Here is a 116685-nt window from a genome sequence, read left to right as displayed (position 1 = left end):
GGGGACTTTTTTTTTTTTTTTTATCCCAGCAAAATAGTAATGGTGATGGTACTAGAACCAAATGATAAAGATGGAACGGGAGAAATATCTAGTATGATGCTGATGTGCAGCAGGTAGTCACTTTCCTTTCTTCCTATAAAGATGGTTATTTGTGTCTGGTTTCCATAACAACTCCATGTGTATGCAGGAGACATAGTCTCTTTGAGTGTACCTCATGTTACACAGTGATTCTTAACTCTGTGATGCATAGAAGCACGGTTGAAAGCATCGCATAGCTCCTTGCTGAGAATCACAGTGCTATAGCTGTGATGCCCTCGAGCATCTCTGACTAGCTGAAAGCTTTGTGATGTCCTATCATTCATTCTCATCAGTCGATTTCAGCGAAGAGAAACGATGTCTGAGGGAGTGCGGTACACTAAGCTATAATAAAACAGTGTTCAAATGCCTTCTCACGTGTAGCTGGGACTCGGGAGTATCTTTTGGGGTCCTGGGTAAGGGGATAATGGAAAGAACAGTGGAAAGACAGAGTAGGCAGGACCTAGAGGACAGTTGATTGGGCAAGTGTCTTAAGATGGAAGGTGGGAGAAGCTGGACAGAGTTGTCATATCTCATAGAGCCTTATTTAGCAGGATGTGACTGGATCCCCTGGGAACACTTGCATCTCTCACTAGAAACTGCTGTCCTGTCCTTTTGCTCCAACCCTGACACATGTTTAATCTCACCTACCCAAGGGGCCTGGCTCCTCCCGCTGGAGTCATATATGGCTACCTGAACTATCTCATTGGTCATATTAAATACCATAAAGTTCTAGAAAATTATCTGCCAAAAATGAAACAATTCTCCCTACACTGTGGATGTGGATGGTTACAAAGGAAGCTGGATAATTGCCCGTAAAAAAGACCAGAGAGAAAAGACATGGTCTTGGTGTGACTTGGGTAGCTACAGACTAGATTCATTGAGTAGCACTTTTCTCTTGTTCAGAGGAAATTGTAGAGGACCAAAGTGTCCATGAAATGATCACGTTTAGAGTTGTGAGTAAAGGACATTGTAATTGAAAATACCAAGAATAACATTTAGACTAGGCAGTCGGATTTAAACTGAAATGATCAAGCTGATGGTCAAAGTCAAGATTTATACTTTTTTATTACATCATCTCTCTCTCTCTCTCTCTGTCTCTCTGTCTGTGTGTGTGTGTGTGCGTGTGCGCCAATGTAAGCATGCCTGTGAAGGCTCAAAGAGGATGTCAGATGCTCTGGAGCTGGAGTTCAGGCAGCTGGAACCAAACTCTGGTCTTCTATAAGAGCAACAAGTTCTCTGAACCTCAGGGTTATCTCTCCAGGCCCCCAGAATTATGATTTTGAAACAGTCAGACTGAGGACTGGTGAGATGGCCCAGTGGGTAAAGGTACACACCTCCGAACCTCGTGACTTAAGTTTGATCCCTGGAACCCACATGGTGGAGAAAACTCATGCCCGTGAATTGTCCTCTGACCTCCGTGCATTAGTAGCACATACGCTTTTCCCAACCCCAGAAAACAGATAAGTGTAAAAGAAAAAAAAAATTTTTTTAAAGAAACACCCAGGCATTCACATCATCGGGGGCAGTGATGGCTCCCAGTAGACAGGACTCCTGGAGTAACAGCTACGGACCCCCCTTTCCAGCCTGTGACCCAACTGCTGTGTTCCAGCGTCTAAAAGTTAGCAAGCCTTCCCAGGGAATGTTGGCCTGACCCTTGTCTATGCCCCAACCTCTCCAAAGGCTGTCTGGGTCCCTGTGCTTATTTTATCATCATAGTCAAGGGAACTCAAGTGCACAGCATGAAAGGAAGAGATGCTATTTTTATGCGAAATTATACACGCCAACAAAAGAAGAGGGTCAGATGACCATGTGTCGCACTGCTCTGGATCATGAAGAAAGAGTTTTTGCTGGTCCTTGAGGGGAGGTGAAACTTAAAAATGGAAGAAGAACAGTCTGTTTACCTCTAGTGACGACTTCCACGTTGAAACTTACGGGAATGATTCAGCAAAAGCAGTTCAGGCACAAAACAAGACAGCCTGAATTAGCTCATCTCATGCTCTGGTGCGTGGTTAGGGGACTGTGGGAATTACAGGTGTCATCGGCAGAACCCCAGCGAAGGCCTTATTATGCAAAGGCCTTATTATGCAAAGGCCTTATTACAGCCCGCACACATTTCAGTCATTACGCACTTAAAGTAAGTCTTCTTGCAACCTCAGAATGGTTGCCAGTTCACATTGTTGGTCAACCTTTTGCCACTGTAACAAAATCATTTTTGGCATAAACATTTTAAGAAGAGGAAAGATTTATTTTGACTCATCATTTCAGACAGTTCAGTCCATGGTCACTTAGTCTTGTTGTCTTAAAATTCAATTAGTCAATTTGTTTGTTTGTGTGTTTGTATGTATACCTGGGCATGTTCCAAGGTATGTGCATGGAGGTCGAAAGACAACTTGCTACTTGTCCTTCTACCCTGTGGGTCCCAGGGATTGAACTCAGATTCCTGGGTTTGCCAGAAGTCTCTTTACCACTGAACCATCTGAGTGGCCCAAGATCAGTGATTTGTTTTTAAGTATTATTTTTTGTGGCCATTTTGCCTGCATGTATGTCTACGCACTGAATGTGGGCCCAGTGCACACAGAGACCAGAAGAAGTCATCAGACCCCCTGGGACTGAGTTACCACCCTGTGGGTGCTGAGAATTAAATCCAGGTTCTCTGGAAGAACAGCCAGTGCTCATAACTGCTGAGGCATCTCTCCAGCTCCAGGCCCTAATGCTTTGAGCCTGTGACTGGTCAAACATCACAGCTGACCTTACAGCAGAATGCAGAGATAGCAAGACAGGAAGGAACGAGGGGTAGAATATACCCTATAAGGTCAGGCTCCCCAGGATCTACCTCCTCCAACTAGGTCCTAGCTCCTAATATCCCATTCAGTTCTAACACATCAATAGATGATCAATGATAGAGTTAGCCTCCTTAGGGTCTAATCACCACTCAGTAGTGCTACCCGCTGGGGACCATACCTTCTACATATGAATCTTTGAGGCCATTTGATTTCCAAACTTAACCCTCATGATTTGCTTTGAAGGTAGAAATGTTTACTCATTTAACTGTGTTTGGCTTTACAATACTTGGGTCTGAACAGTTATAGGTGTTTGTGGTCTACACCATATTCTGGTTTGTGGTGTACATATCCATTGTCTACTGCATGTGCGTTTGCATGTGGACAAGACCAAAGGGGTGTTTATACTTCCACAATTTGATTCACCTTTGGCCTCTGTTTCTGAAATATAAGCAAAGGTCCATGTGCTTTGGAGCCAGTAGAGGCAGTGAAGCCTTACGAGGTAGGACCGAGAGAGGAATTCAGGCCTTGGAAGTGTGACCTTGAAGGGTCACAGGAGAGGTAGTGAAGCCTTAGGAGGTAGGACCGAGAGAGAGGAATTCAGGGCCTTGGAAGTGTGACCTTGAAGGGTCACTTACCTGTGTCTTTCTCTGCTTCAGTCACCATGAGGTGAGTTGCTTTGCGTCACTGTGTGCTCCCTGCAACAAACTCAAATCCCCACAGGCCCAGAGCAATGTGCCAACCAGCCATGTACTGAGACCCCTCAAACTGAACACTATGTGTCCTTCCTCCTCTGACTCCCCTTTGTTCTTTAGTCACAGCGACAGAAAGTCCTTTCCCACATAAGGTATGCTGGGACCCAGCTGGGAATTCAAAAAGGGAGCAGGTCTAAGAGTCCCTTGGAAATTTGCCCTCCACAGATACTATTTTTCCACCAGTGAGCAGTAGAAAGTATGTAACCTGAGGCTGGCTGGTGACCTGAACTTTACCGTAGGCCCTGGATCTTTATATGAATAACGAAGAGGCTAGAAAAGATGATTTTGAGGTTCTTCTAGACCTAAAACTTGGCAATTCCTCAATAGTAAGAGTTGTCTTGCTTGGAATAGTGGCGCACACCTTTAATTCCAGCACTTGAGAGGCAGAGGCAAGCAGTTCTCTGTGAGTTCGAGGCCAGCCTGGTCTATACAGTAAGTTCCAGGAGAGCCAGAGCTATAGAGAGAGACCCCATGTCAAGAAAAAGGAGTTGTCTTTTGTGACAATAGTGCAGTTGGTGTGTGTGCGCGCTGCGCGTGCGTGCGTGGTGCGTGCGTGTGTGTGTGTGTGTGGTGCCCGCCCCTAAATTTATCTATCTCAAATCAAGAGCCATGACTGTTTTCCCTGATAGAAACAGGTTAGGTTGGTACAAGCCTGTAGGAATTTCCTTAAGTAACTAACCCGGACACTCAGCCCATACAGATTCCCATCCTTTCCATTTAACCAACTAACATTTGTGAAGGCCTGCTATCTGTGGGAGGTGTTAATCTTTAAACATGTCCTACAGCTTTTTCACCCATCTCCCTGTTTTCACTTTCTGTGACAGACCAGGCAGACAGCCGTAGGGGATGTGCATTTAATAATTCTTCTGAATGGTCTCAAGATTTCCGTAACAAAATAGATATCATAATTCAAAGTCCAGGGAGGCAGTGGTCAACACATGAGCGTGGGGAGGGGGTTGGCAGAACGTGTTCTGTCCATCCAAGCTTCATTCCTCAAGTCTTCATTTCAAAGGCATTACCCTATTTCTTTTATAAGTATCTGTGTAGGCTGGGGTGTAGCTCATGTTTGATCTCTAGCACCCTAAAAACAAACAGAAACTCCCAAAGCCCAGAAGTCTCTGTGCATTTCAAGGAAGATCCACTTTTGTTGCCTTGGCTTGTGTTCTGTTCAGACATGATCATGAGATCTAAAAAGCCAGAGCCAGGCAACTTGAAATGAAATCGGGCAGCATTTCAACCAAACTTACTGTGTAGCACAGAATGACGGAGTGGACCGCAGCAGTACAGTGAGCTGAAGATAATCCTGGGAGAATTTCCACATGGCTTGCCAACTGTTCACTGAAGGATGTCACACAATGCAGAGATCTGGCTCTCTGAACAGAAGCCAGAGACAAGTCGATGCCCACTGTCGGAAGCAAATGGCTGCCTGCACTCACCTTTTTCTGCTCTTTTCTATTCAGTTCAACTTTCTAACTTGATGTGGTTGCATTTGGGTTATAAAGTCTTTCAGCGGGACATCCCCTGTCTGTTGCAGGATGTTGAACATAATCTCTGAGCTCTTCCTTAGACACCAGTAACCTGTCTCTCTTTTAGTTGTGCAATTAGTTCTCTACTTTGCCAAATGTCACATGAAAAATAAGAGAGGGGAAATCACCCACTCATCCCGGCTCAGAGGATGAAGCGAGTCACAGCTATCCAGCAGATAGAAAGTAGAAACGAAACTTATGAATGACACAAGGCACACAAGGATGAAAGCCTTAGGTTAGGAGGTAGGACCGAGAGAGGAATTCAGGGCCTTGGAAGTGTGACCTTGAAGGGTCACTTACCTGTGTCTTTCTCTGCTTCAGTCACCATGAGGTGAGTTGCTTTGCGTCACTGTGTGCTCCCTGCAACAAACTCAAATCCCCACAGGCCCAGAGCAATGTGCCAACCAGCCATGTACTGAGACCCCTCAAACTGAACACTATGTGTCCTTCCTCCTCTGACTCCCCTTTGTTCTTTAGTCACAGCGACAGAAAAGTCCTTTCCTACATAAGGTATGCTGGGACCCAGCTGGGAATTCAAAAAGGGAGCAGGTCTAAGAGTCCCTTGGAAATTTGCCCTCCACAGATACTATTTTTCCACCAGTGAGCAGTAGAAAGTATGTAACCTGAGGCTGGCTGGTGACCTGAACTTTACCGTAGGCCCCTGGATCTTTATATGAATAACGAAGAGGCTAGAAAAGATGATTTTGAGGTTCTTCTAGACCTAAAACTTGGCAATTCCTCAATAGTAAGAGTTGTCTTGCTTGGAATAGTGGCGCACACCTTTAATTCCAGCACTTGAGAGGCAGAGGCAAGCAGTTCTCTGTGAGTCCGAGGCCAGCCTGGTCTATACAGTAAGTTCCAGGAGAGCCAGAGCTATAGAGAGAGACCCCCATGTCAAGAAAAAGGAGTTGTCTTTTGTGACGCTAGTGCAGTTGGTGTGTGTGTGTGCGCGTGCGTGCGTGCGTGCGTGTGCGCGCGCCCGCCCCTGAATTTATCTATCTCAAATCAAGAGCCATGACTGTTTTCCTGTTAGAAACAGGTTAGGCTGGTACAAGCCTGTAGGAATTTCCTTAAGTAACTAACCTGGACACTCAGTCCATACAGATTCCCATCCTTTTCCATTTAACCAACTAACATTTGTGGAAGGCCTGCTATCTGTGGTAGGTGTTAATCTTTAGAACATGTCCTACGGTTTTTTCACCCATCTCCCTGTTTTCACTTTCTGTGACAGACCAGGCAGACAGCCGTAGGGGATGTGCATTTAATAATTCTTCTGAATGGTCTCAAGATTTCCGTAACAAAATACAGATATCATGATTCAAAGTCCAGGGAGGCAGTGGTCAACACATGAGCGTGGGGAGGGGGTTGGCAGAACGTGTTCTGTCCATCCAAGCTTCATTCCTCAAGTCTTCATTTCAAAGGGCATTACCCTATTTTCTTTTATAAGTATCTGTGTAGGCTGGGGTGTAGCTCAGTGGTTTGATCTCTAGCACCCTAAAAACAAACAGAACTCCCAAAGCCCAGAAGTCTGTGCATTTCAAGGAAGATCCACTTTTGTTGCCTTGTGTTTTGTCCAGACATGATCATGATATCTAAAAAGCCAGAGCCAGGCAACTTGAAATGGAAATCGGGCAGCATTTCAACCAAACTTACTGTGTAGCACAGAATGACGGGAGTGGACCGCAGCAGTACAGTGAGCTGAAGATAATCCCGGGGAGAATTTCCCACATGGCTTGCCAACTGTTCACTGAAGGATGTCACACAATGCAGAGATCTGGCTCTCTGAACAGAAGCCAGAGACAAGTCGATGCCCACTGTCGGAAGCAAATGGGCTTGCCTGCACTCACCTTTTTCTGGATCTTTTCTATTCCAGTTCAGACTTTCCTAACCTTGATGTGGTTGGCATTTGGAGTTGGATAAAGTCTTTCTCAGCGGGACATGCCCTGTCTGTTGCAGGATGTTGAACATAATCTCTGAGCTCTTTCCTCTAGACACCAGTAACCCTGCTCTCCCTCTTCCTTTAGTTGTGGCAATTAGTCTCTCTACTTTGCCAAATGTCACATGAAAGACAAGAAGAGGGGAAATCACCCCACTTCACTCCCGGTGCTCAGAGGATGGAAGCTGAGGTCACAGCTATCCATGCAGGATAGAAAGTAGAAACTTCAAACCTTATGATGACATAAGGCCACACAGCAGGATGAGGAGAGTCCCTATCCTGAGCCATTCACAAATCATCTGAGAAATAAGTTGCATTTGTTTGCTCAAGAGAGAAGTTATTCAGATTATTTGGAAAATCAGCTTCACTCAACAATTTTGTTTGCCCTGAAATTATGATCACCCTCCCTACATCTTTGGCATTTGTCAGGTAGGAGGAGAAGCCAAAGCACTTTTGAAAGCATCCTAATGAGAAGTGAATCACTGGGCCTGTCACTCAGATGCTGCCACCTCTGAGTTGTGAAGTGGTGGTTGATTAGCTGCTTCTCACAGTGTACACTATATTTAATGTGCTGAATATAAAACGAATATATGGTGATCAAAACCATCCAGGAACTTTCAGAGCAACATTATGACCCATCCTCTCACTCCCCGGAGCTGGTGGGTAAGGGGAGGTCCCTGAGACATGGGAAAACACCCACCCTACACATTGTAATAGCACTTTTACCACACTCTAGTTCAGTTGAATTATTGTCTAGGTCCATCTTGTTCCTATCGGAGGCATCTGTGGGTTGCTTTTGTTTTCTTTTTTTCATCTTATTCCTGTCTGTTCACTCCAGACTTCTAGACATGAATTCATTTTCTCCCAGAAATACAAAACTAGGTCATATGTTGTGGAAAATATTTCTGCAGATTCCTGGGATTCTGAAAAGAACAGCAGTAAGACATCATGAGAGGCACTCGGCTAATGTTTCCTGAGAACCCAGAGCCCTCCTCCCTTTGCCTCTGTGTGAGTGTACTTCCTGTTTTGACACAGGCTTATTCTTCTGGAGTCTATGGGCTGCTCCAGGAAGGTGATGGCTTAAATTTTATACTAAAGGAGGACCATCCAGCTATAGTCTCAGGAGAGAAGCAGGTCCTGAGAACAAATAGAAACCGAGAGATGAAGGATGGACAGGTTCGTGGGATGAGGTTGGAAGACACTGTACTGTATGCCTCTATGCCCAGCCAGAGAGCATGTGACCTAAAACACCATGGCCAATAATAGTGTGTGTCTCAAATAATGATCTGTCCCTGTACTTTAGAAATCTACTGTACTTTAGAAACCAACAAAACCAAAAACCAAAATCTCCTCAAGAAAAAAGTCTGTTTGGTTTAAAGTTATTCTTCCAGAAGGAAAGTTACTTTCTGTAGAGATCAAAGTGGTAACTGAGTATGCATGTAACTCGATGTGTGCTATATGTGAACATCATCTTTTACATGTAGGACATGACTTTTTTAAAAAAGCTAAAAATTATTGTTCTAAGGGAATATGAGGGAAGATGGATAAAGTATATTCTGTAGGTCATTTTATCCAGTTGCTGCTTATTAAAAGACTCATTTATAGTGGAAGCAGGGATCAAGGGGGAAGATAGAGTTACCATTTCCACATGTGAAGTCCCTAAGGGACAGTCCCTTGGGGGAGTCTCCTTCTGCAGAAAACCATGGGATCAGAAGTAACGGGAACTGGCAGGTTTCCTTACAAAGAATCCACTTTTTACACTGCACAGTCTTAAGAGCTTAGAGAACAAGAGAGGGAAGAGAAGAAAAACTGAACGGATCTCTGCCTGCCTCCAGATCTTAACTATCTAGGCAAGGCATACACGTGCCTTACCTAGATAGTAGATAGAGCGTAGAATGCACCCTATACACAGCAGGTGGATGTGGGATTCAAGGGCCCCCAGGAAAGGGACCTTAAGCACTTCCCTGAAATGGATAAAGGAAGTCATGGATATGAATTGCTGTTGAATAAATTTCCCAGAAGGGGTAGAGAAGAGAGAGCAAAACCAGAAGGGGTGTGTGTATGTGTGTGTGTGTGTGTGTGTGTGTGTGTGTGTGTGTGTGTGTGTGTGTGTGTTGGAGACAGAGGGATATTTGAGAGAAAAAAAAGCTGGAGGACTCTGATTACTCATTCAAAGACAATAGCTTTGATGCAGACTCATTATTCTGTGTGAGGAAGAAGACACCAAGGTGAAATAGTGTTGGAATATTTTCATTCTGGTACCTAGTTTCCTATCACCTGTAACAGGGAGAGAATTAGTCTAGGGCTGGAGAGAGGGCACAGTGGTTAAGAGCTCTGGCTGCTCTTCCAGAGGATCAAGGTTTGATTCCCAGCACCCACATGGCAGCTCACACATGTCTAACTCTAATTCCAGGGGATCCGATACACTTTTCTGGTTTCTGTAGGCACCAAGCACACACAATACATAGACATGGCCCAAATACCCATGTACAGAAGATAAAATAAATTAGAATTAACTTGGGTATAAGATGGTTAAAAACTGTATTGGGGGGCTGGAGAGATGGCTCAGAGGTTTAGAGTACTGGCTGCTCTTCCAGAGGTCCTGAGTTCAATTCCCAGCAACCACATGGTGGCTCACAACCACCTGTAATGAGATCTGGTCCCTCCTCTGTATACATAATAAATAAATCTTTTTAAAAGGTGGTGGTGCACGCCTTTAATCCCAGCACTCGGGAGGCAGAGGCAGGAGGATCTCTGTGAGTTCGAGGCCAGCCTGGTCTACCAAGTGAGTTCCAGGAAAGGTACAAAGCTACACAGAGAAACCCTGTCTCGAAAACCCTCCCCCCCTTCAAAAAAAATTCCTAATTTCCCTTTAAAAAAAAAAACTGTATTGGGATCAGTCTGAGAGACAACCTGGAGGAAATGCTGTAGGTAGGGTCCATGGCAACTCACTGATGTAAAGGACAGAGGACAGTCGGACCCCCCCCCCCAGATGGAGAGTCAGGCCATGTGGGAATGCCTTAGAGTTCACGTGGGAGTGCCGACTGGAACTCCACAGCTCAGTTTTTTACTTGTAGTAGAATACTTAGATGGAAATGCCCTATTAGTAATTGGAGCCAGAGAACACATCTCAGCGGGAGGCCAGCTGGTGAGTCACCTGGACCTAAGGTGGACAGGCTAGGGTGGGGTGGGAAAAAGATCCCATACCTAGCAATTACATGCCTTTCATTATGCTTTGTAAATATCAGTGAAGTCTGGGGCAATTAGTTAGGGCTAAGAGCTCTTGCTTTGAAAAGGTATTTTTGCATTCATTAGTGACTCAGCAAATGGATTTGCACACATAGTTGAATTGTTTGGACTTGGTTTTCATCCCCGTTACTCAGGATTCTGCTCTTGGTTAGGACTAGACTCTATCAAACCCTTCCCTTTCACGGTGCTGGGAGAAAGGCCCTCCCTAACCCAGTGCATGTTTCTTCCTGTGGCTGATGATGACCGCGGTTCTATTCTTGTTTCCTACCAGGTCCCGGCTGGGGAAATGGCCCAGCAGTTAAGGGCACAGGCTACAACCATCCGGCACGCCCTCCGTCCTTTATCTCACCTGCTGTACCAGTAACTTTGCGTGCTTTTGTGTGGCCACGGCCCCTCATCTTAGCATCAGGTAAGTGGAGAGAGCTAGGAGTGGCCGGAGGACCAAACAGACGGAGGAAACCCGTGGGGAAGGCCCCGAGTTCAGCAGCTGCAGCTGACTCCGCCTTTTGACCTCCGAATCTGTGAAAAGAGAGAAACAAAGTTCAGAGCCGCAGAGAAGATGCTGGGTGTCCCCTTCTCGTGACGAGGAAAGAACCGCTGAAAAAAAAAATCGAGCAATCTGTTGCTAACAAGGGCAGTTTGGTTTTCCTCCCCCCTGCTAGAATCAACTCAGAGGTTCCCCTTTCTATGGAGCAAGGTCCGTTCTGCGGTCCCTTCAGCGAGGACACAGCCAGATGAGAAACCACGCCAGTGAAGGCTACTGTGGGAAACAGCAGCGAACCAAGGGACCCAAGCCAGCGCCTCGATGCTCGACATGCTTTTCCCAATTTCATCTTCTGCCGTTTTCTTCCCAGACAATCCAATTTCATGTTAGCTATTCCAGTTCCTGTCACTCATTAGGTGTGTAATTCGGAAAGTAACTCAATACACATTTGCTCCAATTTCTTCCTCTGCAAAGAAAGCTAAAATAAGAACGGCCCACTTCCCGGGATTTTTACACGGATTCCTGACTGACTTAAAACGGAGCCTGGCGCCTGGTCACTCAAGTGTCAGCAGCAAACACAGCAAATGTAATGAGCCCACTCAGCCTAATGGCCTTTTCTTCCACAACCCTCACTTACACATGTAGCTCTTTAGCTTAATTCTGTCTAAAGTTTCACATCTGGATTTATTGTTGTTACCAAATATGTCAGTTAAAAACATAATTATTCAGTAAAGTTTTGTTTTTGGTCTTTGTTTTTTTTTTGAGACAGGGGTTTCTTTATATAACAGCCTTGACTGTCCTGGAACTCACTCTGTAGACCAGGCTGGCCTTCTACTCACAGAGATCTGCCTGCCTCTGATGGGATTTAAAGTCGTGTGCCACCACCACCTGTCAGTAAACATTTTTTAATACCTATTACTGGGTTTTTTGGTTTTTTTTTTTTTTTTTTTTTTTTTTTTTTTTTTTTTTTTTTTTAGAGATTTATTCTATTTTTATGTGTATATATCTGCTGTGGGTATCTGCAGGTGTGAGTGCAGCTCCTGAAGGATCTAGAATTGGATGTTGGATGCCCCAGAGCTAGAGTTTCAGGTGGTTGTGAGCTACCCCATGTGAGTGCTGGGGCTGAATTTGGGTGCCCTGTGAGAACAGTACGTGTTCCTAACCACTGAGCTGCTGTGGATATCACTCTATGTAAATAAAACACTGATGGCCAATGACCAGGCAGGAGGTAGGTGGGACAAGGAGAGAGGAGAATTCTGGGAAGCGGAAGGCTGGGAGAGAGAGACTGCAGCCACCGCGAGGAGAAGAGCATGTAGAGACACCGGTAAGCCACCAGCCACGTGGCAAGCTATAGATTTATAAAAATGGGTTAATTTAAGATAAAAGAACAGTTAGCAAGAAGCCTGCCACGGCCATACAGTTTATAAGTGATATAAGCGTCTGAGTGATTATTTTATAAGTGGATTGTGGGACTGCGGGCTTGGGAACCTGGAGAGAAGCCCTCCAGCTACAAATGGCGCCCAACGGCTCGAGTTTCCACCTTAAACCTGAGAATATTTAATAACCAATTCTAAACAGAGCCAAAACCAGGTTCCTGCTTCTTGTCTCATACGGCAGCTAGATGCGGCAAAACGCAAGTTTGGACACTGGCGGGTTCCTGGCGGGTGCGTCTGACCGGCAGTATGCGGAAATGAGGCATCTGCCAGCGGCAAATTAAGCTGTGTGGTAGATTTAGTCTTTACTATTATTTAAAAAAAAAAAAAAAAAAAAAAAAAAAGAGGTTTCTGGGCTACACGCTGCTTTGATAAAAGCTTAGACCCACTATTTCTGAGACTTGATGACTCCCAGAGCTGGCGGAAAACGTACCACTGCCATGTTGGGAAGCTGAAGTGGGCAGAGCCAACAGCCACAGCGCCGTTTCAGGCTTACAATGGTACAGTTTAAAGCAATAGGCTCAAGGCTCAAGGTAATATAAAACATAAGCCACATAAAGATGGCTACCACACAGAGAATCTGGATTATGTTCTCTTTGATATTCATAACTAAAGAAAAACATTTGATTACAAAACCTGTTGAGTTATGCCAAAATGTATATTTTAAAGGTACCTTGACTTCAAAATTTGGATATAAGGATATGTTACTTTGGAAAAGAGGTTCTGCTTTTGTTTCCACAGAAAGCCAGAGGCTGTGGACTTGTTCCAGATTAAGATACATCAGGTTTCACCAGCCAAGACCCCCTGAAAGGACTCCGATGGCACCATGGCCCAGATGATCCAACATCCAGATCGGTTTCAAGGCAACTGGTTCACACAATACAGCCTCACGGACTACCCCATAGGTCTAAAATTTTCTTTGCATCCCCATAAGATACAGCGCCCCCCTCCAGCAGGAAGTAGTAAGACATGCTACGCCCAAATTCCCAAATATACCAAGCTGGCTTTAGAGGTGGAATTGGCTCACTCCCCCTCTAAACCCAGACATATTGCTTTAAAAAAAAAATGGTTAAGAGATTCTTGTGTCCCAAATCAGAAGAGCCCTCTGGTGTGGGACAGAGAGAAACAATATTTTTATTTAAAACAGGTTGATTATAAATGTGATCTCTTTCTAAAAAAGAAAAGGGGATATAATATAGATATATAGCAGGATATGGAGATGATAAGATAAAAGGGTAGATTAATGAACCTACTTTTAAAGAACAACTTGTTTAAAATGTTTTACATTGGTAAAAATTTTAGTTTATTAATACAAACTTAAAGTTAATTTTGTTATACTGTATATATATATATTTCTATTCTTGTTTGAGGTATTATGTTTAACTCATTTAAAATTGTAATGGATGATTAAAAATAGATTAATAATCAGTCATCTATGATAATCATATTTGTAGCCATGTTAGTTAGGTCTTCTAGGTATACATAGATATATTTCAGATAGATAGGTAATCTTCAAACACTTCATAGACCTAGAGAATATGGCATTTAAATAACTTAAAATTCTGTTGATGTGAGACACAATTGCTCCTGGCTGCACCAATTGATCCCGAGAGAATGTTGGGCTTCTAAGACATTTCCATTTGGAAGTTTGTCTTTTTGGCACAAAATGGCCTACTGGGCAAAGAACTGCCCTTGCCTTGACGGCTGACAGTACAAATGCAATGCTGTCCTTTCTGGACAAGCGGGACACAAGGAAAGCGACCACTGTACTCTGCCAAGACAGGTAAGATGGTCTCTCAGAATTCCTGCTTCTGAAAATGGTCTGTCAGATACTCTAGGCCTGTAGCCAATTTGAATGCACCAACAATGCTGAGAAACATTAGGTGACTGTCCAGGCTGCCAGCTGTCTTGTCTACTCTTGCAAGATTCCCGAAAGTTGCTTGCATCCATCTACCATTTCTCAGGTACCATTATGTTCCTTCTCAGGTCTTTGATGTGGTTGAAGACTAGATAGTCGTAATTTCCTCAGTTATGATAAAAAATAAGTTAGCTATAAAACCTTAAACTCACAAATATAAGATAGATAGGACATCTTCTTTAATATTGTAACTATAATTCTTGCTTGGTAATTGTTTTGTTATATGTAATTTTACCATGTTAAAGTTAAAACCTTCCTTTTTAAAAAAAAGAAGAAAGGGGAAGTGCTGTGGATATCACTCTATGTAAATAAAACACTGATGGCCAATGACCAGGCAGGAGGTAGGTGGGACAAGGAGAGAGGAGAATTCTGGGAGGTGGAAGGCTGGGGAGGAAACACGGCAGCCACGACCAGGAGAAGAGCATGTAGAGACACCGGTAAGCCACCAGCCACGTGGCAAGCTATAGATTTATAAAAATGGGTTAATTTAAGATAAAAGAACAGTTAGCAAGAAGCCTGCCACGGCCATACAGTTTATAAGTGATATAAGCGTCTGAGTGATTATTTTATACGTGGATTGTGGGACTGCGGGGCTTGGGGAACCTGGAGAGAAGCCCTCCAGCTACACTGAGCCATCTCTCCAGCCCCATATTGTCAGGTTTCAGAGGAATCCAATAAATAACATCCTCTCCTCAGTTCAGGGCTGAGCCAAGGAAAAGGAGGACAGAAGCAAGGCAAGCAGAAGGACCCGAATAACACCTTTACCGCTTAAAAACCTAGTGATAAAGGGTGACACTTTGTAGGAAGCAGGTAGGCTGCAGCCTGGACTCTTGCCCTGAGGCAGGCAGAACCATAGTGTGGCAGGCTTCTGTCTTCTAGGACAGATCCTGCCCCTAAAACACTGTTGACTTAGAGAACAGGGCAGAATATGCCCTTCATGGTAGTGACCGAGGAGAAAGGGAAAGGAGCCAGACTGTATGTCCAGCCTCTGAGGTACTTCTCTAGGGGAGAGTGTAAGAGGAAGAAAGATGGTTATACACACAGGGATGCTGCCTCATAGGATGAAATACATGGGATAGGAATGTAGCTTCTCAAGCCTACATGTGATGGGTAATATCTTCTTAATATCTAAAAGGCCATGTACTTTCTGTGGTGATATTTTGAACAATTAAAATTTGCCTGAAGATCAGAGAACAGAACAAGCCACTAGATTAAACATAGAGGCCAGACAGTGGTGGCACACACCTTTAATCCTAGCACTCAGGAGGCAGAGGCAGAGATCCATCTGGATTTCTGTGAGTTCAAAGCCACACTGGGCTACATGAGATTAATCCAGTCTAAAAGAGAAACAGAGCCAGGCAGTGGTGGCACACACCTTTAATTCCAGCACTTGGGATCTCATGCCTTTAATCCCAGCACTAGTAAGGTTGAGACAGGAAGTGATATGGCTGGGCAGAGAAAGGAATCTAAGGCGAGAGGAGACAGGAACTCTGGCTCTTTCAGGCTGAGGAGTTGGTGGGGTAAGAGGTGGCTGTGGCTTGCTCTGCTTCTCTGATCTTTAAGCTTTCACCGTGATGTCTGGCTCCAGGTTTTTATTAAGACCAATTAGGATTCGTGCAACAGCTTTCTCCTTCTGTATAACCTGTCTCGAACCCTGCATCCCTACTGCTCTGATCTAGTCACAATTAACAACTCTTTCTTAGAGGCCCCATATTAATACCGGGATTAACTTGTTAATGACACTTGTGCCATTTATCTAAGTATCTCATGGGGTTTAAACGTGCTATGAACACACTTGGCACAAAATATATACTTGTTGAACAACTGTCCAGGCTGACTAGTATTTCGTTGTGTGCATTTACTGTATTGTATCCATTTTATACATTTGCTATCTATGTCATCAATGGACATTTCAGGCTTCAATTTTCTTGACTATTATGAATAGTATTACTATGAGCATACAAACACTTATTTAAGACTTTTCTTTTTTTTCTTTTTTTTTTTTCTGTACCTAAAAGTATGATTGTCAGATCACATGGCTAGGGTGTTTTTAGAGCTTGCCATTTTCTGTTGATTGGTACCAGTGTACGAGTAGTCCAGTTCCTCTACCTCCTCGCCAACCCTTGTAAATTCTGTGCATTGGTTTTTTTGTTTTGTTTTGTTTTTTGGTGGTGTGCCGGTGACCATCTCAATGGGCCTGGGGTCTGAGGAGATTAGCTTCCTGCTGTTTCACTTAGCCTTCTTCTCATGACTGATGTCGTGAAGCACATTTTGATGAGTGTTTCGGTCATTTGAATAACATAATTGGAAAAAACGCTCCTTCTCATATGCTTATTTTCAAACTCAAAGCTCAGGGGGCTGGAGAACTGGATCGGTGGTTAAAGATGCTTGCTATGAGAGCATGAGGAGTTGCGACCACCAGAAGCCTACATAAAGGTGGGTGAGCATTGCAGCACACCTGTAATTCCAGTCTCAAAGGGGTCACAACCCACAGGTTAACCCCTGCTCTAGAGGATCTGGAAGACTAGAGATTCTCGTGTCCTGGTACACATTAGGTAAATTGACATATTTAATTGACATATTATTTTCTCTCTAATAATACATGTGAAAAACATGGGGAGGCATGCTTTAGGAATAGAGTACTTGACTAGTACCCCCAGATCCTGGGTCATCTCCAGCAGCATGGGAGGCGGGAAGCCTCAGGAAACCCACCTGTCACTTTGATGTCCCCTGTGGCTTTGGCAATGCTGTTCTCGATCATGCAGGAGTATGTGTTGTTGATTGTGACATTGTAGAGCACAGATACAACCTTCATGGTCACATTCTCAGAGTTCAACTCAAAGCTGGTGTTGGAGACTTCTGAGAAGTTGGCTCCTTGGTCAATTTGAGATGCCCAGGCCACTGTGGGCTGGGGGAACCACCGAGGAGCCTCACAGCGCAAACTCTCTGAACTGGCATTATAGTCCACATTTATCTCTGGCACACTGAAGGCTGCAGGGTCAAAAGTCAAAAAGGACAAATGTCAAGGAAAGACAAACAGCCTGATAGTGCTAGGACTTAAAAACAATCAGCCGGGTGGTGGTGGCACATGCTTATAATACCAGCACTTGTGAGGCAGAGGCAGGCAGATCTCTGTGAGTTCGAGGCCAGCTGGGTCTACAAAGTGAGTTCTAGAACAGCCAGAGCCTGTTACACAGAGAAAGCCTGTCTTGAAAAACCAAAAAAACCCCAGCAAAACCAAAACCAAAACTAAAAACCAACCACAATCATTACTATCACTTAAGTGACTGAGGGATTCCCAATGGTGATGTTTGTGCATGGCCCATTATGTTGTGGGCATAAATAAATAATGATTTGCTCAGATCATCACTATACATTGTGTCCTTTCAGCCAGTACCACAAACTCCAGGGGCCCAAGTTTCATGTACATCAGTGTTATGATAGATTTTAGAAAAAAAAAAAAAAGGAGAAAGAAAAAAAAAAGGTCTATTCCCTTAGGATAATAGGGCCAAACCTCAGAAGGCTTCTGAATTCCATGTTTTAAGACAAAGAGGGAAGAGGAAGAAGAAAGAAACAAACAGCATAACAGATTCCCCAGTCACCACAGAAGCCTACACACAGGCCTTGTCGCCATGGGGATCTGGACTTTGCTTGGGTAGAAACTATAGCTCTGATATCTATAACAGATACCTATATCTATGATATAGTGGCAGCTATTGATTTTATTCTAAGAAATGCTACTCATTAAAGTAACATCTGGAAATGAAGACATTCCTTCTCCTCCAACAAGACAGAGTGACACAATGTGTTATGGTTGTGTTCCTTGGTGCTCTTGAGGGCCTCCCCATAGTGGGAGGGGGCTGTCTCTGACTCTGTTGCCTGCTTTTGGGACCTTTTTCTCCTACTGGGTCACCTTGTCCAGCTATGATGTGAGGGGGGTTGTGCCTAGTCTACCGTAACTTGTTACGTTTGATTGATAATCCTGAGAGGCTTTCTCTTTTCTGAAGGGAAATGGAGGAAGAGTTGATCTGGGGGAGAGAGAAGGCAGTTGGAGGGCCAGGGAGGAGAGGAGGGAGAGGAATAGATGTAATACATGAGAGAAGAACAAACAAACAAACAAATATATAAATAAATATGTGTGAGGAGTCTGGGCTTATTATTATGCCAAAATGGCAGTTCACAATTAATACTTTTAAAAATTGTTGTAATGATGGTGTTGATGGTGATGATTTTGATTGTAAGGGTACATAGGCCACAGCACACCTGTGGAGCTTGGAAGATAGTTCTGTAGAGCTGGTTCTCCTCTCCAGTCTTTATATGATGTGGTCATTTGAATGAGGAGGGCCGCCATAAGCCATAGTCTAGGTTGGTGGAACTGTTTTAGAAGGAGTAGAAGGTGTGGCCTTGTTGGAGGAGGTGTGCCACTGGGGGTAGACTTTGAGGTTTCACATGCTCACACCATTCCAACTTAGAGCCCCCTCTCTCTCTGCCTCATGCTTGTGAATCAGATGTAAGCTCCCAGTTATGGTTCCCAGTGCCATGTCTGCTAGCCTGCTGCCATGCTCCCTACTGTGATGATCATAGACTCAGCCTCTGACACCATAAGTCCCAAATAAACTCTTTTCTTCTGTAGTTGCCTTGGTCATGGTGTCTATTCAAAGAAACTGAACAGTAACTAAGACACAGGATCAAACACAGGCTTGATATCAAGGACCTTTTCCTGCCGAGCCATCTTACCAGGCCCCCGGGTAGTCAGTCAGTCATTTATTAAGCCATTCAGCTGCTTCTTTGCTCAGGGCTAGGCTGGTGCTGAATGAGAAGGAAAGGAAACCTATCCCTCACTGTTGTGTGTTTGTTTGTTTGTTTGTTTGTTTGTTTGTTTGTGAGACAGTCTCATGTAGCCCACTCTGGCCTTGAACTCACCATGGATCTGCCATAGCAAGGGGGATACGATGCACATGCTTGGAACATGTTGGGGACATGTTCATGGGGAGGCAGTGTGGGAAACTAAGTCGTGAGAGTATACTTTGTGCTAGAAGTATATCCCAGGCATTACTTTATTTGATCATCAAAATAATCCTATGGTTATCTGTTATTATACCTATGTTAAAACTTCTAAATTTTGGAATTATTTTACTAATTTCTTTCCCTCTTTCTTTTTTTGTTTTTTGTTTTTCAAGATGGAGTTTCTCTGTGTAGCTCTGGCTGTCCTGGAGCTCCCTCTGTAGACCAGGCTGGCCTGAAACTCAAGATATTTGCCTGCCTCTGCCTCCTGAGTGCTTGGATTAAAGGCATGTGCTACCATTGCCTGTTTATAATTTCTTAAAAAGGTGTATTTATTTTTATTTTATTGTATTTGAGTATTTGTCTGCATGAGTGTATATGCACCATGTGCATACAGTGCCTGTAGAGGCCAGAAGAGGGCATCAGATCCCCTGAAGCTGGAATTACAGATGGTTGTGAGCTGCCATGTGCATGTTGGGAACCAAGTCCAAGTCCTCTGGAAGAATAGCCAGTGCTCTTAGCCACTGAGCTATCTTTCCAGGCTGTCCTAATTTACCAATTTTTTTGAAGTTAGCTTATAAATAGATTTCATTATGTGAACAATTTTAGATTTACATGAAAGTTTCAAAGACAGTATTCGGTAAGAGAGAATTCCTATAAATTTCTCACTCATTTTCCTCTAATGTAGCCTCGTAAATAGTCATTGTGCTGTCAAATGGAGAAACCAGTATTACGGTTAAACTCCAGGCTTTATTTGTATTTTACCCATTTCCATGAACACTGTTTTTGCTGTTATTGTTCTAGATTCTCATCTTGTACACCAGCATGTTTTAAATCATTGTGCCACCTCAAGTTCGTATGGACTGTGGCATTTTCTCAGTCTTCCCATACTTTTTATGGCTCTAACAGTTTTAAGTGCTAGTCAGGTATTGTGTAGGGTGCCTTTCTGTTGGGACATATGGGATGTTCTTCTCATGATTTGAGTCGGGTTGTGCGTTTTGGAGAGGAATACCATTCTCCTATCAACATGGCGTGCTAGAAGGCATGAGCTCGCCACACCCAAGTTCGGATGATGCGAGGGAACACGTGTTAGGTGCCTTTGGAAGTTGACTTTACTCCAGCATACACTGCCTGAGCTGAGTGGGAAGGTTGTCAAATGGTACCTCTACCCCCTGGAAGGGGAGAGGGAAGCAAGTTATTTGGAATTTCTGTCTGCATGGAATTTGTTTCATCTCCTCGTTAAGTGTGCTTTAAACCCCGACTCATAATTCAGTACTGTGTTTTCTTGTCTCACTGTTTTAGGGGTTTCACTGAAGTTCATGCAGTTGGTCTTACTGCTGGTAGTGCCCACTAATCTCCCTCTTAAGATGACGAAGCTGAGGCTCAGAGAGCTCGTGTTGTTAGGGTCTCTGTCCTCATCCAGGTCTGACTCGAGGGCTATGCTTTCTAGTGTTACACATACACAGGAGGTTTTCAAGAAAGGCCTATAGGGGCTGGAGAGATGGCTCAGCGGCTAAGAGTACTGACTGTTCTTCCAGAGGACCTGGGTTCAATTCCCAGCACCCACATGGCAGCTCACAACTGTCTGTAATTCCAGTTCCAGGGGAATACCCTGGACACCCACAGCAAACCACCAATGCACATGAAATAAAAATAAATTAATTAATTAAAGAAAACCCCTGCAGTATTGGCTTTGCTCCCTCTTTAAAAAGAAAGAAAGAAAGGCCTACAAAGACTAGTTTAGATGAGGGAGCACAGGCCACTTTATGCCCATCCTGTGAGGCCCCTTCCAGCTTCTCCCTGGGGGCTTCTTATCCCTTCCCTCCTGTGCATCTGGGTGTGCTCTCTCCCTTCCTCGGAACCCCTCAGTCATTCTCTTTCTACTTCTCTTAAGATGTTGTTTGTTATTCTTTATTGTTCCCCTGGGCAGACCTTCACTTCTGTAAGATCTATACCGGAAGCACTGTGAAAGGAGGGGCAATCACTTTTGTTTATTAATCATCTTCCTGCTCGTCGTTGCATTTATCTGAATCCCTTGTGTATAGCTTTGGAAAACATTCCTTAGATGGTATTGGCAAGGAAGTGTGAGTTTCACGGGGGCGATGATACTGAGTCTGCATGACAGCATTACTTTGGTTTGCTCCTTTTGGACCTCTCCTAAAATGGCTCACTGTCAGGAGTCTCTGGAGGGACTCATTTCAGGTGTGGGCTTGGGCCTAATTAGTATAGAAATACCCCAGGCCAGGTGGTTGCTTCTCTTAGTAGCAACAACAGGGCCTGCCTTAAAGAGTCTCCATTCATTAGCTAGGAGTGGTGTTTCATGTCTTTAATCCCAGTAGCTGGGAGGCAGAGGCCGGCAGATCTCTGTGAGTTCAAGGCTAACCTGGTCTATATAGTGAGTTGCAGGATCCCTAGGGATAAAGGTGAGACCCTGGGGAGACAGAGGGGGGGGGGAGAAAATCTTTGGGAATACACTTAGAAATTCAAAGATGGTGCGAGGCTAGAACACAATATTTTAAGTCCCAATATTATTATAGTAGGTCACTTTTGGAAGTTGGTATGGTCTTGGGCATAACAACAAGATGGCTGCTACCAGAACTGAGAGAGTTTTGGTCTGATATTCGTCATTTATGAACACATCATGATATTTCATCAGAAACTCATGCCCTTTATTCTTGGATGTCTCTGGGTCCTCCCTTTCCCCCAACCCCACAGAAGCAACTCACCTCCAGTCTTATACTCGAGGTTTGCATTCCCCTTGCCTTTTGAGGTGCGGATGTAACACGTGTAGGTGCCAGCGTCTGCGAGTTGCACGTTTTGAGTCTCAGGGAAGCATTGCCCACCACCACTTGGTCAGCAAACACTGCTGTCCGGCCTCTGAACATTTCATGCTGCTGGGAGAAATCGTCTTTGCCTTCTTTGAACTCATGGACCAAACCCATGGTACCTTCCTTCAGCCACTGGATGACGATGCCATTGAGCTTTATGTCAGGTTCGAAAGTGCAGCTCAGGATCCCATCCTCTCCAATGTTTCCAGCCGAGGTGAACGTCCTGACAGTGATGAAGTGTTTGCCTGCGATTCAGGGAGGACCAATGCCAGTGAAGCTCTGGTACCTTGACCGCTAAGCTCTTCATCAATGCACGCTGGACAGAGAGGTCCAGATCAATTAGAAGTAGAGAAGTACACAAAAAGCATTTAAAGAAGATGACGAGGAAGAGCAGGAAGCCATGTTGCTATCTGCAGCAGATCTGCCGTGCCTCATAGCTTTTGTAAGAACGATCTACCCAAACCCAGAAAGGCAGCGAGAGGAAAACACATCAGAGTTGAGGGTGGAACACGAGTATTCAAGTCCTGGCTTTGTTCTGTAACTGCCAGGTCACCTTAAATAAGTCACGTGACTCCTCTGACCCCAGGAAAACAGAGGTAACAGCCTCTGCGGGGTTACTGTGAGGAGCAAATCAAACGGTGTGAACTTGATTTGCAAACGGCAATGCCACAGGTAAGGTATTATTCTTAGCTAGCCAGGAGTGAGGCAAAGCTAAACTTCCTGTTAATTAATAGTAGTAATTCTGAAGAAAGTTAAATTCTAATGCACCGGGGCTTTAATCTTCCTTGGAATGATGGAGAAACTCAGGCATGGGGAAGGGCAGCGGTGGGGCAGAGTGTTATCGACATCGTAATGAAGAATGATACTTTGGTCCAAGATAGAAGCCTCCCTCCTCACCCCTTCCATCCGACCTCCTGGAGGATCATTGACTATGGCGCCTTCTCTGTTCTATGGCCTCTCCTTCAGTTGTTCATCCTACAGCCCCTCCCCCAGGCTGGGGGTTCTTTGTGTTTGAGGGTGCCCCAGGATGACTGACTATTTTTAGAGGTTCCTGTGAAGGATGTGAAGCTAAGGTGATGGGCGTGGAGCCCAAGAGGATCACGGAGCAGATACAAGGAACTATGGGGAAGAGACTGTGAAGAGTCTCATCCTAGGAGCTGAGTTGGCTGCTGAGGACAGTCAAGGCTACAGGAGGTGCTGCCCAACCTCTGCATAGTCTTCACACAAACGCCTGCCTGGTTTAAGTGTTCACGATGGTCCTTACAAGCCTTTCTGAAACACTCACAGACGTCACCATGATGGGCCTTGGACACTTCTCACCAGTACTTTTCAGCTTCCTTATTTGTTTTCCCACCATGCCTGTCTGCCTCCATCCCACACATTTTCAATGCATTGATCTTGCAATAGCTTTTGTAGAGTGCAATTCGAATACACCTGCCACCTAGCCACTAATTTCCCATGGTTACTATGGGCTCTGGAATGAGCTGCAGATTTCCCGGCCCAGGCTTCAGTGCCAAGCACTGCCTGGCACACAGTGAATGCCTCTTGTTCCTGCCTGGCAGTTTCCTCTCCCACTGTCTCCCTTCATCGTCTGTTTTGTCTGTGTCCAATGGTTTGTTGATTTTCTTTCTTCAATTTAAAGATTCATGAACAAATAGTACATGTTCCTTTTCAAATACAGAAGCAAACATTCTAGCCATAAGGGTGTCCTTGGCACTTCGAGCTCATTAAGGCTTGGGATTGTCTAATTGACTCCAAGACCTTTGTAAAAGAGCCGAGGGTAATGAATGGGAAATAGAGCCAAAGACACTAAGCTAGATGGATTTGCATAAAAAAGAACAGAGGGCTATGGATAGAAGAATAAGTACAGCTAGAAAAAAGAGGCCGAGGAAACAGGCATGCACACACAGGCTGGGCTGGAAGATGTTTTTGAGGCTTGACAGTGTGGAAGAAAAGGGATTTGGGGAGCAGCTGCCCTGTGTGGCCTTTTGTGTGAGAGATTTGGAAAACTAGGAAAGATGACCAAAGGAGGTTTGACTGTGTGATAACAAGCACCCCTGTTTCCCACCTTGTCTTTTCTTGAACACTGATTTAAAGGTTCAGGCTTATTTTCAATTATCTTTGTTTATTTGAAGGTCCAGGCTTGCACTGGCTGCATGATCACACTCTGTGCCTTCCCAACCCTGCTCATCTTTCTCCTGTCTAGCATTTTAGCTCTCCTGTACCCTGCTTACCTATATTCTGCTCATATTCAAGTCCTTGAGGATGGTAGTCCTTCTGGGAAACCCTTTTTAGGCTGTCAAAGTAGAACTGGTAGATACATCCCCCACCCATAACTCTTCATTCCCCTTTACCATGGTAACTGCCTTCTTCTTCCTTGACTCACATCTGGACTTTACACTCATCTGCAAGCTTTGTCCAAGGGGGGAATCGTTTCAGTCATAACTACAGGTCTCATAGTGTTTACTGCTCTGTCCTACAGAGAAATAATGTTCTCCGAGTTCCTAAGTAAATGGGAATAAACACAAATCAGAGCGCTGCTTATACAATCTACCTATTTCAAGAGTAAAGAGCCAAGGTCAGCACATCTCAATTTGGGAGGAATGTTAGCCTTAAAAAGACGGCAATAAAAATACATACAGATTCTCAATGAAACTGGGACTCAGTCAGAGCCAGAGTGAAGGTGACTGTTCTTTAGAAAGTGTCATTGAAGTTAATCTGGAAAATTACTTTTCAGAAAAAAAAAAAAACCCACATAATTAGCACAATTATGGAGGAAATGAAATGATAATGACATATCTCAGTTTGGTAATTGTGTTGTGGAATTCATTTTAATGTGTTGGCCTTGAGCCCGCAGGTAGAGAATCCACTGACACATCTTCTAGAGAATTTGGTGATTAAAAATAGGCAGCTTCAGCGTGCCTGGGGATCTGCTGCAGCTTCAGGTCATTGAGTTCCTATTCATGATGTGGCCAATGGGATGAACGTAACACTGATTGAATTCTCATCCATAGGAAATAAAGAGTGAGAACTTTAAAAATCACAAAGAGGTAGGCTTCCTTTGCATCCAGCCAGAAGTTAATAAATACTTGTTTGTTACATGCATAAGTGAAGATTCAAGGTAATTAAATGGAACTTAATTTGCAAAAAACAGCATCTGTATTCAAATACACAAACACATCCTGGCTCAAAGAACATTACGTCCTGATCCTGGCCTGATGCAACTCTCCAGGCATTCTGACCACCAGAGGCTCCTGACCGACTGGTGTGCAATGGATGAGAATTCTATGGAGATGGGTGAGAAGCCACTGTCTATGTATAGACAATTCTTGTGGCGGACACAGATTTAAATCATCTCATCGGCCTCTAAGGTTGCCCCAAACTCCTCAGAAATTTGGAGGCGGGCGTTTACTGAAAATAAATGATTAGCTCATGAGGATATCCTAATTTGGTGTCTGATGTTATAATAAAACATGTCCAGAAGCAACTTGGAGGAGGGAGAGACCATTGGGCTTTCCTTCCACATCATATTCCATGGTTGAGGGAGGCCAGAGCAAGGGCCCAAGGCAGAAACCTGGAGGCAAGAACTGAAGCAGAGACCATAGAGAAACACTGCGTCCTGGATCACTTGTTCTGCTTGCCCAGCTGCTTTCCTGATGTTTTCTAATATTTATTTTTAATGTATATGAGTGCTTGCCTGTGTATATGCATGTATACCATATGCATGCCCGGGGCCCCAGGAGAAGGCCAGAAGAAGGCATCGGATCTGCTGGAGCTAGAGTTCCAGGTGAGTGTGATGCCCTGAGTAGGTTCTGGCAACCCAAGTTGGGCCCTCTGCAAGAGAAGCAAGTGTTCTTAACTGCCGAGCCATATCCCCAGCCCCTCGGCTGTCTTTATTATCTAGCCCAGCCCAGGCCCACCTGCCCCTGGATGGCACCACTCACAGTGGCCTGAGCCCTCTTAAATCAAATAGCAATTAAGGAAGTATCTCAGAGACACAGCCTCATGCCGATGTGACCTGGGCAGTTCTTCAGTTGAAGTTCCCTCTTTCTAGGTGACTCTAGGGTTATGTCAAGTTGACAGCTAAAGCTATGATGTAGGGGCAATTCCTACCATAGCTCTGGTCAGGTGAGTGAGGAAAGCGGTGGGAGGCATCAGAGGTGAGCAAGCTGCTCACAGCTCAGTGTCTCAAATTTCACACAGGTGGGTAACATGTAACTGGTTCTTCCCTGCAGGAGCAGGGCTATTTGGGATTGGGAGTACAGGAAACACGAGGCAAGCATTTCATAGGAAGTGTGGTGGGGGTGGCACTGGATGAAACTGAGGAAATGAACTGTCCTTTGACACAATGCAGTCCAGGTTCTATACATTCCAATGGCATAGAACACGCTGGATGGATGCAGAATGCACCATGGCGCATGTCTTAGTGATGGAAACACACAGCCTGTTTTCGGGTGGGATAACAACTATGGGTACCATGCTAGCCAAAGAGGAAAAGTGGGTGTGTAGCAGTTGCTCATATGAGAAGTTAGGAAAAATACTAAGTCAAGAGAAATAAAGGGAAGATGTAGGGAAGTGGCAGAATGTGGGTGTGTGGGAACGTGGCGAAGATATCACACACACTGTCACTTCCTGGATATGTGACAAATGGGCAATATTTCCAAGATCTTTATTAGCGCTTTTATGTATAAAATGAGGATGCGCCCTCATGGGGCCCTTAAAAGGACTAAATGATACAATCCAAGTAAAGTGCATACTTAATAGTGTACCTGACTTACTGTGCTAAACCTTAAATCATGGATACTGAAAACATTAATGCCAACAATTTGGAAAGACAGCAGACCAGGGCCTCAGAAGGTAAGAAGGGAACATCGTACTAAATGCTTTACCCTTAGTGGCTCATTTTAAGCCACAAGAGGTAAGAATGAGCATCAGACCCATTTTATGAATGAGTGTAAAGAAGCTCTGAGGTTAGTGACTTGCTTAGTAGCCTGTGTCTAGCAAGTAGGGGGGCCAGGACTAAGCCAGTCCTGTCTGGGACTTAGCCCAGGCTTCTTCAGGCATATTTTGCTGATAACTAAGGCCAGATTGAAATAAGTCAAGAGCCAACCCATTATCAAGACATCACCACTTTAAGAATAAAAACAGTGGGCCTGGGGTGTAATTCTGGGACAGAGTGCTTGCCTGGCATGTGTCAGACCCCAACAGTACAGTGCATAAATGTAAAAAATTTAAAATAAAACAACTAAAAGTCACACATATAAGAAGTGCAAAGATGAGCCGGGCTGTGGTGGTGCATGCCTTTAATCCCAACACTTGGGAGGCAGATCCAGGCTGATCTTTGTGAGTTCAAGGCCAGCCTGGGCTACCAAGTGAGTTCCAGGAAAGGCGCAAAGCTACACAGAGAAACCCTGTCTCGAAAACAAACCAAAAAAAAAAAAAAAAAAAAAAAAAAAAAAGTGCAAAGAGATGTTTTTAACAGATGATTGTAATGTTTGGAAATATCAAATATTTTCCAAACAACTTGTATAATGCTTCTGGTAAGAACACAGAGACATATTCAAAAGTGGAACATTATTAGATGATGTCTGTCTTGACTACCCTTGCTTCAAAAGAGGTCTTCCTTGGGGTGGCCAGGAAATTGTGTAGTTCTCAAGAGGTGCTAAATGAATTCATTGACAATGGGAAATGTGTATTAATAGTATTTGGTGTGTGTGTGTGTGTGTGTGTGTGTGTGTGTGTGTGTGAAACTGTGTCAGCCATTTATGCCACACATGTGTGAGCAGTCCCTAGGTTCTCCAATGGGTCTTGCATATTTTAAGAGTAAGAAGACTGATTCTGATGAGTTACATTTCCTCCTAAGGGGCATGCAGTTGTTTAATTTGAGACCCACCTGTCTCTGATCCTTAAACTCGTCCACTGTGGGGACCTGTTGGAGATGACCAGGGAGTGACTATAGTGCCGGTGGGTGGGCACTTCCTGGGCCAGGGACCTTTCTGCTACATCACCTTTCTTCCTGAATATCCTCTAACTAGGGGTTGATGAGAGTCTCTCAGCCTCTCTTCCAAACAGTTCACCTTAAGCACAGCTTGTGTTGTATGGGGCCCACATTTAGAATGTTTGTTTATTTATTTATTTGCTTGTTTATTTTTGCAATGTTGGGGTGGAACCCAGGATTTTACACATCGGGTAAGTGCTTTGCTACTGAGATCCATCCTCAGCCCGTGGTGTTTTCCCTTTTATTTATGAGCATATATTAATTAGTGATACATGATAATGGGTTTCATTACGATTTTCATAATTTTGGTCATATTCACCCCATTATCCCCTTCTTGTCCCCTCTGACACTCCTGTGGATTCCCTTCTAAGACTCTTCCTACTTTGTCTTTTTTTTCCTTCCCTGTGATTCAATAGGCTTAATTAGAGTTTCTTATATGAGCATGGGTGAGAGACTAGCTACAGGAGCGTAAGTGACTCAGTAGTGGCTCTATCACTGAGGAAAGAGTCTCCCCTCCCTCAGCAATCATTAACTGTCACTGGCTCTTTGTGGGAGGGGTGGTCTCATGAGTTTCTCATCCCTAGCAATCGTTATTGCACATAAATCCTCAAGGAGGGAGAAGAGAAGAAGAGAGGAGAGAAGAGGCAAGGAGAGCAAGGAGAGGCAAGAAGAGGAGAGGAGAGGAGAGGAGGGGGGGAGGGGGGGGGGGAGGGGAGGGAGGGGAGGGAGGGGAGAGGAGAGGAGAGGAGAGGCAAGGAGAGGAAAGCACCTAAGATCTGGGGACAGGAAAAGAGATGAAATAACATCAATCAAAAGAAAGTAAAAAGGAAGATAGATGGTCCCCCACTTACAGTGGCTCAGTTTGTGACTATTAGACCTTACAATGGTGCAAAACTGATATGTATTTAGTAGAAAGTACACTTCAAATTTTGACCTTTTATGTGTTCTTGTGCTGGTGATGTATGGCGGTGCTGGAACCAGTGGTGAGTGTAGCTCCCAGTTGGCTACAAGATCTTAGAGCCAATGGCCACACCCTGCAGTGTGCTGTGTGCAGTGTGCATGGTGCTTGAGAGGTTGGGTGTATTAAACGTCCCGAAATTACAATATTTCCAACATACAATCAGTACATTGGAATGTAGCCACATTATCAAGAACGATCTGTATTAGGATGAAGCAGATTAGCAAGCTCAGAAATATATCAACACACACATGCATGGTTTGTTTATGATGATGGAGGCACTAGAGAGAAGAATGTGTTTTCAGTAAATGGTGCTGGGTCTACTGGACAGCCACAATGAAATACTGAATCTTGACCTGTATGCCACAGAAGCCACTCTAGATGGTTTGTACGCATACCTGATGAGGTAAAACACTGAAGCTTCTAAAATCTTAGAAGATCTTCATGACCTCAAGGAAAGCAAACATTGGTTAACTTGATTAGATCAAGGTCCACATATGAAGGAAAAGGTGGATGAAGTTGTCCATGTTAACATGAAGACCATCTGTTCATTGAAACATATGAAGGGAATGAAAAGGCAAGTCATAGGTGAGGAGAGACCTGGTAACACACTTAGCCAGCTTGCAGCCAGAATCTACAAAGAACTGTAAGTCAAAAAGCAAAACAAGAGACTGGAGAGAGGGCTCAGAGGCTAAGAGTGAACGCTGCTCTTTCAGAGGACCTGCGTTTGGCTCCCCAACTATGCTGGGCAGGTCACAGCCGCCTGTAACCCAGCTCTACGTGGTCTAATTCCCTCTGCTGGCCTCCTTGGGCACTGCACTCATGTGCATAAACCTGCTCTCAGACACATAGCCACATAACTAAAAGTAAAACTAAAACCTTACAAAAAAAAACCCAGAGAAATTAAATTTTAGAATAAAATTAATAAAAAATAAAATAAGTAGAATATATATTTGATGATAAGGAAAGTGGGTGAGGGTACTGATGCCTTGTGTAAACAAATGCACATATAGCAAGTCTTTTTTAGTTCAGGCTTTGTGGCTGCTATTTAATAAGCAAACCATACACTGGAGGAGAGTGATGAAGGAAAGAGGCTGCTGCAAATATAAAGACTAAATCACTGAGTGACAGCTTGGCCACAGACCAGGTTAAAATAAGTATGTTGGCCCTAGCCAGGTGGTTTATGGGAAACAGCCAACAACCCACCTCAGAGAAGACAGCTGCTGTCTTCCTCATCTGTCTTTCATCATAATTAATAGCACCCATAATAGATGTTCTAGAGAAGTGTCCTATCAAAAGAGGGACCAGAGGGCTCCCTGTGACTGACATGAGCTAACTGCCTTTGAAGAGAGGCTAGTATGGCATAGTCATGGCCAGCTACCCCTTTCCCTAAGGGCTCTGTTGAGAACGGGCTAAATCCTAAGGAGATAAATGTCTCAGGCAAAGAGGACAAGGCACATAGAGCAAGTGCTCTATTTTGAAGTTTTCTGAGGAGAAGTCCTGTTCTTCCCACATGCCACGATGAGTGAGAAGATGTCTGACAGAGAGGGCACAGCACGGACTGTGATTGGATAGCACATACCTGAAATACCAAAGCCAATGATGAGTGCAATTGCTCCAGCCAGGATAATGATGATGTTAATAACACTATGGACAGAGATGGAGAAACAGGAAGTTACTTCTTTGTTCCATCTGACACACTGCCTTACAACCGTCCCGTGTAAGACATGCCATGTAAGGCATCTCAGGTTTTTCTCCCACATAAGCCCTTCCTAGAAATAGATACCTTAGAAGTCTCAGTGATCCCATCCCCATCCCACTAGAGTTCAGGGACAGGTGAAGAAACTTCCCTTTTATCTGATGGTGTCATCTCATGTTCCTGTTTCCAGATCAGAGAAGACCATAAACACTGTTGAAGTAAGAACAATGGTAATATCTCTCTGTATTGCCCAATGCCACTGGAAGAGAACTTGCATCCTACTCAGCCTTACCCTTAGCAACACTGCCCACCTCCTTGTATAATTTGTTTTCCTTTCTTGATTCTTTCTCTAGACCCTCACCTCTACGTGGTAATGCCTTCTCCACTTTGTATGCACTCATACCTGGTCTACCATGCCTTGTAGGTTCTCAGCGACTGTCTTCTGTCCCTATTTTAAACAAGTTGATTGAGGATGTAGCAATAAAGTACATCTAGGTACAAACCCAGGGTCCCTAGTGCCCTTTAATTCCTGTTCCTACATACTTATTCTTTATCCTACTGCAAGTTCCCCATTTTCCATCCACCTCTTGGTACAGACCCTGGGTCCCCTTAGCTCTTTCCTATTAACCCAGTCATTGTTCCCTTCCAGCCCACCTCCATTCCCTTGCGTCAGCTGCTGGCCTGCAGAAAAACACTTTCTACCAGAGAAACCACAAAGGTAGGTAGGGACTCACCATCCTCTCTGTCCCCCATTCCAACCTCTCTAGACTTGCTCTTAGCCTGCCGGAAGGAGCCCCTCTCCTCACCCACCGCCACTCCCTGGGGACTCTGCCTCTTGGTGTGGACCCTCTGTCTCCCTAGCCATTTCCTTCTGCCCCTTTGTGTCTTTCCTCTTAGACCATCTCCATTTCTTTGTGTTATCTGCCAACTGACAGAAGCAATCTCTACACGAGACTCCTCAGCCACCATACTTTCCTAGGATCTAGAGTGGGCGAGAGCAACCAAAGAATAGAACTACCCACTCAAAAGAAGACTAGATAGCTATACCAAAAACCACCCCAGATATTATAACTACAGATGCCTAGATCCCAGTGCAAAAACACAGGCATGAACAGCCAAGACAATATGCCTCCTCTGAAAGCTGGTGAGACTATTTCAATAAGCCCTGAGAAATGCAGCTTAACTGAAGCACAAGACAAGAATTGCAAAAATAGTAATTATGAATATTTTCAAAGAACTTAAAGAGGATATGAACTAATATCCCAATGAAGACTGTAAAAATACTAACAGTTATATGAACTAATGAAAACATTTTAAGTCTTCAAGACATGAAAGTAGGAATAGAATCACTAAATAAAACCCAAGCTAAAATAAAATTGGAAATGAAAATAAAAAGCTTAGGAGGTCAAACAAAAACCACAAAGGAAAGGCTCCCTAGCAGATTACAAGACATGGGAGAGAGAGTTTCAGGTCTTGACAACAAGGTAGAAGGAATGGACTACTCAGTCAAAGGAAATGTTAAATCTAAAAATGTCTAGGCACAAAACATCAAGGAAATCTGGGAAATTATGAAAAGAGCAAACTGATGAATAGTAGGAATAGAAGAAGGAAAGAAGGAAAAGAAGCCCAGATTAAAGGCACAGAAAATATTTTTTAACAAAACCATACAAGAAAATTTTCCCAATTTAAAGGCGATGCTTTTCAAGGTACAAGAAGCATACAGAATACCAAATAGACAAGACCAGAAAAGAAATTTCCCGTGAAACATAATAATCAAAACACTGAATGTACAGAACAAAGAAAGAATATTAAAAGCTGCCAAATGAAAAAAGACTCAGTTACATATAAGGAGAGGCCCATTATATTAACACTGGACTTCTCAATGAAGACTCTGACAGCCAGGAAGGCCTGAGCAAATATTCTACAAACTGAGAGACCACAGATGCCAACCTAGATTACTATACCCAGCAAAACCATCAATTACAATAATTGTGAAAAGAAAGACATTCCATGATAAAACCAAATTTAAGCAATATATAACTATAAATTCAGCTCTATAGAAGACACTGGAGGGAAAACTTCAATCTGTAGAGGCTAAGTACATCCAAGAAAACACAAGGAATAAATACTCATAGAACAGTTCATCAAAAGAGGGGGGAGCCGGGCGCTGGTGGTGGCGCACGCCTTTAATCCCAGCACTAGGGAGGCAGAGGCAGGTGGATCTCTGTGAGTTTGAGGCCAATCTGGTCTACAAAGTGAGTCCCAGGAAAGGCGCAAAGCTACACAGAGAAATCCTGTCTCAAAACAACAACAATGACAAAAACAAAAACAAAAAAAGACAGGGAGGACCCACACCACAACAACAAAGTAACAGAAATCAATAAACGCTGCTCACTGATAACTCTCAATATAAGTGGTCTCAATTCCCTAATAAAAAGACACAGACTAACATACTGGATTAGAAAATAGGATCCACCTTTCTGCTGCATTCAAGAAACATACCTTACCATCAAGGATCGACATCATCCCAGGGTAAAAGGATGGAAAAGGTATTCCAAGCAGATGGACCCAAGAAACAAGCAGAAAAGGTTATTTAATAGTTGATAAAATAGAATTCAAAACCAAAACAATCAGAAAAGACAGGAGGGACACTGCATATAAATTAAAGAAAAAAATCAAGAGGATATTGCAATTCTAAACATTTATGCACCAAACACAAGGGTATTGTGGTGTTGGAATGAGAATGATTCCCACAGGCTCATATATTTGAATGCCTAGTCATCAGGAAGTAGCACTTGAATTTAAATTTCTTCTCAGCAGGTCATGGAACTTTCTCCAAAATTGGCCACATGCTAGGACACAAAGTGAGTCTCAACATATATAAGAAAATTGAAATAACACACTGCATCCTATCTGATCACCATGGATAAAGCTAGCTATCAACAACAGAAACAGCAGAAAATATATAAACTCATGAAAAATGAACAACTCACTAATAAATGAAAAATAGGTCAATGCAGAAATGAAGAAAATTAAAACCTTTTTAGGACTGAATGAAGAGGAAAAACACAACCTACCCAGACCTACGGGACACAATGAAAGTGTCTCTAAAAGGCCAGTTCACAGCACAAAGTGCCTGCATCAGAAAACTAGAGAGATCTCATAGTAACAACACAGTGACAGACATGAAAGAAAGCTCTAGAACAACGGGAAGAACTGACACCCCAAAAGAGTAGAGGGCAAGAAATGATCAAACCCCAAATTAATAAAAAATGAGCAATGAAAGGGGGCATTACAGCAACCAGAGACCGTTGCATCACACACACGACGGGCACAGGTTCAAGGCAGGTGGGGTCCCAGCCCGGAGAGTGGGAAGTGGACATGGGGCCCCACCCTGACCCAGAAGCTATCTACAGTCGGCATCTGATGGCAAAGGGAACATCAGTTTCGCCAGCGGAGTCTCACTGGGCACATAAACCACACTTAAGGGCAGGCCCCAGACCCAGCAGTAGATGGCCAACACAAAACAAACTCTGGTGTTTTTTGTGGACTTTTTGTTTCATTTTGCTTTATTTTGGCAGGTTTTGTTCTTCTTAGTCTTTTGCTTGTTCTGATTTGGAGGGCGGGGGGTGGTTTGGAAGAGGAGGCTGTGGGGTGTGTGTGTTTCTTGTTTTTGGTTTGCTTTTTAAGAGAGAGAGAGAGTAAACATACAGTTGGGTGAGTGGAGAGGATCCGGGAGGAATTGGGGGAGGAGAAACATGATCAAAATACTGTGTATGAAAAAATGTTTTTCAAAAAAAAAAAAACAAAAACAAAACATGTTTAGCCTGCTCCGGGCCCTAGGTTCTACCCCCAACACTAAAAATTTTAAAAGTGATATATATTTACTAAACAATTAAGTTTAGAAACTTAAATAATCAATCAAAAATAGGACAATAAAATCACCCACAATTCCATCATCCAGACTCGAACACTGTTTGATTTTGACATGTATCCTGACAGCTGCTAATTAACAGATTAACAAATGACACTTGAGAAAGAAAATAGCTAAACAGGAGAGTGTTGTTTACACTCACTGATGCTTGAATTGTGTGATAGACATGTTGTCCCCCACACACTTCTAGCTCACATCATCTACCCATGCAATAACCTTATGAGGCAAACAAGTGCATCGCCTCCACTTTATGAGTGACATGGAAATTAATCAGCTTCCCTAAAGTCACTTAGCAAGTGGCAGAGCCAAGGTTAGAGTGTCTCTCAGATCTACACTCAGCCACTCAATCCTGTATTCCTCAGAGTGGAGGCTGGTGGGCTGGTGTGCGCAGTGGGCAGGGGTGATGGGGGAGTGTCCTTTCCTTCTGCTTAGGGGATCCTGTGTTCCAGGAGGGCACTGGGTTTCCCTGGCAAGAGTGACCAGGCAAAGAAGAAGAAGCAGGTTAAAGGGTGCATTGGCAAAGCCCTCTCCAAGAAGCTCCCCTTCGTGCGGCCTGCCCTGCCACGTACATCATCAGGAGTGGGCTCCGCCACACTCAGCCGCTGGCGGCTCACACGCTCCTGACACCCACACTGTGGTTACTCAACAGGCAGGACAAAGGAGAAGCACAGAGAAGCAAAGAGTGACGTTATGGAGAGAGAAAGGAGGCGCACAGCATTTTACGTTCCGTCCTGAATGAGCTCCTTGTACCCACCTCCCTTCAGAGAGAGCTAACTTGCAAGGAAAACCTGGAGTCGACAGTTGCCTTGGAGCAAGCCCTGCTGAGGTTCAGCCACGGGGCGGGGGCCGCAAGTGGTGCTCTTAGTAACTGGGCATCTGCTAACCTACTTCCACAAGACCTCGGTGAGCACTCCCCGTCTCCCCACCCTTCAGTGTAGCCGCAGCTCTTACTCCCCTGGCCTGAGACTAGCTCAGCAAATTGAGAGCAAGAGGCACCTTGCAGCTTGCGCTGACGGCAGCCACTTGCGTTTGTGACAGGGTTTCACTCCCTATGAATATACGACAACCTTCTGAGGTTCATTTCTTCATAAAATGGGACATGAACAATTCCCGCTTTGCTTACAAGACACATGTCACTGTGTGCATATACTCCCCTACCCCCAAATCTGTGGTTAGTACCACAGATGTGCAAAGGCATGGGGCCATTGCAGATAGAGTGAGTTCAGATGAGTGGGTGTCCTTACAAAAAGGGGAAGTTAAGCTGGCAGCATTGTGTGCATCTACCATCCCAGCTTGTACAGAGGTGGAAACGGGAGGATCCCTTTTGCCCAGGAACTCAAGACCAGTGTAGGCAACATAACGAGACAATGTCAAAAAGTAATTAAGTTAAAAATTAAAAAAGTTGCAAAAACCTATACACAGACATGCACACTGGGAGAGCGCCAGCTGAAGATGAGAGCAGAGAGGTGTGAGCTGAGGAAATCAGGCTGGCCATCCCCAGGGTCCAGGGCACAGGGCTGGCATGCACTCTCTCTCCTAGCTCTCAGACGGAACTAACTTTGCAGTCTAGACTGTGAGACAACATACTTACTGTTGTTGTATACGCCATCCATTGTGTGTCACTTTGCTATGACTTCCTCCAACAAACTACCAAAAACATTATTTTGGAACCAAAGAGTTGATAGTTCATGATCCCCAAAGGGCTATCCATACATTACTTTTTGCTATAAGTAATTTTTACTTGTAGCTATTTGCTGTAAGTCCAGTCTTTTAAATGTTGTTATTTTATTATTTATCATTATTAAATGGTGTGTGTGCACATGTACATTTGTGTATGATTATGTAAGTACAGTCAGTGCTCGAGGAGGTGAGGAGAGGGTGTTGGATCCCCTGGAACTAGAGTTACCGGCAGTTGTGAGCCACCTGATCTAGGTGCTTGGAACTCAAATTAAATCCTCTTGTTGTAGAATATTGTTTTAAGGTGTGCTACTTTTGTTTATGTTGCATTTGTTTAACTCTGTGAAGCTGAGTTACTGTGCCTGTATAAAACACCTGATGGGCTAATAAAGAACTGAATGGCCGATAGCAAAGCAGGAGAAAGGATAGGCAGGCTAGCAGGCAGAGAGAATATATAGAAGGAGAAATCTGGGAGGGAAGAAAGAAGTAGCCAAAGATGAAGGAGGACTCCAGGGGCCAGCCACCCAGCTTCACAGCCAGCCACAGAGTAGGAGTAAGATTTACAGAAGTAAGAGAACGAGAGGCAAAAGGTAGATGGAATAATTTAAGTTAAGGAAAGCTGGCAAGCAACAAGCCAAGCTAAGGCCAGGTGTTTATAAGTAAGAATAAGCCTCTGTGTGTGATTTATTTGGGAGCTGGGTGGTGGGCTCCTCAAAAGAGTAAAAAGCCAACACCACCACCCTCTGCAAGCGCAGTACACACGTTTACCTTCTGAGCCATCTCTCCAGTCCTATAAGTTCATTCTTAAAATTTTATTTTGTTCATTCTTAAAAATTTAGAAGTGGCAGGACAGCAGTCAATGAATAGAGTCTGCCTACTCACTGTCCTAGTTAGCTTTAACAGTTAGCTTCGCACAGCCTGGAGTCATCTGAAAAGGGAGTCTCAGTTGAGGAATTTCCCAAATCAGACAGACCTGTAGACATGTCTGTGAGGGATTGCACTGATTAATTGACATAGGAGGGCCTAGCCCACTGTGGGCAGTACCATTCCCTGGGCTATACAAGCAAGCTGGCTAAGCATGAACCTGAGTGAGCCTGTTAGCAAGCAGCACTCTACCATGGTTCCTAATTCAAAGTCCTGCTTGAGTTCCTACCCCGCCATCCCTCACTGGTGGACTGTAACCAGTCAGATGGGAGAAACCCTTTTCTCCCCTGAGTTGGTGTTTACCAGAGGGCTTTACCACAGCAGCGGAATGAAACCAGCACATTCACTGAGAGCAGGAGGTCAGTGGAGGCTGTGTATTTCAGTTAAAGGAGTTGAGCCCATTCCCACCACCCCAGGCTACATGTGTGCCTGGACATCACCACGGGACGTTGCCATCTGCCTGCAAGCAAGTGTTCTGTCTAAGGCGCCAGCTGGAGGTTTTTTTTTTCTAAACTTGTATTCTCTTGGGAAATCATTCAGCCTCCAGAGTCTTGGAAAGGGATGCAGGAACTGTCAGAGCAGCCAAGTTAAATAATTCCTGTCTGTGGCTTGTTAATTAAAAAAAATATATTTCTCCTTAGGCCACCCATTTTGTAATGAGTGAAGTCCACTGTCTTATGGTCCATTAATCTATCAGTCACTCCCCAGGTAATTCTGTGTGTCCTACAGGACATATTGATGCACATAAGAGTTTTAAAAGAGCTGCACACACGCTCCGTTTAATTAAACCTCTGGTGGAAGTAGAAGCCTTCAGTGTCCAGTCACACAGTGTGTTACTGGTGGAGAGAAGTGTTAGGTCCACAGGGAGAGCCCAAGGCCCCTCAAAGGGCACTGATGTCCCCAATGACAGTCTGGGCTCAGCTCGGGCTAGATGCGGAAGGACTACTGGTGGATAGATAGAAGTTGCCATGTAGCATTCCTCAGAAACCTGTGACATGGGCTTCTGTCTGACAAAAGGCCACTTCCCTCATCTCCTCTTGTCCCCGCCCCCAATGGGGCATCTAGTTCTCTATTGGTGTATACCTGTGGTGCATATCAAAGTCCATGCTAACCTGTGGCGCATATCAACGCCCATGTTAGCCTTCAGTCTGCACTGTTTTTTCTAGTTTAATAGGATTTTATTAGTGGTTTTACCTAAACTGTCCTGGGGACCCTTTATGGGGGCAGGGTGTTCTTAGGGTATGAAATAAGACACACGTGGGCCTAAGAAAACAGGTACGAACCAAAGGTTTATGAGAGATGTTCCTACCTTGTTCTCTGGTTTTTTACTTTCTCAGAATAGTTTTCAGAAGCAACACTACTGAAAAATGCTAATGTAAGAACGGAAGCAGATGCAGAGATCCACAGCCAAGCACTGGGCCGAGCTCCAGGAGTCCTCCTGAAGAAAGGGGAGGAGGGATTGTACAAGCTGGGGTATTCAAGGTCATGACTGAGGAATCCACAAAGACAGCTGACCTGAGCTCTTGGGAGCACATGGACTCTGGACCAACAGTTAGGGAGCCTGCATGGGACCGACCTAGGCCCTTTACATGTGCGTGACAGTTGTGTAGCTTGGTCTGTGTGTAAGGCTCCTAGTGGTGAGATCAGGACCTGTCCCTGGTGCTTAGCTGGCCTTTGGGAACCTGTTCTCCAGGCCGGATTGCCTTGCCCAGCCTTTATGCAGGGGGAGGAGCCTGGTACTATCTCAACTTGATGTGCCATGCTTTGTTGACTCCCATGGGAGGCCTGCCCCTTTCTGAATGGAGACAGAGGAGGAGTGGATAGGGAGGGGGTAGATGGGGGGAGGGAATGAGAGGAGAGGAGGGAGGGGAAACTGTGGTCAGTATATAAAACAAATGAAAAAAAGCTAATTAAAAATGCTAATGTAAAACTGTGTTCTAGGGACTGGAGAGATGGCTCGGTGGATAAGAGCACTTATTTTGCATGCAGAGGATGCTTGTTCTGTTCCCAGCACACACATGCCTGCTCACAACCATTCATAATTTCAGTTCTGGAGAATCCAACGCCCTCTTCTGGCTTCTGAGGGCAATGCATGCACACGGTGCACAGCCATACATGCAGGCAAACCTTACTCATACACATAGAATCTCTTAAAACAAACAAAACTGTCTTCGAACCTCTGCTCTAGAAGTCACTGTGCACTTTTGTTACATACTCTTTGAAAAATGGGTCCAAATGAGAACCAATGTTTTGGGGAGACTTGCTGATTTATTAAATATTTATTATGTACATCTTTCATGTGAAAGCTATGATGTTAGGAAAGACAGTTACAACATGGAGCTGGGGTAAATGAAGTCCCTGTCTTCAAGGGGGTACTCATGGTTCAACTAAATGTAAAGACAAAAGGCCAAAAGAAAGAACTAAAGCCCTGCTTTAACAACCAGGTCATCGTCATCTCAAGTCTGACCATATTGGCTTTTGGTGTCTTATACAGACACCCAGAACTTGACTCCTAATGACCCATACAGCCTGGGGTGACCAGTCTCGTGAAAACAATGCACACTATAAAACTCACCACTTAACAAGATAGTGAGAAGCCAGGCTGGCTAGCTACCCAGCAGGAATGCCACGTAAAATTAAGACCAAATAGCTTCACCCCATTTCTGCAGCGATCTCCTCTCCCTGGGAGCTCGCCAGCTGCCTCTTTGCAGTGTATTTCAATATATCCTCCCTCTGTCTTTTCATGTGCTAGGTAAAATCTTTTACCTCCTTCCTGTGCCTTTTTGCATGGCACTGATTTCGATATCACACACACACACACACACACACACACACACACACACACACACACGTGCATGATTTAATAGCACACAGAAGGTAGGAACTGTTTAAGCCAGGGGAAACAAGGACAATCAAAAGGCATTTACCAGTACATTTCCAGAAAGTGAAAAGAAAGACTTTACTCAGAAATGTATTTACCTAAGCCATGTTACTACACAGAGTCTGTCTGAGCCGGAAACACAAAGAAAAGGTGCTATTTTGGCCACACGGGGTGGGGGCAGGATCCTGGCGTCTAATTTCAGTGCCTGGCTGAGAAGTGCTTTCCGAGGTGCAGAACTGAAACCTGCCAGCTGCGGGGCCAGCTTTGCCGCTGAAACACATCCCTCCTACCCCAGGATGCCATGTTTAGCTGCTTCACGTGTCTTTGATCCTACTGTTGCTGCCTTCCACAGGACTTGAAAGAAATCGGGCATTTGTTAAAATATCTTACATGAGTTCCTGAAAAATCTCACAGTCTGCAATAAAGGTAATGAGGCTTAGGGAGAAAAAAGTAGGGCAAAGGACAGAGCCCTCAAAACCAGTGCAACTTTGTAATTGGCCCATCATCAGAAACAGTAACCCATACCCGGGTCAGTAAGCTGGAAGCCAAGACAGGCAGCCCATTAGGACCAGACAGTGCTCCAGGAAATATTAAATATGCACAGAATAATAAAATGGGTACCCCGGCTTTTGGCACTGTGAGCCAGTGGACCTGTTGAGAAGAAAAATACACAGAAGTCAGCCCCCAACATGTGAGGCTGGGGTGCATTTCTCCAGGGAAGTGGTTTCAATTGCAGGCATTCATTCAAAATTGAAGAGAAAATGAAATGGAAAGCCATGCAGAGCCTTTCCCGCGGAGGTGGTTGTTTTTTTCTATTTCAGCTTTTCTTGCATTGGGAATAAATCTGTGCGAAACTACACAGCTTCCACATAATGCTGTCACCAATCCCCTGCTTTCTAATTACAAAAGAGCTTACTCATGTTCTCGAAACACATCTAATGTCAGACGATATTGCTGCAAATATTAAGAGGTAAACTAGGAGAGAAACCCCTATCTCGGAAAGATAAAATTTCATTACATCAGAGCTCTCGTTCTTAAAATTGGTTTCTAAATTAGCACACAAACAAATGGGTTTCATTACAGCCTTGCCCAACTATTATAGTTCATCTCCACCGTCAACTTGATGAGCTCTGGAATCACCTGGGAGGTGGCCTCTGGGCATGCTGGTGGAGGATGATCTTGATTAGGATAATTGGAGTGGGAAGGCCCGCCCACGGTGGGTGGCACCATTCCCTGGGCTGGAATCCTGGACTGAATAAAAAGGAGAAAGTGAGCTGACTGGCAGTGCGCATTCATTACCCTCTGCTTCCCGATGGGGAAAGGGACGTGTCCGGCTGTGTCCATCTCCAGCCGCCGCTTTTGCTTCCCACTGTGGTGCGCAGTCCTGAACTGTGAGCCAAAACAAACCTTTCTCTCTCAACTTGTTTTTGCCAGGGTATTTGATCACGGCAACAGGAGAAGACGCTGAGACACATACACTGTCATTTCTCACACCTCCCTTCCGACCCCCACCTGCCTCCTTTTGGCTAGTGCTCTTTCTTCTTGCACACCCTTTCTGTTTCCCTTTCACACGTATTCTATTACCCTCCCCCACACCTTTACACCTCTTTACCACCCCCATAGGCTTCTTTTTGGCTTCATGACCTAGACCTATATCAGTACCCATATATATCCGTATGCATATGAAATTTAAAATCTAGGGAAACATGCAGAATCGTCTCTGATTCTGGATGCTGTGTTTAACACAATCATTTCCATCTGTTTTCCTTCAAATGTCATGGTTCCACTTTCCTTTATGGCTGAACAAACTTTCGTTGTGTATCTAAAGCACATTTGCCTCAAACATTTGTTGATGTCTAAACTGGTCCCGGGACTTAGCTAACATGAACAGTGTGAATATACAGGGATGTGCGTGCATCTCTATGGTAGAACTTAATGTCGTTTGGTGTATCCCAAACAGTGGTACAGCTCAGTCATAGGGCAGTTAGTTCTGTCTTGAGAAGCCTCCATGCCGGTTTCCATAGTGACTGCACTAGTTTACATCCTCACCAGCAGTGACTAGGGGCTCCCCTTTGCCCACCTCCCCGCATTTGTTGTCGAAAGGCTGTAGCTCTTTGGCACGTTCTGTGTTACAATGCTCTGTGCACAGATGTTGTTCAACCCTAACAATAACCCTATAAAGGAAGCAACACCCCATGACCTCTTTTCATGTGAGGAAACTGAGTCTTAGGTTAGGTAGCAGACCAGATGTTCACAGCTGTGACTGTGTTAGGTTTCAGGCCTGTGGAGTCTGGCTTACAAGCCCGTGTCCTTGGATACTTGCTGTAAGTCTAGCAAATGATCCATATGGAAGGTGGCCACAGGTTGGAAGGTCCCTTGTCACCACCCTTGCACATCTCTGTTGGCTCCGCTTGTGGAAACAAGGGCCTTTGGAAGCTGCTGTATCCTGTGTAGAGCCCTTGGTCTAGAAAACATAAATGTTCATTGTTTTATTCCAGTATGAATGGGTCCTGTTTCCTTCCCAAGCACACGTAGACATGACTGCATTCCTGACAGGCCGTCAGCTTAGCTCTGCTTGCATAACTGGAAGTGTCTAAAACTCTGAACTCAGGTTAGCAAATGAAATCCATCTGAACAACTCTACTCTAAAACAATATGTGAAGGAGACCGTCTGAGTAAATAAAGTTGAGGACATTAGTTGGATTTTCTCATTAGCAGGGAGGAGGAATAGCAGTCATCCTTCCTTATTCATGGGTTCAGAAGCCCTGCGTGGCACTCCCTAAGCATCTACAGACCGAGGAACATGGGTCTGTCCCGAAACAGAGTGTAGCAACTGCTTACACGGCAGTCACATTGTTTAGGCAGCACACATAATCTAGAGATGTGTTTAAAGTATCTGAAAGGATGCGTACGCAGTACACAAGCCCTGCACTGCTTTCTGTGAGGGATCTGACCTCGGCAGATTTCTGTATCTGTGCAGGGAGCAGGTGTTCTAGGACCAGTCCTTCCTAGATTCCGGAGGACAGTGTTTTTAAAACACTGTGCAGAACACAGCATTGAGCTTCAAGGAAAGAAAAAAAAAAAAAACATTCTAGGTATTGACATGTACCAGTTTCAACCTTCTGAGCCCCAACCATGGTCTACCCAAGTTTCCTTCCTGCAGGCCAAAGAATCCAGGGTTATAGTATTTGCTGATCTCTACTGTTCCCCATTATGACTCTTCCTAATGGTGAAGACAAGATCAAGCTTTGATTCAGGAAACTGAAAGCAGGAGGATGGAGAGCAGTGAGTGAACGTCCTGCACTTGGGAGAGGAGGCACTGTCCAGTGGGACCTGAGTGTGCACTCGGGAGAGGAGGCACTGTCCAGTGGGACCCGAGTGTGCACTCGGGAGAGGAGGCACTGTCCAGTGGGACCTGAGTGTGCACTTGGGAGAGTGAGTGTGCACTTGGAGAGGAGGCACTGTCCAGTGGGACCTGAGTGTGCACTTGGGAGAGTGAGTGTGCACTTGGGAGAGGAGGCACTGTCCAGTGGGACCTGAGTGTGCACTTGGGAGAGGAGGCACTGTCCAGTGGGACCCGAGTATGCACGGGAGGTGAGAGACATCCTGCTCTGTCCACATGGCTTTAATAGTGGTGGCTGGCCAGGTTCTGTGTTTAGCAAGGTGATGTAGGGAATACTATGCATGACATTTGACATTTGACTGATACTTATTTATGTGTTCTCGGTTCTCTCTAGCTCCCCCCAAGAATCACAGCACAGTATCATGGGGCATTCTGGTGCACAGGCCCCACGATGACATTGTGACTTGCCTCCCAACATCACAGATCTAGGGAGGGCGACATGGCCAGGAAACAGATTTCCAACAACTATCTGGATGATGGATAGTGGTGGCCCAGAATATTGTGCTGGAAAAGATTTCAAGGTAGCCTCAGGGCTCCCAGGGAAGGGTTCCAGCCATGATAAATGGGAGCATGTAGGCTCCTATGACACCCCGTGGATGTCAGCTGTGGGTTAGCAAAAAGATAAACAGTGCCTTAACTGGCTTCAACTAAAAACTGCTAGAATCGTAGGTTAATTTAAAACAAAGGTAGCACTGGTGTGGCCCACTGACACTCTTTGTGAACATTTTGGGCACACACTGAGAATTCTGATTGGCACACATAGTTAGAATGGGTTTCCCAACCTTGACACTATGGATTACTTGGGCTGGGTGAGTCTCTGTTGCTGGGGGCAACAATCCTGTGCATCGTAGAGTACTTGTAGCCAGCTTCCTTGGCTTCTCTCTTTTAGTCCTTAACCTTTGCTGTGGGATATTTGTACACTGTGTGAAGATACACTGCTGTGATTGGTTTAATAAAGAGCTGAATGGTCAATAGCTGGGCAGGAGGTGTAGATGGGACTTCCAGGCAAAGAGAGGAATTAGGAGATCAATCTTGGTGCATGAAAGACTCCGTGGAGAGACAGAATGAGTCGGACACACAGAATGGGAGAAAGGTAAAAGTCACGTGGTAGAACATAGGTTAGTAAAAATATGGGTTAATTTAAGTTATAAGAGCTAGTTAGGAACAAACCTGAGCTATAGGCTGAAGCTTTCATAATAAGAAGTCTCCATGTCATTATTTGGGGGCTGGCCAGCAGGACAGAAAACGACTTGTGACAAATCTTTGCCCTCTTGGTAGCCAGAAGCCTGTCACATACATGGCCCCATGAGAACACACATCTTTTGAAGAACCACTGAAGGACCCGAACTGATTAAATGTAAAGGAGAGTAAATACAAGCTGTGATCATTTCAATATTTGAAAGATGCCATATGGGCTTGGTCTCCAGGACCCTGGCAGAAACGCCCCGGGGTGAAAGTTCTGGTGGGTTGGATTTAGACTCATTGTTCAGAGCTCTCTGGCACTGGCCTGAGATGGCAGCTCCCTCAGCACTAGATGAACGTGCAGAGGTGGGGGAGGGTAAGCCCGGGGGCAGACATGGGTGGCAAAGCGTTTGTAGCATCAGATAAAAGACAGAGAAAATTTGGAATCCTTTTAGATCGTTATGTGGTTCTGTGATTTGATCGTCCTGGAATTGGTTCTGACCTTGTCTTTGCCACAGTCGTATATTCCTCACGTACCTCCCCTTCCTGTTATGACAATGGATACTTCATTCAACCCCCACCACTGTGTGAGACAGGAAGCAAGCTGGGGCTGGATGTGGAGTAACCCTCCCGAGGATTCTCACTTGGGAAATCAGAGCAAGGTTAGACTCTGGCCGAAGACACCACCACCGTTGGTCATAATTATTGCATTGTGTTTGATGTAAATCTCGTCTTCTGTACACACTGGCCAGCCTCGTGCTCTACACAGTTATAACTGACGGAGGGATGCACGGTGTACACAGATTGAAAACAATGGTCATCTCCCTTGGCAGGTGATCTTTTGTCTGGGACTGTGAAAGGAAAGCCGGAAGGGGAATATCAAACGGAAAATTCCAGAATATTAATAAACCGATACCTTTCCCTAGACAATATTTGAATTGGCAGGGGAGCCGTTCCTCTCCTTGGTAGGCCAGGTCTGTTTTCAGCTGTCCCCTGATTGCTGCGAAGCACACATTAGCACACATGCCATTGTCCTGGTAGTTTCTACCGCACGACCAGAGCCAGACAAAAGGCAATGCAAGGCTGATTACTAGTCCTTCCTGTATTTCCTGTTCTCAACGCAGAGAAGAAAAAAAAATTTCCAGAAGATTCCTTCAGCAATACAACTGATTCCATTGTGTTTAAAAACAAACATTCCAAATATTTTATGACTCTCCCTTGAAGAAGGACCTGTACTGTTAGGAAGGCCAGGTAGCCCATCAGCAATCTATGCCGTCTAAACCCCAACAGCCTCCTAATTGTAAGTTCTCCAGACTGGGGGTTAGGGGAGAGGTGCTCACACCACACCCCCAAACAGTTTAGGTTTGCCTGTGGACAAGCACCCCCTTCTCCTGACTGACTGGAGTCCTGGAGGGCCTTCTGTTTACTCATAGTCCCTGGCATGTCGCTTTGCTCTCTTCATCTCATCCCTCTGGCTCCGCCATGGATGGAGGTACAAGTGTGGCTCGACCATGGATGGAGGTAGGAACATGGAGGTAGGAACATGGCTCAGCCATGGATGGAGGTAGGAGTCAGGGATATCATGGCTGGAACTGAAGAAACAGGGAGAGGGTGCTGCTGTCCTTCTCCTACATCACCAACTCTTCAAGAGAAGCTAGTTTTCTTCCTAACCAAGGCTCGCCAAGAGCAGGGGGCTTAGAGTTGAGCCACACCGATGTCATCCTATACCCACATCTACACGCAGCACTCCTTCTACAGGGTTGTTATGAGTGGCCAAACAAACAGCTTAAGCTTTCTAAAGGTTAAATGTTAGCTGTTATCATTAAGCTGTAAAATTAATATTTATTTTTGTCCCTTCTGGCTATCTCTGAGTTCAAACTGAGGTTAGAGTTTAAGACCATCTTAAAGTGCCCCAAGCTAGTTTTCTCATCTTTCTCTCCCTAGAACCCTGTGTTCTCACCAAACTGGTTTGCTCATGGCCTGCTTTTGTCCTCTGCTTAGCATAGCCATCAATCTCCTCGTGGATTTTCAAAAGCCACCTAAAGCCCCTGGAAGTCTCTCTTGGCCTCAGGCACCAGCCTGGTGGCCAGCTCCTAGCTGCCCTCCCTTCCCATTCCTTCATGAATTTAGGTTGTGAAGGGAGAAGGAGAGGTGGTCCTCAGAAGCCTAGACCTGAGAGAGGTGACGACCGGGCAGGTACCAGGGTATCACTAGTGCGCAGGGGTGGAGCGAGGAGAGAGGGGAAGGACAGGGCAGTCCGCCGTCACTCATCAAGGCTGTAAGTCCCTGTGATCTGGGTCCCAGACCGACATACGGCCCGATAGAGGTTACCTTTGCCCAACCCCTAAAGCCACAGTGGTTCTTTTGACTTCTCATTTCTCTTCTTGCCTCCTGGGAACCCAGGCCCATCACTGAAAAAGACACAGAAGCACTTGGACAGGTCCCCTCTCAGAGAACCTCGCCCTGGGGTCAGTTTGATGTTTGCTCATTAATAAAGCTCACAACGAAGCCCAGCTGTCTCCTTGGAGCTTTTCTCCACCAGGTTACACCCCTGTCGTAGGGGTCCGGCTCTTCTATGCTCTGAAATAGGGCACAGTTTCAGGTTCTGTATGTTCTGAGGCTCCTGTCAGACATACCAGACTGTCCTCCATGCAAACAGACGCTTCTATGCTGGGAGTCAACAGGGCATTTATTATTCAGTCTTCTCAAAGGAAGTCTTCCTAGTGCTCCCCCTTGCCTGCTGGGACCTATATTCTCATATTTGAGAACTGGGCACAGTTCTGCAGATACGGCCTTGTAAAGCTTATGAGAATCTGGGTGTAAAATCAGGCTGCCAGACCCATCCCGTGAAGGCCTGGCCTACTGGAGCCACAGTCACCACAGGCAGACCTGTGCCTTGAGTATAGAGGAAGCCCTCTGTACCCTGGACCCAAGACAGGGAGACACTTCCTGCGCTAGGAGCAGCAGTCGTCTTAAGTTGACCTGTACCATGGGCCTGAGCATCTGTAGCAAACACAGAAGTTTCTCTGAGCCTCCAGGATGGGACCTTGTCTCTCCCTCTTCCCTGGGGCCAGGTAAACCCATAGCCTACCTCATGACTTCAGCTTCTGCCACTGTCTTCTTCCTCTTACCCAGGCTAACTTCTGGGACTTAGCTTTCTCCTACAAAGTCCTCCTTGTAGGAACTCCAAGTCTGACACCATATGCCAGAAGTCTCTGTATCTACTTATAATCCTCCCATATCTACCTCCAAATTCCACTTCTGATTTTTGGGGCTGCCCTGATCTACTGCAGCCAGAATCCTGGCATAGACCCAGGCATGGGTTACTGAGCTATCATGAAATTAAAATTTCTCTTTTTTCCTGTTTAAAATGCCTGTACTTTCAAATATTTTGCTTTTATCTTAAAAAAGAATATGATTTGAATATAAAAATATTGATTTGACTATAGAAAGAGGAGACTGTATATCAGCCCTAAATGTTTACAAAGTTTACATATATATATAAATTCAAGAGTTTCCATAGATTGTGGATTCTTTATTCCATTTCCCTCCATTTTGGGCTCCCTACCGCTATTCCCCAAGCATTCCAAATTACTTTGGGCTATTTAATATGCCAGGCTGTTTCTTGCCCCTATGCCCTTGTTCATGCTGATATACAGGTTCATGGAGCACGGCATTTAATAATTTACATGTGATTTTATAATGCTTGTTAAATAAAGGTTCTACCTTGCAGACAGTTTCCTTCAGAGTGTCTAACACACGGTTTCTTAAGCACATTGGATTAATAAATATTCATACTGTGCTACTATGGGAAGCAAAACCATTCTGAACTTTGGGAGCCATTTATAGTAGAAATTATCACTTGTCTTTCTCTATAAAGGAAAACTGTGGTTCTTAAGATTGTGATGTGAAATCTTGCTGGTGTTATGAATTATAACAAAATGTCCTGGAACTTTGGAATAAGAGATCCCAGGTTGGCTATGATCAAGAATGGATCCTGGAGAAGGAACTAATCATAGTGGTGTTTGATTACTTGTTAAAACTGAGTCCTCTTGGACATTGTCCGCTGGAAATGAGGCCCCAAATAAAGTTTTCCCTCTAAGAGAAAAGGAACGTTGTAGGAGATGCAAGCCAAGTTTTCAGTAGTAAGGAGAACTAAATAGCCCTTTAAAAAAAAAAATCAACCACCACTAAAATGCACTCAGAACGCTGAATTGAAAAACCAACCTAAACCACACGTGCGTAAATTTGAGTTCTTGGTTTTGCTGGAAAGAGGAGACAAAGGATGAAGCAAAAGCATGAATCCAGACCAGTGAGAGGCTGAACGTGATGGCTGTCCATGGATCCCAGCATGTTTGAAACGTACAGAACGCCAGAGACCGAGTTCAGGTCCCTGACTGGAGACTTACAGGATCAAGAATCCCTTTTGCAAATGCAACGACCCCATTTGAGACAGGCCTCTCTGATGCCTCCAGTCCCAAAGAATCCTAAAGCAACAATTAGCTGTAAGGGCCTGGTTGGCAACACTCCAATGCTCAACAATAACAAAAGTAAAGTTTTTCTGAAGAAATGCACTTTGTAGCCCAGACCTCGAAGAATTTCAGCTGACAAAATTCTCACAAGTAGAATTTCATAATATTTTTTTAAGTCAGAAAATATACAAGGAAAAATTACTATTAGTAGTGTTGATAGAAACAATCAAATTTTAAATCAAAAGGCTTTGAATACAGAAATCATTAGATAAAGAATATGAAATAACATACCTATGCAGCATGTTAAAATAAGCAAGCAAGCAAGCAAGCAAACAAACAAACACCAACTGCCAGATAGATTTAGGGGAAAATATTAACAGAGATATAAATAATAATAATAATAATAATAATAATAATAATAATAGCCAAGTAATTAGCTGGATCTCTGTGAGTTAGAGGCCAGCCTGGTCTACAAGTGAGTTTCAGGACAGCCAGGGCTACACAGAGAAACCTTGTGTCGAAAAACCCAAATATCAACAAACCAACAATAGTAACACTAGCATGGGCTAGTTTCATGTCAACTTGAGACAGACTAGAGTCATCTGAAAGGAGGGAACCTCAATTGAGAAAATGCCTCCATAAGATCTGGCAATTGATGATTGATGGGTAAGGACCATTGTGTGTGGGGCCACCCCTGGGCAGGTTGTCCTAGGTTCTATAAGAAAGCAGGCTGAGCAAGCCAGTAAGCAGCACCCTTCCATAGCCTCTGCATCAGCTCCTGCCTCCAGGTTCTTGTCCTGTGTGAGTTCCTGTCCTGACTCCCTTTGATGATGATCAGTGATGTGGAAGTGTAAGCTGAATTAAACCCTTTCCTCCCCAAGTTGCTTTGGCCATGAAACACCATGAGTCATCACAGCAATGGTCACTCTGATTAAGACGTGTTACTTCTGACACGAGGCTAAGGCCACAGCAGGAGCTAGGGCAGCTGTGGATCTGAAATATGCGCACTTCAGGGCCTGAGTGGTGGATGGGGGATTGGAGGAGGGAACTCTTCCAGAGACACTTAGAGCAGGTTCCACTAGGGTCTGAGAACTGGGCCTGGAAACACAGCCTCTCCAAATTTCCCTTAGTCTAGAAGCCAACTGGCTTTGCCTCTCACAACCCAGAGAGAGAATAGAAACGAGTTAGTGCTGGTAGTTTTGCATTTGTGACGCTTCTCAGTTTCTTTCCCTCTTTAGACAGGCATCTTACTTGAAACAAGGACAGAAAAACGACACTTTCATCTTTCAGTCCAATACAAGAGTTCCGGCAGACATTGAGCTGAGACACTCAGGATAACTCGGTGTCTGGAGCGGGCAGACGGGGGCTTCAGAAGAGAGGTTGGGGTGACAGGGGCTGGTGGTCCTTTTCTATGCAGGCAACCCTCCAAGGAGCTCATGAAAGTCAATCCCAGCCTTCTGGCAGAAGTGTCCACAGACTGCTATCAAAGTCAACGTCTAGTGGGGTTAGGAATACCCACACCAGGGCCAAAAGCGGCATCGCTGCTGGCATGGAATTGGGCTTCACTGCCCTGGACAGTGGTCCCCAGTTAAAGGCACCGCTTATGCCCCAAACTGAAAAGAGCAGGGCTTGTAGGTGTGAGTCATCAGGAGAGGCATCGTCTGGACTCACTTCTGGGCCACGTCATTGAAGGGACACAAAGATGGGGTAGCTGACGTGAGAATAAGCTTGTTAAATGTGAGGCACGTAGCCCCCCGGCCTGAGCGCTCAGTGTGTACTGTAGATTGTGCCTGTTTGGACAGACGACTGAGACAGCTCCAGGACTCGGGCCCAGCAGCAACTTCGACCAACGCCTTAACTGTAGGCCACCGTTTCCTTCTTCCCTGGCTCATGGTTATTTGGAGAACAAGCGTGTTCTCAGGCCTTTTCACTGTTTCCTTTTCTGTTTCATAATGCTGCATTTTATGTTGGGATTGGAGACTAGGAATATGAAATGGACTATTTATTATAAAGCATGTGTAGGGAGTGGAGATTGGGTCGAAAACGTCTGGGAAATGAGGACAGAGATGATGTGGCCAGGGCCTCTCCTCATCACAGATGCCCTTCACCAATGCTTAAGAAGTTGAGAACCACGTAGTGGGGCATGTCTGAACCATCGAGACCCAGACGGGCCCTGTTTTAGGATCCCTGAGGGCAGACCAGACAGGTTTACTATTTTCACATTTGCCTGCTAGGATTTTTTGGGCCACTACTCTTTCAAAAGAGCTTTGGGAGGTGGAGAGATGGCTCAGTGGTTAAAGTACGTGGTATTGTTACACAGGACTCAAGTCTGGTCCCTATCATCCATGCTGGGCAGCTCACAGCCTCCTGCAATTCCAGCTCCAGGGCACCTGATGCCCTCTTCTGGATTCCACATGGACCAGCAGTCACAAGTGCACATAACCTCATACAGACATACACATAAATTAATAATTAAACTAAAATAAGCCTTTTTTTTTTTTTAAGCTTTTTTTCCTAGTCACTTTAACCAGTTAAGGAGAATAGCTGCCACTCTGTAATTTGATCGGTTTTTCCCCCCAGGTATCTAGTAATCCGTTGTTCCCAGTAGCACCCCACAGCTAAGCCCCAGCTTCCTTTCTCCTGTGCATGTGTCCTCCCTCTAGGCAATTTGTGATGGAAGCCAGTGGGGGCATCTCGGTGTCCTCACAGAAGACCCCAGCATACTTCTCTAGATGGACATCATCACGCTGTGTTAAAGCGATTTGCTCCTGCATTTGAGTCTCCTCTAATCTCAGGGGGTTTTCAGGAGCAAGAACTGTATCTTTTTGCTTTTGTGCAATAAGGTGTTAAATTTAAATCTTGAACCAGAGTTCCAATATACAATGGATGCTGCATGCCAAAGAGGCACTGGTTCATTACACAGAGCTTAAAAGGGAATCTTTGACTCACTTCCATAATTCTCAGCCACATCCCTCAGACAAAGGATATAAAAAGGGCTCAGAGCAGGGAGAGATTAGTGAACATATTTCTTTGGAGAATCTTTTTGTTTTGTTTTTTCCTTCGCTGTGAGAACATCCTTTTCTCTCCCAAACATACAGATATGTGCTTTAATGAGTGCATAAATCAAATCATACTTTATAAAACGAATGTGACCTAGAACAAATGAGAGAGGAGAAACAGAGAGACAGAGAGCAGAGACAGACAGAGGGAACAGAGATCTCCACCTGTGAAGTCAATACTGTCTTACAAAGCAAGGCACATGGGTTTCCCCGGCAGGCTGGACAGCCCAGAAATGCGCGGCTTGCTCACCAACAGGGCACCTGGGAATGGGGGCTGACTACTGAGTCATGCTGAGGTGGACGTTCAAGAAATCAGGGGCTGAGGTGACAGCAGGCAACTAAGGAAGTCAAATTTTCATAAGTAGTCTGACTCACCCAGACATCTGGGAATGTGGAACTGAGCTAGCCTTCCACTACAGGATCAAATTATGTCCATGAGATAGCTAAACTCAATGACACTCCATCCTTTTATTTCAGGTAACAACATCTCCTCAAAAAAAGGAAGAAAGGAAGAAAGAAAAAAGAAAAAGAGAAAAAACCCACCTTGGATAGGACTGATTTGAATAGTTAACTAAATATATGTTGGCATTTAAATTCAGCTTTTGTGCCAGAACTATCGCTCAGTGGTAGACGCTAGCCTAGCATATGTGTAGGCCATGAGCTTGCTCACTAGTCCCGCCCCTCATAAAGAGATGTTTTTTTAGATCCACATAACTTATCTTAATGTAGCCACATAAACTTCAGATGTCTTGTGACCCAGTTGTTGACATTCAGTCAATCAAGTGAGCATTAATCACTGAGTGTGGCAGCCTGTGCTTGTGACCCCAGCACTTGAAAAGCCAAGGTGGAGTTACAAGTTCAAGGCCAGCCAGGGAAACATAAAGAGTTTCAGGCCAAGTATTTACTGAACAAGACCCCGTCTCAAAAACAAAGCACAAAGAATAAATCTCAACATAGCAGAAAACTGTACATGAAACCAGTGAACAACTAGGAAAATACTCAAAGGAATTATATGGGCAATGCAGAACAAACCTTCCTTTAAAAAATTCCTTTCTCGAAGCCGGGCGGTGGCGCGCACGCCTTTAATCCCAGCACTCAGGAGGCAGAGGCAGGCGAATCTTTGTGAGTTCGAGGCCAGCCTGGTCTTAAAATTCCTTTCTCAACTTCTATCTCTATAACATTTTTCCTCCCAAAACTCCTCTCCCCACAACTCTCTGAAGATTCTTTCTGGTCTTTTCCCTCTTAGTATGCCCTGCTGTCTATTTTCTGTCCTGTCCCTCACAGTCTATTTATTCTGTGTGGCTTTCTCCGAAGGGTTCATCATTGTGAGTCAGAGCATGGGGAGTTGGTAGACAGAAGGGCTGTGAGTATGTTTTCTTCTGTCACCCTAGACCTGGCTAAGGGCAGCATCAGATGTTAGAGAAGTCAATGGTCCCAGGGCCCTGCAAGTCTTTTTCCACCTTGTAGTAACTTTTATTCTTTGGTTGTGATAAAGAAATGAGAAGAAATAGCTGTCTTTGGTTTTGTTCCCAGTTGAAGTATTGACTATGATGTTTTATCTCATTAGCCATTGATACCCAGGTGAATGAGGAATACCTTGCTAAGAGCATGGTAGAGTGGCAAACTAGAGAAAGGAGACTGAGTAATTGATATCAGCAAAGTGGTAGAATGGGAAGGTCCTCATATTCTCCAACAGTGACACTAACTTGATAGTCATTGTGGACAATGATGCCTATTGTGGAATATTTACTTAACTATGCAAAGATGTGTTTACATCTGTTTAACTGTGTAAAGATGTATTGCATTTGTTTATGTTGTGAAATATTTGTTTATGTAAAGATGTGTTGCATTTGTTTAATTATGTAAAAATGTGATGCTGCTTTACTTTGCCTGCCTAAGGCACCTTATTGGTCTAATAAAAAGCTGAACTACTAGCATGGGGAGAGGTATAAGCAGAACTTCTGGACAGGAAGAGTAATCAGGAGGCGTTTAGAAGAAAGAAAAGGAGATGCCAGGGAGACAGCAGGGACCAGCCAGCCAGACACAGAGGAAACAGGAACATAGGACATACAGAATGAAAGAAAGATAAGAAGCTCCAAGGCAAAATGTAGATGAATAAAAACAGGTTAAATTAAAGAGCTAGTGGGACAAGCCTAAGCTAAGGCCGTGCATTCATAATTAATAATATATTTCTGTGTCTTTATTTGGAAGCTGGTTGGTGGCTCAAAGAAAATTCCAAGTACAGATGCCTCTATAGGAGCTTTGACCTAAGTAGGAGAACAAAAGGCTGTAACTAGTAGGAAGAGGGCTGGTCCCACCACAATCCAGAAACACCTACCTCATACATGCAAAATGAACTTGAAAGGGGTTTACATCTTAATGTAAAACCTGAAAGCCTAAAATGACAGAAAACAATACGGAGAAAAAATCCCAGATGTTTTAGTGATGATAATTAAACATATGATGCTAAAAGCAAAACTAAGCAAATGAGACTACCTCAAACTAAAGAAAATTTCTGTATCATGAAGGAAGCAACAAAACAAAGAGAAAACCCACAGCAAGGAAGAAGTATTTGCTAATTATATACCTGATAAGGGTTCATGTCCAAAACACTTAGGTCATAAGTTGCTACAAGTCAGTAGCAACCCCCAGTAACCTACTTTTGATAGACAAAGAAGCCGAATGATCAACCAGCAGGTGTATGAAAGGTGTCCAGTCATAATCTTCATGGAAGTACCCTATCCCATCCCCTGCCTTTTGAGACAAGATCTATCTTGTAGCATATGCTGGCCTTGATGTCAGATTCTCTTGCCTCAGCCTCCTGAATACTGGAATTACAGGTGTGAGCCTCCATGCCTGGCTGAAATACAAATCTAGACCTCAGTGAGCTAGTTCCTCCACTTCTTAGGGAAGCCTTTATCAGACAGACAAAGAGTCAAAAGCACTAACAAGGGTACGGAGAAAGTGGGACCCCTGTCCATTGTTGATGGCGATGTGCATTGACTGCTCCAGCCATTGTGGGAAACTGCCTGGAAAGTCTTCCCAAATCACCAATGCAACTACCCTATAATCTGTCAACCACACATCTGAGCATGAACCCAAAGGAAGCCATAGCATCTTGAGAAGGCGCCTGTTTGCCCACACCCATTGTGATGCTGTTTGGAAGAACTCCCACACAGAAACACTGAGTGTTCATCAACAGTTTAATGCAGGAAGACGTTGGGGCACAAAAACACCATGGAGTATTATTCAAACTTAAGAAGAAGGAAACCCTACCGTTTGTGACAAGAATAAACTTGGAAGACATTATCCTAGGTGAGATAATGTAGACAAAGAAGGACAAGTAATAGGAGCTCAGCTATGTGCAAAATCTTAGAAGCAGAGAGGTGGTGGGGACCGCCAGGGGCTAGTGGTAGGTGAATGGGGAGATATTGGTCATAGGGTGTCAGCTTTTACACACGAAGTGGATGCGTTCTAGGGACCTGATAGACAGTTATAGCTAATGATATCAGACATTCAAAACCTGATGAAAGAGTAGATCATCTTTTCATATCTCTCTCTCTCTCTCTCTCTCTCTCTCTCTCTCTCTCTCACACACACACACACACACACACACACACACACACAGCATACGCATAGGCACATGCACACATAAAGATACTCTCACACACATACATGCACATATTCACCTGTCTACACAGGCATGCACACAAACAAAACTGCTAGCTGGAATGAAAGATGGACTGGTTAACTCTACACAATGTCATTTCACAGTGAATATCAAATAACCAAATAACTTAAATACAGGCTCTGTCCTCGTCCGCTACGCCTCAACAGAGCTCTGCTCTGTTGAGATCAAGCAGGAAAGTCTCTAATGCTGTAAAATGTGGGGCCATCAGATGCTGTCCTCCCCATTCTACACACCTCCCCTTAAGTTAGTCTAGGTTTCACATCTCAGACTGGATCGGAGGCATCAACCCTCAAACTGAGTCTCCCCCAGGGCTGTTAGCACAGTGTGCCAGGTCAGCGGTTTGCACTCAATAGAATTTTCACAGCGAGAGCCCATTCCCAAGCAAAAACGTGTGCTATAAATTACATAGAAGTTATTTTTCCCCACTCTAGTGAGCACACGTGTTCTCCCTAATTCGTGTGCTGTTGCCAGCAGCCCCAGGCAGTGATTAGACATCAGCCTTGTCCCTCAGCCCAGGGGTGCAGCACCAGGCACTCTGGGATTCCTGATAAGCTGAGCGCTCCACAGTGTGACGCCTTTAGGGAGCCATGAAAGCTACCATCTTGCAATTCTGTTCGTCACAAGTGGTTTTGCCTTGAGGGTAGAAAACCGTGAAGCTGGCAGATAGGCCACGTGTATTAAATGTAGGTCTCACGCTTTCTGCCTTGGGAAACAGTGCTTTTCTTCAGACAAAGGGTTTATTAAGGTAAGTGGAGCCTGGGGGTGCCGCTCAGGGGAGGGATGCTTGGCTTGCTTAGCTAGGTGTGGCAGCAGAGGGGGAAAGAGTAAGTGGCATTTATTGGTATTGGTTAATAAAGTGTTCGTTACATCTGTGAAAGTGGACTGTTCCACTAATCTATTCATTGGCAAATACACGAAAGCATAGGCAGTTTCTGCTTTTGGTCAAAGGTTTAAGTCTTATCTTGCATTTTAGGAGAACTCTCCGAGGCAAGTTCTTCTGGTCCTTCAAAAGCTGCCAGGTCTTGCCACTTTGACCAGCAGAGCGCCCTTTCTCACACTGACGATGCTGCTCCACCAACGCTGTAGCGTTTCCCTCCTCCAGCGCTTTGCAGAAAGGCTGCAGAACGCGGCTCTGGGGTTTGGACTCCAAGGGACTGCTGGGAAGTAGCTTTTGCTACCCAGGAACCTGCCCGAGGTGATTGCCTCCTGGCTAAGCCCAAGCACCTGGCTTCCCCAGTGCCCTGAACAATTTCACTGACAATAAAACCACACTGTGTTTTCTAAATTAAAGAAAGAACAGGTTCTGGAGGCCGATAGACCCAGACCATGCTGTATTTCCTTGGTGTATACTGTATTGAGCAGTGATCATGGAAACATGAAATTGCTGACCGCTGGGAGAGAGTGGTCAGGAAGGGACCTGTGGGCTGAACAGAGTCCTGACAGGCTCTAGACAGCACCTTCCCATTGCTCATTAGCAAATCTTTCTAAGAACGATGTGATTTCATGTTGTCTAATCACCCTTCCAAGTGTCCTCTTTTGCTTTCTCCTGTCACTTGAAGCCTTAACTCACTCAGGTGAAAAATGAGGATGGGAGAACCCACCTTGCCTTGTTGAGAAGATCACACCTGGTTTGGGGTGGCCTCCCTGACTGATCGCACCTAACTTGGGGTAACCTGTGTGATTGATCACACCTGGTTTGTGGTGACCTCTCTGATCATACCTGGTTTGGGGTGGCCTCCCTGACTGATCGCACCTAGCTTGGGGTGACCTCCCTGACTGCTGCTACTGCCGCATGTGCACACGCGCACGCGCACACACACACACACACCTATTTTCTCTCTTCTTCCACCCTTACTCTACCCACTTCTCCATGCTTGGCAATCCACACTCAGATTAGAGGCCACGTCCTCTAAACAGTCTCTCTAACCACACTGTACCACCATCATAACCAAGAATACTCCAAGGTTCTGAGATCAGCCTGTGGTGGCAGTTAGCATAGTGTACAGTAGTTGTGTATTTGTTTATCTGTCTCCTTTCCCTAGTCTGTTCCTAAATATTGAGGCCTCATTCTGCAGTCATGATTGCCTCCCTGGGCTCCGTGGTGCCAGGTACAATAATAAATGTTCAATGAATGTTTGCTAAATAAGTAAATAATGTATGTAAAACTCCTAGAAGCTGCTCAGCCAACATTGGTTAAATCAATAATGGATGCGGTGCTCTGAGAAGGCTGACCCACAGGAGGAGCTTCACATTAAAGGTTGTGGTTGTGGGGCAGCAGGACATCAAAAGGCCACCTCCAGAGGTGACATGAACAACGATCGACCACAAGAAGCAAAATGTCATGCTGCTTCTCTGATATGACTGAAGCCTGAATCTATGGTAAATAAACGGTGGGCATTTGGGAAAGCGTTGTCCAAACTTGCTTATTTTGAAGTTCGAGGTACAGGGGTCTTGGTGCCTTTGCTCGGTTCTCTTTCCTCCAAAGGACAACATGTAGACATGCCTTGTCATGCACGAGGGCTATGTGTAGCCGTCAGCATTATTGCTATGCTGGTCTTTTGCACTTCCCCGTGCTACCCCACATCCCTCATTCACCATCTTACATGCCTCTGCCTCGATCCTTGAAGTTCAGTGTCTCTCTTACATAGGATGCAAACCATCAGCTCTCAATCTCATGCTCCCATGAAGCTGTGAAGAGATGCCCGGATCAGTGGTTTGCACTCCGTAGACCTCTCACAGGGAAAGCCTGCGCACAACGAGGGCCACTTACTGTCTTTCTGACAGATGAAAATATGAGACCTGGAGAAACTGGCCAACACGGGATCACACAGTTCTCTTGGAAAAGATGTCCAGAGAGAAATGGCAGTGCCCATGTCTCCCTCTCCCACTGCTCTCAGAGCACATCATGCACACTGTTAAGATGATTTGACTTCCACATCTCGAGGAGAAATGAAATGTGATGACATGAAATATGACATGGCATGGCCAAGATTCACTGGTATTTGTTTTTTTGGGGGGAGTGGGGGGAAGGGGACCTTGACCATGGCATGGTCAAGATTCACCAGTGTTTGTTTTTTTGGGGGGATTTCTACTTTATGAGAAATCAAAAAGGCTTATTTCTTTATTAATTTTAGAATCATATTGATATATTTGTGTGTGTGTATGTGTGTGTGTGTGTGTGTGTGGTCAGAGGACAACTTATGGAAACTAGTTTTCTCTTTCCATCATGTGGTTCCTGGGCATTGAACTTGGGTCATCAGGCTTGGTAGCATGTGCCTTTATCCACTTGAGCCATCCCACTGATCCCAGAAAGGTTTTTCCTGGTGTCTGGATGTTTGTAGCAGTGCCCCTGAAAGTCAGAGAATGTCTGTCAGGCAGGCCCCCTCTGGGTAGTGCTGCTTTCTGTAAGGGCACAAAATTGCCAGAACCCTATTCCATCTCATTTAACCTCACCAAGCTATAGTCAACTACTATCGTTTAATTAATTCGGCATCCTCTCAGCGGGAACATCTACCTTTCATCTTCTTCCCTGGAGTCCCACTGTTATTCCTAAGTGCATCTGACAAACACTCACATGCTCAGCTACCATAGAGTGTGGGTCACACTGATGACCGTCAGGGAGCCTTAGAACCAGACATCGGTGTTAAAGGCTGTCTCAGGAGAAAGAGTTCCAGAAGGTGGGGTAGGGGAATCAGCACAGAAGGGAGGGAGAGTGGGAAGGGAGGGAAATCTCTCAAGGACCTGATTTAGTCCTGGCCAACTGCTGTCTCAGCACTCTGAAGCTACCCTCGCCCAACACTTCCATTCCATGTCTTGGACATTTTGTTCCAGGGGTTGTCAGCTACCAGACTCCTGTTCTGGCTGTGTGTGTCTTCAGTGCCCACACCCGCGGCAGTAGCCAGCTCTCAGTGCCCTCTCTGCATCCAGACTGAGTAAGTCAACGTGAGCTTTCAGGCAAATCAGATGAACACCCATAAACTAGGGTGATAGCCACTTCCTATAAAGAGGAACTAATTAGCAATTATAATAACGAGGGAGCAGTCAAAATAACAGCCATGTTTATCTAGTAAATCATCTGAGGTGAGCCACCAGTGCCCCCAGAGGAATCTCCTTCTGGTTTACCAGGGAAAGAAAGCCACATGCAGCAAGCGGGGCCCAGCAGCTAGGACTTGCTAGAGCAGGGGAGGTCTGAAAGAGTGACGGCTTTGGATATGAAATGTGTGGGGATTCCTGGGAAGGAATTTCCATGGCCTCCTGGGCATCCGCTCAGCCGGTGCCCATGTCGTTTGGATGTCAGACCAGGCCCTTGATTCTGCCCTGGGATTTTTATTTTTCTAATGATTATTAGGTTAAAGACTCTCTGGCTGCTCCTTTCTCTCTCCCAGAAATCAAGCCACACACCTCTACAGCTGTCTTCAGAGAGCTGATAAGCAATGGGTGCTGTGACCCTGCAGCTCTCACATAACTGGGTTCCCTCCTCCTCCCCTGTTGCTGCTGCGAGTGAGGCCTGCCTACCTCCATACTGCTCGGATCCAAAATGGCCTGGAGTTACAGCTAGATTTTTTTCCTCGTTGTCTTTGAGACAGGGTCTCTCTGTAGTCCTGGCTGTCAGGGAGCTCACTATAGAAACCAGGATGGCCTGAAACTCATGGAGATGGTTTTGCTTCTGCCTCCCAAGTGCTGAGATTTAAGGTTTGTATCACTATGCCCAGCCATAGCTAGACTTTTACCAGTCCCTTCCTAACTTCTAAGATATAGGTGGGGTCACATGGTATGGAACTTGCCCCCTTGAAAGCCGATCAGAGCAAACAACCCTTTTGATTTCCTAGAAATGAAAGGTCCAACTCTCCCTTCCAGGGAGTGGTTCAAAGCTCTAATTCTTCTAATTTGAGGGAAACTGAGGGCATGGAGAGCACTTTCTCATCCTGGCATGCTACTCATGGTGGCTATCTCTGCTAATGAAGCTCTTCCTGAGACCTGAAGCCCTGCTCCTACTCCCGGCCAGGATGCTGTGACTCTGCCAATACAACTCATATCTCATATGAGGTAAACATATCTCAGCTTCCCTTCTTCACCTACAAGACCTGCATATGGAACAACGGTTGCTATTCTTTCCCGTGCCTATGGTGTCCTGATGGGTACTAATTAGTATAACTTTAAAGGATTGCATTTTCATAACACGAGGCTCATCACAGTGGTTTCTTTACCCCTGTAGAACTCTCCAAGCCTTGAGCACTAATGTTCCTAATGAGTGCCGCAGAGGCATTTGTGCCCGATTAAACCAGTGGGATTTATGGCTGTTCTGGTCAAAAGCAATTGAGCATCAAGGACTGGAGGAAGGATCGTAAGTTCAAGGGTGGGCTGCGCTAGACAGCAGGCTGTCTCAGACAAACAAAACAACAACAAAAACTCCTAGCCCTTGGCAGTTTCACATGGCCAATCCTAATGTCACTCAGCATTTCCAGACTTGCTTGACTACAGAACTCTTCTGGGAAAAGCCTAGACGTCAAGTTGGGAAGTACTGTCTTGGGTACAACGTACAAACACTACCGAGTACCCAAGTCATGGAGCTCATATTCAACTAGACTCTGGGTTGAGTAGAACTGCTTTCTAAAAAGCAGAAGGGTGAATCCCATCAGGTCTTTCGAATAAGTTTTCAAGAAGAACAGTGTCGTTATGGTTTGGATCTAAGTGTCTTCCGCAGGGTCATGTGTTTAAGCATGTGGACCACAGTTGGTTTTCTGTTTGGGGAGGCTGTGAGGCCTGGCTGGTGGCTCACTGGGGAAGGCCTTTAAAAGTTCTCTTCTTCTTTTCCTTCAAGGTATGAACATGCTACATTCTAAGTTCCCACTACCATGGACCAAGCCGTACCAGCCATCATGTCTTCCATGCCATGATGGAAACCATGAGCCAAAAAGAAATATCGTCTTCTTTATGTTGCTTCCATCAAGAGTTTTATCAGAGTGATGTCAAAAGTAGCCAATACGAGTGGCCTAATATGGCATTTTCTAACTGGGCAGGAGTGCAAAGACATATTCCTGTATAGGGTTATGACTGCTGCAGCATTAAGTAACAATTCCTTAATTGTACAACTACTTTCAAATTTAGTTTTATTTACACAAATATTCAATAGGAAAAGCAGACTATAAAAGGGTTTCCCCAGTATTAACAACTATTTCAATTATTTATAGTTGGCTTTAGAAGGGGAGAAACAAAAAGAAAATACTTCCAATGAGTAATCCATGGATGACTTTGGGATTTTTTCTTTTCAACATTTCCTTAAATGTTACAATTGTATTTCACAGTGAAACAGGTGCTACGAAGCAGGAAATGGGGAAAATGGGGAGCACTTTAAAGGGGGAAGAGGAGGAGGAGGGAGGGTAATACAAAGGGAGAGGGAGGAAGGAAGATAAATAACACTAAGAATATTTTTAAAGCCATAGAGAACATTAGTTTATAAGCTTATTTAAACACACACACACACACACACACACACACACACACAGGATATACACATAGGATGATAATATTCCGACAGCCATAGATTCACCAAAACCCTTGTACTAGGCATGGGAAACCTCCCTTTGATTCTTGCTCATGGGAGTCCAAGGGAACTACAAAAAAGTATAGTTGGTTTTCATTGCCCCTGAAGCCTTCTAGAAAAGAATGTGAGATCCTATTGCTAAAGACATCACACACTTTGGACACAGGACTTGGAGGAATCAAGCTGGAACTAACCTGGAAGCCTTTTTCCCGAGAGCTGGCCCTCATAGCATTGGAAGGTGCTATGCAAGCTACCGAGGGAGAAAAGCAATCAGTATTCCTTCTCAGTCGCAAAGCCTACGACCCACCCAGCAAGATGTTTCCAATGGTGCAATCATGACACCTTTATCTTGGGGGTAGCTAACAGCTATCTAGATGTGCTGAAGTCCCACTCAATAGGAAGGAATTCATGTGTGATACTGTAAGGCTAACCAGCCACCAAGAGCTAAAAGTCCTAGATCCTAGAGCAGAGCCTGTTACATCCATTTCCCTAAACCAGTAGATGCAATTTCTAGCTGTATTCTAAATACTTATCCTTATGCCCACAGATAAATGTAGCTCTCACTCATCAAAGAAACTTTTTTTCCCAACAGGTGGAGACTACTTCAGAGATCCCCAACTGGTCAAAATGCAGACGACACATTATTCCTTCAGTGTTTGAGTCCATACCAGACTATCCTCTGAGACAATCTCAAAGATCCTGTTCCTGTCTTTCCAGGTGGGAGAGAAAGATCAAAGAGAAGACCACCAGGCACGACCATGTTGAGATCTTCCAGCCTCCTTACTGAACTGGGCAGAATTGAAGATCTGTGATGGTTCATTTGCCAATTTGATTGGGTTAAGAACACCAATGGCATTTAGAAAGTACACTTTTGGAAGTATTTATGAGCATGTTTCCAGAGAGGATTACTGAAGGGGGTTAGACCAGCTTTTAATGTGGATGACATCATCCCATGGATTGGAGTCTTTGAATTAAAAAGGAGAAAGCTGATGAGTACCAGCATTCTTCCCTCTCTACTGGTATACTGAGATGTGAGCAAGCCCCAGCATGTGTTCCTGCAGTCATCCTGCCTGCCATCGCGCCTTCCTGACCATGTGGACTAACCTAACCAACCACCATAGCTAAAGAAGTCATCGATTCTAGAGAAGAGCCTACTACTTCCCATTCCCTAATTTATTCAATATAATTTCTAACTGTATTCTAACTACCCATTCTTATACCCACAGATGAGTGCAGCTCTCGCTACAGCGGACTCTGTTCCCTCAAACCGTGAGCCGGAATAAATCCTTCCTCCCTTAAGTTGTCTCTTGTCAAATATCAGATCACAGAGATGAGAAAAGTCACTAGTAAAAGACCTGAAGGTAAAGTGTTATCCTTTGAGCAGCCTCTCCCACCCAGAAGTAGCCTACCCACACAGATTCCAAAACCTATAGGCATTCCCAGCACACAACAGCTCATGTGTGCGCATTTAAGGTATGTGTGTGCAAGTTTGTGTAGGAGTGTGCCCACACGTCCATGCTACTATGCAAGGCTAAAGTCAGTGTTGGATGTCTTCCTCTATTGTCGTTCACCTGGTTCTTTGAGGCAGGGTCTCTCACAGCACCTGGAGCTCACAGATTGGGCAATAGGGATCCTCCGACCTCCACCTCCTTGGTGCTAGGATTACAGCCATGCACAGCCTTGCTGGGCTTTTTATGTGGCTGTTGAATATCTGAGTTCAGGTCCTTGTGTGTGTACAGCAAGCACTCTTCTGTCTGAGTTATCTCTGTGGCTGCCAATAGCTCCTTCCCAAAGCCTGGAAGTCTTCTCTTTGAAATAGCCACACTCTTTACATAGGATGATTAGCTGTCTCAGCAAGGCCCCGAACACTGAATCTTAACGCTTCAAAATACTGTACGCTTATCAGGGGAAGTGACAACAGAGAGCAGCAGTAACATAGGTGCACTCAGAAGAGCCTGGTGGGTTCATCTGGCACCTGGCGGGCAGTCATAGAGCGGTTGCCATGGAAAGTGTCTTCTCATTCTTACTCAGGGCACTGCAGCAGCAGTTGTGGGAAGCTGGTGGAGGTTGTCCTTATCACTGCACGCAGGAGTTCCTCTGCCCATGCCTTCAGGCAAAGCCTGACCTGCGGAACAGCCTCGATACTGTAGCTCCACAGGGATGCTCAGAAAGGCCCAGCTAACTGAAGAAGACCCTTGCTCCTCAGACCTCAGTGGGGAATTTCTCTGCATAAAGGATGTTCGGGGGGGGGGGGTCTGCTTTACTTCTCTCCCTTCTGTTCTGCTCCCAGATGCAGCCTAGGTCACAAGCTCTGGTCTAGCAGTGATTGGCAAGCCCAACTCCCATATTCCTCGTGCACTGTCCTTGTGAGGGGGCTGACTTAATAAGCACCAGGTGGGGCTCCTCTGCAGGGGAGCCCCACAGAGCTGCCCCCCCAATGAAGGTGTCTGTGGCAGCAAGGAGAGGGCCTTGGCTGGCTTTTGCTGAATTTCCACAAGCTTGCATTAAAGATGTTAGATGAAGGTCACCTGGTCTCAAGCCAACGGGAGGACAGCAAGACTTTCCCATTGACTGCGGCATCTTTTTAACCGAAAAGACAGTCACCAAGACATATCCTGTCTTCGAAGAAAAGAAGAAAGGGATGGGAAATGGATTGATTCTCTGGACAGGTAGAAGCTAAAATCAAAGATCAGCTCCTTGCTTGGAGTGATTCCTCACCTGACTCTCCCTCCACAGTGCTCTCCATCAGGACCTGTCTGGAAATGTCCCAAACTTTAAGGGCATTTGACTGAGGCTATTCTGGGGTCTGCAGGATGCTCCTTCCTACACTACATAGTGCTTGCTTTAAAAGAATGGATTTCATTCTTGTTTTTTTGAGACAGGGTACAGGCTGGCCTTAAACTCATGGTGGACCCCTGTGATCACAGGCATGAGGCACCATGCCCAGCCCTGTCTGTTATTTACTTGACTCACCCTCCCACACCTTACGGTGCTTTATGAAGGGTATGCCAGCCACTGCAAAGAGTGATGGTCCCAGTGCTGTTACCTTCTGCTCCTGGAGCCTGAAGCCTTCTGGCAAAGGAAAGAATCCATCGTCAAACACAGGACAGGAATGATGTGCTGGGTCCTTGTGCCAGAGGCGAGTTCCCTGGCTACAGGATGTTAACTGCTACCACAGGTGTAGAGAAGCTGAGGCTCGCTCCAAGAGCTGCGGCCCATGTCATGGTGAGGAGGGAAGGAACAGACCATGCTGTCATGGAAACCAAAGAGGGAGTGTTTCCAGGAGGTCATAGGGCATCTGTATTGAGAGCTGTCGTAAAGGCAAGTAAAGGAAGCTGTCGTAAAGGAAGAAGAGAGAAGCAAGAACGGACACAACACTGTGAGGAAATGTGATAAGAGGCATTGACAGATGTAATATCTTGGTCCAGTGGGGATGAAAGATCCAAGCGGGGGCATCACAACTGCACAGGTAGGCGGCAGTGAGGGTTGGTAAGTGCTTTGTCAAGCTCAATTTGCATATTCCCCACACGATCCTGTAGTATTGGCTTGGAGATGGTTCCCAGATCAGGAGCCCAGGCACAAAGAAAATAAGAAGCTTACTCAAGGCCACACAGTAAGAAAGTAGTTTACCCAGGAATGGACAGGTGTGCTAGGTCCACTCTGTGTTCAGAACCCCCCAGGACACCCATCAGATCAATCCCTGTAGACCAGCCTTGCAATAGGTTGGCTGAGGAGGGAAAGAGCGAGATGGGGTGGACAGCCAGAGCAGGTGTGAGGCTGAGAGACAGTTTTTCTCTCTAAGATGGAAAATCCTGATGCCTGGTCTGTGTGCTGATTGGGGGAATAGAGGTACAGGAAAGATTGATGGGGACAACTAGAGGAAGTGTGCATGAGCTGGGAGATGAGACACATGGGGAGTATGTGGAAATGACCTTGATAGTGCTGGGCAAATCTGCACCAAGATATCTAGTCTGAGGTCAGAGAAAGGACACCTATGAATGTGGCAGCTGGAAAATGAGGAGGTAAAGGAGTACCTGTCTGGTCATTTCCATTTTCTCCGTGAAGGATGAAGTCAGACAATCATGTGAGACCAAGGTAATGAGAAGGCATGGCTTTGTCAGAGGACTGAAGAGAGACAAGAGATGAGATGTGTGGAACAGCCATTCTGGGAGCAGGAGTGCGAAGAAAACACAAAGAATCGGAATAGCTAGATAAAAGGTACCATTCGATGCCCCCAGATGTTACTAACGCTGTTTCTCAAGTCTTCTTTGGCTTTTATTCCATGAAATTTTTCATTTTAAATCTACAGAAAAAGAAAGGAAACTTCTCTCCTGTTACTGTCTTGCTGGAACTAGCAGAAACGAGCCAGAAAGGATGCTATCATAAATCTTGACATATGCTAACCTTGGGATTTTGAAAGGTAAATATAAAGGCAAACAGAATGCGGACTTCTTACCTATAGAAATCCATGCCTTTGCTTTCATTTTTTTTTTTTTTATCAAGACCCATCCATTGCTCTTCTAAACATTTTTTAAAGAGGAATATGGCATAACTGATCTCAGGTGAAGTTTATGTCCATCTGGATTAAACCTTTGCCCTTTTGCTGGGGCATCACAGACTTGAGTGAAACTGCTTTGTATGGCTCTGTGAGCCTGAGTGGGTATCAGAGGCACCCAGGGGACTTTTGAGTGCGGATCACTGGGCCCACTCCAGTTCGGTATGTCTGGAGGGGCTAAGAATGTTCTCTTGTAACAGCTCCCAGGTGCTGCTGATGCGGGCCACACTTGGAATATTGGGGTGACTATGGGAAGGTATGTGGCTTCCAGTCCACCCAGTTCAACATCTCTGGGGACAGAGAGTTCTCCTACATCTCACAGAGCAAGGCCTAAGAAGAAGACATCTCTGATTTGATGAAACCTAGAACATTCTAGACACAAAGGTTCTTCTTGGAATGATCCTGACCCTATCTCCCTCCAAATCACTGTGTTTCTCCAGAAAACATAGGGAAGGAACCATTCATCAAGAGCAGGGACCCATTGAGTGCCAATTCTACAGGATGCAGAAGTCTGTCCTTTACCAGTTCAGTTAGGTCTCACGTCAACCCTAAAGGCCAGGGAGCTATTGACACCCAATTTACTGATGAGGAATAAGAACAAAGAGATTAAATAGCTTACTTAGGTCACACAGCAAGTAAATGGAGAAAGGAACTGGTCGAACTAACTCCAGTATTTCTCCATTAGGGGTAAATATGAATGAAGCTTTGGATGCTCAGATCTGAAGACCCCTGATGCTTGAGTAAAACAATCTTCTTAGGGCAGCACAGCTTTTGTCTGAGGCAACTAGTGTCACAGGACCCTGAAAATGTCCTTTTCTGTGATTCCTTAATTGCATGACTTCGGAGAAGCCACATACTTCATTTTAGTTGTCTGAGGGGTATACAGACGCAAAGTTCAAGTGCTGTGAGAATATGCTTCTTTGTTGCTATGTTTACCATCTGTGGTAATTTGAATGTAATTGCCCCCATAATCTTGTAGGGAGTGGCACTATTAGGAGATGTGACTGTGTTGGCGTGGGTGCGGCCTTGTTGGAGGAAGTGTGTCACTGTGGGGGCAGGATTTCAGGTTTCCTATGCTCAGGATATCACCCAGTATCTCAGTCCACTTCCTGTTGCCTGCAAGATGTAGGACTCTCACCTACTTCTCCAGCACCATGTCTGCCTGCACGCTGCCATGTCCCACCATGAGGATAGTGGACTGAACCTCTGAACTGTAAGTGAGCCACCCCAGTTAAATGTTTTTCTTTATAAGAGTTGCCATGGTCATATGGTGTTTCTTCACAGCAGTAGAAACCCTAACTAAGACACCATCTATAGAGCAACTACTGAAATAATGGAGACCCCAATCTGGGGCTTCAGCCTAACTCCCCATCAGCCAGCCAGGGAGTCTTCTGCAGTGGCAGTCAGTATTGAGTTGGGTTCTGCTTGAGTGGCAGGAGATGAAGCAAGTTGGTTAGAAGGAGGACTATCTTTATAACTCAGTAGACAGCACAAGCTAGGACCATGTGGGTTCCCAGCATGGGTTGGCAGAGAGGCAATAATCGTGCCTCAGTATCTGCAGCCATAAAATGGAGACAATTAGAAGTGTGATGCAGTTGAGCTACGTGACCATTATGGGTCATTGGCCCATAGCTCTAACTGTGTTCTGGTGGGTGTTGCTTTTGTTGTGGAAACTTGTGTAAGAAAGCTATGAACTTACTGTAAATCTTGGATGGGCCAGAGTGTATGAAGTTCTTCCCACAAGGCAGCCTTCTTTTTTTTTTTTTTTTTTTTTTTAAGTTACATATATGTAAATACACTTAAAAACAAGGACATTTAAAAGAAAATGCCCCAACATGTCTACATTATCTCTGTGGAAAAGACAGTCCTGGGAAAAATATTCTTGGTTCTTTTCACATGACCAAAGATAATAAGATATATAAAACCATGCATATTCCCTCACTGTACTTGGCTTTGCTTAAGCTAACTGTAAACATCACCTCATGTTTTGCTTGCTTTATTAATAAAAATAATTTGCACTACTTGAGCTCAGACACCTAGATAGAGTCCCCTACTTGTCCCCATATATCACATCTTTGAAATATCCTTCGAGCCTGGGAAACAGCCTCCCTGGCTGCAGGGTGGGTTGACACTTGTCATCAACAAGGTATCATCAAAGATGTAGATGCTGAGCTGTGCACACAGTAGGGCCTCCCAAGCTCACCTGGAAGCCCCTGGCCACAGCGTCTGGATGCTCAACGCTGCAGTCAGACACAGGTTTTCTCAGGTGAGGATTTGAGAAATGGCAGTCTCATACCCACAGACAGGTGTGATCCACTTGACTTTTGTTTTTTTCCCTCAAAAAAACTCTGTGGGTAGAGTGTGGTTGAGATGGACTATCTTGGGGAGTGGGGGATGGCTCAGTGCTATGAAAACAAGAGGACCTGAGTTCAAACCTCCAGTTCCCATGTAAAAATAAGGCACTGCCAGGTGCACCCATAATTCCAGAATTGGGGGACAGAGGCTGGCAGAACTCCCAGGAGCTCGCTGACCAGCCAGTCTAGCAGGAAAAAATGATCCTTGGGCTCAGTAAGAGACTGACCTAGCTTGCTGTCTATTGCTGTGATAAACACTTGACCAAAACCAACTTGGCAGAGGGTAGTGGGATTACATACTACAGCTTACAGTCTGTCTCAAAAGGAAGGCAGGGCAGCACCTAGAGGCAGGAACTGAAAAGCAGAACCACAGAGGAACATTGCTCACTGGCATGCTCTTCATGGCTTGCTCAGCTTGCTTTCTTATACAATTCAGGACATTTGTTCAGGAGTGGCACTGCCCATAGTGGGCTGGGACCTCCCACATAATCATTAATCAAGAAAATGTCCCATAGACTCGCTGAGAGGCCATCTGATAAAGGCAATCCCACAACTGAGATTCCCTCTTTCTGGACGACTCTCATATGTGTCAAGCTGACAAACAGGTACCCCACTTCTAATCATTGATAACAAGTGATATCATCTCTCAGACTTTTGGCTAAGATCAAGTGTAAAAACAAAGATCAAAAATAATAGAGGAAAACAGCCAATGTCCTTTGGTCTCTACATGATCATGTGTGTGCATATGCATGTATACACACACACACACACACACACACACACACACACACACACACATGCTTAGCTATTTAAAAATCCTCAATGCCATCACTACAGCATCTGTTTGCTAAGGACAGAAACACCAATGGCCAGAGTTGAAGATAGGATCTCATGGCCAGCCAGCCACATAATGAACATTATAGAGGAACTTGCATAAAATAAATATAGTAATGGCTGATATCTGTAAAACATTAGGATGTGTCAGGTACATAATTATTACATGTCATTCACACAACCCAAGCAGTTATTTACTGTCACCAGCCCCATTTTACAGGTAGGGAAACTGAGGCTTATGGAGGGTAAGCATTCACAATGATATCAGTCCAGGCAGTCTAAAGCCAGAGCTCAGATATGTATCTAGAGTGATAGCTATTCCCTTCTCCCTGACAAAAATGATCATGTCAGATCCTTAGTGAGGGAAGTAAAAGCACCAGGAATGTTATATTCATAAGCACGTCTGGCTGGGAACATAAAAGAGGCAATTAAGATACCTAGAAAAAGCTGAAAGGGACTTCAAAGCTGGAGCGGCATAGGATCTGCTGGTGAAAAAGTGAGAGTCACCACAGTGGGCAGAGGTGTGGACAAGCGCGTGTTCAGATGATACACAAGTACTCATGGGAGCCGATGACCCTGGAGCCTTCAGTTTAATAGGCTCCAAGAGATAAAAGTTGGACTCATCTTTTGTCGTCTCTGTGGGGTTTGAAGTGTTAACCTCATCAAGGCTGAGCTCTCTCTAACCAGACAAGGGTAGACAGCGCGGCAGGCATTGTGTCTGATTATCCAGCTCGCATTTGTGGGGGGACATGGGAGACCAGGACTCAGAACAAAGCTCCCGTGAGTCTCCTTTGCTCAAGTTTCCATCATCTATTTTAGCCACCTCATGCGATAGAGAGACACCCACCCTTTTTCTGTCCAGTACTTTTCTTCTTTGGAGGTCTTTATCAGTCCTATAATCTTCTTGAATTTCAGAGAGAGGGGTTTCATGGAGCCCCAGGGTTTGGTGGTCCGTGGAAATCTACTCTGCTGGTAGTTGTGATTTCTCAGGTCTGATCTCTCTACCTCTCTGGACAGTCAGTCTTTCCTCACTTCCCTTCTCTGCCTACCCCTAAATGTCAGTGTTTTTCACCTCTCTGTCCCTGGCCCTTTGTCCTCCTATGAGCTTTCCTTAGGAGACACGCCCATGTAACCATTCTCTGCCTGAGAGCTGCTGACCATTTAATCCCAATCCATGACCCATGCTAGTTTCTTCCTCACACTTTCTGCTTTCCTTAACATCTTCACCTGATGGTCCCAGAGGAATCTCAAACTCATTATGCACCAAACTTAAGGAACTCCTCTATAACACCCCCTTCCTTCACCTCACTCTGCCCCATCCAGGGCCAGGGACCTCATTCCGGGATCTGCCCTTCACCTCTTCCCCATGCTTCTCGAATCTATTTCCCTTCCCCCGGGTTCTAGTATCTTTCTCTCTTCCTCGCCCCTATCATTCTGACAGCAACTGCCTCCCATCTGCTCTCATTGCCTCCAGACTTCTGGCTACCTAGGGTGAACATTCAGATTCCTCTGCTTGAGAATCTTTGAGGGCCAATCGCTACCAATAACCCATCCCTAGCTCTCAGTCTGCTAAATCAGGCCTCATGTGACCTGGTGCCACCTCCCTGCCCCATTTCTCAGTGCTTCTCAGAATTCACGTTGTCATGGTATGACAGTGGCCAGCAGCTTCCTGTGTTGGATCATAGGTTTTAGTTTGTCCTCCTCCTTCCCCGGAAAGTGACTTTCTCGTTCCTTTTTAACTTGGTCCCTACTAACTCATTTTTAAAGAAGGAGCCCAGACATCTGGCTGAGGCAACCCTCCCCAAGGCATTGAGCAAGAAAGGACTCCCATTGGCATCCTGAGCCTCTCATCCCATAACATAGGCATGACATCTTTGGGAGTCTTTGACTATTGTTAGACTATACACTTGTCAGCATCTTGGTGTCTTTGTCCCAGGGTCTAATGCAACACCCCACAGAGAATAGATACCCTGATACATTGTTCACTAGAACACAACACCTTCAGAGAAGGGAGTCTAACTTCTCCACCCTTGGACTCCAAGCAGCACTTGACAAAAGTTTCGTGAGTGAATGCTGGTGTCATGGACCGCCATGATGGTAGGGGAGTCTGGATCACACAGCTCCTCATGTGCCAGGGCATTTTACCCCTGGCAAGCATACATTCTGAGAGAGAGGTTTGAAGCGATTGAACTCTCTATTAAGGGAGCAATCTGCTTGGTCTGCAGAAGATGGTAGACCCTCCCATGAGCTATGCCGTGGAACTGTTGTTAATGAGAGGAACTATAAAGGGGAGTATGGAGAAAGGGAGGGGACTGGTTGGCACTGAGGGAAGATGCTGGGTTTCCCCCAGTGGGTTCTTTTTGTATCTAGAGGAAAGCTTCTGGTCCCTCTTTCTACTGAGATGTCCAGTGCTCCCTTCCCAGGCTGTCCCCCTCATGGTTTGTCTCTGTTTTTGCAATGCAACATTTAAATAGTGAACAAGGCAACCAGGGCCAACAAGAGGAGCCTCTGTTGACCCTAATGGGTCTCTAAACCTTAAAGGGTGGAGGACCCACATTTTCAACACCCACCTCTGGCTGGTCCACCAGCAAAACCAGCCAGGCTGGTTGTAATGTATTATTAGAAAGCCCACACGCCGGTCCTTGGAACAACAGAGACACTTGTTTCTTGTTTCCCATTCTGGGGACCTAAGCTTGGGTGATGGAGGAGGAAGGCAATGGTGGGAGCAGGAGTGAGCATCTCATAGGCTTTGCAGGGTGAGTGGGTTCAAAGCTGCCCCGCCCCTTATACATACAGCTCCAGGGCTGCGAACAAATGACTGATTTCTCTGAGGTGACTGAACCTTCACAAGGGGTAGTGAGACTTCAGATACCACGGGAAGGCAGTGGGTAGAAGGCAGGAGAAAAGGTGCTTGCAGGAGGCTAGCCCCTGACACAGGCACTTTCTGACGACATTCGCAGGCTGGGATGCTGGATGGAGGTGATGGCCACCTGTTACTTCTCCAGGGCCCTGGCCCAGCACTGTGAGGAAGGGGTGCTTCCCAGACCCCCTCTGTTGATCCTGTGGAGCTCTGTCCCCCCTCTTGCTGAACCTGAGTGAGGGGGAATTCTGCTTCAGGGAAAAGAATTTTCTAGGCTGTCTGTGGGAAGTGATGTTCACTTGGTCTTTTTATAGACTTCTCATTGTTAATCGTTTTCCTTTCTACCTCGCCTTCTTTCCTTTCCTTTTTTTTTTTTTTAAATCTGGAAGAGACACATAAAAATGGGAGGATTGGTCCTTCAAACAACCCCTAGAACCAGCAAACATATCATCTTAAAAACTGTAATGAGTTGGGACTGACGTCGAATCACCACCTATTTCAGGGGAAACAAAAGCATTCATTTTCCATCTCTTTCCAGTCAGAAAGGTAAATGATGCCCTGAGGAGAAAGGCAACTGGAACAGAGCTGAGGAGCAAAAGGTGGCAGAGGAGCTTGCTTCTTTTTACTGTATCTCGTTTCCATTTCTGGAGGGGGTTAGGCCGCAATGAACACCAGGGTCTCCTCTCCAGGCTCTCCTGGGAAAGCAAGGGACCCCATTTCCTGCCAGGTCTGGGGTAGGGCACTGGTGTGAGTTGCTCGGTAGTACAGAGAAATTATACCACAGGAGAGTCGAAGAACATTTGCCTGCTTCCCCCTGAGGGCTGCATAGAGGGTGTCCTGTGTTAAAGCCACCCCCAGTCCCTGATCTCCATCCATTCTATGCAGCCCCATGCCACTGGGTTTTAGTGTGCCCAAACATCTCCGTGAGGTCCCAAGTGTGGTACACATAGTTTTCAGCCCACAACTGCCCTGGTAGGGATGATAAAACCTTCCACCATATATCACCAACCAGAACCTTCCCTGAGTCTGAGCAGGTGCCCAAGAGGCTGTGTGTGCACTGTTGAATTTGACTAACCTCTTCCTGACCCAATGCCGGATCAGATAAGGGTGCAAGTGTGGCCTGTAGCACAGCCCAGAAGTTCTCAGTATCTCCCAAAGACCCCATCCCTGTTCTTAATCTGGAGGGAGGGGGGAGAACGAGGGAGGGAGGGAGAGAGAGAGAGAGAGAGAGAGAGAGAGAGAGAGAGAGAGAGAGAGAGAGCATGAGCATGCACGTTACCTCCAGAAGATGATCTGCCCCAAGGAAGCCATGGTGAGGGCAGAGTGGGCTGGTGAGTGGAGCTGCCTGCCGCTGCCCTCCTGTGTGTTGTGACTCACAAGGAGCACCTGTGGGCCGGCTTTAAATAATGCAGGCCGGGAGGGGTGTATGCAGCTGTGGACAGCTCAGGTATGAGGAAACAGCTCCGCGGAGCCAAGGCCCAGCGATGCCTTCCAGGCCCCAACCTGTGAGAGGATGAGGAGAAGTTTCCCAGCCCCGACCTCAGAGGGCAGGGGGAGGGTGCTTTAGCTTCCAACTGCATCAGGGAGAGCTAGCTAAGGGGGATGCAAGCTCACAGTCTGTCAGAGGAGTCTGGGACACTGCAGGGGTATAGAAGTGCCCATTCCTGCCGGTGCTGACCTCAGACATAGGCTGGGTCACCCCATAGAGTCTCTCTCTGCTGCATCTGACATAGGCTGGGTCACCCCATAGAGTCTCTCTCTGCTGCATCTGATCCTGGCTGGTGCTGACCTCTGACAGTAGGCTGGGTCGTCATCTCCCCCCCCCCCCTCCATGCCATAGAGTCATTCTCGCACATCTGACTCATGCTGGGCCACCACGGAGAGGCTAGCTGAAGAGACAAGAACCCTATTATGTTACTGAAGATCTCGGACGAAGTCCAGCCTATGAGCAAATCTCTGCTGGTTTTCTTTCAGTGAAAGTGAAAGGGACCTCCTTGCCGCCCCACCCCCCACCCCAAACCCCCATTTCTTGTTGCGGTTTTGTGGAGCCAGAGATGTTGAGGATACATTGCAGGGAAAACTGTTCAAAGCGAATGGATTAGCATTCCGATTTTAACTGCAAGGCAGATCAGTCTCTCTGTCTCTGTCTCTGTGTCTCTCCTGTCTCTGAGATGAATCTCACACTAGTCCTGGCTGACTGGCTTGAAACTCACTAAGCTCTCTATGTAGCCCAGGCTGGCTCATGCTTCTGTTAATCCTCCTGCCTTAGCTCCTGAGCACTGGGATTACAGCCTAGGATGCTTCCAAAGGAAGAAAGCTTGCTTCCTACATATTGTCTCCTCTACTCTTGGAAGGGGAATGTCCTTGATGGCAAAGTGACTTTATAGGAGAGGAGGAGAGGTGCCTCAGGCCTTCTGTGGTCATTCCAGATTGGACCAGGGGCTTTTGGAATCACCAAGGAGTAGAGCTGAGGAGGAAGGACTGAGTGGCAAGAGGAGATGACTTCAGAAGAGAGACTGTTTCCCTGGGAACTGATCGCTGAGGTCGAGGACAGGCAGGTCAATTTCCTGGAGAGTTTCAAGATGAGCACTCCGCCTTTGTCTAATGCATCTCTTCCAGGCTAAGTGGGTTTAGGAGAAGGTTCACGTGCCTTCCCTCTCCCTAAAAAAAGCTAAGAGCAATGCCCTGGACTCTACAAAGTGCCCGTGAAGATGGGACTTGTAGGGACTGGGACGTTGAAGTCACTGGAGGCCATAGCTTCCCTAGATCTATATATACATTCTGACTGAGGCACAGAGCCCTAAAAAGAGTGGCTCCGCCTCCAACACTCCTTTAGCAGCCACAGGCTGTCTCCAAGGGAAGGTCTAAGGAAGGCCCTGGAAGAAAGCAGGACAGCCCAGTAGACAGCCCTCTGAGAGAGCATGTCACCAGGGGGCAGATTCTGCCATTTCTGGAGAAGCAAACTGATATCACTCCAGCTCTGGCTGTGAAACTGGAACAGTAAACACAATGAAGAAATTTGCATGCGTGTGTGTGTGTGTGTGTGTGTGTGTGTGTGTGTGTGTGTGTGTGTGTGTGTGGACACAGAGAGACAGACAGAATGACAGAAGCTTTGATCGCTCTTCGGCATTTGAGGGACATGACACTGTTCTCCACGACTCTCTGCTAATCCCCGTCATTTTCTTTCACTCTCTCGTAAGCAATGGACTTCTCTGGGATTAAGTTCTCTGCCCACTCTTCACACAGCACGATGTCCCTAGAGTGGCCTCCACCACTGCTCGGCTTCAGCTGCCCTGCATCTGGAATCCCCGATAGCACATCCTGGGCTCATGCCCCTTGAGCTCCAACCCCACACAGCCAGCTGCTCATCTCCACTGTGCTCTCCCTCAGAGACACCACAAGCAGACAGGTTCATCTATGTCTGCAGCCTCGCCAATCTGCTTTGTTACACCTCTCGGAACACAGCAGCCCTGTGTGCTATTGCCAAGGCCAAGGGAATAAGCTGACGAAGATTAAAAAGAAAAGTCACACAACTGGTTCACATCCAGAAGGAGAAAGGCATGCATGCCCAGGGAGAGTCGCAGGAGTGATACACTCCTCCACTTGACATTATTAAAAACCATGGTGCCCTGTTGGCTCGAAGGACAGTTTCAGAGGCTCACGGGTGCTTATTAGAAGGTTTCCAAGAGGCCTCTGTGGAATTTGAATGTGCACAAGGAGAGAGATTATCCTTTCAGTCTTACTGACTTGCCGGGGCTTCACCGTAGGGTGGAAGGCTGCGCTCTCTTAACAGAGATGGGGAATTCCAGAGTTTCCACTCAGCCACGCGTGGACAGAAGCAAGCTTTTCCTCTAGACCAAATGCTTCCTGTGTCTCCAAACACCGTATTTGGGTGGTATCATCCTTTGAGGCTCAGCATGGGGCTGCACAAGTCAGGAACTTGAGCGTCACGTTTTCCTCCCTCTTCCCTTGCTCCATAAATCCCTGCGTCCACCCATCTCCTGACTCTTCCGCTTTGATGGCTTTGGTACGGTGGTCAGAACGAAGTGCGGCAGGCTGGGCGTTCAGTCTGGGAATGATGTGCTGACAGGCTCCATGTCTCCTGAAGCCCACCCCCTCGCCTCGGCTTGGGGTCTCAAATCTTTGCAGTCTTCCTCTGCAGAGCTATTTGAGAGGTGGCTTGCAACCATCTGTGACTTCAGTTCCAATGACCTCCTCTAGTGTCTGTGGGTTCGTGCACACACATGTGCATATACATACACTCAGGTACACATACACATATGAAAGAAAATAAACATGAATTAAACAAAAACTTAGTTTACAAGTGTCATTATTCCCCGAGGCAGCCCCTAGGGGGCATTTGATCCACTTCTGCAATGATCTTTCTAAAACGCGGATCCAATGAAACTATCTTCTTCCTCCTGGGCTCTGGCCTCTGCCCAGCTCTCCAGATTTCCTCTCCCGGCCCCCTTCTCACTCTGTGGACCAGGCATGCTGCACTGCTTTCTCTCTCGTGTCCTACTTTGCCAGGCCACTCAACCTGGCTCTATCTCTTCCCCTGGAATATCCCCCTGCCTTTTTCTTGGCTTATACGAAACTGTGGGAAATCTTCCCCAACCACTTCTACCTGGCAGGTTCTGTTCTCTCTGCTCCCACGCGACACTGGTGCTGACTCCCGAGGTTCTGTCTGAATTGTGACTGTTGACTTGTCTCTCTCCTCGACCAGTCACACCATAAAAACAGAAGAGGTCTCTTAACCCTCTTTGTATTTCACACTAACTCGAGGCATGCACAGAACAAGCGATCATTAAATATTTGCTGAATAAACACATCTGTTCCTTTCAAAGTGCACAAGCGTGGCCCTGTTTCCTGTTTCTACATCTGTCTTGTCGCTGGTCTGTGAGCTCCTGGAGGATAAAAAAACCATCCTTTTCTTTGTCACCAGGTCCTAGCACCCACCCGGACATAAAAAGGACTTGGTGACGCTTGATGGATGGGGAACAGGGAGCAGCTTGGGCTGTGATCCATCAAGCACGTCCCGGAGCTGTCTGCTGAGTTGGATTGACACCATTAGAGGCAGGAGGAAACATGCTGCGTGGGGAAGAAGGAGCCATTTAGGCTTGAGCACAAAAGCGAAAGCAGAAATAATTGGTTTTTTGAAATAAAATCAGTTTCCTTTTTATTGATCTTAGGGGGAGAAAGTGACAGAGACAAATTTAATGCATATGGAATGAAAAAAAAAAGTCCTCTCATGAATTTTTAAGGTGATTTACAGAGCTGGGCCTCAGACGTCTCACTGAGTATCATACGTCTTCCTGTGCACCAGGCTTAATGTCTCCTGAAACAGCGGATCCTGGCCATGGCAGGAAGGGCATCCACACCTGTGTGAGGCTCCTACCGTTCTCACAGAAGACCCTGAGCTCACACGACCCTTACCACAAATAACCTTGGTGAGGAGTTTTACAATCAGAAGAGACTAAGTAAGCCCTAGAGACGAGAGAGCTGTTCAAAGCCAACCGGTTTGAGTTTCCCTAGGTCTTATTTGCTTATGTGTACACATGGGATCATACTAACAAAAGTAACACAGATTTCAAAGTTCCTGAACCTGAATTCTAAAATCAAACTTCCAGCTTATCTATAAACCTTACCTTTCGTAGTCTTAGGACATTGCCTAAAATTTCTCAGAAAAACTGTTGGGGATTCACCCACCAAGGGCCCTTAGGAACATGCTTTCCTATACTGGTGCCTTTGAGCAATCCAGGCACGCACTGATGCTCAGCTTCTGTAACATGGGCAGACAGACAGACAGACACAGGTGGGGTGTCCTGTCTGGCCATCAAGCACTCTTCTGTTGCCACGTGAAAAGGGGGAAATGTGATCAGCCATTCCAGCTGAGACCCCTGGAAATACAGCCTCACCTGACCAGGCAGCTGATTTCAGCCACACAGATAACCTTGGGTGAGAAGAATCAACCAGCTCAGCCCGGATTACATAATGGTGAACAAATAAAGGGCTGTGGTCTCGAGGTACTGCATTTGGGGGTGGTTTGTTACATAAGCAGTAGGTAAAGACACGCTGTTCTTTACCTTACTCTGTTCCACATTTCTCTCTGAAGTTTTCTGGAGCTACTTCCTGGGTTGTTGGGACACACTAAGTCAACCATAACATCTGCAGCAAAAAAAAAAAAATGGAAAAACTGCTTCTAACTGGAAGCATGCGAATACAATGTTATGCATGTGTGCCCATATACAACCATGCTTATGTATGCCGCAGAGTTTTAAAAAAAGAAAAAAAAATGTTATTGAATCTGGATGCAGGAAAGCAATACAGAGGCGCCATGTTAGTTAGGTTTTGTCTTTCTGACAAACAGCCAAGAAGAACCATGTCAAATAGGAAGGCTCTACCTTGGCTCATGTCTTCATGACTCTAAGATCAGCTGTGTCCTCTGCTTCCACCCTGAGGCAAGTGCAATATCATGGCATTCAGATGTGCTGGCCCAGAGTGGCTAACCTCATGGCAGCCAGGAAAGAGAAAGACTGTAAGACAGGGATGCCGAGGCATGATAGACCCTCCCTAGACAAGCCTAGTGACGGACTTCCTCCAGCCAAGCCTTCGCGGCTAGCAGAGAGTCCACTCTCTGAACTCACCTCTGGTTTAAGCCCTCGGTGAAGTTGGACATGAGCAAGCTTTCAACACGCAAACCTTCAGGGGGACTCACTCTCAATACATGAACCATACCAGGACCCTCAGCTGTCTGAAGCCAGAGCCAGACAGACCTTTTCAGAAAGATTTCAGGCGCTCTTCTATGTACTGGTATCATTCAAGACCAGCTCTAAAAATAGCCCCTGTGGTTAGCTAGGTGTGGTGGTTTGAAGGAGAAATGTTCCCCGCAGGCTGGGGTGTTTGCACAGTAGGTTCTCTGCTTGTTTGGGGAGGCTCAGGGAGCGCAGCCCTGCTGGACGAAGATTACAGAGGCACACCCCTTCCGGTTTGCTTTCTCTGCCGAGCTGCCAGCATTTAAAGATGGCAGCTCTCAGCTTCCTGCTCCTGCTGCGGTCCCTCCTCACCACCAAGGACTCTTAGAGCTCTGGAACCGAAAGCCCCAGTGAACTCTTTCTTCTGTAGATTGCCTTGGTCAGGATGTTTTTATCACAGCAGCAGAGAAGTAACTACTACATCACGAAGCTTTGTTTTTTTAAGATAGTTTACTAGAGGAGATTTTTTTTTTAAATGTATTTTTTGTCGTCTCCCCCCCTTTTATTAACTTTCTTTTTATTTATTCTTTGTGCCTTTCACTTCATGCCTCCCACTCCCGCCCATCTCCCTCCCCTCCCCCAATATAAAACAAAATAAAATTTGAGAGAAAAAAAGGGGAAAGCAGGATGAAGGGGAAATCTCGTCCTGGACGCTGCAGTGAGTCACTCAGTAAAGCCCTTTATCTATACATCTTTACATGCAGGTTTCCATCGCAAAGAATCATTGGTCTCTCTCTCTTATGACCTCAGGGCCCGTTCTTCTGCCTGCCTCAGGCTTGATGGACAGGGGAATGGGGGTGGGGGTGGGGGTTTCTCCCTCACCCATGCTGCCCCATGACAGATGAGTAATGGGGACAGCTCTCCCATGCTCACAACATCCGGGCTGGCTCACCCACACCTCCGCCACCAGGGTCAGCTCTACTGTGCTGCCCAGGCGAGGTGCAGGGTCCACTTTCCCGAGTGCTGCAGCCGGAAAGGGGGAGGGCCAGCTCCATCACCCACCACAGGTGGCAGGGTCAAGGTAGGGGGAGGACACCTTTCCCTCGCCATCACCACCACGTGGCAGACAGGGGGTGTGGCCAGCTATCCCACTCTCCTACCCTCAGGGCCAGCTCACCTGTACCTCTGCCAACAGAGTCAGCTTTTTAAATGCAGTTTTATTTGTAGTTGATACATAGTAATTAATTATACCTATTTTTATGGAGGACAGAGTGACATTTAACACATGTGTGCAGTTTAACTGGTCAGATCAGAGTCACTGGCATTCTATCATCTCAGTCATACGTCCTTGCCTTGTGTTGAGGAAGATTCAAGATTATCTCTACTAACTATTTTGAAACACACCACCGATTATTGTCAAGCATATTTAGAGGGAAGATCGTAATGCTCAGCAGAACTAGCAAGAACAGACCTTGTAATTTTATCACCGCAAGCCTCCAAGGGTTCAGCAAGGGTTGCTGATATTTAGTCAATATTCAGGAGTCGGACTGAAATACAGTCCAGTGATAAAGCACTCACGCAGCACGTGCAAGGCCCTGGCTTCAAGCCACAGTCCTGAAAAACTTAAGGAGCTATCACTTCATCTGAGGAGAAGAGTGTCTGAGGCCATGCCTTCTCTCTGTCTTCCCTTTCAGCCCAAGCCCCCAGACATAGGCTCCTGGAAGCCCACCTACATACAGGCTTAGCGGTTCACAGTTTCATGTAATCCTTGCAATACTCACTAAGACGAAGTACATTGGAGACTGGGTGAAATCTCTGGTCAGCTGACTCCAAGTTCAGTGCCACCCTGCCATGTCTTAGGAGACATGGCTAACTGGCCACGGTTCCCTTTTCCTCGGAGTGGGGATGGTGCCAGTGAAAACAGCCAGTAGGCTTCTCTCCCCCCGTAGTTGGAGGTGGCTGTTGTGGTCCGTGGAGGTAGTCAGCAACAAAGAGGCAGGCCGAGGGAGTAACATCTATGGGTGCAGGGTCTGAAGTGCGAAGGTACCGGCAGGTTTGTTCGTTCTGAGGGATGTGGGACGAGAGTCTGTCCTTGTCCTATAGGTGGTCTTCCCCATACCTCCTTTCACATTGTCTTCTGGGCACATGTACCTGGATGTCTCCCTTGTCACCTGTGCGTATAACCCATCCAGATGACCTCACTGTAACACAGTTACTTCTGTAAGGAGACTCTTTCCAAAGAAGGTCGCATTTTGGGCTCCTGAGGAGGGAGGGGGTGTCAAGGCTCCAATATATCCTTTTGGTGGGTGCTGAAATCTTTTTGGTCCTCGTAACTCTCATGCTGAAATGAAATCTTTTTGTGTTAGCCCTTTGCAGAGCTGAGAGTTGAACCCAGAAACTTGTATGCTCTGGAAGTGTTCAGCACTGAGCTACACACCCCCAGCACCCTCCCCATACGCCGAAAGCTGAACCTGCAGGGCATTGGGGGGTGTTTGGGGAGATGAGTTAGGGTCAGATTAATGCCCTGCTAGAAGGAACCTCAGGGATCGCTCTTGCTCCCTCCTTCTGCCATTTGAAGAAACCACAAAAGGTCAGCAGTCTCTATCCCAGAATAGTCCCCCATCTGACCTCGACCATGATGGCACCTCAGTCTTGGACTTCCAGCCCTCAAACTCTGAGAAACGAATGTTGTTTAATTGCCCGGAATGTGGTATTTGGTTATGACAGCCCAAGGTGACAGCTCAAAACGCTGGAACAAAACTTTACAGCCCCTTGGCCGGAGGGTGGTGGCGCACCCCTTTAATCCCAGCACTTGGGAGGCAGAGGCAGGCGGATCTCTGTGAGTTCGAGGCCAGCCTGGTCTACAGAGTCAGTTCCAAGGCAGCCAGTAAACTCTACAGCCCCCCGCTGAGGCCCTCTTTCCTTCCTTTCCTGCATGCCCTTGACTCGGTCTATTTGGCCATTCTCTTTTCTCAGCAGCATCTAAGACGTGGGGGCCAGAGGATGGATAAGAGGCTGAGATAGCTCTGACATTCATAACCATGGGACTTCGTGGGGGAGACCAGGTCCCCAGTGGCCTCAGGTCAGCATGTGTATTTCCCAAAGCTGCCCATCCACACAAAGACTTCCGGGAGCCGGGAGCTGTTGCTGTCACTCAAGGGAGGAGAAGTCTTCCTCAACCTATGGACAGGATTGGTCCTGTGCCTTCCTAGCCAATGGAATGTGTGTAAGCGGGACATGTGCTCCCAGTAGGAAGCTGTCAGAGACTGTTGGGGTTTGACTGCTCTTGCTGGGTGCAAGACTCACTGTTCTCTTAGGTGGGGGTGGCTCCTCAGCCTGGCGTTACAGCTGATGCCTGGAATTTGTCCTCACCCATGGTAGGTGTGGAACATGAGCATAGAAAACACTGTTTGTGCCAAAGCCACTGAAATTTAACAGTTGTTTGTTTTTGGCCCTGGCTTTGCCAATCCTGGCTAATGTTACTACCCTTTCAAATAGAGAAAAACTAAGCTTTAATTAGTAAAGGTAGTTCTGTGGCTGTACCTCAGTAGTAAAGCCTTGTTGAGGAAACCCTGGACTTGATTCCCAGGACTGCAAGAAAAAAAAAATTATAAATCTGCAACTGTGTAGCAAACACAAGGGTGAATTCCAAGTGAGTCAAAGTTTAAAGTGTAGTTTATGAATCTACAACAGGACTAAACAAAACTGATAATTACCTTTGTAATCTTAGAACGGGGAAGGGCTTCCCAAATACAGCTCAAAATCTAGAACCCAAGACCATAGAGAGTGATAAATAACACAAAAACAAAAAGTATCTCAGGAGAATCAATAAGGAAAAGAACTTGGGCTGGATTCTAGGGGGTGGGCTGATGACCTCACATTCCCTTCTCCTTACTCTCCTGTGTCGTCTTCTCGTCCAGTCTCCAGCCGCAGACCTTTCACGTCCTGTGGCCACTGGGTCAGCAGCAGACACGACGATGCAGAGACTACGGGGACACCGGTACTGACTCACTTGCTGGTATTTTGCTTGTTTTCAAAGTTTTTTCTAACTGTCTTGCGAGCACCGAGAAGGCTTCTGGACTACCAGGTAGCTGACTACATCCGGCTTCTCCACTGACCGCAACGGGCAAGGGCTCCTGGTGGAACACGGAGGGATTGCCTCAGCCGAGTCCATCGTGAGCAAACAAGTGGCCATTGTTTCAAGTGAATGCTTTCTGTGGTGGTTTGTGACACAGGGAAAAAAAAATATCATTGATGCAATAAATCAAATGAGAATCAAAAGACAAACGGTAAATGGGGGAAGGTCTCACAGCTCTTTCCCTGAAGGGCTGTTTCTCACATAAAAGTTCCCGATAATCCCAGAGAAAAATGACTGTAGGATACGAGTTTACTCTTTGTTAGAAAGGAATCACAAATAGCATTCAAAAGGTGTGAAAACATAATTTCAGCCATAAGATTAATGCCAAGTAAAGCTACAGGCATTTTAATGTTCCAGACTGGCCAGCAGGCTGTGCTGGCCATGGGATAGGGAGACAGGCACTCTTCTATGATACAGATGGGAGTGTAACCAACAGGACGATTTGGTACTACCAGTGACAATTGGAAATACACAAGTAGTTTAGTCCAGTAATTGTCATTCTAGAGGTTTCTCCTACAAATGAACCAACAGACCGAAGGCCCAAAGTGATTCCCTTCAGTCCTTCCCAGTAGCAAGAATCCGTCAGCAACTTAAACAGTCCCCAAGGGGAGATAGATGAGTGAGCAGGAGTCGTCCAAGCCATAGAATGCTGTGCATACATGTAGAAGGATAAGGACGCTGATGTGTGCTGCTATGAAAAGCTAGCCAAGATGTCAGTCAGTGATGCCAGCTGCAGAGGCCCGCCCACACGCGCGCGCACACACACACACACACACACACACACACACACACACACACACACACACACGCTTTTGCCTTTGCTTATGTCTGTTTTTCACTGTCTTCTAGGCACACGTGAGGTTCTTTCCTGTCTTTAGGTTTCTTCACAATCCTGGCACACGGTCTACTTTTCTTCTCTCTCATAGCCCAGACATTTCCCATCCTTTAGAGTCTAAAATCTGCCCACCTTCACCTTTGAAAACATCCATGACCACGCCCCTTAGCATTAACCTTTTCTAAATTCTCGTTGCTCTTATTGCTCTGACTTCCACTTGTCATGTACTTGGAATAATTTTCCATCTTTTGGAAAATGTGTCTGTATATTTTATTTCCTTGTCTTCTTTATGGACAGGAATTGCTTTATTCATCTTTGTAAGTGAGGTAAATAGGCAAGCTCAGAATTGCTGCATAGAAAACTCTCAGCTCACAGTAAATCTTCGGGTCTTCCTTACAGCTCCATCACTCAGAGTCCTGAGTAGCAATGCTAGGTTCTTGAAAATGTAGGTGCCCTGAAGGATCATGGGACCCAGACTAGGGAGGAAAACTGACTGGCATCCATAGATGCAATTAGATGGATTCAGAAGTATCAGCTCAATGTAATCAATCTCAGAGCTTATGTCCTAATGGAAAAATGGGGTTCCGCACTCGATGACAGCCTTCCACAACTAGCAATATATCCACTTTCCAGTATACAGTCTTACATATGGGTGACTAAGGACACATCTACCCAGCCCAAATAGATAATGGCAGGTGTATCTCAACAGTAGCAGAAAAGACCCTTATGAGCTCAGATTCACAAACTTCCATGACTGAGCGAGTCCACCGACTGTGTCAAAGATTCCCACATACTTATCTCATTTAACCTTCCCAACAAGCCTTGGGTTTGGCAAGATCCTTCCTTAAAGGCAGGAAATCTCAGCATAGACTAGTCAGCGCTCAGTGGATCGTTGGGTTGCTACATGCCAAGCACCTCCGGCTGTTGCTGTATTCCCCAATTGCTGCTGCCAGAGGCTTCAGTGAAATGCAGAAATTGCTTAAACACCAAGAAAGCCAAAGTCTGCTAGACTGGAGAATAGAAGCCGTCCAACTAGGAGACGGAGGGGAGGAAAGAGTGATGAGGGGAGGATGGTGGGGGAGAAAAGAGGCTACAATGGTTGCTTGGAAGCTTTCTGTAGGATCAAAAATGTATGGTAGAGCCACAGACTCGTTCTTTCCAGGATGGTGGCGTCATAAGAATCTTGGGTATACTTGGACACTCTGACTTTCTTCTGTGCTCTTTCCTGGTGCCTGTCACAGATAATTTTTAACCACTATTTTTTCCTCTCCGGTCTCTTACCGGCATACTATTCATGCAAATGTGTCTCATGCCCCCAGCCAGGTGAACATGGATGCTTGCAGGATGACGTGAGTCAATCTGTGTCTCATGTAGACTCACATATCATCACGTGGCCCCCATCAGGGCACACCCTGGTTGTTTCTTTCACAGTGTTGGGGATTGAATCTAGGGCCTTACACATACAACATAAGCCTTCTATCATTGAGCTACCCTTCAGCCCAATAGATCTTGGTTACATCTAAATTTTGTGCCACAGGGGACAGACGAGGAGTCACACAGCCCATTATGTTCTTAAAATCACAATGTTTTGAGGCTGGCCTTGAACTCTTGTTACCTTCTTACTCTTGTCCTGGATGCTGAGAGTACAGGTAAGTCCCGCCACACCCATCTTGGTTAAATCTGAATTTTAAGAAGTGATTAAGTTGAATGTGTTTCTAGCCATGTGGAGAATAAAAGGAGCAGATAACTAGCACATGAAAAATGGGTAAATTCCTGGCCTGGTTAACCTTTGAACCCTACAATTTGGCTAACATTGGGCATAAAGAAGTGAATGACAGGGAGAAGGGAACACGAGAGACTGGGCTTCTTTCTGGACTTCTTCACTCTTCCTGGCACGCTCATCGACCTGTTGCTGCCACTGCTGACCCTCTGTAGTTATTGGAACCAGTGTCTCTGGGCTCTAACGTGGACTGAAGTATAGAAGTTCTCCAGGAACTCTCCAGACTTTCAGCATCAGTGTGCGACTGGTGAGGCATCTGGTTTCATGGTCAGCGCAGCTATCAGGTTCTCAGTCTCTCTGGCATGTGAAGACCACTGTTGGACTAAGACTTTTAAAATATTTCCATTCTATCTGTTCTATCTGTTCTGCTCCTTTGGAGAGCCCCAACTAATACAATTTGTCATCACTTCTTAGCAAAACAACTTTTTAAAAAACTAATTATCTAATGTTACAGTTTGGAATTGTTTTAGATTTATCATCACCATCATTGTTATGTGTGTGTGTGTGCACATGTGTGTGTGTGCACATGTGTGTGTGGGTGCCCATGAAGGAAGAAGAAAGTGAGATACAGATGGTTATGAGCTGCCAGATGTGGGGCTGGGAACTAAACTTGGGTCCTCTAAAAGAGCAGCAGATGCTCTTAACCACTGAACCATCTCTCCAGCCCCACAGTTTGGATTTTAAATTTACACCCAAACTCTTGTGTTAAAGAGTTTGCTTCCCAAAGTATTCAGAAGTGGAACTTTGGGGAGGTGATTGAATCATTCAGGTCTGACTGCCTGAGTAGGTCAATCCACTTACAGATTTATAAATTCATGGGTTATTGAGAGGTAGTGTAAGCTTCAGATGATGGGACCTCATTGAAGGTAGGAGGTCCTGGACTCCCTGTCTTTCCCCTCCCATCCCCACATACCCTCTGTCCCCATTCCCAGCCTCTACAAGGTCAGGAGTTTGGTTCTGCCATGTGCTCCCTGCTGTAATGATTTGCTCCCTCCCCCCAGCCAAGGGACAAAGGAACCAATGATCACATACTGAAACCACGAGTCCAGCTACAACCACGTACTGAAACCATGAATCCAGCTACATCGTTCCTCTTTTGAGCTGTTTACCTTAGTGTTTTGTCACAGTGATGGAAAACTGACTAATCCATCCAATCACTTTGGAGCAATGACTAATCCATCCAATCACTTTGGAGCAAACTACAGCTTCCTATTGCACAATGTGTGACTGTTTCTGCCTGGTCCAACACTTGTTGGAGACATCTGTAAGTAACGATAGTAACGATAGTAAAGCTGAATGTAATTCTATAAAGTGTCATTCTACCCAAGTCTTCATTTCAAAACCCGCACTATGGAGGGCCTTCACAGACAGAATAACAGGGACCCACAAAGCCTCCTCTACATGATCTTGGTTCCTGCTCGAACGAGTAAGTCAAGCTTAACACATTTGCATCCCCACAGTTAGGAATAAAAGATTCTTGTGGTAGCACATGTTTATAGTCCCAGCACTCAGAAGGCAGGAGGATGAAGACTTTGAGGCCAGCCTTGACCGAGCAGCAAAACACTGTCTCAAAACAAAACAAGCGAGAAGACTCAAGCGGTTCATACCCAGGGATCTGTGACCACCTGGATTGCTCTTGAGGAAAACTGTATTTTCTTCACTGCTCAGAAGTCATCCCGTTTGGGACAAGTGATAAACATTAACCTGTTTTCAAGTTTCAGGAGTCCTGAGAACACACTTTCTATTGTTTCATTTCCGGTTGGTCACACACTCACCGTGGTTGGCACCCAGTCCTCATCTTGCTCCTTTCTGGTCACAAGGTATCCCGCACACCCTGAGTTAAAATGAGGTCACCACAGAACAATCAAAGAGATCTTGGTCCCTAAGAAATGCCAGAGTCCTTTGTAGGAGGGGATTGGGGAGACTGTTTTAGAAGCATATCAGGAAGCAGGTCCCCACGTTGATTAAGTTAAGCAAACACATTAATGAACTGGTGGGCAGACACAAAGCTGAGTTGGAACCTCAAGCTGAAACCATGGTTTCAGGTGACTACTGTGTTTATCACTCTCTGGAATTACAGGCTTTGAGCAATTTCTTATTTCCCATCAGAGCCAAGGCTGGTGACCTCTGCCAGGGCCTTGTAAATCATTCTCTTACCCCAACAATAAAGCCCATAGATTATTTCTGGCTTTGCCATTCATGAGCTCCAGGAAAACACACTGCAAAACTAATTCAGCCACTGTCATTCCTCTGGGCAGTGGCTCCACTTAGAGGAGAGCTGCCTTGTGACCCCACAAGACTATTGCCCGTGGCCCTATTGCTAGTAATTAAAGAAAGAGGCCACAGGCTTGACAAGGGAGCCCTGGCTATAGATTTAGAAGGTCACTGGAGGGACACAGAGGCTGTGTGTTTATTGTTAAGTTTCCCCTCTAATACCAGTGTGTTGTGTGACCTTGAAGATGCCTTTTCACTGTCCTCTGCCTCAGTTTCTTCATCTGCAAGGTTGCATTAGTGAAGAGCTTTGTACTTATTTATTTGATTCCACATCTTTGCTCAGCATTAGCCCTTGTTCAGGCCACAGAAGCCACGATGATTTTTTTCAATCCTGCCCCCACATTGCCCTAGCTGGGGTATGTTGTTGTTTGTTTTGCTCTTTTTTGAGCAAATTGTTGTTGTTAGAGGTTTTTAGTCTTTTGCTCTATTGTGCGGGACTGCCACCCAGCTCCCAAATAAATTCACACACGGAGGCTTATTATTTATGAATGCCTGACCTTAGCTTGGCTTAGTTTCTTGCCAGCTTTTCTTAACTTTAAACTATCCCATCTATCTTTTGCCTCTGGGCTTTTCCTTTTCTATTCCTGTATACCTTTCTTTGTTTCTTACTCCATGGCTGGCTGTGTAGCTGGGTAGCTGGCCCCTAGAATCCTCCTCCTTCTCTGTCTCCTCGATCTCTTTCCTCCCAGTTTTCTCCTTCTATTTATCCTCTCTGCCTGCCAGCCCTGCCTATTTCTCTCTCCTGCCTCACAACTGGCCATTCAACTCTTTATTAGACCATCAGGTGTTTTAGACAGGCACAGTAACACAGCTTCACAGAGTTAAACAAATGCAACATAAACAAAAGTAACACACCTTAAAAGAAGATTCCACAACAGGGGTGGGGTTCGCACCCTCTTTTCCCTCCATAAGCATCCACTTAGGATGCACATTAACTTGTAAGACATTGCTTTGGAGCATGGTGGGTGTCTGTGCTAATGTTCCCTCTTTCTGAAGCCTGACCACATTGTGTGTGACATCCCAGCCTTTAGCACACCCAGCACAGGGCTTTGCTCGCAGACACGGGGTGAATATGCAGATGGAGAAGTTTGCACATGAGGGTTTGTGTAACTGATTCTGCTTTGCTTTGTCTCTTGGGTATCATGAACACTCACCCTACCTGTTCTCCCTGGGGGGTTCAATAAGTTTGTTCTGGCACTATGACAAACTGCTCGGATCCCTCCTCAGAAACGATGGAATCCACTTAACAGCTTCCACTGCACGATTTCCTTAAAGAGCACCCGTTGACCAAGGTCATGTTCCCTTCCTTTGGAAACCTAGGATCTTCGTTGGCTAAAGAAGCAGCCAAGTCACTTCAACTTGACCCCCTTCTACAGACCACCTTGGTTTCAGGGGTTCCTGGGAAATTGGCTGTAACATCTCCCTTTGTAGCTGTTAAAGCCAAGAACATCCTCTTGCTCTGCACATGCGGTGTGCCATGTACCATTACCACTCACCATAGACCAGTGAGTAGAACCAAGGTCATTTTCACACCAGTTCCCTGTAAAGTGAATTCACTGAGAAATGTGCAGAGGCGGCCAATAGGATTCAGGACTAATGGAGACTGGGGAATAAGGTCATGATGAGGGTGGTCATATATACAACTGGATGTACATGTCAGCTGCTTGAGATCTTTGTTAAATGGTCACTTGTGAGGTTCTGATATGCAACAGAGCAGTGTTTGGAGAATGATTAAAAATTGGAATGAGGAGACAGTTTTGTGGGTAAAGTGTTTGCTGCAGAAGCATGGAGACCTAAACTAAGACCCCCCTAGCACCCACACAAAAGTTACACATATGGCACATGCCCATAATCCCAGCGCTGGGGTGGTGGAAACGTGAAAACTGATGGCTTGCCAGTCCGACTGAAACAGTGAGCACCATGTTCTGTGAGAGACCTTGTCTCAAAACAATAAGGAGCGACAGAAAATGACACCGGAAGTTGACTTCTGCTCTCTACATGCACTTACGTTGGTAAGCATCTCCCCAACACACATATACACACACTGGCATACCACACTCAAATACATAAACAAAATAAATAAACATTTGAAATATCAGTGTCAAACTGAAGAAAACACGGATGGGTTTATTTATTTTATGGTACTAGGGATGGAATCCAGGGGCCCACATTCACTAGATAAGTGCTCTCCTACTGAGCTACATGCCCAGCCTCCAGATTTATTTATTGAACTCACATCTCACTTACACTTTTCTTAATATCTTTATTGCCACAGTGCCAGCTTGAGCTTTCTGGTCTCAGCCGAACGATTTCAGTAGTCTTGGCGTATTTCTCTTATTATTATTTTCTCCCTGTAAGGCAGTCTAGAGAACCTTGGCTTTTCTGTAAGTGTAACCACAAAAGTATTACTCTCCCTTCCGACGGGATGAAGTACAATTTCTGTTTATTCTCAGCCCCCTTCTCCGTCAAATCCTCAATTCACCCACGCCGTTCTCTTACAATAAGATGTACTGTATTTGTAGTTACGCGCATGCACGTGTCTGTGTGCAGGTGACTGCAGGTGTCCAGTGCTGGGAACTGAGCTTAGGTGCCCTGCGAGAGCAGCAGGTGTTCTCCATGCTGAGGCATCTCCAGCTCCACCCGCCCATTCCTGAAGGCATGCAGTTTCCTCGTGCACCGCCCCGCTCCACTGAGGCTGGAGCACCTCTCGGTCTTGCATCTCTGTGTCAGCTGGACAAGAACCAGTCTCTTCACCCGAAACCCGGACTGTCTACCCATTCCAACATAATTACCCTTACTTCCTGGACAGGCTCAGGAAGCACCCTGGGTCCCCACCAAACCCTGCAGTGAACAATCCGCTGACCCTCGACCCTACTTAAGCCACTGAGTGTTTATATTTAGGTCTCTTCCATTCGACTGAAATTTATAGCCATCTTATACGTGTCCACTTCTCACCTCCACATCTAGATTATGAGTTCTCAGCGAGTGAGGAAAACCCGATCCATCTCTGTCTGACCCTGAACGATTTTGCACTTGAGAAGTCCACTCTTTTTTTTTCAGCATTTGATTTTTGTATGCTGACTCAGAGACAAAGATTTCTTCAGGGAGCCTTCAACTGACATTTCTGATTGGTGATTCCAATTATAGAAAGCTCAGAGAAGCCACCTCCTATTTGTTTTCACTCCATTAGGAAATTCTTTGTGTTAATTCAACATTTTGTCCTACGACTCATTAAGTCAAGCTATGTTGAAAGCAATTTAATTAAAACTCTTGTGATTTTGCAAGACTGCCAAAAATTTGGGTCTCTCTAGGCAGATCCAGGGGTTATAAAATGCAGCATTTCCAGACATGAGCGTAGCGGCCAGGAAGCTGGCAGCTCAGGCTTGCTCAGCAATGAAATTCTGAGATGTTAGATGTGTCCATTTCCCCCATATTAGTTGCAGTCTCTTGGCTGATAGATTTGACAAATATAGCTCATAGCCTACAAACTACAGTCTCTATCCCTTAAAATAAAATAAAAGATGAAGCAGAGATTAAAAGTTAAGTGGAGTTTAAAAGTTAAGTAGAAACACATGAGATGGTTTAATTATTTTTTTCTTTTTGCTTTGGTTTTTTTGTTTGTTTGTTTGTTTGTTTTGTTTTGTTTTGAGGCAAGGTTTCTCTGTGTAGCTTTGGAGTCTTTCCTGGAACTTGCTCTGTAGACCAGGCTGGCCTAGAACTCATAGAGATCCACCTGCCTCTACCTCCCGAGTGCTGGGATCAAAGGTGTGTGCCACCACCGCCTGGCTACTTATTTATTTATTTTTATCTTAAAGAATTTTCTTTTGTAACAGAATCATGAAAGGGTTTGTGAGATGTACTGTTTTTTAGGTTTAGGGATGAGAGAAGAGGGCTGATGTGGTCTAACTCAAGGGTATAAACATATGGCCCTAAGTAAGTGTTGGAGTAGCAAAGTTGTGGCCCGGGGGAGACCTAACTAACATTCTAGCTGGGTGAGCTAACCACCTGGCCAGGGGACCTCCCCTCAGGAGGAAGGGCTGCCCTTAGGAAACTAGGGTGACCTTAAGCCCTGTTAAAGAAACAGGTGGAATCAATCTTCCTCTCATGAGAATCTGTGCTTTTCCATGCCCGCACCCCCACTTCCTAGCCCAGTGTCTTCAAGTCGCCAGCAGGGTGTTCATTGGGTCTGCCCATCTGAGTGGGAATCCAGCAACTCTCTTTTTGTTTTTCTGTCTCTTTCTCTTGGATGCTGGCCAAAGCTAAGTATACTTTTCCTGAGACTTTGGACTTCCTCCCCCACCCCCCCAAGCCCTACTTCCCTGCCCTGTGACTACCTGCCTGCTAGGTGACAGAGCCCATGGCCTGGGATCTCCAACAACATGGCCCTTTTCTGCTTCCTCCACACTCCTGATGGCGGCTCCTGGGACTTACAGCTGGCCTGCCCTGGAGATAGTCTTTTAAATTCCGATAAAATCGTTGCTGCGCTTCTGTTGGAGTCCATTCTTAACTTCTTTATTAATGAGGCTAAGAACCCCAAGAGGGGACCCCAATTTCCCCATCAGCAGAATGTTCTTGTTGTTTTTAACAGTCTTGATTGAGAGGTATTTAGGAAAACATACATTATCTCTGTAGGCAATTTTGGCTTTATTAATTATCTTGAAGATTTTTTTAAATTATCAGTCAATAAGAAAGGCAAATTAGATCCCAGAGTGAGGGGCCTCCTTCCCTTTTCCTGTCGACTAAGTGCTCCATCTTCCTCTCCTTCCTCAAGCCCTGACTCTGGGAGGAAAGTCTGTATGCCCTATTATTTAAATGTCCAGTGGCGCAAACACAACAGGCGGCCTCATTTTACAAGACACTCTAAACCAGTTCAGTGGTCCACTTAGGCAAAGATTAAATGTAATGTTCCAGACATTCAGTCTGGTCTACCCCAGCTCCCTGATCCCTGTGATCCCGGTGGAAATAGTTTAGACAGTCACCGAGTCAGTGTAGAAGCTAGGTAGAACGTATGACAAGATAAAGTAGGGATTGCGCTGGCCTGCATGTCAAGCAGGCTTTACCCTGCTCCCAAAGTTTCTCAATCAGATAGCTTGCGGGGCGGGCTTTTTCCCGTCCTGATGATTGACAGACTCCGTCTTTTGATTAGAAGTCATATAACGGAGCAGATGGGAAAGAATTAAAGAGAGACGAGAATTTATAAAAATGGGCGTGCTTTGTCAGGAGACAACAGCCTTCCCTTGCTGGGACCCCACAAAGCCCCGTCGCCTCCACCTTCCCTTTTGTCTAAACTATAGCCCTCATTTCATCTGCTATTTTAAATTTTTTGAGAATATCATACATGCGTACAATGTCATGTTCTTTTGTCATGTCCACTCCTCCCTCCCTTCCGCATCCCCCCACAACCCATCTCAAATTCGTGTTCTCTGCTTCTGTAATCACACACACACACACACACACACACACACACACACACACACACACACACTATTGAGTCCAGTTAGCGTTGCTGATATGTACATGGATGTAGGGCTGACCACTTGGGCATGGGCTCATCCCTGAAGAAAACTGTCTTTCTCTATAGGCAATCACTGACTGCCTATAGCTCTTCACCTAGGGGCGGGGCCTTGCGAGCCCTTCCCCCACCCCTGCTTTGATGGCAGCCAGGATGAAGGTCTTGGGTGTGGCTTGGGTGGGCAGCCATGTTGCTGAGAGCTCATGAGCATGACAACCCTGTTATGCCCAGAGGACACTAGTTCCCAGCGGCCCTCCCAGCCTGTTGGTTCTTACCTAGTCATCCTGCCCCACCCACCCCCTTCCATGACGTTCTCTGAGGGTTTAGAGACTGTATTAGAAATGTCCCCTTCACAGCCGCTTATTATTCTCTGCACTCGGACCAGTTGTGATTGCCTGGAATAACCTCCCTCTGCAGCGGAGAGATGAGGGGCGAGAGATTGCAGTATTTCAGATTCTAAAGGGAGGCGACCGTGAGGCTTTCCTCCCTCCATCGTTTGCTATTTCAAACTCTAAGGGGAGACGACTGCTACACTGTCCCCTTCATTTACCTGTCGTTGTTTTCACTTGCAAAATGAGCGTGGGAACAGGGCTTGTGAAGGGGCTCTGTCAGGAGCACGGACAGACATGGCATGTTCTCTCTCTCCATATCAGAACTTACCGGCTAGCAATAAGTTCACAAGCCATCTTGGTTCATTGGCTACAATTTGCCAAATTGTCCCAATTCCCTTGATATCCGGCCAAGGCAGAGATAGGTTCCTTGATTCCAATAGCAGCTACTAAATTTAACTCTTAAGTTCACACATGGCCTGTCACCTGGTAAATCATCTATGTATTTGTATATCTGCAGGTTAAGGCATGCTGCAAAGGGTTGGATAAGGCACAGCATAGATGGAAGGGAGCCTAAGAGGCCTGATTGACAGACAGAAGCGGGAAACTGATAGGAGTGCAAAGGCCATCTGTGCTGGAGTGCTGCCCCAGAGCCAAGAAATGAGGTCCGAGTTGAACTGAGCCTTTCGTTAAACAGGGCAGCGGAAGCAAAGTGTAAGATCTGGACACCAGACAGGTGGAGCCAGCTCCAGATGGACGAATGGATAAACACATAGACAACAGCCGATTAGGCCGCATCAGTGGTGGAGACAGCTGAGCTGGAGCCCCTGGAACTTCTCTGACCGCTGGTCCCTTGAAGTGCACACCAGATGGCCAGATAATGGGTCAGTGGGGCCACCATCACCACAGTGTTAGGAATCCTTCTCTTTATGGAGTCCTGGTGAAGGGGATCACCCATTCCTTGATCTGGTGTGTGATACGTTCTCAGGCCTGGTTTTCCTTGTATAATTTTAATACATCTATGGGCTTATATGAGTCCATTTTTTTTATAAATTTATGGAATAACATACATTTTACTTTTAGGGGTAAACTATCAGTCTGTGTCTTCTAGGTTGTGTTGTGTAGCTGGAGCTGTCTATATGCCCATCAAGACACAGAGTCATCCTGCTTCTGTGTTTACACTCAAAATGGAGTCAAAGGTTGCTTGTAAAGTGGACTCTCAGGGCAAGCCTGAAGAACACTGATTTACACAATGTTGGATAACTTAGAGCAGAGCCAAGTCTGGTCTCTGTTTTGTTTTTTGAGACAGGGTTTCTCTGTATAGCCCTGGCTGTCCTGGAACTAGCTCTGTAGACCAGGCTGGCCTCGAACTCACAGAGATCCACCTGCTTCTGCCTCCTGAGTGCTGGGATCAAAGGCATGCTCCACCACTGCCTGACTTGTTTGGTTTGGTTTGGTTTTTTCATAATCTAATTTCAACACAAGGACAGAGAGCTGATTTTCAAGAAAACCACAGAGCAAGTGTAGCCGAAAATTTTTCTGGTCTCACCCCGGCCCCGTGGTCCTGCAGCTTCCTATAAAGTAATCACTCAGAGGCTTATATTAATTATGAACTGAATGGCCTATGGCTCAAGCTTCTTGCTCGCTAGCTTTTATAGCTTAAGCCATTTCTATTAATCTATAAGTTGCCATGTAGCCATGGCGTTCCCGGTCTGCTGGCATCTTGCTGCTCCTTGGGCGGTGTCTGGGCATCTCCTCCTACTCCTTTCTCCTCTCATTCTCTTTCTTGGATTTTTCCACCTGGCTCCATCCTGCCCTGCCATAGGCCAATGCAGCTTTACTTACTAACCAATGGGAACGGCATATACCCACAGCACACTGAAAGACATCCCACAGCAAGCCAGCCTCAGGCCTCCAGATCTGCAGGCCAAAGAACGCATGTGGGACAAAGAACTCTGCCGAGTCTGGGGACCTTAACCCGACACCTACGTAGCCCCAAACCTTTCCTTTGGCGAAACTTTCTTTGAGCTGAACAGCCTAAGCCCACTCCCCCAAGCCCCAACTGGAATGAAGCTCCTCTTCCTCCGATGGCAGTGGACTGGTCTGGTGTAGAAGAGGAGCTGGTACTCCAAGGCCTGCAGCAAGTAGCTGGTACAGCATCGGGCTACCTCACAAGCTGCTGACTGTTAGGACAGGGTCTACCCTCCATCACCTTGAGGTTCTGGTACCCTGCTAGCTACCTAGCAGTTATGCAAATGAACTGTTTCTTCAGAACCCTGACCTCTCTGCAATGATGGATGCTGGTGGTTGACATCCATGAGCTTTGGAAAGCATTTCTTCTGGTGGAAATGGTTTGAAGGAGTTCATTTATGTTTAATACACTTCCAGTGACCTGTTAGTCACACCATAGCCGCAGGCTCTTTGGAAGCACTTCATATTGCCAGTTCAACCTGAGACAACATCCCACGGGACCCTCAGCCATGTGAAAAATCAGGCATTGGCCAAAATTCCTATATACCCTCTGATTAAGAGGATATTTAAATTAGATCCTCCTTCCATAGGATTATTTTCAGTCATTTATTGAACATCTTTAAAGGTAAGCAGGCTCATTGCTACAGAGGGAGTATGAGGCCCTGCATATAAATAAGTAAAGAGAAACGCTTGTTGGGCACATTGGCAAATGCCACTCAAACAGCTGCCGGGGAGAATGAGGAAGGAGCTTCAGCAGCTGAGCAAGACTTTGCCTCAACAACAACAAAAGTAAAAAGAAACAAGTGATGTGCTTTTTGTCAAATACACTCAAAGTGGTATCTTTTCAGCATACAATCAGTATAAAAATTACTAAGGAGGAATATGCATGGGAAGGATGGGAGGAAGAAAGGATGGAGAGAAGAAGCAAATGGATGGGACAAAATTGCTCCAAAACCCTGCAATTTGCTGACAGAAATGTATCTCCATAAATATAACACTCTCTGCTCCTAACAAAGACTGTTCTCATGGATAACACACACACACACACACACACACACACACACACACACACACACACACACCACAAAAGTAAAAAGATTCAAGCTTCCCCTAGGGCAGTGGTTCTTGACCTCCCTAATGCTATGACCCTTTAATACAGTTCCTCATGTTGTGGTGACCCCCAACCATAAAATTATTTTCGTTGCTACTTTGTAATTTTGCTACTGTTACGATCATAATGAAAATATCTGATATGCAGGATATCTGATATGCAGTCCCCAAGGAGTTGAGACCTACCCCAGGTTGAGAACTACTGCTATATAGTATCAGATGCTTTTCCCTGGCCATGGTTATGCTACTGCCCTAGGCCCAGAGCCCTGCTTCCTTCCTTCACCTGTATTAACTAACCCCTACGATGGCCTGTTCTCTACTGCTGACTTTTCCAACACCCTCTATATAATATCTACAATCTTCTGGTCCCCAAACCATAGTTTCCTCTAGTGCCATCTAGTTAACCCTCCACCCATCTCCTAGCAAACCTTCTCACATCCACTAGAGACTCTTTCCAATCCCCACCTCCTTGCCTTTGCTGAAGTAATGAGTCATCTGATAATTCATTGGAGAAGTATTTTTTGCCAAGTGCAGTGGTGTGTGCCCGTGTAACTGAACACAAGAACCTTGCATTTCAACAATCACGAATTCTAAAACAAACACAGCTAAAACATATGTTTCCTGCAGTAGGAAAGGGGTACACCAGAGCTGTTTTCAAATCAAGGCCTTCTGTAAACAAAACAGTCATGGAGATTTCCCTTAGGGAGTCTGTTCGCAGCTACATAGGAATGTCTGAGCATGCTCAGTTAAACAATCCATGCTATACTTGCACCACCAAGTTTTAGCTGAAAATAAATGCAAGGATGTTTTGGAGGTGCATTAATCTAAGAACCCGCCCTAAGGTGCCTTCCTCATTCAGTAGTTCACACCAGTTCTTCCAGCTCTTCGGGAAATTGAGGTGGGACGGGTCATTTGAGCCCAGGAGTTGAAGACTGGCAAGGGTAAGGTAGCAAGACCTTGTTATAAAAACAAATAAATAGAAGGAAAGAAAATGGAAAACTCAGGGGCTCCCATGCACCATAGTGAGAGGTATTAGGAACACCAAGTTGTTAAAGTCTGCTGCTTTTCCTCCAGCTCCAATCCCATCACACAGCTCAAATCTTACATGTCCAACTGTTCCTTCTTCCAGACAACAACCTAGGAAACCCCCTCACCCTCCACAAGTGCCATCATCAGCCACTGGTGTCATTTCTTCTTTCTAGACATGTCCCCATGCTACTCACTCCGGATTTGTGCAATAGCCTTCCAACTGGCCTCCTCTTCTACTTATGTTCTCTGCAGCTCAGAGCAGTCCCAGGGATCCTTGCATGTCACTCTCCTACTCAAAGTCCCTAGTGGGTTTCCTAACAGCTCTTAGCATGAGTTTCCTAATGCCCTGAGACCCTTATGTGGCCTTCAACATCTCTGTGAAGAAGCCTTTCTTCACCACCCAGTCCTGCTTGCTTTTCTGACCTCTTCTCCATCGCTCTCACCAGGCCTGGCCCTGTCCTTTCCCCAAACACAAGCTGTTTCTCCTCTCAGAATCTATCCACATCCTTCCTCTGCCTGCTCTACTCTCCCTCCAGATATTTCTAGAAAAACCTCCTTCTCATTTCTACTCAAAAGTCCTGTCCTGAATGATTTTCTTTTCTTCTTTTTCAATTTAGAGACTTTTTTATTTAATCAATTTTTTTCCATCCCTAACATCCCACACCCCAACTGCTCTCTAGATTCATCCTGTTTTATTTTCACCATGGCTTATAAAAACCCATAACATTTATTCATATGTTTATTTGTCTATTGTGTGTATAATTATGCACTAGAATGTAGGCTCCAAGAAGACAAGGTCTCTGCTGGAAGAGCAGAGACTATCATAGCTCACAGTAGGAGCTTTACAGTGGAATTTTCTTCCCCATTCCTGGCTGCAGAAGATTCACAAAGGGTCATCCTCAGATACCTTATGTTTTTTCTCCATTGTCTCGGTAACTTCTGTTTCCATTGCAGGGTTCCCAAGGCACTACAAATGTCTATGATCACAGGACAAGACCTGGGCCCAGACCCTCTAGTGACCCTTAAAAGTACAGATGCCTATGCTCAGACCTGAGTCTGGCTGGCACTCTCCACACAGTAAGCCCGAGTTCCTGGGCTCTCCTTTGGTGTCAAGAATTTCTTTTGCTGATTTCCAAATCTGTGCCTCCACCCCTTGTTTTCAACGAGCCCCCAAGGCTGGCTGATCCTGCCTCCCAAACAACTTCCGAATCTGGGGCTCTGCATGCATTGGTGCCCTCATACCTGGGTCAGCTGTGAGACTTCAAAAGAAGCCACTGCCTCAGCTGCTGAGCTAAAACTAAAATCTGTGCTTTCTGCACCACGTGGGCCACCCGTGTCACAGCCAACCCATGCCACATCTCCTTCCTAAAATCATCCATGGCTTCCTTCCCTTCCCCTCCAGAGCATCCTTTCATCACTTCCTAGATCTTGACTCTCTACCTCTAGACACAGCTCGTGTGCCAACATCTCTGGAATCTTCTTCCTTCTCAGCTGAACTTGTCTCCACCCCCCTTGAGCTGAGAGCACCCCGTCATCTCTTAAGGCATTTGTTCATTTTACTTTTATTCATCTGTCTTATTTCCGCAAATCTATAACTTCCACAAATGCAGGCAATGTGATTTATTCCCCATCACACCCTCAAAGCACTTAGCCCAATGGCTGATACTCAACAAAAGTTTATTGAATAAATGATTGAGTTCACATTTAGTTCAAAATATACTTTATCATTCTCTTTTTCCCCACTTGCTGTAGTTAAAACAGAAACCCAAACGATATTAATTTTAAAATTTTAGTTTATTCATTTCTTCCCAAAGAAAAATACTGACAGCCAAGCACTGACACCCATTTGTGATAATGATCAATTTAGATATTATAATGAGTTTCAAAAACAAATCTATCATAATCAAGGAACATAAAACCATCTACTAATCCCAACAAAGGACAAGACAAATCCTTTGAGACTTCAATCAGGGTCTCAAAACATTCTAAATAAATGCAGAGACATGCAGCTTCTTGTGAGTAATCAATTTATAGCACAGTTGAAACAGGGGTGGGAAGTGCTGGCACATAGAACGCCATCTTCCCGCGTGGTTCTTCCTTGTTCTCCAGTTTGATTAAACTTTGCCTTTTTATGGAGATGCAAACTTCGGTGAACAGTGTGTGGCTGCAGCCATCTGATTAGATCTCTAACCGCAAACTCCACCACAAGCACGTCAGCGTCTACTGCTGGGCTGCGGGAGACAGAGCCACAGCCACAAAGGGAATGAGAAATGGATTTCTATCAAGGCATTATAAATTAAGCATTGTATGTACAGATTGACAATTGGAATGATCCTTTTATAATTACAGTATAATAGGCTCTTGGAATCTAGCCTGATAACCTAACCTCCCATCCCTTGATGGTTTAAGCAAACACATCTTTTAATTTCAGCCCACAGATAGAGCTGAAATTATTTACCAAGAAACTAATTACCTTCTTGCTACTACGATAAACACCGTGACCAAAAGCAACCTGGGGAGGAAAGGGTTTATTTCAGCTTACAACTCTCAGGTCACACTCTATCACTGAGGGAAGTCAAGGCAAGAACTCAAGGCAGGAACCAGAGGCAGGAATTGAAGTAGAAGCCATGGAGGAACTCTGCTTTCCATGGCTTCTCATCTGACTTTCTTATGCAACCCAGGACCACCTGCCCACAGTGGGCTGGGCCGTCCCGCATTGATCATTAGTCAAGAAAAGGCGCTACAGGCTACTATGATGGAGGCATTTTTCCCAGTTGGCATTTCTTCTTCCCAGATAGCTCTAGCTTGTGTCAAGATGACAAAACAAACAAACTTAACTAACTAACAAACAAACAACAACAACAACAATAAAGACTAGCCAGTGCAACTTTCATGCTGGACACACTTAGCATCTAGGGAAGGTGTCCTCATTTGGTCCTACTGACCGGACAGAACAGCTGTCAGTGCTGTGGCCTCTGTCCTGAAGGGGTGGAAGAGACCATTTGCTGTGCTGTTTTGAAAAAATGAGACTACAAACGTTCTAAAGCTTCAGGGATAAGCTTTGAGATTTCTTTTTAAGCTTTGTTACTATGGTGCTCCATTTATTTGTGTGTGTGTGGGGGGGGTTTGTGAAACAAAGAACCTCAACTTATTTCTTCCACAATTCACCTGAAATTGTTCTCATTTGCTCAGAAACCGTAAACTTTCAGAGTTAGAAAAACCCTTGGAGATCTTCTGGTCCAATGCCCTGTTTTGCCTACAAACAATGAAATTGCTTCGGTTTCATCTTTGTTATATATTCTATATGCTACCGGCATCCCGAAAGTTCCCTGTGGCATCTAAATGCTGCCTGTTGAGTTCCATATTGAACCAGCACCGCTTATAAACCATAGGAGGAATTAACGTAGGCACCTCGATGGACAACATGAGGAAGAAAACCGTGTCTATAACGTGATCTGGAAATCATAGGCCAAGCCCTGTTGTGGGATATTTTGATTGCACTCTAACACTCCTGAGACTGCCAATAAAGTTAAACCTTGAATCAGGGGACAGAACCAGTGACTAGCTGATTGGAATTGGCCATAGAGAAGCCAACAATTTGGATAGAGAAGATGCATAGGAAGGAAAGGGTGGGGACTAGAGTTTGGTGCTTCCTTTGGCTCTGGGACAAAGTAAGAGATGTGCCTCTTGTGGTGTCTCTGGCCAAAAAGCAAGGTTGGCTAGTTGCTATTCAGCCTCTCTGAGCTAGTAGGCTTTCACCACAGCCTTTGTCTCCCAAATCTTATTGATAAATAGGACAACAGAGATTAATTTAAACCTGCATATCATGGCCCTGGCTCTGCTGTGGTACAGAACTGAAAGCCCTGCCAGGCCATGGCCTGAGTGGCCTGCAGGGCACTGAGTGTGGAGCCATGGGACAGAAGATGATAATTAAAATATCAGTAGGTTCATGTGCAGCCGCTAAGCTGACAGAAAAGCAGCAAAGTCCCAACTCTTAAATGACTGTCCATGTAGGGACAACACAATGAAGCGCTGAGACAGCCACCTAAACCTTTTATAGAATAGCTTAGTAAATTCTACATAGAATCCTCTTTTTGATGACTGTCCATCTCTGTGCTTAGAGATATTTGTCCATAAACTTCTTTTTGCATAAACAGGAATTTTTCATGACACAGGAAACCTGAGAACAGAGACATGTGGTCACACTGGAATGTTGTTCAGGAGGCTAACTTGTCAAAATAGAGAAGGGGCAGGTAATTTGAACTAGGAGAAGGGAGGAGAGTCCTCATTGGAGGTCAGAGAAGATAACAGAGGAGGTGGCAGAAAAGCAAATCCCTCATAAACATGCAGCAGATGGAAGAAAATGGTATGGATCAGAAAGACACAACAGTCAGCATCCAATTGGCTTGGTTTGCTTTATAACTAGGTTGGCTCCATCATCAACTGAGCATGTCCTTAGACTCCTGCCATTTTGTGAACCTTGCTGGTCCCTAGACATAGAAAGAAGAATGAGTCACACTTTCTGTCCCTTGTTTCATCTCCAGTCATAGAGCAGAGACAACCGGTGCTACAGGACCCAGACCAAGGGACAGCTGTTCACATAGATAACAAGAAGCAATATTTGGACCTTTAACCAGTATGGAATTTACCAGGTAGACACAGAGTAGGAGGGATGAGGGACAAATATATATGACTGACATGGCATCATGTGATGATGCTCGCTGAAGTGATGGTGTTAGGAACTTGGAGAGGAGGGTCACAACTTGGGCCTCAAGTCAGGTCTGCCCACCCATTGTCAATAAACCAATTTGAAGAGCCAAATAAAAAGTAGAAAGCAGAAAAAGGAGATTTATCCCATTGGGAAGAGGGACATAGATCTCCAGCAGACTCCCTAAGTCTGTCTTTGAGGTTAAAGGTTAAATGGAAGGTTTAGGACATGCACATATAAGCAGTCCCATCAAGATGTGGTCCTGGCCACCACAGACTCATCATTGGCCCCGCCCACCACAGACGACTCATCATTGTCTGTCCTTCAGACTCATCCTGTAAGGTGTCTGACAAGTTGTGAGAACTGTGTGAAAATCTCCTGAAAAGTGAAGCCTTTTCCTTCTCCAAACACAAAATTCCCTGGGAAGTGGGGGGAGATTCCTATTTCTTTGGGTCCATTGTTTCAACAGTTTGGTAGTCAGATGGAGAGGCACAAGGTGTCTCTTTAGAACATTCATTTCCAGGCAGGGGACAGTGGGTCTGCTTGCAATATCCTAGAGAGGGATGATGGAGCCAGGCCAGGGATGAGTCAGAGAGCACCAGGTTAGGTCATTACTGTGGATGAGAGAATTCTTGTAAAAGAAAAAAAAACAAAAGATGAGTTCTAAGTTTTATATATCCACCTGTGGGGATGATGTGGAGAGAAAAGGAGAGCCCAGCTGCAAGGTCTGGAAGGAGTCTGAGGAGAGGATGACAACAGTCTAGACTCCACAGGTCTGAGTGGAAGAAGACAACCGTCATGGAAGAAATACTAGAAGCAACCGTTGTGTCTGGTTGTCTGTGAGGGCACACAGTAAAGTCATGCTGACATGACTCTCCCTATAGTTAAGGTTTTTAATGGAAATATGAGAGAAAAAGATATTGACTGAACATAGCCAGCAGACTGGACATGGCCAGAGCTAAGAAAGAAGGAGAATGGGTATCTTTGTTAGGGTTTCTATTGCTGTGGAGAGATAACCATGACCATGGCAACTCTTATAAAGGAAAACATGTCTTTGGGACTGGCTTACAGTTCAGAGGTTTAGTCTATTATCATCATGGTGGGACATGGCAGCATGTAGGCAGACGTGGTGTTGGAGAGGGAGCTGAGAATTTTGCATCTTGATCCGCAGGTAACAGGAAGTGAACTGTCACACTGGGAGCAGCTTGAGCATATGTGAGACCTCAAAGCCCGCCCCCACAGAGACACACTTCCTCAACAAGGCCACATCTGCTCCAACAAGGCCACACTTCCTAATAGTGCACTCCCCATAGGCATTCAAACACATGAGTCTATGGGAGCCATTCAAACCACCACAGCAGGAGACAATAGTGGAGATATTAGAGAGCATTGTATGGAGACTAGACCGTAGTGAGGGCAAGAAGATAGCAAGAGACAGAGAATAAGAGAGAGTTAGAGAGTAGTGTGAAGAGTGAGGGCAGGGGGGTGTCTTTGCCTTTATAAAGAGAACAAAAGGAGGGAAGCCTGGGGAAGAGAGAAAGGCTGGGATGCTAGCGCGAGCTTTGAAATGTTTAACAGGTACTTGTGATAATGAGGGGGCTGGAGCCCAGCATAGGCTTTCCTATGCAACCACGGGAGGCCATTTGTCCCTTCTGCAGGATGTAAGGGAAATGACTTCTTTTGGCAGATGGGAACCAGTTTCACAAGTTCCTGAGGAATGCTGGCTTTTATCTAACCACCAGAAGTCCTATAGTCCAGCTTGAGCTAATTTCTGGATATTTAGACTGCCTTTTGGGGTTTGAGTTTCCTTTGGACCTGACACTGGATGTAAGATGTAAGAAAGAAGGGATCTTTCTTGGAAAGGATTATCTGGTTCATTTTTAATTATTATTATTATTGTTTGTTTTAGTATTTATTATTTTTGGACACAGGGTTTTACCATGCAACCCAGGTTGGTCTAGGATTTACTGTGTCACTCAGGATGCCTTCAAATTGACTATCCCCTTGCCTCCCTCTCCTAAATACCAGGATTTAAAGGCATGTGTCACCACACCTGTTGGATAATGTTTTTCTTTTTAAGATGTGATTGGGTGCCCACAGAAGCCAAGAGAGGTGGATGGGAGCCCTGGAGCTGGAGTTACAGGGGGTTTTGAGAAGCCCAGTGTGGATTCTGTGAACCTCTGCATGAGTAGCAAGTGCTCTTGATGGCTGAGTAATTTCTCTAGCCCCCTCCCTCCTCCCTCCCTCCCTCCCTCCCTCCCTCCCTCCCTCCCTCTCTCTCTCCCTCTCTCCCATCTCTTCCCTCCCTCCCTTCCTTCCTTTCTCTCTTCCTTCTTTCCTTCCTTCCTTTTTTCATTCTTTCCTTCCTTTTTTCTTTTTCTTTCTCTTCTTCCTCTTTCTTCCCTTCCTTGCTCTCCTCTTCCTTCTTCTCTTCCTCCTCCCTCTCCTTTTCCTTTTCCTCCTCTTCCTCCCCCCACTCCTTTTCCTCCTCTTCTTCCTCATTTCCCTCCTCTTCCTCCTCTCCCAGTGCTGACATGGAACCCAATGCCCCAAGCGTGATAAGCCAGCACTCAGCTACTGTTATTTCTGCAGCCACTGAATTGATTTCTGTTACAAACGTCTCCACCCTCAAGGCTTTTATTCAAATGCTACTCTTCCATCTTGTGCTGAGATTGACAGGTTTACAATCATCCTTTCACTGCTGCGCAGGGCTTCACATGCCTCTTTTTCTGGAGTTCCTTTAACTCCACCTCTGCTACTAGGCAGTTCTGCAGAAGAAGCCTGCCCCATGCGAGTCCTGAGCTTCACAATTTATGGTCACCTTTACCAAGAACTACCTAATTCTCTTTTTGTGTCAAGTTCTGGCATTCCTAAGAAGGGCTCAAACTGTTTCCGCGTTCATCAGGTACTCCTGTGCTCGAGATCTATGGCTGGACAGGCAGGGCCACATGGGTAATGAGGCAAAGCTCGGGTGTATTGGACTCCTCTGATGTGAGGCAGCATCTTTTGACCTCCTGTGCCATGCTTTTCAGGCTCACCCTGAAATGGTGAAAAATATTCCACAGAAAATGTCTGGTGCGATATTATTTTCATCTTCCAAATTTCTCTGTCTTTTCTGTGTTGGTTGCTCTCTCAGTGACTTATACAGTTTCAACTTTCCTGGTTTTTGACAAATCAATAAAACAGAATAAAAAATTTAGACGTGGACTCAAAAATCTAGCGAGCCTTGGCATGGGCTAGGCATGCCTTCTCAACTCAGTGGGGAAAATGATCAAGTGTTTAATAAACAGTGCAGGAGCAACCATGGGCCTATCTAGGAAGAAAAGAAAAGAAAGTTGAATCAGTCCTCACACATACAGGATCCTTTCCCAACAGATCAGTTATCAAATAGATCCTGCATGAATCAAGAGTAGGAAGGACTTCTCTAAGAGATACCACAAAGGAAGAGACTGTAAGATTAAATTCTTGCAACCCCTGCTTGGCAAAACCCTAGTCCAGCAAAGGCAAGTAAAGAGTGGACAGAGACTGTGACTCATTCCACAGTCCACAGCTAATGTCTTTAACATCTTAGGAAAGTCCACAGGTCAATAAGGAAGAGCCATTTTCAAGGAGCAAACTGGTAAGGGGCGTAAAGAGTTCACAGGAGAAGGAAATCGGAGCAGCTCCTGACGAGGAACAATCAGTCTCACTCTAGTTACGATAAACACAAATTCAAACTACAACATGATTCCATCCTAACTATTAAATTAACAAATATGTAAGTGTAATGCGTACATGTGGCCAGGGAGGAGAATGGATGCTGGCGTGTGTGATTTTGTGCTGTCTGTAAGTGGGCAGTTTAACTGTGGCAGGAAATAGGCAGCCACCGAAAGGCCAGTCAGTGGGAAAGGGTTAGCCTGTGGCACATGTGTACGATGAAATACTATGCAGTTGTAAAAAGTGAATAGAGTGCTTCTTCTGGAATTGATATTGAAAGATTGCCAGAACAGGCAATGAAGTGAAAAAGAGTAAGAGGTGGACAATAGCCACAGTGTGCTGTCCTTTTCTGTGTAGGAAGGAAGAATTCAAGATGTAACACTTTCGTAGTTTAAATGTATGGGAAATGCTTCACAGTTACTAGCTTGAAAAGGCGAGAACTAAATACAAGGACAACAAAGGAGAAAGCATAGAATATGTAAAGTGCATAAATATTCCATTATTTTTGAATCATAAAATACATTAGTTACCTTAAATATTAAGTTCTCTACCTGCCTTATGTCATGAGTAGAAAATGCTCTCCCCGCTAAGCGCTCCACAGGAACCAGACTTTGACCTCTGCCCTGCTCTAGAATGCTTCCAGAGCCCTGGGTTCTTCAGAACAGAGCTCTGAAGAGCTAAGGTGGCACACGGGAGGATGGACAGTTACTACATTTGTTAGGTCCATAACATATGCTAAGCAGCTTTTGTATTACTTAATTTGATCTCCATCACTTCCTTGGGCAACTTATGACTGTGACTTCCTTTTACAGATGAAGAAATGGGACCTTAACGTTGATCAGCCCACATCACAAACCTGGTGAGAAGGAGACAGCATCTTAACTCGGCCCCGTTTGATCCCAGAGACTTGAATCTTGAGCACAGTACTCCCCCAAACACACATGTGCAAAGATTGTGTGCATAAGGTTGATGTCACCAGCAGAAAGAGCAGGGGACTCATGACCACAGCTTGAGTTCTTTGCATTATCCTCTGCTTAAGCCAGGATCTTGACTGACAGAATTTAAAGTCAGTATGAAGCAAAATTAACGTTTATTAAGAAAATACATACTAATAGTTAAATATAGGTATTGTGTGTGTGTGTGTATGTGTGTGTGTGTGTATGTGTGTGTGTGTGTGTGTGTGTGTGTGTGTGTGTGTGTGTGTGTGTTAGAGATGGGGAGGCTTAAGAAAAGGAAAGGAAGTATAGTCTCCTTGTATGAGAACTTTCAATGAAGGTGGGGATATTTCTGAGTTAAGGGAGGGGAAGGTGGGAAATTCCAGAAATGGGTAAGGATTTCCCCCAGAATATGGTTTATTCTCCTTTTCTATCCGTATATTGGGTTTATCAGGTATTTCATATGTCAGATACAGGATGTGATGCCATTTTAATGAAGTAAAGTAGACTAAGTAGCCATATTGGTACCAGACTGTTTTGAGTGGCCTGCGTCTTAAGTGTTTGAGTAGTCACATGATGTCCTGTTTAAATACAGCTGTGAGGGTTGCATTAGCCTCTAGCCACTATGAACTTAGTCTCTTTTCTCTCTAAGCCTATCTAATAATCTCCATGTTTTGCACATACTATTTCCTTATTATTTATTAATAATAATTATTAGTAATTATTATTAATGACTGTTTTATAGTCATTGCTGATAAAAGCTAGATATTATTAATACCTGTGCTATGTTACAAAGTACATATATATATTATATGTGTGCAAACACACACACATATATACATGTAATCTCATTTAGCCCTAATTAACTCTGAATATATTACTGTCCACAAAATATTTTCTTTTCCAGGGTAACACCAAAACCTGCCTACATTGTGACTACATTACATGTTGATTTTATGGTCTGAGCCTGAATGTGCCCCATAGACTCACATTTGAACATTTGTTCCTTGTGATCATATTCATGGGGAAGGAGGGGAGAGAACCTTTAGGAACCTATTTAGTTGAAGCATGACATTAGGGATGGGCCTGTGAAGGTGATACATAGCCCTTGATTCCTGACTCTTACTCTCTGCTTCCTGGCCTGCCATGATGGGAGCAGCCTCTAGTACACCTTCCTACCACTGTGAGCCAACTTGCTCCACCCCCCACCTCCCTACCCCACCTGACTGACTGAAACCAGCAGGCAAAGGCAAGTACTGCAGTTACAGCAATTGGAAAGCACGTAATTCAGGGACTTGATACCAGGAGTGGGGTGTTTTGTGTTACTGCAACCATAGCAACCTACTTCTACCCCTTCCTACAGGCTTCACCATCTCCCAGAATAGTGCAGCCAGTTGGACAACAAGTATTCAGAACATGAGCTTGCGCAGACATTTCAGATTCAAACTGTTAATAGCTGTTTTTTCTGAAGACTCATGAAAAATATTGAAGGATGCGTTAATACTTATGACTGGACACAAATTGAGAATGGTGCTGTTTCCGTTCTGTGAGAGGTCAGAGAACTATTGTGTGCGTATAGAGCCACTCCAGAATTTAATGAGGTGTGTTTCTTATTCCACCACAGTGATGTGTCTCCGTTGCTTGGTGGTCTACTCTTTCTCTGTTAACACCACACCGTCAAGGATCAGGCAGCCAGCACTGTCATTAATTTAAACATCCTTCTCCTTTCCTGGACCTCCAAGTGTGCTCTCTGTTCCATCAGACAGGCTGGTGTGTCTTTGTCCTGCAGGGATTTTCTTCTTACCTCCCGTGGAGTGATGTTTACGTGTGGATACACGCTGGACTCAACTGTGCGTGGAGACACCAGCCCTGTTGCCAGGAAGCCGCATTCAGTTTACACTACAGCAGTGATTATCTTCATTTCCCCCACAAACCACAAAAATGTAATGTAAGCACATGTGCAAATTTCACAGGTCCATAAAACTAATCCTGAGTTGTCCTTTAAGATCAGAGAGGGGAGGAAAGAGAGCTAGCTGCGAGGTTCCCCTCTCTTCGGATTTACAAAATCCTCCTTATTCTAAAGTCATGGTGCTGACACAGGTGGGCTCAGGTCTTGGATTCGTCATTGTTTTAATCCTCGAAGAGTATTATGTCGTGTAGAACTTGCTTTAGACCATCTAGGGGGTGTGACTCGGCAGGTAGATAGAAGGTGTGCTTAGCATGCGGGAGCCCCTGAGCTCAATGCCCAGTACAAAAAAGAAAAGACAGGAGACGGGGAGGGTGGGAAGAAGAGATGAAGGAAGGGGAAAATCTATTAAGCTGACAAGAAAGATCCGTTTCATATAAAGCTCCTACTATGTGACAAACACTCTGCCCTGGGCCAAGGATACAGAATGGCATCTAGTTCTTCCATCTCAGGACTCTTTCCTCTAAGCAAGGAGTTCCTTCAGTCCTTGGGGCAGAGCTGAGTGTGACCTGCGGACATCTTTCCCATATCTCTAATCCACAGAAATCATTTCAGAAGCTGCCAAACCAGGCAGCTTGGAGAGGTGCAAGTTGATGGTTGTGGCTGAGCTCACCACACCCTTGTTATTGTTCTGGGTGAAAGGCTGTGAGGGAGGAGGCAGAGACGTGGCAGATGACTCTTTTTAATTTGCTGGCGATTAATTCTTTCACTTGCTTTAAATTAAAAAGTTCAGCTTTTCCAAGTCACCATCAATAGCCGCTCAAATCAGTGTAACACTCAGCATTTGGAAGGCACTGAGGGTAAACAGCCCATTACCTTGCAATGAAAGATAACATGTAAAACCCTGATTAAACAGAATGCTCTGGAATGAGTTTTACTGATCCATTGACTCTTCTACTTTTTTAGAGCCTTAGTCGGAAAACTCTGTTTTCCCCCTTTAACACACACACACACACACACACACACACACACACACACACACACACCCACCTATTTATCTGTTCATTCTATCAATGAATCCACATGACAGAGCAGAGTGGCTGTGAGTCTTTGCTGGAGCCAACCGAACTCCCTGGACCAACACTATCACTTGTTACTCTGGCCGGATGCTTGCCCACTCTATGCTTCTGTTTCCTCTGGTATGAAATGGAGATGACCATCCTTACAGATTCACCTACGGAGTCCACAGGATACGCCTAGCACACAGTAGGTTGATACATTGCTATTGTTACCACTATTCACTCCCTCTAGTCTATGCTCAGCAGAGCAAGGAGCATGAGCACGATGAGTAGGTTCTCCATGATTATAAAAAAGAATCAAATATATGGAATTACACCGGAGAAACATGAAAACCTACCCCACTTTTACTTCAGCTAACCACGGGTGATCGTGTTAATAATTTCATGAATCTCTTTTCACACTTTTTCTAGGCATATAAAAATATTCATAATTACGTTTTGTGTCTTAGAATGCTTTTTCTGCGTTTTGAAATGGTAAACCTGGAGGAATGGGGACACAGTTTCAAATAGCTTTCATTTCCTTTCTGTTAGTCATGGAAACACAGATGCCTGTGGTGTAGTAGGAAGACTGAAGAGACGCACATATCTGCAACATTCTCAACCGAGCTATAGAGCTTATTTAGATCTTCATGCTTCTCCACTGACAGACTTCTGTTTTGACTTGTTGAGAGAGGGTCTTACTATGTAGTCCCTGTTGGAACTTGCTATATAGACCTGACTGGCCTTGAACTCACAGACATCCACCTGCCTGCCTTCTGAATGCTGGGATTACAGTCATGTACCACCATGTCCAATGTTGGAGCCCACAGAGGTTTCCTAGTGAGACCTGAGCTTGCTTTACCAGCAGAACTGCATGAGAGGCTGATTGGACCACAGGCCTGGGTACCAGGTGTTTGGAAGGGTCTGCACTTGGCTGTATCTAGCAAGGGGGAGGTCTTTTGCCTCTCCCCTTGGCGTTGTTATAAGAAGCCTTTTGAATAAAGTTCTGGGCTGGTGGATAAGAATCCAGGCCCTCTCGAGGTTATCCCGTGTTTCTATTTTTCTCTCTTTCCTCTATATTTCTATCTCTTATTCCTCACTCCTCAAGAGTACCTTAGGGAAAAATGATGGGGGCGGGTCCCCCACAGTCCAACTTTATAAAAGACTCTGAGAAGGGCTCTAGTCATTCCATTGATGTGGTCACTTCTACATCAATCACTAATTAATGTCCATTCATCCATACAGCATGCAGTAACCATCTAGCCACCTTTCTACTCAAACTCCCCTGACCTCAGTTCCCTTCCAAAGCCATAATCATCCTATTTCTAGGCTGACATTTTTGTTGTTGTATGTTTCCATGTGAGAGAGAGAGATGCATACATATTTGTCATTCTGTACCTGCCTTATTTTGCTTAACATGGGGTCTTCTGGTTCCACCCATCTTGCTTCGAGTGACAAGATATATATCTTCATATATATTCATGTATCTTTGTGGCCAAACAATAATCTATCATATATATACATGTTACTTATTTTTTAATCTGTTCATCTGTTGGTAATCATACCAATGCAAAGCAGGTTGTCATGTAGAACTCATTAAAAGTTAACTTTGGTTTTGGTAGTGAGTGGTAGGGGGCTATGGAAGAATAGCTAACCCCAGGGCTACAAAGGGCAATCTTTAGTAAAAGAAAACTAACATTTGAGTTGTTGACAGAGCTGCCCATCGTAAAACATGGAAGGGCACAGTTAAAGGTTAACTCCTTTTTGCTGGCCAAGCTGATGGCTGTCTGTTTCCATCCCTTAAACTTATTTCTATATTCCTATCTTATTTCTATATATCTGTACCCTACATTGTAAACCTCACTAATTTAACACTTATGCCCCATTAGTTAGTTATTTACATTCCTATAATTTCTGCCTCTCGCAACTCAAAACCTCCTTTTACTTGTGACTTGCTCCAGAGGCACCTTCCCCTTTGTTAATATAACCCCAAGTCTGACCACCTCTCTGGAGTTCCCTTGTCTTCTCTGCAGGGCTAATATATGTGAAATCAATTCTATTCTCTTATTAACCTCCACTGTGTCTTCCATTTTCAGTTCCTCAATCACCAGACTAAGAGAAAGCAAAAGAATGTTTCCTTCTGTGACTCAGGCACCTGTTGAAGTCCAGGTGGCTGTGATGGTTGATTTCAGGCTTGTCACTATCGATGGGGATGGATTCTTGGATGCAGAACATGGCAGATTCATGGAATATGTGGGCAAGATTCAGCATTCACAGAACATGTGAGTGCATGCTATTTATCAACACTGTGCCTGGAGGCATGGTCTAAAAAGTCTTCAAGTCTCACTTGTCTTCACAAATAACTCTGGTCAGATCTAGAATGGAAGCTGTATAGCAATCTGGGCCTGAGAGAGAAAGGTCACCAAAAATTCAGGACAGAAAGAACCAAAGCTCTTGGTGTACTTGGTAGTACAAAGTATTACTACCAAGCACACCATACTATCAGCTACGATAGTTTAAAGTGTTTTCATGCAGATGTTTTGCCAAACATCTTACAAGATAAGCAGAAATGTGTGAGCCCACAAAGATTCCAACTTGTGGTTTGACTCAAGGTCAGAGTGTCAGGGTTTACGTTGCTCTCCAAGGCTGCATAATGGGGTGCAAAGGCCTGGTTACGGGGGTCTTATACTTCAAGGCCTAATCACAAGAAACTTTGCCATGTGGCTTGGTTACCAAGTGTTTTGAAGGGTCTACACTTGGTTGTACATTGTGCTTTGATCTTGAAAGGGGGGAGGTCTTTTGCCTCTCGCCTTGCTAGTGTATAAAAAGCTCATTAGAAATAAACTTGAGGCTGTTGGGTATTGACCCAGGGCCCTTCCGAAGCTATCCTGTGTTGCTATCTTTTTTCTTTGTCTACTTCTATGTTTCTTATCTAGCGTTTCTTAGTTCCTCACTCCCCCTTCAAGGGACCCTTTGATAGGTCGAGGCTGGACCCCAACACTGGGCCCCAACACAGAGAGAGGGGCAGACACTAAAAGAGGCATCCAGCAAGGCTGAGGAAAAGATCTCCATGGAAACAACGCTGAAGGACAAAAGCTACAGAGAGAGCTCAACCCTCAGGAAATTCCAACAGGCTTACAGGCAGGGAAGGTGTGCTCTGAAGAACTCAGGTGCTGGCGGGCTCCCTGGGTGGGTACTGGAGACTAGGAATCAAAAGATCCTGGTACATGATCCCTTAAGATTTCTACCCCAGAATTCCTGGATTTAGGAGTCAACTAAAGAACCAGCCTGTGGCTTCCTTAAGTCCCAGATGACAGCAGAAGGTGGTTGTGGCAGGCAGGATGAGCAAGTGACACTAATATTATAGCTCCCCACACTGGTCTTGGGCATGGCAACCCTTAGCATTTCAGGTGCCACAGTGATCGTGTAGGCTTTGAATATCTGCACCATTGGCTCTTGGCAGCAGCCAGCATTACAGCACTCAGCCTACAGTCTGAGACCTTTGCCCTAAAGACTTGACAGCTCTCAGAAACTCTTCTGGAGACCAGGGCCTGCTTGCAGCCCTTCTTCTCCAGCTCCTTGCAGCCATTCTGAGAGTAGGTCAGGAATAGGGTGCCTGGCACCTCCTGAATCACTCCAGAGCAGGCATACTTTCAGGCCAGGCAGTGTCCACCTGTGGTCAGTGGCTGCCGAATCCTGGCATGGTTGGGTAGATTCCAGCAGTGGGCCCTTGGTGGTGGTGGTGGGGACTGGAGCCTCTAGAGATAGCTGCTCCTTCATGCCCACCTTAGGGATGGGGAACTTGGCCTGGGGCTTTGGAACTGGATGCTGAGCAGTCACAGCAGGGGTCCAGCAGTGAGGACCTCTCCAGCTGTCATTGCTGGAAGTCAGGTGCTCTGGACCCCAGCAGTTCACTGGCATCAAAGGTGGTATTGGGCACAGAAACTGCATCCACAGGCCCAGGAGATGGCAGATCCTCCAGGGTTCGGACAGGGGACAGTCATCTGTCAAAGTGAGATCAAGGTGTTGTGCAGACCAATGCCACTGTTCAGACCTTGCTTCTTTGGCTGCCAGGCGCCCTTCATCCCCATACCAAAACACACATGTGCACACACGTATGCAAGTGCTCACACACACACATGTATACACATGCACACAGGTGCACACAGTCAACACACACCCACCCACACACCACTATCGTCTCTGACATTGTGGCTTCTTTCTTCATGTTTCCATCTCAGCCTTCACTAAACAGATTAGACAGAGAAAGTCCATTCAGAGAAGTCTTTGTTGGACCAAATGTAACATCATGGGACATGGCACAGGCTTGGGATGCCAAGGGCTCAACAGATTGCTTATAGTCCATGAAAGTTTCTTTGAACCAATAATCGCCATTTGTTTGGCCAGTGGCACTATTCATTTGGACCAATCACAGTCATCCAGGCTTGTGTTTTGAACCAATCAGAGCCTTACGATCACAGACGCCACTCCACCAGGGGAAGTGTTGCCTCTCTGGCCAATGTGGAAACGGTTTATCAAGGTGTGTGACTGCAGAAGTTTGGGGATAAGCCATTCAAACAAAGCTTGTTTGGCCGTGCCCTTCAGGAGCCAGGGCAATCAGCTGCAGCCTTTCCTGAGTTCCCTCAAAGCCTCTGAGGATGTTCCAGGTGCCGGTGCAGGTATGAGGATGGTCTAGACGCTGACTGACAATCATTTTGCTCTGCACAGTAAGAGGAAATCCAACAACTGTTACTTAGGAAGTCAAATATCCCCTTTCCAAGGCCATTGCCCATTTACAGAAAAAACTTGGGCATGGGATCTGAGTACTTTGAGTACAAACTTGTAGAACTTAACAGTGACTTTACCAGATTTTAATAAGATCATTTTTCCAGCATCCAGAGACAGGTGAGTTCATCTCGGTCTGCCTCAGACGTACTGTCTCAGTATGGCATGTACTATTTTCTTTTTCTAAATGCCTGCCTTCCTAATTCCTACAAAACTGCTCAGCTTTCCTTACCTGAGTAACTGCCACTCACCTGGTAAGGCTCAGTTTAGACGCTACTGCCCTGGAGAGCTTTTGTTGACCCTAAATGATGAATGAAATGTCCTTCTTGAATCTTCCACCAGAGCAGCCATGGTCCTTGAGCAGTTCTGTACCATTTCCACTTAGGGGACCATTCACAACAGAGACTGTATGTAGTGCAGTGCTTTACAGTTCTTGGTGCTCTCCTCACATAGCATCTCACACCATCTAGGGTAGAGTCCCATCTGTATTGAACTGTGTCTTAGCCTCTTTCCTATTGCTGTGATAAGACACCATGACCAAAGAAACTTATGGAAGAGTATATTGGGGGCTTACAGTTTCAGAGGGTTGGAGACCAGTGTTATCATGGTGGAGAGCATGGCAGTATGCATTCAGGCAGGATGCAGCTGGAGCAATAGCTGAGAGCCTACATCTTGACCCTAAAGTAGAAGACAGACAGTAAATTGAGAATGGCAGACTCTACTCTTTTGAAACTTCAAGCCTGTGACATGGCCTTTAACTAGACCACACCTTCTAGTCCTTCCCAAACAGTTCCACCAACTGGCAAACATGTATTGAAATATTATTAGTCTATGGGAGCCATTCTCATTCACATCACCACAAACAGTAAGCTTCTATTTGCTCTTCTTCCTCCTCTACCAACTGCAAG

The 116685-nt window shown here is 45.4% G+C and overlaps 1 protein-coding gene across 1 annotated transcript; it reads right to left on the bottom strand.

Annotated features, from left to right (window-relative positions):
• Window positions 1-6386: 6386 nt before the first annotated feature.
• On the bottom strand, window positions 6387-74556 carry Vtcn1 (V-set domain containing T cell activation inhibitor 1). Its single transcript, XM_028877292.2, is given in 7 exon segments — window positions 6387-7998; window positions 10674-10843; window positions 16872-17150; window positions 21890-21982; window positions 21985-22236; window positions 30530-30594; window positions 74296-74556. Coding segments are annotated over 6 exon segments (846 nt in total). The 5' UTR covers window positions 74328-74556; the 3' UTR covers window positions 6387-7998; window positions 10674-10718.
• Between the last annotated feature and the right edge of the window lie 42129 nt (window positions 74557-116685).

Source organism: Peromyscus leucopus, chromosome 6 (genome assembly GCF_004664715.2).
Source record: "Peromyscus leucopus breed LL Stock chromosome 6, UCI_PerLeu_2.1, whole genome shotgun sequence".
NCBI classification, from domain to species: domain Eukaryota; kingdom Metazoa; phylum Chordata; class Mammalia; order Rodentia; family Cricetidae; genus Peromyscus; species Peromyscus leucopus.
The sequence above is the reverse complement of the archived record's forward strand: the minus strand, read 5'-3'. Positions and strand labels throughout refer to the sequence as shown.